Here is a 121,233-nt window from a genome sequence, read left to right on the forward strand (position 1 = left end):
AACTACTTGGCCAATTTCAACCAAACTTGGCACAAATCATCCTTAGGCAAAGGGGATTCAAAGTTGTGAAAATTAAGGACCACACCCGTTTTCAAGGGGAGATAATTAGAAATTAATGAAAAATTTCGAGAAATTTTCAAAAATCTTCTTCTCAAGAACCAGAAAGCCAGGAAAGCTGAAACTTGTGTGGAAGTATCCTCAGGTAGTGTCGATTCAAAGTTGTGAAAATCCTGATCCCCGGGGTTAGGGTGAGGCCACAATGGGGGGTCGAAATTTTACATAGGAATATATAGAGTAAATCTTTAAAAATCTTCTTCTCAGAAACTAATCAGCCAGGAAAGCTGAAACTTGCGTGGAAGCATCCTCAGGTAGTGTAGATTCAAAGTTGTGAAAATCATGACCCCTGGGGGTAGGGTGGGGCCACAATGGGGGGGGGTCGAAGTTTTACATAGGAAAATATAGAGTAAATCTTTAAAAATCTTCTTCTCAGAAACTAATCAGCCAGGAAAGCTGAAACTTGCGTGGAAGCATCCTCAGGTAGTGTAGATTCAAAGTTGTGAAAATCATGACCCCTGGGGGTAGGGTGGGGCCACAATGGGGGGTCGAAGTTTTACATAGGAAAATATAGAGTAAATCTTTAAAAATCTTCTTCTCAGAAATTAATCAGCCAGGAAAGCTTAAACTTGTGTGGAAGCATCCTCAGGTAGTGTAGATTCAGAGTTCTGAAAATCATGATCCCTGGGAGTAGGGTGAGGCCACGTTGAGAGGGGGGGGGGTGTTAAAATTTTACATAGAAATATATAGAGTAAATCTTTAAAAATCTTCTTCTCAGAAACTAATCAGCCAGGAATGCTGAAACTTGTGTGGAAGCATCCTCAGGCAGTGTAGATTCAAAGTTGTGAAAATCATGATCCCTGGGGGTAGGGTGGGGCACAATGGGGGGTCGAAGTTTTACATAGGAATATATAGAGTAAATCTTTAAAAATCTTCTTCTCAGAAACTAATCAGCCAGGAAAGCTGAAACTTGTGTGGAAGCATCCTCAGGTAGTGTTGATTCAAAGTTGTGAAATTCATGACCCCCGGGGGTAGGATGGAGCCACAATGGGGGGTCGAAGTTTTACATAGGAATATATAGAGTAAATCTTTAAAAATCTTCTTCTCAGAAACTTAACAGCCAGGAAAGCTGAAACTTGTGTGGAAGCATCCTAAGGTAGTGTAGATTCAAAGTTGTGAAAATCATGATCCCCGGGGGTAGGGTGAGGCCACAATGGGGGGGGGGTCGAAGTTTTACATAGGAAAATATAGAGTAAATCTTTAAAAATCTTCTTCTCAGAAACTAATCAGCCAGGAAAGCTGAAACTTGTGTGGAAGCATCCTCAGGTAGTGTAGATTCAAAGTTGTGAAAATCATGATCCCTGGGAATAGGGTGAGGCCACATTGGGAGGGGGGGGGGGTGTTGAAATTTTACATAGAAATATATAGAGTTAATCTTTAAAAATCTTCTTCTCAGAAACTAATCAGCCAGGAAAGCAGAAACTTGTGTGGAAGCATCCTCAGGCAGTGTAGATTCAAAGTTGTGAAAATCATGATCCCTGGGGGTAGGGTGGGGCACAATGGGGGGTCGAAGTTTTACATAGGAATATATAGAGTAAATCTTTAAAAATCTTCCTCTCAGAAACTAATCAGCCAGGAAAGCTGAAACTGTTGTGGAAGTATCCTCAGGTAGTGTAGATTCAAAGTTGTGAAAATTATGATCCCTGGGGGTAGGGTGAGGCCACATTGGGGGGGGGGGGGGGTGTTAAAGTTTTACATAGGAATATATAGAGTAAATCTTTGAAAATCTTCTTCTCAGAAACTAATCAGCAAGATGATTCTATATAATTGTTAAGACTTTGGCTCCAGGGCAATTCTTCGGCCTCACAAGTAGCTAAATATCCCATATATAAACAATTGTAAAGGATCTTCTTGAGAACTGCAATACTCAACATGTGATATGACTATAAAATTGAAGCAGGCAGCAATTTTTTCATTAGAATCTTTTTGTATTACTGTATTGAGTTATTGCCCTTGATTTATTGATTTTTGATTATTTTAATTAATGCATCCACTGTTAACCAATTATTGTGATGACTATTTTTATACAATAATAAAAATTCAATGTATATAAGTTGTTCTGCATATGACGTTTTGGGTTAGGCCGGATTAGTTTGTTTATTTTTGATTTCCAATTTTTAGATACTATGAATTATTTTAGGCCGGCACATATATAGGGACAGTGTCTATAGAATTACGATGAGAGACTGTTTGGGGTTAAAGCTGAACACCGCTCGTAAATAGGCACCGTCACACAGATACCTGGTATATAAACCCTTCGATTTCGTTATACCCGATTGCACACCTGAACCTCGTGGCCGACATGTAGTATTCTTTTCGTGGTCTTTAGATTTTATGCATTTTTTTCTTATCTTATGTTCATTTTCTGTTCGTAAATAATGCATTGACCAATTTATTTGATGTAAGTATTCTCCTGGCTTCAAAAAGTGTGTAAAATTTGATAATTTCATCGCGACCGGGTAACACGGCGAGGCAAAATGTACGTCCACACATGTGAAAACTCTACAGCGAAGTACTTTGAACTGTTTAGAGGTCTGTCCCTTATATAAGGGTTGTAGGGACAGCAGTGATTAAAGAGAAATATGGCGGACAGTGCCTATTTACGAGCGGTGTTCAGCTTTAAACTTAAACAGGTACGAAAAGATTGAGTGTGTGGACCTCCCTGCTCTATCTAATATTCGTGTTTTCTAACGTTCGATATAGTGTGCGAGGTCATTCCAGCCCTGTATCGCATTAATACAAGTGGGCAGTCATACCTGCTTGTATTGGTAGTGATTGCGGCAGTGGTGCTTTGTATGGTCATCCCTGCTGGTGTTCAGGCCTTTCAAGCACAAGTGTGCGGCACTCCCTGCTTGCGTTAGGTTGAGCTGTTGGTGCAAGTGTGCGGTCATCCCTCCTTGCGTTAACGTTGGTACCTTTTGAGTTGCGTAGGTGTGCGTAGGTCATCCCTCCCTGCGTAAGGTTGAGTCCCTAGATATGTGCAGGAGCGGTGATTAAAGTCTGGTCTCGTAAATATTGGCAGCAATCAGGGCTATCCGAGTTCCAAAGGGGAAAAATGGATTTTTTTAATACAGGATCTACATGTATTATTGTACATTGTCCAGATTGTTTGTATTATGACTCCATTAAGCTGACTTTATCATACCTATTGTTCCTCCGGTGAGCGATGTGGCCCATGGGCCTCTTGTTTGTTAAGTCGTTCTTGAAATGGTTAAGGGTTTTTGGTTAAGTCGTACTTAAAACCATTCGGATTATGTTAAGTTGTACCAAAAATCATTCGGTTTTTTTTTTATCTTTTTGTACTTAGGTTTCTTTGTTACTAGATTAAGAACTCTGCTTCTTAGACGTACTTCTAGCGTTGCTTTCGACATTAGCGGAAAACCCACTCGTTGCTTTGCAACGAGCTTTGCTCTAGTTGATACATACATTTCTTAATATAAAATAGATGAAACTTCTTATTTGACACCATTTGCTTCGTATTCACTTTAACGGCTGTGTCTTGGCAATAAGCCTGCATTCTATGGTGTCGTTTCTCTCAAGTTCTCAAAAAAGCTTGGTAAAACTTAACCCAGTATAATCGAAGACGTTTCTCGTCATCTCCAGCTTACAGAATAATTATAATGATTGGGTGTTGTTGTTTTTTTTATTTGCATTTGAACATAATCACAAACGGCCTTTAGGCAATCAATTACCTCTTTGTAGATGTAAGGACTAAGTCAACAATACGGTGACTTAAAGAATAATGGTATATTTTGTTACATCTGGACTCCCCTTCCCCTCCTTTGAATGGTGATTTATAAACAACGTGCAGGCAGAATATGAAAAATTAGAAATATACGTACACTATCAAGTAAAAATCATGAACATTCATTACATTTTGAATAATTATAATTAAAACAAAAACAAAAACAACAACACATCAATTTGACGGATGTAAGCTTTAGACAGGCAATTAAGGAAGAGGGAAGTTTGCCCTCCATAGCTGCATACTTCATAGCTATAATATTAAAATATCTCCGGTTCATTTCAGATATTCGTTTGAAATTGAGCATGAACAATGTTTGAGGCTGATAAGCATTGCTTATCCCTTTGTAGCCTGATAATACCTACATTCTTACATGTAATTTGTGGCATCGATGTTAAATCGCAAGAAGTGTGTATTGAGTAAGAAACTTATTTACTATAAATGTTGATAATGATGTGATCTATTGTTGATGAACGTTATTAATTAAGTGTCCAAAATAAATTTCATTTTTGATCTTTTATAAACTTTTTAATAGGACCCTCACTGGATGTTGCTCTGGGTATTTCAAGAGTAACAATAACAACAGTTGCGTCCGTAAGTTCAAAATATTCAAATTTAACATTTTAATGTCTATTAGTAAAAACAAATAACAATTATTTGCATTCATCCTATTATTGATTTCATCAAAGCAATACAAACATCACTAATTAAAATGATTTTACTATTTTTTGTATTTGTATTTCAGCATGTATGCTTGGATACGATGGGCTTAATTGTACCATAATCTGTCCTTATCCTACATACGGAGAGGGATGCCAAGGTCTCTGTGCCTGTGACGAGGACATGTGTGATGTGTCTACAGGATGTAAACCAAACACAACAGGTAAGTGTATGAACTTGGTCTGCCTAGTACGTTGATAAAGGAGATTGATTTTAAACACAATTTTCTATTCGAAAATCCTTTCAATTATTTTCCTTTGTATTTTTCTTTAGAAACAATATCTTCTGTGGAAACAACTACTATTGGAAATGCCACATATCAGATTACAACGACATCTGTTTTAGGCGAGTTAAGCACACCTTTGTCAAAGACAAACAAAGTTTTGCTCTTCCTCACAAAAATGATTGGTGTTAAGACATCATTTTATTATCTGCTTACTTTGGATTGTGTTTATATGATCGAAAATGGCGAGAGATGCCACCTAAATTTTCGTCATCTGGTCAGCAAACCTCCGGATGCAGTACCGCGTATGAAAATATTGAGTTCGATTCCTTTTTCTCTGCTCGATAAAGTATCCCACTGATTTGTTAGAATGTAATGTAATGACTGAAAGCATGTTAAAGCTAATTCTTTTCTTTTAGGCTATGTTTTAAATACCAAATTACGCACTACTTGAAGGGATACATGTAACTTCCCGATAGCTTTATCAGCATACATTGTATATATATATATATATATATATATATATATATATATATATATATATATATATATATATATATATATATATATATATATATATTAGATTGTATAAAAGCTTGATAAAATTCAATTTTTTGAACGTTTAAAGGCTTGTATGTGTTAAATATTTTTTAAAGAATTAAATATACTGTGGAATCATTAATTTTGGTGGGGGTCAATTTTCGTGGATTGCTAGAATTTTACAGGCTCGTGGGGACGTAATTTCGTGTATTCTCTTATATCTACAAAAGGAAACATGACTTTATTACTTCAATTTATTAATTCGTGGAGGATGTAAATTCGTGGATAAGAGGTACCCACGAATTCCACGAAAATTGAGCCACCACGAAATCTAATGATTCCACAGTAGTTTAAAGACAATTTTTCAGTTTGCCATATTGCAAATAAGTAACAAATAACTTATTGACTTCTTCCACAGATCCACTGTTAAGGCGATTTATTCCATCATAAGTTTTGCTATTATCAAATGCAATTCTAATTTTCAGAGTCGACAAATACAATTCTCTTTCACGGATTTTAAATGCAGGCATTTATTAGAGGAGCGGGATGTTAAAATGAGGGTAGCTCGACACACCTTCATATTATAGCTGGACCCACGTCGATTTATTAAATTAATATCTTATCATTTAATAATAAAAAAATCAAATATTTAATATCGAAATAACGTAACTGAAGTACGAAAGCCGAGAAGGATCATTCGAGATTCGAGATTCGAAATACGAGATTCGAAATACGAGATTCGAGATTCGAAATTCGAGATTCAATATCTAAATTAACCAATCAAATCAAGGATCTGAAAATATGTATCCTAGCGACATCAAACTGTTCTAAATAAAAATCATACGTACATGCTCTTATATACAAATAAATGCTATGTTCACTTCTACCTACCTAACTAAATAATTATTTGTATTTACTTTTACACAGAATATCTAAGTAGACTAGTAATAATGCAGTGTGCTTCGCGGATCTAAGTGATTTTGTTTGCCCTGGTGCATTTCCACCTGATGCGTTTGAACCCTAAGGTATTTCACCACCAGTAATAGTTTAAAACCCGGGTTTATTCACCCCTTTTGTGTAAAAATGCGGTTATGGTAGAGAACTTCATAAGCGTAGCTAATTTTTTCTGTAGGGGGTCCTAGGCCAATTTTTAAATATTTCAGTATGTAAATTTAATAAGCTCCAATTTTCCCGAGGAGGGGGTCCAGATCCCCTGACCCCCTCCTTTCTAGATCCCCGCATGAATATTAGTACATGTATCTAAATAATCTAAATATAAATAATCTGTCCTGTTTCACTAATAAATATAAGCATTACTTATCGTTTTTATGTATGCATACAGTGATACACTAGTACTATGATTTTAAACAAATCATTGAGATATTATCACATCATACGGAATTATTAATAAATACAATTTTTTTTCCTTTTCCTCAGTAAACAACTTATTATGAGTCTTACTTTTGGAATTGTTTTCAATATAAAAGGATACCTACTCTCTACAATTAAAGGTAGGGATGATAGGGTGCCAATTTGTTCACATTGCCGATTTCTTGTGCAGAGAACAGTAAAACCCTTTATTTGATTGTGCATGAATATTTCAAAATTAATTGTTGTACATATATTTTGTTATAATTCATTCATTGATATATCAACAAGAAAGAATAAAAGCATATGTTTCACAGCCAGTTAAGTTTCTCTGTAGTTTCCTACCCCCCTACCCCCCACCGCACCAAAATTGACAATAATTACATATATAAGTCATACAAATGTTTACTTTTTTTGTAAGTAAATCTCTAAAGATGTAAATAAGCACTGCAAACAAAGATGTGTGTATTTAATATATTACTAAATTACACTTAGCCAGATAAAATGTAATCAGGATGAAGCTACAAGGGGTGAGTGGTGCAAATTTACCAATTTGTCGCCACACACACAGAACACCAAATAAAGAAACTGTGAGTGATGTGTGGAATGCATAAAAGATGGCGGCAAATTATCTCATATAATCAGTGCAAAAACCCACAAATAGACTGTTATTTGTTACATATCCTGCAAAAACATTGATAAAAAATATTATCGTCCCATAACATAGCCGATTAAGTTAATGTGTACATATGGTCAACGTACATGTAATTCTAATATACAAGAAGGCGGACGTATCAGGCGGGGATCCAGAAAATTAAATTTCAAAAATGATCGGTTGAATTACATTAAATGCTTTGAAAATTGTTTTAAACTATCGCACGGGTCAAAATGCGTGATAGAAGCTATGTACAGTGTAATTGGAAACTTTCATTTTATATCAATATGTAGTATTACCTATTATAACAAATGAGAGTATAGCACAACTGCCACAAGCAATACATGTCCTTTACCGGCACCACCTCCCTCCCCATAAAAAAATGAAACAATTGTCGTTTTATTTGCTAAAATGTGTGTGGTTCAAGATTTTTCTAAAGGACATACCCGATTAGAATTGAAAAAAAGAGTCGTACGTTTAAAACTAATTTTGGCAAAACTTTTAGATTCATTTGGTTATATTTTGGTCCATTTGGGTAAATACCGGTATATGCACCAGCGCAGCTCTAATTTATATATAATCAGGCCATAAATTCAAAATATTTTCAAAAATTAATAGCTTTAAATCCAGTGGATGAAAGAAAAGGAAAGCAAGTCGAACTCGATGAGTGCTAATACCTGTGTTGAATGAATGGTACAGTAGGATATGCGCAAAAAAGTCCCGTCTACTCTTTCCTACCCTATAAGTATTGGAATATTAAATCCGATTATAAGAGTCAAATTAAAAATCAAGTACGGATATGTACCTGTTTATCAAAAGTAAAACTACTCATAATTTATCTACAGTGCATCGTTATGGAGCTACACAGAAAGTTTTATATTAATTTGCCGAGCCAAATAAAAAAAACCTGGAAAACGAAGAGAAAACAAAGTGGGGACAGAATAACTGACAAATTAATTAGGACTATATAGCCGCCCCCCCCCCTCCCCCCTCTTGAAATGTATATACTGAAAACAGATTATTGGCGTATAACATCCGCACACAATTTAAAGAAAATTTCATGTTTTTTTTTTATCATTTTCGCTAGCTAATGTAAGACATCACAAATACCCCAAGCCCCCTCACGGAAAAGGAAATGCTAGGTGATGAGAGAGAGAGAGAGAGAGAGAGAGAGAGAGAGTCGATGTAAATCACAGGTGCGCTAACACCGTTTAAATTAAAGCTTGCTAGTTGGTCTGCCCTACCCTAGCTACCTCCTCTCTTTTCTCGTTTTAGAGGCTTAATTATTGTCTATATATGCTTGTAACAAATCAAATCAATTTCAAATTCTAAATCAAACTGAATTTGACACTACAAAACTCTCTCTGTGTCTGTCTGTCTGTCTGTCTGTCTGTCTGTCTCTCTCTCTCTCTCTCTCTCTCTCTCTCTCTCTCATATCGACAATGGCATTGCCATACCCTACAATACACTATTCTTATCTGGATTTTTGTCTTTGAGGTTGTAAATCATTATATCTTCTATGGTTTAAAACTTTATCATAACCTATATTTTGACATGTCGATTATTTTTTTGAGTTTCGTTTCATAGCTAAAACATTTAGATTAAACAGATCTTTCTTCGCGAGCCGATTTTTACACAGTTGGGGCGAATACACTTCGGGTTAAAATTGTTCGGGAGGAAATACATACAGGGCAAACAAAACCACTTAGATTCGCAAAGCCAACAGTGTTATTTCTAATTTAATTGTTTAAACTGTGTGGGGTTTATTCATCAATGTTAATTTAACCATTTTATAACCACTATATAAGAGCTATCAAGACATTTATTTGTAGGAAAGAGCATGTACGAATGATCTTTATTTAGAACAGTTTGATGTTGCTAGGATACAGGTTTCAGATCCATGATTTGATTGGTTAATTTAGATATTGAATCTCGAATTTCGAATCTCGAATCTCGTATTTCGAATCTCGTATTTCGAATCTCGAATCTCGAATGATCCTTCTCGGCTTTCGTACTGAAGCGCCCCGCTTGAATACACACCAAATTACAGCTACAGTATTCAAAATGGATGCGCCATTTGATCGTTGATCTCAATCAGATGAAATCGCGAGAAGACACTTTTATATCTACATTTATATATACATATAGTAAGGTCTCTCCACCTTCAGGTGAAAGACCATCTGTATTTCTTCCGTTTTTTTTATTTTAATGTCTTTTGACCTTTCAGGTGAAAGACCTTTTGTATTTCTTATGTTTTTTTATTATCATTATTATTAGGGCTTTACACCACAGTGTAAAGGCCAATTGATATTGTTCTGTTTATTTTTATTCTTATTATTCTTACATTTCCTTCGTAAGCAAAATAAAATTTTGTTTTGCGACTCTTCAAAACACTTTCATGCACATCGTACTGCTTCCGGAATATCATGAGGTCATTTGACCCTGCGTCTTAAAAACACGTCACGTTTCGTTACTGTTGATGCGGGCACGTAAAAGTTTGTTATCGCTTCTCCTCGCTAGCCATGACACTTGCGCGTTCCAAACCTTCATGGATGTTTTCAGTATTACATGTAGTTGCAGATCTCTAAAAGGCAAAAGGGTTCGCATTATCCTCTTAGAATGATTGCCTTTCAAATTTTCTAAATTTTACAAAAAAATTGAATAAATAAAACCACTAAAGGTAGAGACAAGAATCTACTTGCAGTCATTTTGTTGACTTTCTAGCATGCATCAAAGGTCAAGGTCAACTACAAATGGAAAAAAACTGTCATCCTATGGAAGTTTCTGAACTTTCGGCGCATGTTTATCCCCTGAAAGTTGACCTTGACCTTTGACCTTTGACCTGTCTCATTAACACCTCACGTTTTATTACTATTGACGCGCGCTCGTAAAGGTTTGTTATCCCTACTCCTCGGAAGCCTCGACACTTGCAAGTTGGAAACCTTCGCGGATGATGTCTGTCTGATGGGTAGTCGTAGATCTCCAAATGACAAAAGGTTTCGCAGTCCCCGCTTAGAATTACTGTCGTCCGAAATGTTTATCTTTTAGCGAATAATTTAAAAAATGAAAACGACTGGTCGAAGGGACACGGAACCACTTGCGATGTCTTTGTCTACCTTTCCAAATGCCGAAAATGTCAAGGTCAAAGGTCATTCAGAAATGGGGAACGCTGTCTTGTCGGAAAGACTCCTCGGCTCACGAAGCAGTCGTATCCACTGAAAAAGTGACCTTGATCTTGACCGGTTTTAAAATTGGACGAGATATTGGGGATTGAAAATCGATTTTTTCAGAAATTTTGATTCCGCTTTTTAGGTTTAAAAAATAGCGTAATGTTCAAAGTGAAATTAGCTCGTACCAAAATTAATTCGATTTTTGTTAAGTCTTACTTTGACACGTTCAGATTTTTTTTGTTAGGTCGTTCTTGAAATAGTAAATGTTTTTGTTAATTCATACTTCGAATCATTCGGATTTTGTTTAGTCGTACCAAGAATTATTCGATTTTTAAATTTTTTTTGTTTAATTTACCATTGTTTTTGGTTTAAATACTATGCTTCTTATAGGAACATCTAGCTTGACTCTCGACATTAACAGAAGACCCACGAGCTTTGCTCTAGTTATTTTTTTTTTTTTGGGGGGGGGGGGTTGTTTTGTGTTTTTACGAATTAAAGATGACTAACTTAAATCTTACACTCTCCTGCAGCATTGCTTTAAAGATCAGACCCAAACACGAATCTTTAACAAAGATATCAAGTTTACGGCTTTTGAGTCTTTTGAGTTTTTTGAAAAAAATTCCTATTCCCGATTCCTAAGACCAACCAAATCAAAAGATGGAAGAAACGTACTTCAAAACCTATAGTTTCTGTCAGTTCAACTTGGGATAGCATCTGATGAACACACGAGCATTTTAACCCACAAGTATTCATTCTCCGATTGTATACGCATTATATATGCATTAAATTTGCATTTGCTTTTCTGTCTATCCTTTTTCCTCAAATTTCACTGAAAATCTGCGTTTGCATATTTACATGTATCAGCAACCTGTTCAAGATCGACGAAGGATAACTCTTCATTCCCAGACCCCGATTTCATTTGAATTTAGGAGAATGCGCCTCAGTTAACCCAAAGTGACATTCCAACACCTTCAAATAGCCGCTCAAAACCAGAGTTTGACCTGGCCTGTTCATTTCTTAGCTAACGCTATCCGGCCACATTGTTTACAAGCAGCACTGATTTTTATTAATTAACTGATGAACAAATACTGTCCTCTCAACCAATCGCTAGGCGCCTATCTATTCTAAAGGTTTCACAACCTTGGGTATCAACTTCAGATTGACGGACGAACGCTTCATCTCTTCTTTCTATCATCATCCAAATTGACTACATAACCAAGCAATTTTTACCTTCACACAATAAACAAGCGGCAAAGCGTAGTGGCAACACTCTCGCCTAAGAATCATAGGGTTCTCGGATCGATACCGCATTGCGGAACCAATTTTTTAAATCTTTTTTTTTTTAAATCTACCGATTTCCTGCAAAAGATTTGAACAAAACAAGAGGACAAATAAATGGTGTAAAGACCTTCTAATTGTTCCAAGAACAATTATTAGTCTACTACTTATTTTCATTTTTTTTCTTCTCTTTTTTTCCCGGGACAGCTTTTTTATTCCATAAGATATAAATACAACGTTTTCTTTATGTAATTGGCCATTAAAAGTTATGGTACTAAATGACCCTTTGCTTGATAACTCCCAGAACTTACAAATTATTGTACGAAAAGCTTGTTATCGCTACTCCTCTGAAACCATAAGAGATAAAGAGTTTTACAAATATCTTCAGTACACTTAGAGGGTTCTTCAATATATTCATACTGAAAGGATCTGAGTCCCCCTATAGTAGGTTTTGCCCCTGAAAGTATTGGAATTTCTATAAAATCACTTCCAACTTTTTATTATTTGTCATAGAGACTTCGGACCACTTGGATTGGAAGCGTCTACTTTGGCCAAACAAAATGACAAAAAGGTCAAAGTTCTAGGTCATTTGGAAATTCGTTAATTAATAAGTTTTTAGATTTCTTTTGTTTAGGGTGGTGGAGAAAAACTTGTTCATGGATGTAATAGGACATCTTAAGCCATTTTGAAATATAGCCCCTTGGCTCCTTTCATTAAATAACAACATAGCTACTGCCCCTATTTACGAAATCGCTACTCCTCTTAAACAATAAGAGATGGAAACTTAGAATTTTTACCAATGTCTTTAGTACACCTAGAGGGTTCTTCAACCTATTCATACCGAAAGGATCTGAGGCCCCCTTCTAGTAGTTATTGTCCCTGAAAGTAATGAAATTTCTATAAAATCACTTCCAACATTTTTATTTCTTATCATACAGACTTCAGGCCACTTGGGATGGAAGTGTCTCCCTCGGCTGAACAAATGACATAAAGGTCAAAGGTAAAAGTCATTTGGAAATCTCTTAATTTATGAGTTTTTAGATTTTTTTCTGTAGGGTGGAAGAGAAAAACTTTTTTTCACGGATGTAGTAGGATATCATAAGACATTTCAAAATATAACCCTTAAAATCCCTACCATGAAACAGTTATATAAAGTGATTGCCCCTATAGTATAAAATGCTTGTTATCGCTACTCCTCATTAACCGTTAGAGATAGATATTTGAAACTTTTACTAATGTATTCAGTACACTTAGACGCTCATTCAATCTATTCATACCGAAAGGGCCCAAGACCCCCTTCTATCAGTTATTGCCACTGAAAGTTTCGAACATTCAATAAAAACACGAATAACTTTTGAAATAATAATCATAGATGCATCGGACCACATTTTATTGAAGCGTCTACCTTGTCAGATCAAAATGACATAAAAGTCAAAGGTCAAGGTCAAGCAATAAAAAAATGCATACTTAATCTTTTGACACTTTTTTTTTAAGTAACACAGATTAAAAACTACTTCATTGTATTTAAGCAATCTTATTTCAAACATTTCAAACCATGAGGAGGAAAGACCTCTAGTTGTTTGACAACAATTAGTCTACTAGTTTTTCTTCTCTTTTTTTTCCAGGGACAGCTTTTTTGTTTCAAGAGATATTGAAATAATATTTTCTTTATGTTATTGAGCATTAGAAGTTATGGTACAAAATGGCCCTTTGCTTGATACCTCCCAGAACTTACAAAGTTATTGCCCGTATATAAAAAAAAGCTCTGAAACCATAAGAGATAGAGATTTTGAGCTTTTAACAATGCCTTCATTACACTTATAGGGTTCTTCAATCTATTCATACTGAAAGGATCTGAGCCCCCTTCTAGTAGTTATTGGCCCTAAAAGATTTTAAATTTCTATAAAATCATTTCCAACTTTTTTATTATTTGTCATAGAGACCTCGGACCACTTGGAATGGAAGCGTCTACCTTAGCCGAACAAAATGACTTAAAGGTCAAAAGTCAAGGTCATTTGAAAATCCGTTTAGTAATAAGTTTTTAGATCTCTTTTGTTTAGGGTGGTAGAGAAAAACTTTTTCATGGGTGAAGTAGGGCCTCTTGAGACATTTCAAAATATAGCCTTTTAGCTCATATTTTGAAACAATTATAGAGTTATTGCCCCTATAGTACAAAATGGTTGTTATCGCTACTTCTCATAAACCGTTGGAGATAGAGACTTGAAACCTTCACCAATGTCTTCAGTAAACTTAGAGGGGTCTTCAGGTTATTCAAACCTAAAGGCCCCGATGCCCCCTTCCAGTTTTTGAATTGTTTTATGAATTAACGCAAAGAAAATGTTTTATTAATTTTATTGAAACGAAGCACATTTAAGTTTTATTAAGACAGTAGAGAAAAGTACACACAAAAAGTTTATTAATGCGGGTATCAAAGAAAGTGTTTGACCAAGTATCCAAAACATTGTTTGACTAAGTACCAAAGAAATTGTTTGACTAATCAGAAGCACCCATATCTCGTCAAACTAATAAATAAATAATAATAATAATGTGACAACAGTCACTTTAATAGCATTTTTGATTGTTTAATTGTTGCAAACAAAAAACAAAACACCAATTGATTCTTTAATTATATCAATTCATATCCCCGACACACACATTCAATTGTTGTTTGTAATTCTACAAAATGTTAGGAATTACATGAATGAGGGTACACTAGTAGTGACAATTTATTTATATAACTTTTATCTTTACAATGAGAGCTTTAGATATAGATATTCAAAAATATTCAAATTCTAAAGCTTAAGATTGGAAAAATTTTGTTTGCTGACCAAAACTTACTGGCTTAAAAAGTCATGCCTAAAACTTTAATTAACGGATGAGGGTTAATTTGTTGATCATCCAGCCTACTTAATCTATATACTTCAAGAGTAATAACAATTTGTTTATGGCAAAATTAATACGGAAATTGGATTTTGATTTTCATTAAATCAAGTAGCACTTTTCATTTTTTGCTCATGTTTGACAAAAATTTTCAATGAGCACTATAAATGTGTCTTTGTTATTTAAGGAGATGTTTGTAAACAAGAAAACATTTTATTATTTTATCTTAGCTATTAGCCATCTAACACGAACACACTGCTTTTTAATTTATTGAAATACAATGATTGTATTTCCAAACCTTCTCTTTGTGACATTTTTATTTCAATTAGACATTGCAAATATTGCGGACATTCAATAAAACTGAATGATAATCTCAATGTTCTTCTTCAAAATGTGCATGCTGATTGCTTTTAATTTTGTGACGAAAGTAGTAATAAAGAAGAATTTTATGCAATAATTGAAATGAAGTTACTGTAACTTAGACATACTTGTTTCAAAAGATACTTCCAATATTATTATCCATTTAGTTTTTGAGAATTACCTTAATTCTTATTTTCAATTTATATAATATCAGATTTCGTATCACTTATCAATTGCTTGTACATATATTAACATATTTTTTATCAATGAAATAAATAAAAATAGTATTGCGAATGATAGACAGGAGCGGCCTCGCAGCTCTAATATTTTAAAAAAAAAAAAGGGCGAGTGTAAAATAAAACAATAAAATTCTAGTGTACCCCTTTTTATGGACCGACGAACATTATTTATATGTATCCGTTCTTTTAAAATTGATGTTGTCTACTAAAAAATAATTCTAATTCAAAGGAATAGTCAGCAATTTTTGTTCAATTTACTTTAGATGATCGACCAACTCTATCACAAGGCCATAACCGTGTAACTCACCACCGTGCCGTGCCGTTTTGTGTCTACGTATAGAATATTTCTATAGTCTATTTTTTTTTAGTGCTTTAGCGAAGAGGTATAGCGCACTTAATATACGATTTGGCCTCAAATATAGCCTTTTACAAACATCAGACATTGTCAATATTATACTATATTTAGTTTGAGTATATTCAAAGAAACGCAAATCACACAATCACCGTGCTCTAAGAGTCTTAATTATCTCACACGACATTATTAAAATATTCAGGTTTTGTTACGGATATATAGGAAAGTAGTTAATATACGATAAAAAATTGTATATTTGACTATTTGAACCACTCTAAACCAAAGTCATCCGGTTAAGGTATCAGATCCATAATAGCCCCAGATTCAATAAGTCTGCGTGCATAACAGATGTGTATGGGGTTAATACTCCATATACTTGGACATAACTGTCATGTTAAAGTATCAATATGTAAGTGTGGAATGTGTCCCAATTAATGACCTTTTCCTTTTTTTGATGAGTTGCCCCCCTTTACATTCATTCTATCAAAATCATATTTTAAAATGTCTAAACGGTATAAAATGTATTTTCAATAGTTTTTGTATTCCTAAGAACAAAATACACCTTTCCACCAAGGCATTTATAGATATTCTTAGAATTTTTTATTTTTTTATTCTAAAAAATGTGCTTGTCCCCATAGACCATAAAGCAATCTTCATTTATTAATTAGTGCTTAGTATATAATATTATTGAAAATTTCTCTCGGTAAATCTTTTTCTACTCTAAAAAGTTTTAAATTAATATCAAAGTATTAAACACATGATGGATATTCAAGGTTGGAAAAATTAGGTCCTAATATGGATTGGATACCTTAAAATTATGGTCTACAGGTATTGTAGCACACGTTTACATTGAATTAGTTTTGGTTTAACGTGGTCTTCGTACTGAAAATTAGACAAATATTTCAATTAATGTCTTTTCTAATACAATCACGTTTATAGCCATATATTTTGAAAATGCATCTGTTGAAAATGGTAGATGCGTGGCCTAGTGGTAATGCGGAGGTATATTTGATTTTGTGGATCGAGTCCACTAAGTACATGTGGTATCTTTTTTTCACTTAAAATGAAACATGGACAGAATAGAGAGATTAAGTTACACATATCTAATCTTCTGGGTTTTTAAGAAAAATATCTTGTTTAATTGAGTCTGAGTATGAGTACACCCAATATTAACATATCTCTTCATTAACACTGTACATGTACTCTATTTACACTTAGATCCATTGCACTTTGCTTGAACTTACCACGGTTCAAGATATCAACTACTGTTATACACAGGGTTTCCCGAATTTATGAGAAATCAGTTGTAACAGACACCATTGTAAAATCGGTACAGTGTATGATGTATCCAGGTTTCGAAAATCATATTGCGACAGCTAGGTACCTGAAGCTATTTTTAGTAACAGGTACTTTACGTCCAAACACAGGAGTAGGCGAAATAATGGGAAAAGATGCTATACCTCTTTCCGGAGTATATTTGGGGGTTTGAAATACATGCTAATATAAGTGTATGGACATATCTTTAGTATCTTTATATTCGGGAGAAGAATTGAGTACAAGATCTGAATGTTGAGAAGCTTATTTAAAGAAACAAGTTTATGAAGATTTATGCGGGTATGAAAAAATATAGCACTGTAGAAAAAATAATGGCCCACGTAAGTGGGTAATATTTTTTTTGTTAACAATTCCAGCCCGAAAACTACATGATTCACCAAAGAAAACATTTAATTAGTTATGATTTACTATATTCATAATGGAAAATATTAACCTTTTTTCCACTGGGAAGTACACACGAGAATCCCGAATAGTATTTAAATATCGAGGCCATACCTTGAACATAATATCTATAAAATTACGTCAATTTTAAAAGTACATCGTATGATTTAATCAATACACCAAGAAACTAGAGCATTTGAATTTTATTAGGAATGGAATAATTTGCTGTTGTATGAAGTTGTTTCAATAAAACATTCATGCATTCTAAAATCCAATTCGATGGGACTGAGATTCCTCATTTCTTTTATCAACTTGTGCACCACTGATATCATGATTATTTCCATGCTTAATAGTAGTTTAAAATAAGTTAAGAGAAAGTCTTTTTAAGTCAGACATAAAGCTCTACACCGATAAGTTAAATGTAGCTGGATAAAGATGTTAAAAATATTCTTCAAACGAAAGTAATAATAAAGTAAATCGGTGTTTTAATAGTCGTGTAATTTTTTCATTAAGAAATCTTTTAACCGTTTGGTGTTGAGTATCAATTAACAAAGTAGGTAAATGTAAGGAAGAGTGCATGTCTCAACAACACGATGCATAAACACGTAAAACATTATTAAGTTTGAGTTATTTATTATAGCAAATAGATAAATCATATTAATGACATGTTTACAATATATAAATAAAACCATTAAATTTTGCCAAATATATACTACAATGAAAATATTTTTTTTTAATCACTGGGAATAAAGAATGAAATAGATAAAAACTGACAATACATACCACCGGAAATTTTTTCATTTTGTGGATTTTTACTTTAATCATACAACAACCAAAATATAACACTTATCAAAATCAATCAACAATAAAGAAAACACCGTCTTTGAATGAAATGAATATATGTCTTCTGACATGATAATACTACTACTACTAATAATAATAGTTATGATAATAATAATAATAGTTATAATAATAATAATGCAAATGACGTTCATAACTTACAAATGTAGTTATTATTTTAAATGATTAAAAAATATAGCCTGTTAGCAGTCACGTTCAGAATTATATTTACAATTAATAACTATTCCTAAGATTTCAAAAAATAAAACATATATAAAGGTCAGCACAATACTTATTTAAAAAATGCACAAAAACGACGCAATATAAAGAGCAAGGTCTGCTTCAAAATAAAAGATAACAAGAGGCCCATGGGCCTCATCGCTCACCTGAGCAACAATAGGTATGGTAAAATCAGCTTAATGGAGTCATAATACAAACTATCTGGCTAATGTAGTACATGTAGATCCTGCATAAATAAAAGTTTATTTTTATCCTAGATATGTCTATGCTTATACATATGTAATCAATCCCTTTTCTAACATGATGTTTTTTTATAGTCATATCACATGTTGAGCATTGCAGTTCTCAAAACAATCCTAAACAATTGCTTATATATGGGATATAAACCTACATACAACTCTGAACTCCTTGTGTTGCCCAAGAATCGTTCAAGGACCAAAGTCTAAAAAATTTGAAAGAATCAGCAATATGTCAAAATTATTTAAGTAAAACCATATATCATAACATTTCATTTTTCATGAATAATTAAAATATATTCCTTTGTAAAATTAGAATCCCAATATGGCCCCATGCACCGTAATTCTCAAGATCTTGATTGAATTAATTTAAATCTACATTATCTGAGGTTGCTTTCAGTAAAGTTACAGCTTTTCTAGGCTAGTTGGTTTTTAGAAAACGATATTTCAAAAATTTCCTTATGTAAATTTTTAACCCCCTCCCCTCCCACGTTGTGACCCTATCCTACCTCTGGAGATCATGATTTAAACAAACTTGAATCTGCCGTACCACACGTTTGTATCTACACTAAATAAGAATGCTTCCACACAAGTTTCAGGTTTCAGGGAAGAAGATTTTTAAAGATTTATTCTATATATTCTATGTAAGAATTCGACCCCCATTGTGGCCCCACCTTACCCCCAGGGGCGATGATTCGAACAAATTTTAATTTACAATATCTGAGGATGCTTCCTCACAAGTTTCAGCTTTCCTGGCTGATTAGTTTATATGAAGAATTGACACTTTATATTCCTTTTTAAAAGTTTGACCCCCCTCCCCTCCAAGTATAGCTCCAGTCCACCCCGGGGTCTTGATATTCACAAATTTGTATCTACACTCCATAAGAATGCTTCCATACAAGTTTTACCTTACCTGGCTGATTGGTTTCTGAGAAGAAGCTTTTTAAAGATTTACATATATTTATATGTTATATGCATTTATATGTAAATATTTACATATATTTATAAATAATTTATATATTCTATGTAAAACTTTGACCCCATTGTGGCCCCACCTTACCTCCGGGGACCATGATTTGAACAAACTTTAATTTACAATATCTGAGGATGCTTCCACACAAGTTTTACCTTACCTGGCTGATTAGTTTTGAGAAGAAGATTTTAAAAGATTTACACTATATATTCCTATGTAAAAGTTCGACCCCCTATTGTGGCCCCACCCTACCCCAGGGGGTCATGATTTTCACAACTTTAAATTTACACTACCGTACATAAGGATGCTTCAACACAAGTTTCAGCGTTCTTGGCTGATAGGTTTCTGAGAAGAAGATTTTTAAAGATATACTCTTTATATATCTATTTAAAACTTTGACCCCCATCGTGGCCCCTGCTAACCCCCGGGGACCATGATTTGAACAAACTTTGATCTACACTATCTGAGAATGCTTCAACACAAGTTTCAGCTTTTCTGGCCAAACGGTTTATGAGAAGATTTTTGAAAAAAAATATAAACAAATTTTCAATAAATCCTGATTATCTCCCCTTGAAAAAGAGTGTGGACCCTCATTTATAAAATTTGAAGTTCCTTAACCAAAGAATGCTTTGTGCCAAGTTTAATTGAAATTGGTCCATTGGTTCTGGAGAAGAAGTCGAAAATGTAAAAAGTTTACAGACAGACAGACATACGGACGGACACCGGACAAAAAGTGATCAGAAAAGCTCACTTGAGCTTTTAGCTCAGGTGAGCTAAAATACATTAAATAGAGTAATATTAACAAAAGGCCATGAGCCACATCGCTCCCCTGAGCAACAATAGCCATATCTGGAGTCATATACAAAATGTAAGCACAATGTAGAATAATAGATCATGTATATATAAAAAAAAATATTAAGATATTATTATGTAAAATATTTAGGTCCTTTGGTAACAGGATGATTTTATAGTCGTCACATATTGAGCATTGTAGTTCTCAAGAAGACATTTAAAAATATAACTTACAACATCCTCTGTGGGGCCAAAGAATTGGCCGTTGGCCACAGTCTAAACAATAAAAAATCAACGATATGTCGAGATGCTTGCCAATAAGTAATAAATAACATCGGTGTTTTGAAAATATAATACATGTGAGGATTTTTCCTAAGTAAAATTTGAACCCCCCATCCCCTCCCTCATACTTCCATGGATCATGATTTAAAGAAACTTCAATCTACACAACCTAATGATGCTTCCACACAAGTTACATTGTAAAACGTTTCTGGTCCAATGGTTTTTGAAAAAAAATGCTACCCTTAGGGTGTATGGGACACCTCCACATTGTGACGTACTTCCGATCGAAATAAACAATAAAATCAAGCATAATTTTATAAACTTTTTCTACCAACGAAACTGTTACTCAACAGCGCAGCTGTAAGTCATGAGTTCAAAGCCTGCTGGGGCTTTTAAAATCTTTTATCTTTCCACAAAAAAACATATTTACGGTCAAATATTCTAAAATCTTAAAACGGTTTTTTGAAATCATTATAAAATACTTTTATCCACATTAATATCGACAGGTGGCCCATACTATCTTAAAGATTTTTTTCTATATAGTAGAATATATAGATATATTCCCAAAAAAATGTACCTCGCATTGTGCCCCAACCCTATCTCAGGGATTCATGAATTAAACACACTTGAAATATAAGCTAGAAGAAGATTTTTATATATTTTTATGTAAAAATTTGGCCACTAGGCTTGACCTTATCATTCCCTCGAGGATCTAGGATTTATTTTTTATTTATTTTTTTCTCGCAAAATGGGTTTTGAACAAAACATATAAATTTGAATTATTCCTTATTGTTTTCCCTTGAAAAAGAGCATGGTTCTTTTATTTTACAAGCTTGAATCTCCTTTACCTAATTATGCTTAGTGCCAAGTTTTGTTTAAATTTGCCCAGTGGTTCTGGAGAAGAAGTTGAAAATGTAAAAACAAAATACAGAAGGACAGACAGACGGATGCCAGACAACAAGTAATCAGAATAACTCACATGAGCTTTTAGATCATATGAGCTAAAACCGTGATGGTGACCATTATATCGAATAGAATTGTATACGAGTTCACATTTAGTACAACAGGTTTAAAGGCTTGCAGGTGAACATTTATATGTACAATGTATAAAGTAAATGACTGATGATTAGTACATTATATGATAATGTGTCTACTTTATTTGCGATTTTGATTTTTAAAAAATCTTGAGATGATTTGGTTGAACACAATTAAAATAATATCAAAGATACACAACTCAGTCAACACTAGCAATATTTATTCTGTAATCTGAACATTCAGTCTTCTTTGAGAGACGGATTGGCTTATTTTTGTCCCGAAAATGCGTTCAAAAAGACTAAGTGGAACATTGCAAAAATATGTTATCTGAAAAGAATTCCTCAAAAACCAATAGGCCCAGGGGCTTTGACGGTCACAATAGTTCTTAGATACACCCCTTTCAGGTAGTCTTATATTTGTATTTTAAACTCCAATGTGGAGTGTCTCCAAGACTCACAATGACTGTTAGCCCCGCTTACATCATTTGAGGTTTGCAAACATTAATTTATAAAAAAGGGAGGGCCAAGGGGGCTAAGAGAGGAGGAATATCTACATTCTTGCTCCATGGGCGACACAATTGTAACTTTTTTGTAAAAAGAGGCTAGCAGGCCGTAAATGACCACTATTTTATACATGAAAGTATTATTAGTTTCATTTATAATGCAAAAAGCATATATTTTACTTTACTTTTATTTAGCAGTTTACCGCTACAAGCATACAATACGCAGAAAATTAAAGTAGATATTCTAAGATAAAAGTATATATTTAGTTGAATATGCCCAAGTGACAATATACTTCAAGATGTAGTGACTCAAGTGACCTAAAACATACATGTTCACTATATATGGCCATATTTGTCATGCCTCCTCCAAATAATTAAGGCAGTGAAATTTAGAGTTTAAGAAGAGGTCATTATTGAAATAATACAAAGCATTTAGTCGATAAATTACATTACAAATATATAATTTTATCGATTTTCACTATGCAGCCATATTGGCCCCACCAAAGGGTATGAATCCCTGACCCAGGAACTATGGGTTTGGTGAAAAGTTATATTGACATTATAATCATGCATTCATTTTATCTTCCATTACTATGGGAGTAGGGAAGAGGACTTTCTAATTTACTATATGGCCATATTGACCCCACTCTAGGACTTTTAAAACCCATGACCAAGGCGCCATGATTTCACAATTAAGGTAATGGGCTTCATGGACATCATAACCATGCATATAATAATTCTCAAAGTAGAGACAATTTTCTACGAATTAATAAATTTTCATATATAGCCATGTTGGTCTTGCCCTGGGGCCTGAACCCCTGACACAAGCGCTATGGATCTCTTTTAAAGAACTAAAAATGTAAAATTGTTATCGAACAAAACACAGTGACGGACAAAGACCGATAGCAAAAGGTCAACTAAGATACTAAGGTGACCCTAATGACGCAGCAAGTATATCCATATATATTATCAAAACCCTGGAGAAGTTGAAGCATACAAAGCGAAATCAAGCTCTTTTGAATATGGTCAGTTCCAGCAATACCATGTAGTCTGTTCTGTACACCACAACATGCAAATTCCGTAATTCTTCTTAAAGGTAGCCGATTTAGGGTATTTTTGCGTAAGAATCTATAATTTAAAAAAAAATTTAAAGTTTATTTTTAACCATGTGTAAAATACACTAACTATAGTGTACCTGCATTGAACATTTTCATGAAAATTTGCCATCTGGTTCTTTTAAGGGCCATGTCAAATAAGGGTACATTTACTATAGGGTTATACAGCATCATGCCATATAAGTTTGTCATAAAAATGGCGGCAAAAATTTCAATGCTCTCAAAACTAATTTTTATTTCATTCGCACTGGAAATAAATCAATCATAACAAGAATAGAATTCCTGGGTCCCCCGCCGGTCAAGCAGTATACTAGTATCGAGTCCATCGACCAATGCTGTTTTTCGAACTTGACCAAAGTATTAGTGGTATAAACATTTGGTATAAATTTAATGAAAATCTGTCAAAATTTGTAGGCATGAGAGCGCTTACAAGGTCAATTTTTGGATAAAACGGAGTCATTATTGCGGTCAAAGTACCATAACTCCAACAAAAAGTATCGACCAATGCTGATTTTCGAACTTGACCAAGGTAATAGTGGTATAAACATTTGGTATAAATTTAATGAAAATCTGTCAAAATTTGTAGGCATGAGAGCGCTTACAAGGTCAATTTTTGGATAAAACGGAGTCATTATTGCGGTCAAAGTACCATAACTCCAACAAAAAGTATCGACCAATGCTGATTTTCGAACTTGACCAAGGTAATAGTGGTATATACATTTGGTATAAATTAAATAAAATCCGTCAAAATTTGTAGGCATGAGAGCGCTTACAAAAAAGTGTGACGGACGGACACACGGACGCACGGACACACGGACGCACGGACGGACGCCCGGCATTTCTATGTCCCCGCACCGCGTTGCGGCGGGGGACAACAAGCTGTTGCTGTTGATAGGTGCTCAATAGAGAGTTATAAAATTGACCTATTATCTGTCATATATTTTGCAATTAACAAGATGGCTTCCAAAAGTAAACACATGTCTACCCCTGTGAGAAATGTTATAATTACATTGTACTATGTTCACAAGTGGTTATACCCAACAGGAGATAGTAGGTATTTTCTCAGTGAGCCAGTCTGGTTTTTCTAATTTTCTCAAACGATATAAAGCATGCGGATCTTATAAAAACAAACATCGAAACGGCCGCTCCAGAAAAACCGATGACCGTGTTGATCGATGCTCCGATGTGTAAAACTTGACAGACGGCAAACTCTGTCGAGTATAACTGGTAAAGTTAATTCAATAAAATCAAGTTCCATCTCTTCACATACGGTAAGGCGGCGTGAAAGATACTGACTATTCGATTTGTTTATCGCACTCGCCGTGTAAATTGGTGTCAAGGTAAATTTCATTGGACAGTAAATAATAACCTGTAAATGGTTATTTTAACAACGAACCGCAGTTGTTATTGATGAGATTAGAAAAACACAGTGTAGGAACGGAAGTGTAGAGTTTTGGGTACCGCTGTTCGTCGAAGCGAGTAAAAAAATTGAACACGTAGCTCTGCGTACAGTCGAAGACAGTTTCAGTGTACTTTTATTCCGATGAATTGATCAAAGGATTTAAAAAGCTTACGGAACAATTCAATACGTTACGGCAAAAAACTGACAAAAGTATATAAGTTGTATATATTCTTTATGCCATACGATTTTCAAGTGAAAATTTTGATAACCAATATCCAAGGGCACTTCAAGATTGAAATCATTATAATGTACAAAATACAATCATTACAACTGAATTGATGACATGTAAAGGTAGATAACTAAAGAGAAAACCCTGACCTTGCTTCTGATGCTATTGCAAATAAAAGTAACAAATATCACTAAGATATCACAAGCTTTGATTATTTCATACTGTACGCGTAGCGCAAAAGCATTAGACTTTTACTGTACGGGTAGTGCTGTTAGAGCATCTAGAAGTTTGTTTTGAAGAGGTTTGGTTTTGTTGCGGTCCCCCCAAATTAGTAAAATAACCCAATACATGTAATCACCACTAATAATTTGAGAAAAATTATAAGTCGCAAAGGGTTTTAGGAGTTAAAGAATCCCTGCGTGGTCATTCGGGCTAGACACATTTAGATATGGCCGCCGTGTTTCAATCGTAATTCAGATCCTGGTCATCGTCCATTTTGATCGTGAAAAGAATCGCGATCATTGTAATGCCCCATCGCAACCGAGGACATTGGTTCCTAATGAGCGTATCGTAACATACACGTATATTCACGTACACAAAAATGGGTTCTCGTGTTGTGATGTTCGGATGAGATCGAGATCACATCGGAAATTATATGTGGGCAATTTTATCGGAACGTACAGTAAAACACACTTATATCGAAGTCCCAGGGACAGCCAATTTAACTTCGTTATAAGCGTAATTCGTTATATCCGTCAAGTTTACAACATGAAATAGAGACTTGGGGAATGAAATTCACTTCGCTCTAAGCGTCAATTCATTATAAACGTGTTCGCTATAACCGTGTTTTACTGTATTTTATCGTACCTTAACGGGCAATGAGATCGTGACCGATTGCATCACTTGAAATATATCTGTTTGGACCTTACTGATTCAAACCTCAATACATCGCCTAAGGATGTATAAGTATCGATTCGCGTTACTTCGTACCTAAAGTCGAAATTATACAGAAGTCCCATGATTAGTTTCGATTTGTCAATCTTGGTGTTAGTTATCGCACGACAGTGGGGACATACATGATGGTAATGTTCGGCGCTACGCGTACAGTTGTTTAACTGCGAAAACAGAGCTATCCGTAAAGAGAAGTAAGAGCTACGCGTACAATAAACAATATCGAGGTATGGCCAGAAAAACTTCAGTTCCGAAGAATTTATCGCTTTAATATTTTAACAACAAAATACATTATTTTTGTCAACGAAAATGAGAACAACTGCTATTGTGATTCAATTTCTTATTGAATATTTGTACCGTTTTGATAAGATTATTTTTCCAAGAGAAAGAACTATATATGATATGAGTTTGGCACCCTTATTTCGCCATTTTTAAAAGTGTTTCGGGAACAATAAAACGTTATGTTATCTTTTAGATGAATTGATATTTAATATAGCATTGAATCATGATTTTTTGAAGTATACACTCTCATAACTGCAGCGGTGTGTGCATACAAATTGAGTAACGCGCGTTACCGCATTATGAACATTTGTATGCACACACTGCTGCAGTTATGAGAGTGTATACTTCAAAAAATCATGATTTATACTTATATTTACATTTTTTAACTTCTTGCCTTGTCTGCAAATGTGATTCATACCTTAAAATTCCTATCTTATCTTAAGGGTAAGTTAATGTTAATGGAAGAGCCACAGTAACAGCCATAAGCGTGAACTTTGATTTTCGCTTGTTACGTTGCAGTTTACAGCGTTCAACGTTTATGACGTCATAATAAAACTCGTCAATTTGACCTTTGACTACTTGTTACATTTAGATGCATTTGAAGATCACAGAATTTAATGGAAAAATACAGTAGAATGTAAATATTATATTTTTCACTCATTTATTTGATTTATTTGCACTCACTTGCAGTATATGACGTTAGAAGTGACGCCATTTCTATAATTCAATCAAAATCATCAAAAATTGTCATTTTTCTTATCTTTTAACGAATATGAACTATAGAGCACATGCTTGAACAAGGGAATTTTTTTAGTCAGTTATTAGTCTTGCATTGGCTAGTTACATCTCTGATTAAAATATGTTGTTTGTTCAAGGCTTGCGCTCTGTGTTTTCTGAAAGAAAAACTGCTTGAAATCAAGCTGTTTTATGCTAATAATGCAAAAATGGCGGAAACAGGTTGTCTTCATGATATCATATTTCTAATTTGTGGGCACTTGAATTAAAATGAACATAATGTAAAAACATCAGATATATATCTGTACAAAGAAAACAAAGAATTAAAGTAAAATGATGAGGTTCATTTTAGGGGTGGGGCATTTTAGGCTCATATCATATATAGTCCCTTTATGATTTAAGATGTAAATAATAAGTATTATTCTAGTTCACTAGAAACTTATTCTTGTTTACTACCGTACTAAAAATCAAGAGACTGCTTGTCCAGATATTAATTATTTACGAATTTTCAATCTACGATAAAAATACTGTACGCAGTGCTACTTGTTCTCTCACTTCGACAAACAGAGCTACTCAAAACTATATACTTCCGTTCCTACACTGTGAATAAGAGAGTTACATCTGGAGAAGACCGGACGGAATATGGCGACCTGAATGTCTTGGCATCCAGGGAACGGAATGTACTGTGCTATGTTTTTGGGCTGTGTAACTCACGAAGGGGTCGGATAATTTACAGACGTCGATGGCTGTATTACTTCCCAAATGTATATACATTTTTGGATACAAATTTATGGGCTGTTATTATGCGTCATTCCCGAATGAGGGCTATTCATTCCAAGACGTCTATAAACAGGTACACTTATCTATTGCCACTAAATTATGGAAAACCGAAAACAAAAGTAAGGTCAGACGACACGTTTTTCAATTTTGTATATTTTTTTCAAGAAATTTGTTATTGATTTCCTAGTACTTTGACAAGCTTTCTCGCACACTATTAGGGTACCTCACCAGAGCTGCGTTTTACAAAAGAACTTACGACTTACGACCATATTAATAAGTGGTCATTATTCACAATACAAGCTATCAAATGTTTTGACTTATTACCAGTAAGATGTACTTACAAGAATTGAAATCATTTAATATAAATTGCTTAATTCATTTTTTCACATTGAGATACATTTCATAAGACTGAAAAGATATTGACTAGTAGGCATAATTAAATTTAGTTTTTAAACCAATTTCGGTGAACATCGTGATTATATTTAGTGGAACTCTTTATTACGAGGAGATACAAAAAAGATGCTCGAAGAACGTGTTGTCTGACCTTAAATACCTTACATGGCCATCGCGATCTCCCGATATGGATAATTGAAAATGTGTTGAAAACCATAAAAATACGCCTTCAACAGGTCGGGTACACTACCTTATATGGATAGCATTATTTAACATGTGACAATATTTACGTCAAAAAGGTTCTCCAATCCAGTGAATGAGTCGCAAAAGCATGACGGTCTACAACATGTTTACTTTTCAACACGTGGTTTGTGGCTGTTACACAATACACAATATTTAATTCACCCCTGCGAATGTTATTGTCATTTTAATTTTAGACCACGTGGTTTTATTTGACCCTTTCTGTTTTGCAGTAAAAACCGCGCCTCGTGATTATGGTCTATTTTGGAGAATCTAGCTAGGTAATTGTAGTCGAATATAAATTCTAGAGGTTTATTGATTTTAAACTTTATCTTCATTAACTGGTGGATAAAATTTGTTTTAGAAATAAACAAGACAAAAAAATCGTTTTTTTCTGCTGTTGCGACAATTAACATGCGTAGTAGAGATCCCCTCTAAGAATTAATTTTCGATCCGCGCCTGACCTAGTAATAACATCAATAGTGAAACAGACTGTACTATTTTATGCAGAATGTTCCTTGAAAATGGCTCGATACACTAAGTTTTTATGCAAAACATTCACCCATTAATTTTTTAAAAACATGGTATTGCACACTACAAGCATCAAACATGGCTATGATTTCATTAAGCAACCCAATGTTTATATTATCAACCACTCTACACGTGATTGAACACGAACGATAGCTGTGTTCTGAATATCATCGTTTAATTTAAAAAACCTAGATGGTGAAATAAGACATACATCTTACAAGATGTTGATGTTTTAACATAAATCAAAGTAGAATATGATATAAAACTCGACCAGTACTTACGTATTTTGAGAATATTATCCGAACACTTATACTTCCGCTCGAAATTTCACTGGAACTGAACAAATCTCGGTGAAGTCTCGTGAACTTTCATTCGAGCACCTCTGGATTTATTACATACTTAGCAACGATAAAGAAAACATTCCGAACACATTCACAGGGGTGTAATTGCTTGCGGGAAAATTCGTACAACTTGAATTTGACTTTAGAAGGTGAAAAAGGAAAGATTACTTACCGTAGACATTGTTCCATGCTCACATTAAAAAATACTGTTGTTTTAACCTATCAATAATTACTTCAAAGATCGATCAGTATCAATATACTGGTAAAGATCAGTATCAATATACTGGTAAACATACGCATACAAGTACAAGCAAATTTTGATAAGGAAAAACTGCCTAATTGTTTATTGGTGACTTGATTATTGTACACCATTATTAAATGCAGGTAATTGTACATTTTTAACATACACAAATAGCCACGATAGTAGAAATGCACAAATGTACAAATACAGAAGTACAAGTTATGTATCGTGTAGTATTTTGTACACTAAGCATTCTGATGAGTGTCCCTGAAGAAACTTTAAAATTCTACTAATAAATGTTGTCCCAAACCTGGGGTATCTCGTGAAAAACGTACTCACTGCTTATAATATAATAGGGCGTACATCTCTTTTGAACTTTGACAATGAGGTATCTAGATGGGTTGATATAAGACCTCATAGGCAATCTTTTTCAAATGTGAGCATAGAAATGAAAGATCAGACATGATTTTCCATGTTTATTTAACTAATTATGAAAAATAATTGAAATTGAGTTTCCAAAGGACAATTGAAAATGGTAATATATATTCAGTACGTTTTGTATACACTGGAACTTGTAGTAGCCCGCAATGCCTTGCAACTCATTCACCTGAGTGGTTTGGCAATAAAAGTAAACAGATACCTAATTTTGTATGCAAATTTATGCCGACGTCACAAAATATAGTGGTCTCGACCTGTTCAAGGACATGTAGAGAGCAATTATAATCGCAAAGACCTGATCACGAAAGTGACAGAAATATGGCGGTCACTGCCTCAACATTACATTCAAAGCTTGAACGTTAAGGTCATGAAACTAAAAACTAGAGTCAGAAATGTAAGTTATTATTAGAACGAGGATTGTCCGAATTTAGCGTAGACAATTGCTTCAGTTAATCGAAGACACTGAAGTTTGAAACTTGTGCCACAAAGGGTTAAAGTAATAAGCATTAAATGTATGTTTTGATATCAAATATTGTATGAGATTACATTAGTAAAATGAAATAATACTCGGTCATAAATTCGATATGCGGCGCAATGTCAAAAATGAAAAGTTAAAATCAACATAAAAAAATGAAAGTCACGAGGATGAATGATTTTCGAATAAAAAAATTTCAAATAAAAACATGCATTTATATTTGATAAGTATTATATTATTGACCCGATAAATAATTCTGTTAAAACAATTTTTTAATGATTTTATAGAGCGTTTTGTAACAAGTTGAAGTGTGAACTCGTAGTAAAATGACGTCAGTGATTGAGGCAACGAACCGACAACAAATAACATATTATAAAAACCTTGATGCAAATCCTTAGCCGAGTATTAATTTAAATTTTTTTTTTACCAAAATCCCCCAGAACTGCATTTGTGAATAAGTAAGTAGTCATGCAACATCGAAGATATTCGGAGGAGTGTGATGACATCAAGTGAAAAAAAAACCCATGACCGATAAAAATGAACGACAAAATGCTGAAGGACACATTTCGACACGACGGATGGTAGGCAACAAGTAATACAATGCATATTTGGAGTCGGTAGATCGTTTATTATTAAGTAGAACTTTTAAAACAAAATTATAAATACATAGTAAATGTATACTGATCAGGGTACATGTTCAAAGAATATATTAATTTTCGAGGTATTTTTTTTTTAATAGAACGTGAATGTTATCGTGAACGATGTGAAGAGTTTAACAACGACGTATACGTTGGCTATTTTCGATGTCGCATATTATGCCGCCTGGGAAAATCCACTGATATAAATTATTTTGTTATGCCCCCCTTCAAAGAAGGGAGGGCATATGTCTTTGCTGCTGTCTGTCGGTCGGTCGGTCTGTCGGTCGGTCCACCAACAGTTTCCGTTTATTTTCTTCGCAGAGGATAAACATATTGGAATGGCATTTGGTATACAGGTTTGTCATGATAATATCTAGGTCAAGTTTAATATTGGATACGATCGAGCAATTTTCAAAAGAGTTATGGCCCTTGGACGTAGAAAAATTCCAGTTATTTACAGTTTCCGCTGATTTTCTTAGCAGAGGATGAACATATTGATATGAATTTTGGTATAAAGGATTAACATGATTATATCTAGGTCAACTTTGATATTGGGTACAATCGAGCAATTTTCGACAGAGTTATGGCCCTTGGACTTAGAAAAATTCCTGTTATTTGTAGTTTCTGCTCATTTTCTTCGCATATGGTGCACATATTGATATGAAATTATACATAGAAATAATTTCTGGTATACAGGTTTATCTAAATAATATCTAGGTCAAGTTTGATTTTGGGTTTGATAGAGCAATTTTCAACAGAGTTATATTCATTGGACTTAGAAAAATTCCAGTTATTTGCAGTTTGCGTTCATTTTCTTTATGAATGTTTCCAAAGGAGGGGGGCATAAGTGTTTCACAAACATCTCTTGTTTATCAGAGAATACTAGTATATTAAGCTTATTTACACGCAAATTCTGTGAAAACAATTAGTACCATTAAATTCTTTATGCAATTTACTACTGACATTGCCTCTTTATTTGCCTTAGACTTTCATCGAAACACGCTACCGACCTCGGAAAATCAAGTATGTTGAATTTACACCGAGATCGAGAGTCGCCATTTTTACATGTAAACAAAGTGCACCACTGTGACCACATGAATTTACGGGACTGGTTATGGTGTTTAAAAAACTATCCGAGGCGAGTGAACAGACGATATCAATAGTAAATTGCATGAAGAATTTAATGATACTAATTGTTTTCACATAATTTGCGTATAAATAAGGTAATTCAGCCGAAAACTAGCGCACGTTTTTCTGCGCAATAAATATACAGTTTTTTTAATGGGTGGCCATCTCCGGTCTGTCAATATTTTTTTTTCCCGGAGAGCTACAATTCTCCAGCTATTTATTAATAATTGTCAAAGAGTTAAATTTATTCACCCGTACTTTAATGTGTCAACGTAGCTTACTGTGATAGGCGGAGGCTCGTAGTCCACCCTTCACCATGGAGAGGGTGATTGAATCGTATAGACGGCGTTTTATTTTTAATTCTTTTGCCTTTAGGTAAAACGTGTTTTGCTTTTTATTGATTATGAGAAAAATATGGGAATACCATTTATATAATGACAACAATTATGTAATGTATATGTTCTGCACATATAATGTCGGATAAAAATAGCGCTAGCACATATATGAAATCATGCCGTAATGCTTAGAAAGCATCAAATAAAACAATTAAAGAAGATAAGTACCAAGTGCGTGTATTATTGTATATTATTTATTTGTCAGAGAATGCAGTTCTATTATACATGTACTGATGCACAGTTTCAAATGTAAAGATTTTTTGTACGTTCATATTCCATTTCAAAATACTGGGTACGAGGGGGGTTTGTCAGGCCTTGTGCGCCTTTGTCATTTAGCAACCTTAATAATGTGTTTTCAAGATATCTGTCTTTTTGAATTAAAACAAGATTAAACCAGTATCATATTAAAAGAAAAGAATCAATACATGTGTTGTAAAATTATCTTACTACTGTCTTTAAACAAAATGATATGTATCATTTTTATACTGATTAAATTACCTGTAACATAACTTTAAGTTGCTCATGGGAATGACCAAAAAAAAAAATTAAACTGTTTCCGTGTAATCAACTATATTTTCAAGCAATTCGTACCCAAAATCTGAATGATATAGTCCTTGTGGTTGAATTCAATTGGGTCAATCTATTAAAAGCATGCATACAAGCCAACGCACGTTAGGCGCTACATAAGAGAGTGTATAAGGGTTCAAAAAATGCACGAGAGACAGACAGAAAGAGACAGAGAGAAATAGAGAGGGCATTAAGACAAACATTTTATTTCACATGTCGTGATCAGGGCATGAAATGAACTTGTACCTTAAGACTGCTCATTCAAATTCATTTTTTCCGCCTTAGTATCATTTGATTCTCCAGAACCTTCAATAAAAAGTCAAAAGGCCCATGGGCTACATCGCTCACCTTAGTAACATTGGCCATAATTTTAATCAGCTCGCCGCAGCGTTTTGAATCAAGTATAGGCTATCCACTTTAATACAAACAATAAATTTCATTGCACAGTGTCAATATATCTTTTTCAGCTTATAACAAGCCATAAAAAACGTCTTAGTAATGTTATGCCAGCTTATTCATTCTAGTTGAATACACTTTTTTTATTCAATTTGAGCACTTAACAGAAATAGCATAGTAATTGAGAAAATACTTGCACCATACATGTAATAATGTTAATACTTCCACCAATATAGAGAAATGATAGACTGGTTCGCTGTCATTGATTACAGGGCACTTTTACTCGTACTCGTAAAGACAGCGAACCAGTTCATTGTTTGAATATACATGAAATATTTTTCTATTCCGACCTTAATTAAACTTCAGTATTAACAGAAACACAGGGCGAAAAAACAAATCTTTAAGCAAGTCCTTAAAGGTGCCTTAAAGGTGGCGTAAAGGTGGCTTAAAGGATATACAATCTTTAAGCCACCTTTAAGTCACCTTTAAGCTGGGCTTATAGGACCTTAATGTCCAAACTTCTTTAAGTCACCTTTAAACCATCTTTAAGCCACCTTTAAGCATCCTAAAGTGGCATTTATGCTCCCTTTAAGTTGTCTTTACATCATCTTTAAGTTCCTTTTAAGTCAAGTTTGATCAAGCTGAACAGATTCAGGTTGAATACATAAATTAAATGCAAAGCGCTTTTATAGAGATTGGAGGGGGTTATCCGAGTGATTATATAATTTCCAAGGAAAGGGGGGGGGGGGTGTTCCATGCGGTTTTAATTGTCGCTCCATTGAACACAGATCGCTATCATCAACGTCGCTCGAATGGACATGGATTGCCGTTATAAACCCCCCCCCCCCCTTTTTTTTTGGTTTCAAAATTATTGTAGGGATGATCGCAGTCTCTATATCTAAATCTGCACATGAAATTATATTAAAGTATGTTTGTTTCCCATTATAAATTAATAGATGAAAGCTCTCTCTCCTCTCTCTCTCTCTCTTTCTCTTTCTCTCTCTCTCTCTCTCTCTCTCTGTCTCTCTCTCTCTCTCTCTCTAAGTTCATCCGGTTATTAAACAAGATTAGAAAATGAATAATGGATGATTTAATTTAATAATTTGTTTAAGATATGTATTTTTTTTTAATTTGAATTATTTCTAAGTATAATTCTAGATCTTCTAGATACATGTTAAAGATGAAAAGACTCTCAACTGCCTTTGTTATATCGGACGGGGTATTTCTGCTTTGTTTGACTAAACATAGTTTTGTTCGTTTGTGTATATCTAATTAGAGCCTATTGTTTGTCCAACCTAAGAAAACCCCTGGCACTAACACAGAATATACAAGATATATACAAAACAGGTGCGTCGTGTGCCCAGGTGCACGTCAGGGTTTCTAAAGGCGTTGAAATCTTAGTATGTACGTGTAGACGATAAATCTAGTAAATGAAAGTTTATTAAGGTCTTCCGTTTCCAACGGAAGACCTTGTACTGATTCTGTTGGAAATTCTTCATTATTTTTTTTAGGGTCTTCCGTCTTCAGCGGAAGACCCTTCTATTATTGTAATGTTTCTTTTTCACTTTTTTTTTTCTTTACAATTTTTGTGCAGAAGATTTCTCGGAGATGCGTGGTCCGATTTTTGTCAAATTTTAAACATTTATCTATTATCATCTAAAGCTTATATACATTTTTTTTATTTTGTAAAAATCACTTCCGGTTCGGACTTATCCGCCATTTTGTAATTTTTAAAAAAGTTCTTGTCCAGGTATCTCCTCAAAAACGAGCAATGATAGAAAGCTGAAATTTTCAGGAATGAAAAAGGACATGAATGTCTAGCATCACGAGGAAAATCATTGTCCGGAAATTCCGAGTACGGAAGCTAACTGGGGTCAAAATATAGGACACGTTTTAGACGAAAACTCCTTGTCCACGCATCTCCTCAAAAACGAGCAAAGATAGAGAGCTGAAATTTTCAGGAATGATAGAGGACACGATAGTCTAGCCTCACGAGGAAAATGATTGTCCGGAAATTCCGAGTACGGAAGCTAACTGGGGTCAAAATATAGGACACGTTTTAGACGAAAACTCCTTGTGCACGCATTTCCTCAAGAACAAGCAATGATAGAAAGCTGAAATTGTTCGAAATGATAGATGACATGAACGTCTAGCCTCACGAGGAAAATCATTGTCTGGAAATTCCGAGTACGGAAGCTAGCCAGGGTCAATATATAGGACACGTTTTCGACGAAATTTTTTGTCCACGCATTTCCTCAAAAATGAGTAAAGATGGAAAGCTGAAATTTTACAGATTGGTAGAAGATATACAAATCTAGCCGCACAGGGTAAATTACGGTTCGGAAATTCCGAATGCGGAAGCTAGCTGGGGTCAAGATATATAACACACTTTCGATGGGTTTTCATTGTCCACACATGTATTTTAAAGCGAAAAAAGATAACAAATCAGGTTATTAAAATGGTGAAAATGGCGGGCGGCTGCATATAGGGTACCCTCATTGTACCTATAACTCCTCCTACAGCTTTCAAGATAGGAAGTTGTTTTTGTGCAGATCAATTGAACATGTATCAGAGGTGTGCATATTGCTAGAATTTGGATTTCTGATAATTTATGAAAAAAATACCAGCTTTTTAACTTACTCAATTTTTGGGCAAAAAATTGCATATAGGGTACTCCATTTTACTGGATACGCTGATAAGTAGTGTTTATCAATTCAGGGTTGACATGGATTATGGATACAGTTCACATAAAAGAAAACCCGGTTTGCTGTCACATTGACAGCTTTTCACTTGTTCGTTGAGTGAAATGGTAAACTTGATTTTAAAAAATTATTGCATGAAACGCTTGTTCTCAAAATTGTATATTATCCCTTCACATACTAATTAGAATGTTAACTAGAGTGCTTATTGCCCTCTGTTCAAAACATTATATAGACAACACCTCATTTTCTCCGTCGATACATGTTGGGGTCAAGATGAGAAAAAACTTAAATATACAGCATATAACAAAAAGCTTGTTAAATTTTGGATATTGTAGGCTATTTGGTTCTTGGCCAGAACTATTCTTCTAAACACCTTACCCTATTTTCATTCTTTTTTTCACCCCCTCCCCCCTTTTAAATGGGGACCTTGTCCTTCACTTGAACAAACTTAAAAAAAAAACTTCGTCACAAAATATTTTGTGCCTATACAAGTTTGGATGAAATTAGCCAGTTGCTTCTGAAGATATAGTTGAAATTACTAATATTTATATGTCTGCTTGTTATTCACAAACAATAGTCATATCATATGAAATTTTTGCAATGTCCATTAAATGCTCCTGACATAATTTTGTTTTTGATTTGTTTTTTATATTAAAACTGAAAATAAATCTAGAAGTGATGAATAAGTTAGCTGAGTTCCTTGAATGCTTTTGGAAAAGTAATTCCTATACTTTCTTTTTTTAATATAAATCTGTCTAAAATACATAAGTAATTGATATTTAAAGATTTCCAATAAAACGAAAGAGTGTAAATATAAGAAACAGCTTTGCTTGCAATACACAAACAAGTATAAGTACCACGGGCTTGGTATTTGAGTGTAATGATTATGTGAAGATCATTTTTCGTAGGCCACTGTTAAAAATTGTACGTGACTGAGATGTAAAATATACATGCATCATGCCTCAAAACTCCATCATTTCTCCCAATAACGTGTAATCCACATTTTAGAAAGATTATTAGGTCTCCCGTCTTCAGCGGAAGACCCTTCTATTATTGTAATGTTTCTTTTTCACTTTTTTTTTTCTTTACAATTTTTGTGCAGAAGATTTCTCGGAGATGCGTGGTCCGATTTTTGTCAAATTTTCAACATTTATCTATTATCATCTAAAGCTTATATACATTTTTTTATTTTGTAAAAATCACTTCCGGTTCGGACTTATCCGCCATTTTGTAATTTTTAAAAAAGTTCTTGTCCAGGTATCTCCTCAAAAACGAGCAATGATAGAAAGCTGAAATTTTCAGGAATGAAAAAGGACATGAATGTCTAGCCTCACGAGGAAAATCATTGTCCGGAAATTCCGAGTACGGAAGCTAACTGGGGTCAAAATATAGGACACGTTTTTTACGAGAACTCCTTGTCCACGCATCTCCTCAAAAACGAGCAAAGATAGAGAGCTGAAATTTTCAGGAATGATAGAGGACACGATAGTCTAGCCTCACGAGGAAAATGATTGTCCGGAAATTCCGAGTACGGAAGCTAACTGGGGTCAAAATATAGGACACGTTTTAGACGAAAACTCCTTGTGCACGCATTTCCTCAAGAACAAGCAATGATAGAAAGCTGAAATTGTTCGAAATGATAGATGACATGAACGTCTAGCCTCACGAGGAAAATCATTGTCTGGAAATTCCGAGTACGGAAGCTAGCCAGGGTCAATATATAGGACACGTTTTCGACGAAATTTTTTGTCCACGCATTTCCTCAAAAATGAGTAAAGATGGAAAGCTGAAATTTTACAGATTGGTAGAAGATATACAAATCTAGCCGCACAGGGTAAATTACGGTTCGGAAATTCCGAATGCGGAAGCTAGCTGGGGTCAAGATATATAACACACTTTCGATGGGTTTTCATTGTCCACACATGTATTTTAAAGCGAAAAAAGATAGAAAGCTGAAATTTTCAGGAATGATAGAGGACATGATAGACTAGCATTACGAGAAAAATCATTGTCTGGAAATTCCGAGTAGGGACACTAAATTTTAAAATTCATAATAAATGTGTTATAATGACCTCAGACTAGTTTTAAAACATAATATCTAAGTTGCACACACAATTCTGCGTCTAATGAAATCTTTTTCAAATTGATGGGATGAAATTTGAATTTTTTGAAAATTTTAAATTTAATTAAATCGTGTTAAAACTTCCTGAGACTAATTTTAAAACATGATATCTAAATTGCACTTAAAATTCTGCGTCAAATGACATCTTTTTCGAATTGGACGGATGAAATTTAAATTTTTCAAAAAATTTAAAGTCATTTAAATTGTGTTAAAATTACATTAGACCAACTTTAGTACATGATATCTAAGTTTCACTTACAATTCTGCATCTGATGACATCTTTCTCGAATTGATTGGATGAATTTTTAATTTATCAAAAATTTTAAACTCATTTAAATCGCATTAAAATGACCTCAGACTAATTTTAAAACATGATACCTCAGTTGCGCTTACAATTCTGCATCTGATGACATCTTTCTCGAATTGATTGGATAAATTTTAAATTTTTCAAAAATTTTAAACTCATTTAAATTGCGTAAATGACATCAGACTGATTTTAAAACATGATACCTCAGTTGAGCTTACAATTCTGCATCTAATGACATCTTTCTCGAATTGATTGGATGAATTTTAAATTTTTGGAAAATTTTAAAATCGATTAAATCGTGTTAAAATGAGCTGAGACTAGTTTTAAATTATAATATTTAGGTTGTGCTTAGAATTCTGCGTCTAATGACATCTCTCTCGAATTGAATAGATGAATTTTAACTTTTTCAAAAAATTTAATTTCATTTAAATCGCGTTAAAATGATCTCAAACTAATTTTCAAACATAACATCTAAGTTGCGCTTACAATTCCGCGTCTAATGACATCTTTCTCGAATTGATTGGATGATTTTTAATTTTTTTGAAAATTTTAAATTTAATTAAATCGTGTTTAAATGACATCAGACCAATTTTAAAACATGACATCTAAGTTTTGCTTACAAATTCGCGTCTAATGACATCTCTGTCGAAATGATTGGATGATTTTTAATTTCTTTTAAAATTTTTAAATTTTAGTAAATCGTGTTAAAATGACCTTATGCTACTTTCAAAACATTATATTTAAGTTACGCTTACAATTCTGCGTCTGATGACATCTTCCTCGAATTGATTCGATGAATTTCAAATTTTTAACTCATTTAAATCGCGTTAAAATGACCTCAAACTAATTTTCAAACCATGATATCTAAGTTGCGCTTGAAATTCTGCGTCTGATGTCATCGTTTTTGAATTGATTGGATGAATTTTAAATTCTTCAAAAATTTTAAACTCATTTAAATCGCGTTAAAATGACCTCAGCCATTGTGTACAATTGACATAAATTCACCACAGAAAATGTATTATTGAATTCGGGATGGTTTAATTCATTCGAAATACATCTTTACAGCATACATTATTTTCTTCAAGCTTTTGCGTGACGGCTATATGTCAGTCTTATTAAGTTCTGCGAGCATTAACCTGGTTTTGATCTTTGTACCATTACGTAACTGACCCCTTGCTCGCGGCCGAGAAAATCGGTCACCTTGGTCGCGGCTGGACTACCTAGTGGTCAGCGGTTATCTCATACACAAGATTTGCGTCTCTCATATATGGGTTCACAAAGAAGTTCTATAACATATAAATGTTTATATTTTCAATCATAAGCATCGTCAGACAAAAAATTAATGGTGGGAAAGTAAATCTAAATAATTGTAAAAAAAAAAAAAATGTACACGAAACACGAACACAAAAAATGATGAAATTAATCTGCTTTAGCTTCATAATTAAAAACGGTAAATATTTCAGTAAATACATGTATGACATTGTGACATGTGTCATTGAAAAGTGGGCTCTTTGTATATTTTCAAAGTTGTTAAATAGTTATTTATTGTTTAAATAAAATTTAACCTGCAAATATTTTAAGCGAACATGGCCACGGAGCTCTGTGTACACAATTATATTATCTATATCCCGCATATGGATCCCGTGAAGATCCCGGCCAAATTGACATGCATGCGATCCGCGGAAGTCTAATAAAACTCGCTTCATGTGCTTCTACTTTATCACACACATGTTCATTGATCCTTTGTACGTTCATAATTCAATCTTGATAATAACTACAGTATTTATTTTGTTTACATATATTGTTTCAAGAACACACTCTTTTATCTTACACAACAGATGTAATTTTAATTTATTTAGCATTGAATAAGTTATTGTCTGATACGAAAGGCCAATTGTGTATTCAAAATATTAAATACAATACAGAATTTAATAGAAAGAAATCGGCTTACAAAAATAGTGTAGTTCTTAATATTATCAGTTGTAAAATAGAATAAGAAAGAGGTGGTGGCGAACCAGAAAATGAACGCACTAATCAGGCACGTAGCATCAGGGGGGGCCTGCCCCCCCCCCCCCCCCCCCCCCCCCCACTTTTTCTCGCAGCAACAAATTTTTTAAAATTTACATATAAAAAAATGAATTATAATGGAGTTGGCCCCCCCACTTTTTTGGAAGTTAGAAAAAAATTGATATGAAAATTAGGAAATGAGTAGTGAAATGGAAGCCCCCCCCCCCCCGCACGGAATAGGAAATTCATGATTTTGAGGGGAAAATTTTTTGGTAGGGAAGATTTTTTTTTTGGAAGTATAGTTGAGTCTACCCCCCCCCCCCCCCCCCCCGGATTAGGATTTTGAAGAATTTTGGAAACGTTAAATTACCCTTTTTTTTTTTTTTTTTTTTGCTTGTCAAGATTTTTTGGATGGCTCTGGCCCCCCCACTTTCAAAAACGATGCTACGTGCCTGCTGATTTAGCATGGTGTTCAAAGTTTAATTAAATACTCTCAATTAAAGCGTTGAAAGAAAATGCAGTTCGTGTGGTAGGTGTTGCACGATAGCACAATAAACTAGAGCAAAGCTCGTTGCAAAGCAACGAGTGGGTCTTCCGTCAATGTCGGAAGTAAAGCTGGAAGTTCCTGTAAGAAGCAGAGCTCTTAAACCAACAACAAGAGTAACTAAAAGAAAAAAATGAAAAAAATCGAATTATTCCTTGTACGACTTAACAAAATACGAATGATTTTAAGTACGACTTAACAAAAACTTTTCCGATTTCAAGTACGACTTAACAAAAAAATTCCGAATGTGTTACAGTACGACTTAACAAATATTTTTGGTACGAGTTAATTTTACTTTGAACATTACGCTATTTTTTAAACCAAGGACGCAGAATCAAAATTTCCGGAAAAATCAATTTTTAAACCCCAATATCTCTGTAATGCATCGTCCGATTTTAAAACGGATTTCAATTTTACATTCAGCTGAATAAGCTCTACAAAAACATATTCATTTTTGATTTGATATCAGAAAATTATTTTTTCAAAAAATTTGTTTCACTTCCGGTTTCGACCGGAAGTGACAGATTTTCATTTCCAGCCTTATTACAGAGGTAAATCGACCAAATCATAACCATTGAAAATTTCAAGCCTCTATCTTAAAACGTTTTTGAGAAACGCCGCGGACAAAATGACTTTTTTAAAATTTTAAAAATGACGTTACGTCAAAACGGAGGTGACGTTGTCAAGTAAACTTTAACATCTTTGAGCTATAATAGTTATACATTATCTCTGAAAGTTTCATTAAAATCGGTTGGAAACTTTTTGAGTTATAAAGCCGAGAAGGAGTCAGAAAAAAAAAGAAAAAGTATAATAATAACTAGAGCAATGCTCGTTGCAAAGCAACGAGTGGGTCTTCCGTTAATGTCGGAAGTAAAGCTGGAAGTTCCTGTAAGAAACAGAGCTCTTAAACCAATAACGAGAGTACCTTAATTAAAAAGATGAAAAAATCGAATTATTCCTGGTACGACTTAACAAAAACCGAATAATTTTACGTACGACTTAACAAAACCTTTCCGATTTCAAGAACGACTTAACAAAAAAAATCCGAATGTGTTACAGTACGACTTAACAATTAATTTTTAGGTACAAGTTAATTTAACGAAGAACTTGATACTAATTTCTTAACCAAAAACGCGGAATCAAAATTTCCGGAAAAATCATTTTTTGAACTCGTATATCTCTGTAATGCATCGTCCGATTTTAAAACGGCTTTCAGTGTTAGATTCAGCTAAATAGGTTCTATAAAACACATACTCTTTTTTGATTTGATCAGAAAATTCATTTTTTCGAAAAATTTGATTTCCTTCCGGTTTCGACCGGAATTGACAGATTTTCATTTCCAGCCTTATTACAGAGGTAAATCGATTAAATCATAACCATTGAAAATTTCAAGCCTCTATCTTAAAGCGTTTTTGAGAAACGCCGCGGACAAAATGACTTTTTAAAAATTTTAAAAATGACGTAACGTAAAAACGGAAGTGACGTCTTCAAAGAAACTTCACAAACTTTGAGGTATTATAGTTGCACACAACCTCTGAAAATTTCATTAAAATCGGTTGTTAACTTCTTGAGTTATTAAGCCGAAAAGGAGTCAGAAAAAAAAATAAAAAGAACTAGACACGATCTCGTTGCGAGCAACGAGGAGGTCTTCCGTCCGATTTTTAGAAGGTGAAATGACGTCATCGACTTTAATTTTTGACAACAAAACATGATATGGAAATAGGGGTGACGAACTAATGCTTTCCTGTAATGCTTTTTATAAGTTCTTTTACGTTGCTTTTTTAAATACCTGCATTTCTTCCAATTGAAATAGAAAAGATTAAACTATTTTACCTCTGGTCCCTAATATCCCTAGTTAGTTAACGCATGAGAAAATCATTATATTGTTGGGATATATAAACGTATTATACATAAAGTCTGTCCCAAGATATTTTTGCCACACATTTTCTCAAATTATTTGATATTTGTAAATATCTCTTGATTCAGCCGAGGTTCATTCGATAGTATGAAAAAATCCCAAGATTTCCCTTTTGTAACGTCCCCTCTAGCTTGTCAGGTTTCAATACACGGCTAAAAAAAGAATGTCTACGGGGATTTTGCATTGCATCAGCCATTATAAAGCCCGGATGAAAACGTTGAAAAATTGTGCTAGATATTCCGTGAGACTTCCGAATTGAGAAAAGATGTAAACATTCCCCATTATAAATCTCCGTAGGAAATCTGTTTTTGATCCTGTGAATGTTTACGAAGGAAAATAGTAATTTCCGAATGAAGTTTGACCCCCTAAAAACGTTAATACCTAATTACGTAACACATGATAAAATCAATAGATTTCTTGGATACATAATAGTTGAGATCGACACAAAATTTAAAATTTTGATTAATTCATGTGATTTTGAATGACCATAGTTGTGAATGGAATTGTAGATCATTTTGGAGAATAAGCGGGTATTGAACATAATTAATGCACATGATCATGTACATGACAAATAAAGTGTCTTACACATGTAAATCTTAATGTAAAAGCTGCTTGGTCCAATTTCAATAAAATTATTGTATGCTTTTAAACGATGGTTATGCTAAGTATGTGTGCAATAATATACGTTGCAGTAGTTTTTCCGGTCAATTAAGCCATATTTCAATGAAAAAAATTATGTACATGTTGAAACTCGTTGAATCCGGATGTTGTGTATTACGGCATGCTGCCCAATCAGGCGACATTATTCAGCCCCTGGACATTTTCCTATCATTTTTGTTTTTAAAAAATTGTGCAATCCGGATCCTGTCTATTCTGTAAACCGGCGAAATGAAAAAACATACTGCTTATAATTAGTGAGAGTTATCTCCCGTAGTCCGTCTACTTATCGATCGGTCGGCCTTCTGCGAGATATTTTAAATGCTCAATTATCGACCAATTTTTCTGTCGTTGCTATTGATTTAAATAACTAGCTGTAAATATAGATCCAAACTAGCAACTCATTTCAGTTAATACCGTAAAGTCTTGTTATGAATTGCAAAAATTAGATAATTAGATTATAATTCACCCCATTTTTTCAGGCCGTGATTCAGGATACTGTGAGAGTAAGACTGCCGATATTATATAAATAGTGCCTGTTTGGGAGGGTAACAGTTGAAATTGACACCCCGAGAAAACTATTGTCAACCGACGCGAAGCGGAGGTTGACAATGGTTTTCGAGGGGTGTCAATTTCAACTGTTATCCTCCCAAACAGGCACTATTTATTTTGTTATACTGAATGTCTTTTTTAAAAATTTTAAGAAAATTTTACTGCTTTTATATAGGAATAACGTGAATTCTACAGCGAACCGTACGCGCATAATTTTCGCGCATGTAACATTTTTTAATGTTACCCGTTGCCAAGTGCGTTGCTAACGCTGAGGGTAATAGTAAATATTATTAACTGCGTCTTAACCAATCAGATTTCAGTATTTAACATGAAAGTATAACAATGTTTGTTATCCCCGTTGTACATTGTATGGCTACACGTACAGAGTTGCATATTATTCTAGATCTGTCAGAATGCTAATTTTTTTAAAAATAAAATTCTCATTATATTAATATTCATCCATTGTTTACCTGCATCATAACAGTTCTCGCCATCAGGTGTTTCAGCCACCTGTTGACTTGTTAATGTTTTGTTTAACAATTTACGGTTAAGCATGCACTTTACAGGTAGATCGGATGTTTGAAAAATTATCAATAACGATGATTTGATTCAAAAAGTATTTCCATCGTATGTATTCCGTTATGGATTTATTGTTTCAAAAAAATAATTTAAAATGAAAATTGGTACCGTATAGATAAGATCGATGAAATCTAATATATTTCAGAACAATTGAAAATTTTACAAGAATACAGGATCAGGACCTACTGCATTAAATACTAAAATTAATTTGCAACAATGTCCTCTAAACCGGATGTTGCCTAATCCGGCCATTTTTTTTTCAGAACCACCCTCCGCCGGATTAGACAATTTTTGTGTATATCCACAAAATAATCGACATAAAAGGGTTTTGCGTTATTTCGCCTCGTGTTTAAACTGGCCCCTTACGTCGAAGCTAGTATGATTGTATTACGACTCTGACATCTGTCTTTTTTTATATAATCTGTTATAACGTATGAAAAATACAGCATGACTATTTAAACAAAAATAAAGCAGTGTACATTTGTTCATTAATAGTTTTTATGTTTACGTTGTTTATAATCATTGCAAAACATGCAGGATGAATAAACCCAATCATTCGAAGGATGAAACCCAACGGTTTCCTTTTTGAAACATTCCAATGATGTATTTTGAGGGTTTTTTTGTATGCCCAATATTTTTTTTCATTTTGAATATTTCTAACGTTGAAGGGAGAGCAATTTCGTGTAAATACATCTATAACTTTGTAAGATCATTCATTTGGTTTGCAAGGAAAATTATTTGATACTGTAATGGCCGACAAATCGGACCATGCAGCTTAAAGAAATTTCTCAACTTATTATACCTCGAAACGTTATTTCAAATCAGGCACCAAACAATAAACGGAAATGGAAATATTCGGCGGATATAAATGTTAAAGTATTCTTATGATAAAAATTGGTATTTTTGGCAAACATAAATTAATCATTTTTTATCTCCTACAAGATATAATCGCACCTGTGTTTTGTATCCATCTCTTTTAAACTCTTTTTAGCCAAATCTGTAAAAATTCGTGGTCGTTTCACCGTCTTGTTTTAAACCCCGCTGAAATGTTCACAATCGATTCGCTGTTGAACGAAAGACTCGACTAGAAAAACTTGCTGCATGGACCGTCTAACATTATTAATTTTAATGATGAATTCAGAAACTTATAGATTTCAAAAAGTGTCATTTTTTGTTAAGTTACAGGAACGTTGTCATTCATGCACATAAAATTTGTACAAAATAAGTTATATGTTATTCAACCAGTGTTTGAAATTTAAGACCGTTCTTGAAATATTTGGGAAAGAAAGTTTAGGGGTCATCCTTTCATCTTTTTATCGGGCCCGTGTAACAAAATTTGAGCCATTTCCGAATAACTGTGTGCACAAAAATCGTAAATAAAAGAATGCAGGTAACGGGAGCTTTAAACAGGGGAGCAGGGAGTGCTTTAAAATTCATATTGACATATATTAATGTACCGTGTAAAATTATCAATCATAGTCATTAGATAACTGCTATTGCCTGATTGGCGAATTTGATTTGCCTATTGACTCCATGACATCTACAATTTCGCTTGGTTAAACGTTAACATTTTAAAAAAACTATATATATACTGGTACTGTACCAGTTATCGGCTAAGACCAGTTATCGGCTAAACTGAGGGTTCGGGTCTAATACACGCGAATATCCGAGATTTTTTAATTCAGTCATCTGTTTCTAATATTGAAAAATAAGTTTGCTTGAAAAATTCTTCAATATGTTTTAAACATGAGCTTTAACGATCATTGTTTACCGCTGATTTACATCTTTACACTTTCAGCTGTGGGGGAAGTGACGTAATAAGTTAAAAATAGAATATGACCTCTTTGTGATACGTAATTATATCCCTTCTTTGATTTGACATATAATATCAATACATAAAGAATAAAGAAAAGGAACTCACTAAATTCCGAGAGATTCGTGGCGCAGTTGAACGCCTGATTGTATAATTATGCATTGATTAGCGTACGATTGTGTGTATTACCGTATGATGATAAAAGAATAATTTTATGAGTTTAATTTATGTATAATAACCCTACGACCTATAGGCTGACCCCGCAAGGGACATAATTCAATCAACACTTTGCAGAATATAAAATCAACATCTACAAGGATTTTACTATGTTATATTATCACGAAGCCGATAACTGGTACAGTAAATCATAAAACCTAGGCAAATTCGGGGCTTGCTAAAAAGCACAGAAACAATATGTTTTGGGTTCTAAATGATGATATAATCTAACCGATGGATATATAAGGAGTTCACAATTTAAAGTTTGAAAAGTTTTATTCCAATATATCAAGATATAAGGAAACACGAAAAGAAAACGTAAAATTATAGCCGATAACTGGTACAGTGCCAGTAAGCATGTACTCCAATCAGGTGTTGTACTTTACAGAACGTTTAAAAAATAACGCGATTGCCGAGCGCTTCTTTTTTGGGAAAAATAGTCCTAATCAGACAGTGAATACATAATACAGCATACAGACGTTTTTATTAATATATATATAATTTATGTATTAACTATTTAAGTGTGCTTGAATATGCAAAATTTTAAGCCAATTCGATTTGTATTAGATAATTAATCTACTAAGTATTATTTTTAACCATGTGTACTCTACTCGATTTTTAACTGTCCGAATACAATCAAAATATTCACAATGAATGCACATGTACATAAACTTTTTATAACTCACATATTCTTTCAGAATCAAAAATAAAAATAAAATTTGATTAATAATAAATTAATAAAATCAGCAATGAGTATGCTTTTTAATGAATCTGACCACCATTGAGAAGATGTTATTATACCAATATTGTGACCCTTATTATTTAACGGCCTGAATGTAAATAATTTTTCAACTTCTTTAAAAATGGTTAGTTTTATCGTGCCCGCACCTACCACAAGTATGTAAAATTGTACTTCTTAAGCTGCCTTATCTCGAGCGCTTTTTAAAAATATTTCAACTTTTACTTACTACATCCTGCTTAACCCTCTCTCTCTCTCTCTCTCTCTCTCTCTCAACTCATAAAAAATTCTAATACTTTGTTAGACAAATGAAGAATCACATTATCATAGATTACAGATACTTATGTGAATATCGCATATATTTTGTTGAAATTGGTAGTGTAATGCATTTAATTCTCAGCAGCAAAATGTCACAAATAGAAACAGGTGAATTTATTTACATTTCATCGTACGACTGTAAAACGTATTATATTCATTGATGGCAGTTTTTTCCTTTATTTTACGAACTATGATTTAAATCAATGGTTTGACGCATCGTTAACCGATATCATTGGAAATGAAAATAACAACGAATCAAAGAGCATTAAAATGTGGGATAACGTATAAACACGAGAAGCATGTGTCCTACAGCGAATCGGCTGTCCACTAGCGCGGCTTCTCCTTGACCCGTGTTATGAAAGTGCACACTCAACGTGGTGGGTTTGAAATGTTTGCAGTTTGATAACTAAATTTTATTTTCCAAGAATAAAACTATTTCATGACATAGACAAGATCACAAAGAACGCCCCTTTTTCAATGACAGTCATTCAATCTATTTTTTTTTTTATTACAAGAGCAAAACAGCAATACTTCGTAGGTAATGGTATAATCTTTTTCCATTTACTCTTTAATATCGTTTAAATCTGAATTCTTTGTGTTTGCAGCAAAATAAATAAACCCGTGTGTGTATTACTGCAAGGCGCATATCTTGTGTATTGGATAACGGGAGACCGCTCGCTAGACCAGCCGCGACCCATTTCCTCGGCCGCCGGCAAGGATCGGATACGTATAATTGTTTACATACATGAAGCTCGGAATACAGCTAGATTTTAAATGTGACTCAAATACATTGCATAGAAGTAATTCTTTTACCCATAATGTGTTTCCCTAGAAAAGAATTACACTGTTTCAACACTTTCCGAATGCAAGCTCGTACACTGTCTATGGTAGTAGGTAAAGGTATAATCTTTTTTTATTTACTATTAAAATCACTAATATCGGAAGTTTCGTGTTTGCAGCTACATATAAAAATCCATGTGTGCATTACAGCAAGACGCAAATCTTGTGTATTTGATAACGGCAGACCCGCTCGCTAATCCAGTCGTGACCTATTTCATCGGCTGCGGGCAAGGGTGGATACGTAACTGTTCACATACACAGCTCGGAATACAGCTAGATTTTAAATGCGACTCAAATGAATTGCATAGAAACAGTTCTTTCATCCGTAATGTGTTTCACTAGAAAATAACTAAAATGTTTAAACACTTTCCGTATATAAACGGGTATCCTTTATGTCAGTTATACGCACAAATACCCCGTTTATTTGCCAAATAAAACACAAATACATGGTAACAAGTCTGGCTTTTTACACTCATATTACGCAATACCCGAACAAAATATTATTGTTACGACATTAATAAGACCATAATGAACAACTTTTGCAACGACAGCCATATTAAAATCTTAACCAATTTTGAGTTATAAAGTGAAAACTTTGAAGGGTTCTAGGCCCTTAATTTGAGGGGCCAGCCCCTTTTTCTAGGTGTCAAACAAAAGATCTTGTTAATATAAATTTTTTTTCTTCTACATGTCTTAACAAAATATTTGTGAGAAAAAAGATAATCTAAGAAAACCAGGCAAAATCACAACACTTTTTTAATCTCATTTTTCGAGCCCTACCGAGCTTAAGCGCCTTTTGTGCCTGAAAGTGATTAATGCCTTATTACATATCTACAATCTTTTGTCTATCATTCCTGAAAATTTGAACTAAATATCTTTTATAGTTTTTCATAACTCTCTTGGACAAGCCGTCCCTCTGAAAATCAAGAAAACGTCGATATTTCAAAAACGGAAATGACGTCATCAACCAAAAAAATTTCCGATCAAGTTTAAACTAATATCAATAAGATCTGAAAATTTTATTAAAATCGATCAAAGAGTTTCCGAGTAATCGCTGACACAAAATCGGTAAGAAAAAAAAAGGAGAAGAATGAGAAAAAAAAACCGAAGAAAAACAATAAGGTCTTCCGTTGGAAACGGAAGACCTTAATAATAATAATAATAGAAAGAAACCGAAGAATAACAAGAGGGTCTTCCGTTGAAAACGGAAGACCCTAAAAAGAAACCGAAGAATAACAAGAGGGTCTTCCGTTGAAAACGGAAGACCCTAATAAATGAAAACCCTCGCTGTGTGAAATTGAAAAGTCTGGTGACTATTTATAGGAATGTTCACGTAAACTTTTGAACAAGATTCAGGCTGTAAAGCGCAACGGTCATACATTACGTAACAGGCAATGTAGAGTCCGCGTAGCTCATTCGTTAGAGTAGAGCACATTGAATTCCATAGATAAATGCATGTATTAATACTGAAATAGTTTTTTTAATGTTACAACGTTATACAATGTTCTAATATATGCATTTATTTAGTAATAATTTAGAGTGTAATATTAAGAATTTAATATTGAAAGCTTAATATAAAAGCCACCCTCTCCGAGCCCCACAATCGAAAAGTAATGTTACCTGCGTATCTTTGATCTTTGACCTTTAGCCTTGAATTACAACCTAGTACCTTTTTTAAACACTGTACAACACACCATACTAATTCATTCATTTTTAACAGTTGTGAATGTCTTGGCATTTGAGTTACGATTGGCGTGCTTGACTTATATGTAGAAAAAAAATCTACTTCTCGAGCCGTTAACTCAATCCAAATGAAAATGTGTGTAAATGTACATGTACCTCGGACACTATTCTTATTGTTTGGTAAATACGGAGCCGATCGGACATTGTGAGAGAAAGTCCTGAGATCATAGGGCACGCATCACCTGTATTGGGAATTAAATTTTTCACAGTATACACCGGATGTAAGCAGCCGTGAAATATTTCTGGTACATGTATATTTCTTGTTTTACGTTTAGTCTGTATCTGAATTATCTGAATGTTAGAACTGAGAAAATTTCTGTCATCGATTTACATGTTATATACTGATTTCGGCATTCCTACATTCATCTGAATTTATTAATTGTGCAGAAATAAAACGTTATTTAAACAAAGAGAAATCATCACGGCAAACAATTTTCAACGCTGAAATATATGTGTAAAACGTTAGCGCTTCCCAGCTAATTTTATATTATAACATATTTAAATCTTGTTTAAATAACCCCAACTTCATTTTAAAATATGATATCCAAGTTGCACTTGTAATTCTGCGTCTGATGACATCTTTTTCGAATTGATTGGATGAAATTTGATTTTTTTTTATAAAATATTAAAACTCATTTTGATCATTTTAAAATTACCTTAGAACGATCTAAGAACATAATATTGTTAATTGGGATCGTATCAATGCCGTTATAATATTACTTCGTCAGGTTTTTGTGAAATGTGAGTGTAAAAAGCTTACTTTTTAACATGCACCTGTTTTTATTTAGCATGCTAACGAAAAGTCAGTGTGTGTACAACTGACATAAATTCACCACAGAAAGTTTATTATTGTTTTCGAGATGTTTTAATGCATTTGGAAAAGTTTCATAACAGTATGCATGCTTTTCTTAAAGTTTTTACGCATGGACGATAAGACATTTCTGTTAAGTTCTGCAAGCATTAACTGCGTTTCTGAGCTCTGTGTATTTGCCATTACGTAAGCGATCCCTCGCTCGCGGCCGAGGAAATCGATTCCCACGGTCGGTGCTGGACAGGGTTATCTGATACACAATATTCGTGTAAACTTTGATAATTATAAATGTTTATATTCCCAATCTTAAGCATCGACAAAAGATTAATGGTGGATTAGTAACTCTAATTAGTTATAAAAGGAATTTAAAATAATGTTTGAGATCAACACATGCAGAAATTGATTAAATTTTTAAATGATGAACATGTCACGGTTTGAAATTCAATCATTCGGACTATTTTGATTATTGTGTAAATTTATTTTTTTCTGATTTTCTGTTTTTTGATACAAAAACGTTTGCCATATTTCGATATTTGTTTTAAAAACGTTCTAAATTTCGCGCAGCCTTTATCCCCCCTGAGGCACAGTCAGAGATGGACAGTTAATCTTTTAAATGACATCTGCGCTTATTGAAATTCTGTTGTTAATCCTGTTGGTATATCTGATGAAATGTCATGATTTATACTCAATTGTTGTTTGATAAATGATTTCATTACATTTCTGCATAATATGTTATTTAAACCTTGATTGTGTTATTCAATAATTGCTTTATATATAATTTCGAATTGTAAATTATGGTCAGTTGGAATCAGACTTTCGGTGCTGATGCATACCAAACTCATGCAAAGATTATAGGAAATCTGAAAGCTAAAGTGCGTGTTGGCTTGTTGGAAGTTTTTTGAGACTGGTTCCAACAACAATGGAATAATTTCAGGCGTGGCCCAGTATTAGTCATGTACGGAAGAGAGTGCTCCGTAATATTTGGTTGGAGATTCCTAGGCAGATCCTGAACGACTACAACATTTTAAATAGCGAGTTTCCATAGATTCAGAATTTACAGATGAAGAAGACGATTTAATGTAGATTCTTTTCAACCGAAGTGAAGACGAAGGAAGCTCAGCTTCACTTCATGTTAGCGTCCAGTGTGCGGAAGGTGCGAAAACGTGCATCCCAACGTTTTGTTGGAAAATAAATCATGCGCGAATGTAGAGCGGGGTCAACGGGGGGGGGGGGGGGGGGGGGTCGAGTCTACCCCTCCCCCGTGGAAAATGAAAATTCATAAAATTTACATAGTAACATTTTCGCAATTATGCCTCGAACCCTTTCCCCTGGTAAACACATATATTCTTTGGAACACCCCCCCCCCCCCCGGAAAAATGTTCTGGATCCGCGCATGTATATAAGTTATTACGCAATGGTTTTTACTGTAGGACTTCCAGGACCGCGAGAGAATATAATTGTGTAAGGTGGTATAGGTTACATGTAAATATTAATGTAGATTAAAGTATATAATAATCAGAAGGATTGACGCTGAAATACATGTCTTAAACATAAGCACTTCCAAGCTTATTTTAAGAGTTACCTTTCGTTGATCTTCAACAAATATCGTCACAGACTGCTGATAAAAATGTAAACACAAATTTTCAGTGAAATTTGAGCATGAATTTATTAGAAAGAAATATCGAAGCGTTGAAATTTTGTTTCTCTGAGTGATAGCGTGATGCCGCTGGAGATGGAGTACATTCTTCAATATGGTTCCTTTCGTTTTAAATTTGGCAAACACTTAGATTCAAGTGTGAGGAACAATCCCATGAATTTTCGCCTAGTTCTACAGAGTTTTACTGGAGCTACAATTTTTATTCGGAGGCGTAGTCTAAAACGCGGTCTGGAGTAAAATCGCAGACAAGGTTTCAAACTTTTGAAAAATTCTGACAAACCGTTAACGGTTATAACACTTTGTTAGGTATTATTTTAAAAAGAAAAATACAATTTCCAGTCCAAATATCGAGGGTCATTTTCATATTAGAAATCAAGTCTTGTACAAAAGAAGGGATAAATTGGGGGGGGGGGGGTGTGCTAATTGTACATATAACTGAATTTGATATATATATTGCTTATACTTATAGTACACCAGTTCTTAGAGGTCAAAGGTCAAGGTCAAACCTAAAAATAGGGAGAAAGGGGGTCGAAAGAGCTAATTGTACATATAAATGAATATGATATATATCATGCAGATACTTATAACACATCAGTTCTAAGAGGTCAAGATCAAACGACCAAGGTCAAGGTCTAAGGGCACACATAAAAAAGGGGGGAGGGTTTATTTCGAATGTGTTTGAGATCAATGAAATTCAAAGGATAATTACTGGTAGAAGCGAGAGTCCGAGAAGCTCAGTCGTTAAATCATGGAAAAGTACCCAAGCGACCCGGGATCAAGCCCCGAGTCCCCAATTTTATTATTTTATTTAGACAATAGCTTACTATAGCAAAATATATGGTGAAATCGCTACTTCCGGTTTTGAGTTATTCCCCTTTGAATATTTTTTTAGTGGGTCTCGTGTACCTGCAAAGGCTCCGAGTTGATTCGTAGCAAGTAGTTTTAATTTACAAATCTTTAATGTAGACATCTTGAACGTTGTCCTCCTAGTTTTACATGTTTGATTAACACACGTATACTGCTTAAAAATTACATCGAAATTTATGTTTCAAAAAATGTTAAATTTTGCCTATATCTTTGCTCAATAACTTTTTAGTTGTAAATTTTTTCTAGACACATATAGAATAAAAGTTGTGCAGAATATTAAGAGTTTTCATTTGATACCTTAAAAAAGGGGCTAGCCCCTAAAATGAAGGGTCTAGATCCCTTAAAAGTCGTTGCTTCATAACTCTTAAACGGTAAATTTTTCGATATGGGCGTCGCTGCAAAAATGTTGTTTGTGACTTTATTGATCTCATAAAACTGTTTTTGTGTTCGTGTATTGCATAATATGTGGGTAAAAAGTAATACGTGTTGACCAGTACTCGCGGCAATTTGGCCAAGTTAACGAAACTCTCCCTCGCCCGCGGCCGAGAAAATCGGTCACCGTGGTCGCGGCTGGGCTACCTAGCGGTGAGCGGTTATCTAATACAAGAGAGTTGCGTCTCTCGTAAATGAGTTTAGACGCGAACTCAAAAATTGTTTTAGTTTTTATTACACATAAAGGTTTATGGACTAAAATATTGGGTGTCAATTAAGAAATCGTTCAGTTAATTAATAAAAGCAATGTCATTCTCAATCTAAAGCAATGTCAGACATAGATCAATTGTGGGTTTTAAGTTTAAAATAAAGAACTTCTATTTGATAGAATATGGTCATTATACTGCAAACTTTTCAAATCTTCCTGGGTTCTGAGCTGTGCGTGTCTGTGCGTTGTACCTTTACGTAATATATCCTTCGTCCACGGCCGAGAAGATCAGCCACGGCTGCACTACTAGCGGTAAGCGATTATCTATTACACAGGATTCGCACACCGCGACGCACACTTAGATGAAGATGAACGTGTTTGAGTTTACATAGCCGTAAATACAAGAACTGTATTAATTTTATATTATAAAAGTTTGTCCATCTTGTATTTATTTAATTAAACATTTGAGTGTAACTGAATATTAATGAAAGATATTACTCAAAATCGGAAACATAGTCAGACATAAATTAATGGTTAGTTTGTATATCTAATAAAATTTACCCCCCCCCCCCCCCAAAAAAAAATATGAAATGATGATCATCCCTCGCACATGGCCGAGGAGATCCAGCGCGATCCAGTTCTTCTACATGTACCTTATCACGCGTTCGTATTTCATATTTTGCACGGACAGAACTCTATTTTATTACGTTTTCAACTATTATATAGATTTATGACGAAAATAAATTAATTATTTTTACTTGTACAGTTGATTAAGCATTGATTTTAATTCAAGGATAGCGTACAAGGTAGTTTAAAAATCAAATCAAATTATAATCAAAGTTTCATGTTACATGTTTGCGGTAGGTGCAAGCACGATAAAAGAATGTCCTGAATTATCCTGAATTGAGGCATTTGATGATTATTTAAAAGAATATTATAGATTAGATTCTATCAGTCACAAATTAATCACTCTGTAGATTTTCTACATGGTTGTTCGTTTCAGTGTGGAAGCGAACTCAGTGCTGCGTTCCCCCCTCCTCCCGTCCCTCTGACAAGTGCTCGCGCTGGATTTTTTTTAAATTGGCGAAAAGATATCCAGATCTGTCGAAAAAAATTGCTGGTGACTTCTTCTTATGTGTAACATTTTCTTCTCAACGTGTTTAATTTTCCCACCCGTGTGTTTATTCGGTCAGTCTGTGTTAATTTAATCGCCACGTGCGACCGAAGATCTTGTGTCGCTTCAGCGCACACAACTCAGAACATATGTAATTGAGTAACAGTTGGAAGGGTGCTTTTATAAACAATAAGACTATTATTCGAAGTCAATCATCTTCACATTAAAGATGTGAAATCGTAACCTAAGAATGTGGCTAATAAATTAACATGTTGAACACGCTAAACTTTTATAGTTATGAACATAATAATTCATAATATATTATAATTAAAAGTTTGAAGACAAAGAAAATTTTGTTCTTCGGAAATACGACTACATTAAGCAATGCAGTCGATCACCATAGAAATCATCAAAGTACTGCAACTGTCGACGGATTTCTTATTTCTTTGAAAGACCATGATAATTCACTTGACTTGTAGACTATAATATAGCGACATATCTGCCTCCCAAAAATATATGCGCTTCTCAAAGTTACACTAAGTTAGATAGATGTGCGTTATTGGGAATTTTATTTATTGCTAATTGTATGGAAATTGATTTAAAAAAAAAAATAATTGAAGTTTTGTATTATGAGGTTGTAATGCAACTTAATTTACTTACAAGGTTAGCTACAGCCAGTGGAATATATGTGGCTTTTATGTGAACAATGAATACCCAATATATTAAAATACAAGATAAATAGTTTCCAGAACTATAATACTAATATGCTTGTGTATATGAAGGTTGCACCCTCATTTGTATGGCTGTATGTGAGGAGGTATAGGTGTATCGATGTACATACAATGTATGACTGCACATACAGATTCCGGACCATGGCTACAGACGATACCAATGATAGTCTTTTAATACAACAATGCACAGTTTGATATAGAAACTGACCAGTTTCATAACTTATTCGAATTTCTCTAACACGGACTGTCTAATTCCTTCCCAGAATTCCAATTTACGCAAGCGCAATTGAAGTTTTTTTTAAAAATTAATTAGTCAACCCACTGACATAAAAATAAGGATTTTGCATATTATTAAATCGTCGAGAGAAGTAATATTCATTTCTGTAAATAAGGTTATTTAATTCACATTACATAGCGGTGTCCCTCTGAAACAGCACCATCTGGTGTAAAATTTAGATGCTTGCTTTTGCATAAATTCTCCCGCTCATCTTTTTTTTAGCTGATTATATATTATTTTGAATGTCCAACTCTACTCGTATCATTAAATAATATCAGACGACACACATTTCCCTGTAGAAAATCTCAAAGATGTCATCAATTTTGACAAATTACTAAATTTTGTCAGCACGTTACAATTTTAAACTTGCAAATAGTCTTCAAAAATTTAGAAAGATTTAAATAAACAAGTTATCTGAGAGAAAAAGGTTACGTATTTTGTAGGCGGGTTAGGTTTTAAAAAAAAAAATACAATTCCTGACATGAATCATGAGTACATTCTGTTTATAACAATGCTTGCTACCCTTTGAAAATTTAACTCGCCATTAAACATCTCACTTTTTATAGAATTTTTGAAACGATTACACAGATTGTGTTCGACAAATAGTTTTCCAAAAACATTTTCTTCCTGTCTTGTTCAAAACACATTTTATAAACAGGTTTTCAATCACGACCCGTTTTTATAACAAAAGCGGAACTGAAAGTTTAGTCATTATAATCGTTTGACACCATATCACATATATTTTTAACCCGCAGCAACAACGGAAGACCTACTCCTGGCTTTGCCACGAGCTCTGCTCTAGTTTACATTTGTAATTCATTCTCAAAGTATTATTTCCTAACTCTGGGTTTTAAAAATGTTACGTCTTCAAATTAAAGATGTATGTAAGAGTAAAATCTAGAGAATTATTAATTACTGTACCGGTGATCATAAATGGGGGTTATTTAAATATATGTATAAGAGTAAATATGTCACATACCAAGCCGGGTACATCATACAATTGTATGTACATGTACATGTATATGTATATATCAGTTGCAATTGCCACAATGTCATGCAGTAAATAAGTCACCAGTAATTGGTAATATTGTTTGTTATAGAATGGATATACCCTAATAATTTCAATGCATTTAAAAAAAAGTTTCTTCTTCCTTGCATTTCATTTAGCTAGGAATTAGGTGAACGTATATCTACCCATTTTAAATTTATTGACTATAAGTACTAGTAAGCCTAACAGTTTCTATTTAGGTATTAAATATTTTTTTCACTGAAGACCAAGTTCCGTATTTCATTCTAAAAAAATGCATGCATGTAATTTATAAATTAGATATAATTCATTGTTACAAACTGAATGGAAGTCAAAATCTTTTCAAGTAAAAAATGCACACTCATTATATTGATTCAAAAGCAAGTAATAAATAGGATATAACAACCAATAAAATTTAAGTTGCCGTGGCGCAGGGGGAGTGAGGTGAATTTCATTTCATTTTCTAGAGAAAAAACCGTTTTAATACCTTTTCTGTCATAAAGTTGATAAAAGTTGTTGGTTAAATAAGCACAATATTGAATTTAATTTTTTTTATGGCTTAAAGTTGGCTTAAAAGTGACTTAAAGTTGGCTTAAAGAAGTTTGGACATTAAGGACCTATAAGGTGTCCTTAAAGGTGGCTTAAATATGGCTTAAAGACAGTCTTTAAGCTGCCTTTAGGCCATCTTTACGTTTTGTTTAAGTCACTTTTAAGCAACACATATAGCTTAAAGGTGGCCTAAAGATCATCTTTAAGCTACCTTTAAGCACCTTTAAGTTATATTTAAGGAGAACTTAAAGATTGTCATTAATCCTCTGAAAATGCGCGTTTTTAGAATTTCAAACCCCTTAATGTATTTATTTGAAACTGATATTAACACTGAAAATTCATCACTACAAACCTAATTTATTATATTGAGCCTTGTTTCCTCGCCCAATTATGCTACCTAATACATGTAATTTGGCATTATAAATGTAGTTTCTTTAGTCTTTTTTTGACAAATTATAGCATTTTCGTTCCCCAGAGGAATTATCAAAGTGTTGTTTGGACTTATGAACTTCGAAGCCCTGTAAGGGGTCTTACCTAACCCCTTGGACATGATTTGGCCAAATTGAAATCTACCATACTAGTATATCAGAACGTTATTTTTAAAGTTTGGGCAACACAGGCTGCTTGGTTCTGTTTGGTTCTTGAGAAGAAAATATTTTAACTTCCCAACCCTACCCTAGGTCTTTCCTAATTAACTCCCCTTTGAAGAATACATGGTCCTTCATTTGAACAAATTTGAAAGCCCTTTCCACAACAATGATTTATGCTAAGTTTGGTTGAAATTATTGTAGTGGTTATGGAGGATAATATGTGAAAGCATTACGACGACAACGACATACAACGGACAAGTTTCAGTCAGAAAAGCTCGTTTGAGCCTTTATCTTAGGTAAGCTAAAACATCTTTAACAGTTCCAGATTCATATTGTGTTATATATAAAAAAATTGATAAGAAATGCAATGACGTAATTAACATATTTACCTTTTCGACAGTGTTTATTACAAATAATTTTCCACCTTTTCCTCCAGAGATAAATCAAAAATATTACTAGTAATAGAGTTCCTACAGTAACAAACGTAATTGTTGTTAACGCAATCATTTCTTCTTTTCCCGACCTAAAACAAACAATATTTTCGATGAAAAACAACACAATACAATTAAAGCATTCAAACATTTTTAATTAGGGAACTAGAAAGTTCTACTCATAAGCGTAACATAATAACATAGAGTAACTTCTCTCGGGCAGCTGACTCTGTCATGTTTTCAGCATCGGCTGATGTCATTACGTTGCTTACGGTGACATATTAGAAACTTTGAAAGATTTTATTTTTGGAAAAATATGTATCTTGATGCCATGGTGATTATGTGATATTATGAAAGTAAGCGCTTATACCAATGTGACTTCGGGGAAGACTTGAAATAATATGTGGTTCCTAATGCATCGTGGTCTTATGATTCATACAAATAAATAAAACACTGTAACGATATACCTACATTGGGGAATTATACAGTGCTCAAACAAAATTCTTTTCAATGATAAAATAAACAAGAGACCCAGGCCCATTAACCTCACATGAGCAACAATTGCCATGATAACTCTGACCAAAAAAAGCTGTATTATTAAATACAAAATATCTGGACTTCTAGAAGTTACAGTAGATCTTGTTTGAAAATATTTTACTACCTGTTCGTATGTTAAAAATCGATACCCTTTTGTTGTTTCAGTTTTTGAGCAGAATATTTTAAAATATGTTTGTCTCTTTATTACCATGTGAAAATTCAAACCCTTACAAAATGTAGTTGTGGCTACATTCATCCCTGGAGATCATAATTTGAACAAATTTGAATCTTTACTAGCAGAGGAAGCTTTTAAACACATTTCCGCATAACTGGCCCTGATGTTAAAAATAATATGTTAAAATATACCAACAAATGTCCATATTCTTTGAAAGAAGGTGTTGTCCTTTTTAATCATTTTGAATCCTTGTCACATTTAATATCCACACCGCAATAGTTTTTACCTGTATAATATATATATATATATATATATATATATATATATATATATATATATATATATATATATATATATATATATATATATATATATATATATAATCAACATCAGGTGTCCATAGATTTATTTTTAGTACCTTAGGTATCCGATCCATAAAAGCCCCCGATTCAATAAATCTGGGCGCATAACAGATATGTATGTGTTTAATACTCAGTATATTTGGACACATTTGTCATGTTTAAGTATCAATATGTAAGAGTGGAATGTGTCCTAGTTAATGACCTCTTCCTTTTCTTGAAGAGTTGCCTTTGCTTTTATTCTGTAAAAATTAAATTTTTAAAAATCTATACGGTATAAAATTTATTTTTCAATAGTTTTTGTATTTCAGAGGACAAAATACATCTTTCCACCAAAGCATTTATTGATATTCCTAGTATATCCTTTTTTATTTTTAAAAATGTACTGGTCTCCAAAGACCACAATGCAATCTTCATTGATTCATTACTGCTTAGTTAATGATATTTTTGAAAATTTCTTTCGTTAAATCTTTTTCTATTCTAAAATGCTTTAAATCAATATCAAAGTATTAAACATATGATGGATATTTAAGGTACTAATATGGATTGGATACCTTAAACTCACTCAACTGGTTATGCATTTAAATACCCGTGCTAGTGTAGTCAGTTTGGGCGTAGCAGGCACCTGAGAAGGACATACTGTCCTGTACTAGAGTTTGTTCAACAAAGATTTTACATCTGAGCATATTCTAAACAGGTTCTTCTCACTTATGAGGTAAGAGAGTTTTATTTTAAAGTGTGTTTATTGTTAATTTCAGTTGCAATGACAGCCAAGTTCCTTTTTGTGTTTGTGTTCATTTGTTCCATAAAGTTGTTTTAAACTTAACATATTGTTTAAGTATATAACAGCTGGTAATGTTTATAAAGTATACGAAGTAGCTGTAAAGTAACAATGCTCCGTAATCATTGTAAATTCGTAAACAATTGTAATTGTGTGAATTCAGTGTATAAGTAAACATGCTAGTTGTATAATATATATATAGTATGTGTAAAGTACAAGTATAAAAATATATAAGTAAAACATAAGTAAAAGTATGCATGTATAATATAAGTAAATACACTTAAAGTATATGTGTAAAGAAATGTATATGTATGTGGAAAAACGTGCATAGAATATAACCCCAATGTATGTTACCAATACTGTTATGAAATGTATACTATTAATAGATCCCAGTACCACAATTTGCAGTATTCCAGTATCCAGTATCATAGTATATCAGAATTACAATACTTCAGTATCCAAGGAACTAAGCCTTTAGAAAAATGGAACCACATTCAACATTCAACTATACAACAGTCAAGATTCACCAACTTTTGGCCTGTCTTACACGGATACACGGACGGATGGTTTTGTGAGCCAACCGAGGCCGCCATTACGGACCAGCCAATAAGTGATAAAACAAGAGGCCCAAGGGCCACATCGCTCACCTGAGGAACAATAGGTATGATAAAATCAGCTTAATGGAGTCATAATGCAAACTATCTGGAGAATGTACAATAATACATGTAGATCCTGTATAAATAAAATCCATTTTCCCCTGGATATTCTTATGTTTATAATCATTAGTCCCTTTTCTAACAGGATGATTTTATAGTCATATCATATGTTGAGTATTGCAGTTCTCAAAAAGATCCTTAACAATAGTTTATATATGGGATATAAACGTACATCAAACTCTGAACATTCTCGTGAGGCCAAAGAATTGTCCTGGGGCCAAAGTCTTAACAATTATAAAGAATCATCTGGCTGATTAGTTTCTGAGAAGATTTTTAAAGATTTACCCAATATATTCTTTTGTTAAACTTTGACCCCCCCCCCATTGTGGCCCCACCCTACCCCTGAGGAACATGATTTTCACAGCCTTGAATCTACACTACCTGAGGATGCTTCCACACAAGTTTCAGCTTTGCCGGCTGATTAGTTTCTGAGAAGAAGATTTTTAAAGATTTACTTTATATATTCCTATGTTAAACATCGACCTCCAATTGTGGCCGAAACCTACCCCCGGGGGTCATGTTTTCACAAATTTGAATCTACACTACCTGAGGATGCTTCCACACAAGTTTCAGCTTTGCCGGCTGATTAGTATCTGAGAAGAAGATTTTTAAAGATTTACTTTATATATTCCTATGTTAAACATCGACCTCCCATTGTGGCCGAAACCTACCCCCGGGGGTCATGATTTTCACAACTTTGAATTTACACTACCTGAGGATGCATCCACTGCATTAAAGATTTACTGTATATATTCCTATGTAAAACTTCGATCCCCCATTGTGGCCCCACCCTACACCCGGGTCATGATTTTCATAACTATGAATCTACACTATCTGAGAATGCTTTCACACAAGTTTCAGCTTTCCTGGCTGATTAGTTTCTGAGAAGAAGATTTTTAAAGATTTACTCTATATAATACTATGTTAAACTTCGATCCCCCATTTGGGCCCCACCCTACCCCCGGGGGTCATGATTTTCACAACTTTGAATCTACACTACCTGAGGATGCTTCCACACAAGTGTCAGCTTTCCTGGCCGAATAGTTTCTGAGAAGAAGATTTTTAAAGATTTACTCTATATATTCCTATGTAAAACTTCGATCTCCCATTGTGGCCCCATCCTACCCCCAGGGGCCATGATTTTCACAACTTTGAATCTACATTACCTGATGATGCTTTCACACAAGTTTCAGCTTTCCTGGCTGATTAGTTTCTGAGAAGAAGATTTTTAAAGAGTGCCTCTATATATTCATTTGTTAAACTGCGACCCCCCATTGTGGCCCCACCCTCAGATGAGCTAAAAAGATTAAGTTTACAATACAATAAGTTGTTGAAGTTGGTTTCTGGAAGAACAGACTTTGAAAATTTTCTTAATAAATATTGACAAATTTTTTTACTTTTTTAATCTTTAGTTTTTAAGATCTGTGTACAAACACAGAATTGTGAGCAAATCTTTGTATGTTGCTTATAATTCGAAGCTTAACACTCAAATATGGTTAGTAAATAGAAATAAATTGTAAACAATTAAACACAAGAAACATGCACTACATGTATAACAAATAAAGAACACAATTTATTTTTTCGATATGAATCATATATATACATGTATATACCTACATATTTCCGTCAGCGATATCAAACTCTATTTAAACTGACTAAACTCGAGAAAATGTCGAGCATCTCAACAAAACCTATTGCATTAATCTACCATTACGCAAAAGATAATGCCGAATTACCGATAGAATGAATTGTATTTCAGTACCCCTACATCAGATTTTGCTTAATTTGCGCAGGTAAACAGTTAACTGTTTGATTTACCGAAGTATCTGTTTGATTTGATACGTAAAAATCACGAAATACAGACGATAGTTTCCAGGTTACAAAGCGTAAATAATGAAAACGAAATGAAAATCAGAACAAGTTAACACCAACGTCATGTGTGAAAACTGTCAACACATTGAAATATTTAGCCTCAATTTACTTCACAAAATCGGCACCAATATATTTTGCATGTTTCAAAATTTCCCTTCATACGCGAACTGTTGCACAACAAGCAGATTCATCATAGTCAGATCGACCCTTTTTCGTATAATGTCATGGCTGCTTTAAACAAAGAACCTCGTTTTAGAAGTATGGAATACGGGTCTTGGTAAAATGGGCATGCAAACCTGGGCCGTAGCAAAATAAAAGCCGGGGCAGATCGGTAATCGTCAATTCCAAATACGCATTATTTTGCAGCAATATTTACAGCGAATACAAATATACTAGTCCATCAAATATCCTGAAATTTTAATGAGATTGGCAGATTAATAACTGCCAATCTTTTGTTTTGCCCAGGCCAAGTCTGGCCTACCCATTTTACCGGATGCCGAACTGAAACACGCCTTTCCTTTATCATTATTTTCGTAATAACTCAGATTTGAAACAGAATTACCCCTTAATTTTTGCAATTTATATTTTCCTTCCCATAAGGATAATTTATGCTAAACTACGTTGAATTTGCTTCGGTAGTTCTTGAGAAGAAGATTTTTAAAAATGCACCCCCCTTTTTCTACAGTTTCAAAGTTTTCTCCGCTTTGAATACAGATCAGACTTTTATTTCTGCAATTTATATTCGCCCTCCCATAAGGATGCTTTGTGCCAAATTTGGTTGAAATTGGATAAGCGGTTTTAGAGAAGAAGTTCAAAATGTAAAAAGTTTACAGACAGACAGACGGACAGACGGACGGACAGACACACATTAGGCTATTTATTGGGTTCGTCAAGTCCAAGTTCTGTTGGATATTGCTTATTGGATATGAAAAAACCGTACATACGAGAGTGTAGTTTTTGGGTTGTAACTGTTTTAATCTAATTGGGTAAATATATTTAAGTGTCCACATTTATTGAATTCATTTTTTATTTTTCTTTATTCATTCCAAATTAATGCTTGTTTTATTGTTTGTAGGTATATTGTGACAAAACTGCAAATGTTTTGTGTGAGGCAAACTATTTTTTTGTGAAGTTGTTTTGCTAAGATAAAAAAATATTATTTCCTTCTACAATTTACCTTAAAGTGCTTCCTACTGAAAAGCATGTTATTCATTACAAGAAAACTAAGCAAGTCTTATGATAAAGTCCCATTCATATTTGATACAAACAAGTAGCCAACAGGTATTCTACTCCTGTCCAGCTTCTCTTGGTTACCTGTATCCTATCAATGTAAATACAACCCAACAAGAATTAGAAACCTGTCCAAATTTTCTTGATTACTTATTTTCCTTAAATGGAATTCAACCTAATAAATATTGGACACCTGTCCAAATCCTCCTGGCTATCTTTCTTTTTTAACTGGAATATGACCCAATGAAAATCGGACACCTGTCCAAATCCTCTTGGTTACCTGTCTTCCTTCAATGGAATACAACCCAATAGAAATAAGAAACCTGTACAAATCCTCCTGCCTACCTTTCTTCTCCAATTGGCATACAACCCAACAATAATTGGGCACCTGTACAAATGTTCTTGGCCACTTTTCTTCCTTAACTGGCATACAACTCAAAAAGAATCGGACACCTGTCCAAATCCTCCTGGCTATCTTTCTTCCTTTACTGGAATACAACCCAACAAAAGTCGGACACTTGTCCAAATCCTCTTGGTTACTTTTTCTTCCTTTACTGAAATACAATCCAATAAAAGTTGGACACCTATCTAAATCTTCTTGGTTACCTTTCTTCCTATACTAGAATACAACCCACTAAAAGTTGGACACTTGTCCAAATCTTCTTGGTTACCTTTATTCCTTTACTGGAATATAACCCAACAAAAGTCGGACACTTGTCCAAATCCGCTTGGTTACCTTTCTTCCTTTACTAGAATACAACCCAATAAAAGTTGGACACTTGTCCAAATCTTCTTGGTTACCTTTCTTCCTTTACTGGAATATAACCCAACAAAAGTCGGACACTTGTCCAAATCCTCTTGGTTACCTTTCTTCCTTTTATACTAGAATACAACCCAATAAAAGTTGGACACTTGTCCAAATCCTCTTGGTTACCTTTCTTCCTTTACTGGAATATAACCCACTAAAAGTTGGACACCTGTCCAAATCCTCTTGGTTACCTTCCTTCCTTAACTATAATACAACTCAACAAGAATTGGACACGGTCCAAATCCTGTAGGTAACCTATTTTTCTCTAATTGAAATACAACCCAACAAGATCTTGACACCTTGCTCTCCAAATCCTCTTTGTTACCTATCTTCCTTAACTGATATATAACTTAACAGATATTTGGAACATCTGTCGGCATTTTTCTTCAATATCTGTTCTCCTGCATTAGAATACAACCCAATCAGTAGAGGGCATTTATATAGCCCTTGTTTTGTACTGAAGATTCCTAATTAAATACGAGGAATGTATAACCACAGTGAATCACAAGAAGCAAATCTCAAGAGATTTTAACATTTCGTTTTTATTTTTCAAAAAACAATTGGCATTCATAAGCATTATAAGCATTAAATAGTTCAAATATTTTTTGAACACTACATATCTGGTCTAGAAACCTTTACAAATATCAATTTATGATAGGTCAAGGTACATGTACCATCATTTTGCAACTACCTGGCTGTTATGCAAATGACGATTTAGTAATTAACAATTTTTCTTAGCATGGATCTTAAATAATTGCAACATGGCCACAGTTCAAGAAAATTCAAGCAATATAATGAAAATATTTTGTCCACAAACCTTCAATTCATCTACCACAAAGTATATGTAATTACCAAACTAAGAGGTGTCAACTTTCTTTTGTTTTTATCTTCAAAACACAGAAAGATAATAATCTAGGCTTTGATACAAAGATATATTTATGACAAAGGGCAAACGGTGTCTTAAATAAATCAAGTGCTTAGTTACAAAAATTGGCAATCAGTTCCTTTAATAAAAGAAGTTCTCATCAAATGAAGAAAATCCATGAAAATACTACAAATAATTTTATACTACCATACTGCTAAATAAATTGCAATCTTGCAATAATTTGACTTGATCAAACAAAATTCTCATCAAATGTCCAATTAAATGAAAATGTACTTTTGAATGATAACATTCTCAAACTGATTACATCCTTTCTAAAAAGATACAATGCATGTCTTTCTCACAATAAAAGAAATTACCATTGATTCAATTTCAGTGAAAAGTATGGTAAACGGTGATGAAAATGAAAAAAAATTGTCTCAAAACTAAAAAAATAAAAATTCACTGTAATAAGAGCAAGGAGGAAGATGAAAACAAACATCATTACATAATTAAGTTTTGCTGTAGATTTTAGATCCAAAAACTGTCAAGGTGATTTTATTTTTTATTTTTTTTTGGGGGGGGGGGGGGGGGGGGCAGACTCCACACTTTCTTCTTTAGAGTTTCCCATAGCTTATTATATTAGCTCTGCTTTCCTCTATCCACATATTGCAAGTTATTCTTCCTGGAGTGGTGTTCGAGATCAGACATTCTCTGAAATATTCCTTAACCTCCTCCAGTTCAGCCTCCGTCCATTTCATTCATGCTGCAATGAAACAAATTTGTACGTCACATAAAATATGTTAATGAAATATAGATAGAAAATAAAATAACTCAAATCATATCTTAACAAGGACTTAAACACACACTTGGCCTCATTTACAATTAATTACTTTGCACACAAAGTTTGACTGATAATATCCTGTTTGGATGGAGTTTGAAATTAGAAAAGTTAATTGAATTAATAGATTAACTCAAATCAGTCATGTGGTATGATATGAAGAAAAAAAATATTTACTAGATGAGGAGGTTTTCTTTCCTCGAAGTGATGTATCCTCTTATTCATTTTCCTGTATGTCTTCTTTTTCTATCACTACAAGAAAGTTTTATTCAATTAATTGCAACTGAAAAGTGCTTTTTTCCCAATTTATCAAGTTCCAGAAACCAAATTTTCAAACACCTTTACAACAAACGGTTACTTTTTTCCGTCAAGGAACATGCTCCTGGCCACCAAACACCCCCATCCAGGAGAAGAGCTACAGCATCTCCTGAAATACAAGGAAATCGATTAAAAAAAATTTCATAAGGCTTGATCATTGTGTCATGCTTCTGCTTAAATTCAAGCCAAGGTTACATTCACTATTTATTTGATGTACACCTGTCAGTGTTCTAACCATAGAAACCAAACTTCTTGTTTCTTTATGGCCATTTAATCTAGAGTTTAAAATGCAAACACACAAATACACATGAATTTACAAGTGTAAGATACCAACAATCATAGCAGCTTGGTCCTCACAACACGCTACCGCCATGTTCTTTACCTTCAATTTACTACAGAAAGTAAAATATTTAATGTGGCACGTATCATTATATGCTCTTACCTTAAAATTAGCACATCTTTTGTTCTCTTGGTAGTTGATCCACCTGTGCATAATAAAAATGCAAATATATCTCTATATTTATACTTATAATGGACTTACTGATTCACGATATCCAACAAAAAAATTGGACAAGCGATTTATTAATATTATTTTACCCAACAATGTATTCATCGTCAAAAATATACAAGATGTTAGCATAGTATAAAAATTCATAATCCACATTTACGATTTCTCACTTTCATAAATAATATAGTTTTTAATATATAGCCTGGTATAGTGTTAAATCTAGGATTTGAAAAGGGCATGTTAAATAATGGTGAAAAGGGCACTTTTCTCTGCGGTAAATATTATAAAACCTTGAAAGAGGCACCTTTTTTTGCGGTAATATTATAAATCATTAATCCTTGGAAACAAGCGTATTTTAAGGAAAATTTTGCATCGTAATCAAATGTGACCTCAAGATCTGTAATGAAACAATATTATTGTACAAAAAATGATTTGCTTTTGCATTCACATATAAAGTGTTATTCAATATTTTATTTTCATTTTTTTTCTCTCTTAAATTGATTTACATTTATTTTCATCCCTTAGAACAGTCTGACTAGTTTTAAAGTATAATGCATTAAAAATTCTTTATTTCATTTAGGCTATATGTAAACTTGAACACATCTGTATCCAGTAATGAATCATAGGACATGTATAATGTAGACAATATTCTCTTTTGAGAAGTAGACAGGCATAGCATGAGTGTAGACTATGCCTGTCCACTTCTCAATCAAAAAAAAAATAAGTAGACAACTGATGGCAAAATTATTAAACCCTTTTTACCACAGAAATTTGGATATTGAAATTGTTATTTTAGGGTTTTTAAAAATCAAGTGGCTTTAAAATCTGCAAAAAAATATTGCAATCTTTTATTATGAATTAATTAAGTTTCTGCATTCTTCAAGAAGTGTAGTTACGTTTTTTGGGAAACAGAGAAAATTCTGGTTAATCTGACGATAGCTTAAAAGCTTAGAAAAGAATAGGAAAACTTCACATCTAGTTTTTTATTAAACTGTTTCTTTAGTCAAATCATGGTTTTAGATGCCTCGGTGTTGAAATTTCAAATTATCTCCATAAAATATATTCTTTTGTGTTAATTCTATTTTTTAGATAACCTTACGATGTCTCAGTGTTAATCTAGCTTGTACAATTAGCCTACTAATTTCAAGGAGATATTACAGTTGTTATTTATCAAATTATTGCACCAGTAATTAGGTGTCAAATCACCCATTTAACAGGACAGCTGTGTATACCCCCTCAGCTTGGGCCTCTCTATAGTGTTTAACTGTATTGTCTATTGTCTCAGGTCACTCGTGCGTGAAGTCCAGCAAGTTCGGGTTTAACTTTGAAAAAAACAGAGGCTAGGACAATGGTGGTTTTGAATTGAATTTACTTTCAATAAAAAGGGCATCCGCTAATCAATGTATGTTAAGACGATCAAGACAGAGGAAATTCGAAATACACATAAGTCCTTTTATTACTATAATTATCCGAATGTAGTTCAAAATTGATTAATAAAGTAAAATATCCTTATGTTTGACAAAATGTATCAAAGCAAGACTTATTTTTAAAGTGTGAATAAATCAAGAAACTTACTTTTTGGATCTTGACCTCGTGCTCACTATGCCTTGCAGACGCCATTGTTGTTGTGTGTGATATCAAACGCTTGAAAGAACAAGATTAACGGAGGTTGCTTTTCGGAACTCTCGGGAGTTACTATGACCGCGGCTTAGCTAAATTTAGTGTTCCGAAAGTATGATATAGAAGCGAATACATGGTGCGTCCATAGAAGCAACTTTTTCAGACACTTTATTGGACAAGTCGCAGTGTCTAAGTTTTGTTGGGTACTAACTTTCATGTACCCAATTAAGGCATTTTAAGTAGATTAAGCGACACTTCCTCTTGGGTATACCCAATAAGAAAAAAGTACCCAATTAGTACCAATTAAGTATAAAAAGAACCCAATACATGCACTCTCGTAAACACGGACAGACGGACGACGGACAAAATGTGATCAGAATAGCTCACTTGAGCTTTCAGCTCAGGTGAGCTAAAAACTGAAATATATATTCTCTGTAAAAACTGAATCACAAAAACAAATGTATTGAACAGTATTAAAATGTAGTTAATTTTTCAACTAGTTATTCCTTCTGACAACCAGCACGGCCAATCTGTGACAATCCTTTTTACCGAAGGTTCCTTTTTGCCACTTTTTGACTGTTGAATTGTCACTAACAAGTATCAATTTTCATAAATTTTGTTAAGAATAAAAGTTAACAAAAAGTCACAAAGTGTCCCCCCCCCCCCCTTGAAACAAAACCAAAAACAACTAAAGCTTTACTTAATTGGACGACACAATTCTAATTTTTTTTGTTGGCATTCGTTTTTACTATTAATACTCTCATTACTTTCAATGCACAATTACAATGTTATAACGTACATGTCCGCATTTGTGTTAGATGATCTGTTATATGAAATAGTTGTTAAAACAGCAGTAGTCTCGGGCTTATTCGATGACGTTGAAACAATTGCAACTGTTGTTGATTTCTTTGTCAGTTCATAGCACATTGGGTCTGAAATAGAGAAACATCAATATGAACGCAGACTTATTCGTATGCAGCTATTTGGTCAATCAAAACGTACATATATTTTCCGTATTTTGCACATATAAACGCAACAAAATAGCCTGATTATGGTAACTCGTTTCATTAATTTCTTCTGAGCGAAATACTTCATCTAAATTTTGTCTTATAAAAAACCATATATTTGAAACAAGAGGCCCAGGGGCCACATCGCTCACGTGAGCGAGCAACAATTGCCTTAATTCTGATCAAATTAGCATAACAGTATCAAAATATCTTGACAACTAAAGTACAGTATATCTTACTAAAAAAATTGAAAATCTGCCAATTTTATCCACCTCTTTTTTGGGTAAATACCAAGCCGCTTTTGTTGTTGTACATGTAAGAAGATTTTTCTCTATTCCTATATACCCCCCCCCCATTTCGTGGCCCCACTTTTCTCTAGGGAATCATGGTGTCATCAAACTTAAATCTGCATAACCTGTGCTTTCACACTAAGTACTGAGTTTTGGACCGAAAACTTTCCCAGAATATTTTTTAAGATTTTCTCTATATATTCCTATGTAAAAAATTCAAACCGCCATCACGGTCCCACCCTACCACTATGAACTGTGATTTTGCAAACTTGAATTTACACTACCCGAAGATGCCTCTACACAAGTTTAAGCTTTTCTGGCCATAAAGTCTTTAAAAAGAAGATTTTTAAAGATTTTCTCTATATATTCCCATATAAAAAATGCATCCCCCATTGGGGGCCTACCCTACTCCTGGACTATTATTTAAACAAACTTGAATCTATACGATCTGGGGATGCTTCTACTCAAATTTGGGCTTTCTTGGCCTAATAGTTTTGAGAAGAAGATTCTTAAACATTTTCTCTATATATAAAAATTTATACCCCATTGTTGCCCCGTCCTACCCCCAGGGACCATTGGACAAACTTGAATCTACATTATCAGAGGATGGTTGCACGCCAATTTGAGCTTTCTTGGCCAAATAGTATTTTAAAAGAATTTTTTAAAAAGATTTTCTCTATATATTCCTGTGTAAACTTGATCCCCCAATTGTGACCCCACCCTACCCCCGGGGACAATGATTTGAACAAACTTAAATCTACAATACCTGAGGATGCTTCCCTTTTAAATTTGAGCTTTTCTGGCCTAATAGTTTTTGAGAAGAAGATTTTTAAAGATTTTCTCAATATATTCCTATGTAAAACTTGATCCCCCCATTGTGGCCCCACCCTACCTCCATGGACTCTGATTTGAACAAACTTGAATCTACACTACCTGAGGATGCTTCCATTTTAATTTGAGCTTTTCTGGCCTAATAGTTTTTGTGAAGAAGATTTTTAAAGATTTTCTCTATATATTCCTATGTAAAACTTGATCCCCCTCTTGTGGCTCCTCCCTACATCCGGGGACCATGATTTGAAGAAACTTAAATCTACACTACCTGAGAATGCCTCCACACAAGTTTAAGCTTTACTGGCCGAATAGTTTTTGAGAAGAAGATTTTTGAAAAATACCAACAAATATTCAATAATTCTCAATTATCTCCCCTTTAATGAGGGCGTGGCCCTTCATTTGAACAAACTTGAATCCCCTCCACCTAGTGGTGCCAAATTTAGTTGAAATCTGCCCAGTGGTTCTTGAGAAGAAGGTGAAATGTGAGAAGTTTACAACAACGACGACGAAAGCGACGACGACAACGACAGACAACGGACAAATTGTGATCAGAAAAGCTCACTTGAGCCTTTGGCTCAGGTGAGCTAAAAAGTAATAATGTATGTATGATCAATATCTATCAAAACACTACTTTATAATACAAAATTGGTTCATATAATACAAGTTAATATTAGTTTTATGATATGATAGAATAAAATAGAAAATGAAATTGTATTAAATCATGATACAATATGTTATTGTATTTTATGATACAATATTGTAACAAATAATACGATATTTCATGAAATAAAACAATATTGTACAATACTCCATTGTATCATGATATGATGTTGTATCATATGATACCACATAAAAAATGTTTCATATAAAATGATAATGTTTATGCTATTGAATATGCTTTGACATTATATCACATGATGTTACATCATATGATAGGATATTGTATTAAATGACACGATTATGTATCATATGATACGCTACAATTTTGTCCCATAAATTACAACACAATATTGTAACATAAAATATACTCTATCATATGTATTGTACCATATTGTATTATATGATATTTAATCATATGAACAACATTATAATATTCGACATTGCATCGTATCATATTATATAACATCATACTATACAATATAATTACATACAATATCATATGATACAAAATTAAATAATACAAGATCATATAATACAAGATATTATCACATGAAACATTATCATATCATAAGATATACAATGTAATATGATACAATATCATATAATACTGTAATTAGTTGAAATAATATTATATCATATTACAACAATAATAATCCTATAACTTAATAATATCATACATATTCATAAAATAATATATATCAACAATCACATCTACCAAGAAAATTTGAGTGCGGTACATCATGATACATGTAGGACAATGTGTCCATAGCATCCTTGATAATGGAGATCGGGGTCTGTACTTAAGCTAGCCTTATGTTTCAAATCCAAATTTAAGTTATATGAACCATAAAAGTTTTAACCAAAAAAAAAAAATTACACTTGCCCTAGCATCAAGATCAAATTCTGTATCTGAAACTACCTCTATTTACACATCCAGCATCATATTAACTGTTTAAGTCTGACTAGGTATTAACATGATTTACTTCATTTTGTAACAAGCTCCAATTTGAGTTGTTCTAAAATCTTTGATCTGCCTTACCATCTAGACAATCAAGATAAACTTCGTATCTGTAGCTACCTCTGTTACTCATTTACATAGTTAAATCAACCATTCAGATTGTAATACAAAAGTACAACGGTTGATCCAAAAGTAATGTCACACTATGCACCGCATTTCTCACTTGCGCTGTACTGTATAAAATGATGCATAAAATTGTCCTTACCAAAATTCAAATTCAAATTAAATTTTGATTAATACATTTCGTTAAACACTTATTCAGATATTGATGTTAACAGCAAAATATATACGTGACATCACCGCGTCATTAATTTACGTCTTTTTAAGGTGTGTATTTACGAATAAATTACTTCAAATTTTGAAGAAAAAAAACCCCCAAACAACACAATAGTTTGAAACTGATATAACATAGACTTTTTCTAACTGTTTTAAAAAAAAGGGAACGTTACCGTCCATTTTGGATATTTACACAATGCATTTTGTTTCTAGATCAAGGGATAATAAGGCTGGACATGTGAATAGTGATACGATGCATTTTTTCTTCCATCTGTAGAAATCACTAGAAAATGTCCTGGAAAAGATATATCAACATAAAATTGAGAGCGGGTGAACAGGGCATCCTTAACGTGGTTCCAATATCTAATAAAATCATATGTTACATGTATGTTTATATATCAATTAGATAGACAGACATACGTTCTGAATGAATCTTAAAGCTAGGTTCTTAAGTAATGAGCTATATCATAAAGCTACATTCATGACTTCTAAAAGAGACCGAGACAAACTGATCGGACTTTAAATAAACCATTATACTAATCCATCGATCAAAAAAGAGTTGTTACTTTATTGAACAAATATATTATAACAAGATGTAAAATAGGGCATCATGTCCAATTTTAATAGAGAACTAAATTACGAAATTCAACCAGAACGCCAGAGATCTAAAAATGACGTCGCTAGCGTGCAGCGACTTTTCTTACCTCACGCTCTACAAAATACATTATCTTAAGAAAAAATTATCATAATGTATTAAAATTTTCAGATCTGAATTGAAATAGGTGGATATCTCACAGCACGCATTTTGGTCACTTTACACCGTTTATTCACAATTTTATTGCATAAAAATTTTGTGATATTACTTTTGGACCCTCATACCATCATTTACATAAACATGAGATCTGCACCAAATTCCTCAACCTCCTCTAAAATCCAAAACATATGGCTCACGATTCAGCAACCATGCCTGTGGAGTGCATCAGTATTACAAGATGCATTATATTACCAAATTTGGCAAAAATTAAACCAATCTGTATACTAAATTTTATTCAGCATGTGCAACCTCTACGAAGAAAATGAACGAAAACTGTTGGTGGACCAACAAACAGAAAGACAAACAGACAGACGGACAGCAGCAAAGCAATATGCCTTTCCTTCTTCGAAGGTAAGCATGATAACATTTATTACGTTTACATATATTATCAAATCACAGACAAATTACAAAACACAGAGTAATCTAAATCTTAAGGACTGTTTCGGGGTGGAGCAAATCTATGGAATGTATTTTGTTTGAAATTTATTAAAAAATTACATTTATTTTTCTCAAAGTCTCTTTGATGGTCATAGGTAATTGTCAAAATAGCGAGAATTTGGTTGACAATGATGTAAGATGATGTAAGATACATGTACATACATTTATATGCATGTGTAGTTCCTGCCTCGCTCGCCCCAATGATCAAACATATTATTTGTTATTTTTGTGTATAAAACCTATCAGCATTGAGTGCACATTGATCCTTCCTCCTCAAATATATATATATATATATATATATCTTACAGTTTTCCACACTATCGTAAGTTATAAAATTGGTATTACCGCAATTTTCAAAAAAATGTCAATATAACCATTTCATTTTAATGAAAAAAAATCCGTATACTATTTGAATTTGAGTATCTTATATATGCATCTTAATATTGCATGTATTTTCAATGAAATTTGAAATGGAAAAAAAATCGTTATAAAAATGATAAAATACATTAAGATTTTGCAAGCGGGGGTCTTAAAATTACTTCGTTATAGCCGTAAATTCGTTATAGCCGTGTTCGTTATATACATTAATTTTCTAAAATTTTAAATAAGAAATTTGCCGGGACATGAATAATAATTCGTTATAGCCGTAATTTCGCTCTATCCGTGTTCGTTATATTCGAGTTTTGCTGTATATATATACACATTTTTTTTTTTTTGAGGAGGAAGGATCAATGTGCACTCAACGCTGATAGGTTTTATACACAAAAATAACAAATAATATGTTTTACACACAAACACACACACACACACAGAAATATAACTTACAATTGTAGGCCTTATCTGATCGATAAAATTTCGGGCAGGGTTTCTCTTTGAATGCGGAACAGTTTGTCCTTAAGTTCTTTAGAATCAAATTTCCGCTTAAACTGTAGCTTGTGCAATGACCTATGAAAATATAGGGAAAAAATGTAAAACATAGATACTCACAGATTACAAAGCTCACCGAGAAGAGGCATCACCCATATGAAACATCACCTTTATGAGACCACCTTTATCATTATATAAGAAAATCATACTTTATGATCTTGGATGTTCATGGATTCTGTTTTGACACAATATCGTATATCATCTTTTAAAAAATCGTATGATAATCATAGGTTCATATGTTAATCTATACAATAATATAAAATTAAATATTGCATCCTATCATACTTACAATTTATCATATAATACAATAAAATACCGTAATAAACAATGATGAGCTTTGATATTGTAACGTATGATATGGCATTGTATCGTGTTATACATTATAGTATTTAATCACATAATACATTATTATAATATATAATACAATATAGTATTTTATGATACAATATCATATTATGTATCAAATATTATTAAGTATCATACAAAATAATATCATACTTTATCATACAATATAATATCATACGTTTCAATGTTATGATATATTACGTTATATGATACAATACAATTTGATATAACATTGTATCATATTAAATGATACATTATCATGTGATAAAGCTAAATATTATATAATACAATATCATATTATACATATTGTATCATATGATAAGAAATATATATTACAATATCATAAAATACAATTTTATTTGACATGATAATATATCATATAAACCAATATCATATGAAACAATATCGTACGATATGATATTATATTTTATAACAATATCACATAATACATTTTCATGTGATATAATTCTATATTACAGAAACCAATATCATATCGTATGATACAATATTAATGAATATCAAATAGTCTACCATAGGACACAATATTAAATATTGCAATATAATATGTAATAGTGTCATGTGATAAAAAAATAAATGAATATTTCAATAAAATGTAATACAATATCGATTATAATATACAATACTGTATATAGCAATATCATGATAGAATATCATATAAAATATCAAAATCATTGATTCATATCGTATCACATAACTTTTTACAATATTACATATGATATGATATTGTATCATATTAAGCAATAGTGTTCCATATCATACAATACTATATCACAGAAATCATATTATATAATTCAACAACAACCACATCTATCTATGAAGCAGGTTTGAGTGAGGTAGGAAATTTCTTTAGCATCCTTAACAAGAGGCCCATGGGCCACATCGCTCACCTGAGGAACAATAGGTATGATAAAGTCAGCTTAATGGAGTCATAATACAAACAATCTGGACAATGTACAAAAATACATGTAGATCCTGTATAAATAAAATCCATTTTTCCCCCTTGGAACTCGGATTGCCCTGATTGCTGCCAATATTCACAAGAGCAGACTTTAATCACCGCTCCTGCACATATATAGGGACTCAACGTTACGCAGGCAGGGATGACCGCATACCTACACAACTCAACAGGTACCAACATTAACGCAAGCAGGGATGACCACACACTTGCGCCAACAGCTCAACCTAACGCAAGCAGGGAGACGAAGATTAGATAGAGCAGGGATGTCCACACACTCAATCTATCACTCAATCTATCCATACCTGTTCAATTTTAACCCCAGACAATCGCTCATCGTATTGCAATAGACACTGTCCCTATATATGTGCCGGCCTAAAATAATTCATAGTATCTAAAAATTGGAAATCAAAAATAAACAAACTAATCCGGCCTAACCCAAAACTACTTATGCAGAACAACTTATATACATTGAATATTTATTATTGTATAAAAATAATCATCACAATAATTGGTTAACAGTGGATGCATTAATTAAATTAATCAAGAATCAATAAATCAAGGGCAATAACTCAATACAGTAATACAAAAAGATTCTAATGAAAAAAATAGCTGCCTGCTTCATTTTTATAGTCATATCACATGTTGAGTATTGCAGTTCTCAAAAAGATCCTTTACAATTGTTTATATATGGGATATTTAGCTACATCAAACTCTGAACCTTCTTGTGAGGCCGAAGAATTGTCCTGGAGCCACAGTCTTAACAATTATAAAGAATTATATTGCTAATAAGTTTCTGAGAAGAAGATTTTTAAAGATTTACTCTATATATTCCTATGTAAAACTTTAACACCCCCCCCCCCCACAATGTGGCCTCACCCTACCCCCAGGGATCATGATTTTCACAACTTTGAATCTACACTGCCTGAGGATGCTTCCACAAAAGTTTCAGCTTTCCTTGCTGATTAGTTTCTGAGAAGAGGATTTTTAAAGATTTACTCTATATATTTCTATGTAAAATTTTAACACCCCATTGTGCCCCACCCTACCCCCAGGGGTCATGATTTTCACAACTTTGAATCTACACTACCTGAGGATGCTTCCAAAAAAGTTTCAGCTTTCCTGGCTGATTAGTTTCTGAGAAGAAGATTTTTAAAGATTTACTCTATATATTCCTATGTAAAACTTCGTCCCCCAATGTGGCCCCACCCTACCCCCAGGGGTCATGATTTTCACAACTTTGAATCTACACTACCTGAGGATGCTTCCACACAAGTTTCAGCTTTCCTGGCTGTTTAGTTTCGGAGAAGAAGATTTTTAAAGATTTACTCTATTTATTCCTATGTAAAACTTCGACCCCCCTATTGTGGCCCCACCCTACCCCTGGGGGTCATGAATTTCACAACTTTGAATCTACATTACCTGAGGATGCTTCCAAAAAAGTTTCAGCTTTCCTGGCTGATTAGTTTCTGAGAAGAAGATTTTTAAAGATTTACTCTATATATTCCTATGTAAAACTTCGTCCCCCAATGTGGCCCCACCCTACCCCCAGGGGTCATGATTTTCACAACTTTGAATCTACACTACCTGAGGATGCTTCCAAACAAGTTTCAGCTTTCCTGGCTGTTTAGTTTCGGAGAAGAAGATTTTTAATGATTTACTCTATATATTCCTATGTAAAACTTCGACCCCCCCCCATTGTGGCCCCACCCTACCCCCGGGGGTCATGAATTTCACAACTTTGAATCTACACTACCTGAGGATGCTTCCTCACAAGTTTCAGCTTTCCTGGCTTTCTGGTTCTTGAGGAGAAGATTTTTGAAAATATCTCGAAATTTTTCATTAATTTCTAATTATCTCCCCTTGAAAATGGGTGTGGCCCTTAATTTTCACATCTTTGAATCCCATTTGCTAAAGAATGATTTGTGCCAAGTTTGGTTGAAATTGGCCTAGTAGTTCTTGAGAAGATGTTAAAAATGTGAAAAGTTTACGGACAGACGGACGGACAGACGGACGGAAAGACGGACGACAGACAAAATGTGATCAGAATAGCTCACTTGAGCTTTCAGCTCAGGTGAGCTAAAAATGGATATCAGGCTCTGCATCTGAAGCATCTGAAGCAACCTATGCGTTTCATTTATAATACAGTTAAATCAACTATGACATATAATAACTAATATATTATCATCAGAGGGCACCAGCAATTAAAACCTTAATATCCTCCAGTATCCGAAACCTATGGCTCAGATTCAGCATCCTAACTGTCAGGTGCATCTGTATCATAAGATACACCATCTATTCAAGTTTGGTTGAGTTAGGACTTGAAATAGCTAAGATATATTTTTAGCATCCTTAATAATGGAGATCAAGCTCTGCATCTATAGCTACCTCTGCAATTCAATCATATTACAGTTTAATCAACTTTGCAAGTTTGAAATAGTACTATTATATATAAAACATGTGATCTGTTCCAAAAAACTTAACCTTATCAAGCATCCGAAACCTATGGCTCCGATTCAGCATTCAAGCTTGCCAGGTGCATCAATATTTCTTTTCTACTCCCATAGATATTTGTTAAACATAGGTAATCACAGATTACAAAGCTCACCGAGACGAGGCATCACCTTTCTGAGGAATCACCTTTATGAGACCACCTTTATCATATTATTTGAAAATCATAGTTAATAATGATCTTGGATATACATGGATACTGTTTTGACACAATATCGTATAACAATATCATATGTTAAAAAATTGTATAATAATCATATGTTCATTTCATAGGGTATTATATGATACAATGTTTATCAATACAATAATATAAAATACGATATTGCATCCTATGATACCTTTAATATATATCATATATTACAATAAAATACTGTAATAAATAATGGTGAAATATGATATTGTAACATATAATATGACATTGTTTCTTGTTATACATTATTGTATTTGATCGCATAATACAATATCATAATAAATTATGATATTGATATTATATGATACAATATAATAATATATGATACAATATTATATCACACAATACATCACAATATTGTAACATATGATATTATATTGTATAATATTATAGTATGATATTGAATTGTATGATATTGTATATTTGATACATGATAGGACATTGTATCATATGATACTATAAAATTAGATACAACATTGTAATATATCAATTGAAACAATATCATGTGATATAGTACTATATTATATCATACAATATCATATTATACTATATTGTATTAAATGATGCAATATCACATTATACAATATCATATAATACATTTTCATATAATATAATAATATATTATATAAACCAATATTATATTATACAATATCGTATCATATGATACAATATATATTATATAATATCATATGATACAATATTGTATGTTGCAATATCAAATGAAATAGCATGTGATAAAATAGTATATTATACAATATCATATTATACAATATTGTATCATAATAAACAATTCTATACATAACAATATCATGATACAATATCATATCATAATGTACAAAATTTTTTATACAATATCATATCGCATCATATAACTTTTTACAATGACATATGATATAATATTGTATCATAAAAAACAATAGTGTATCATATCATACAATCCTATTTCATAGAAATCATATTATATCATTTAACAACGAACACATCTATCAAGCAGGTTTGAGATAGGAGAATTTTTTAAGCATCCTTGATAATGGAGATTTGCATCTGAAGCTACCTCTGTGTTTCATTTATAATATAGTTAAATCAACTAAGCAAGCTATTATCTATAAAATATGTGACCTTTTCCAAAAAAACAAATCTCATCCAGCATCCGAAACCTACGCCTCAGATTCAGCATTCAAGCCTGCCAGGTGCATCAGTATCATAAGATGCATCATCCATGCAAGTTTGGTGAGGTTAGGACCAGTAATAACTAAGATATAATCATAAGAGAGCACCTGCTCCAAAAACACCAGCTCTTAAAACCTTAACCTCCCTCCAACATCCGAAATCTATGGGTCAAATTCAGCATTCATGCCCGTCAGGTGCATCAGTATCATAAGACGCACCATCCATGCAAGTTTAGTAAAGTTAGGACCAGTAATAACTAAGATATATTTTTTAGCATCCCTGATAATGGAGATCAGGCTCTGCATCTGAAGCTTCCTCTGTGATTTATTCATATTACAGTTTAATCAACTATGCAAGTTTGAAATAGTACTATTATCTATAAAACATGTGACCTGTTCCAAAAAACTTAACCATATCCAGCATCTGAAACCTATGGCTCAGACTCAGCATTCAAGCCTGTCAGGTGCATCAGTATCATAAGGCACACCATCCATGGAAGTCTGGTGAAATTAGGACAAGTAATAACTAAGATATAATCATCAGAGGGCACCTGTTTCAAAAACTTTAACCAGCTCAGAAAACATTAACCTCCTCCAGCATCCGAAACCTATGGCTCAGATTCAGCATTCAAGCCTGTCTGGTGCATCAGTATCATAAGACGCACCATCCATGGAAGTCTGGTGAAGTTAGGACAAGTAGTAACTCAGATATAATCATCAGAGGGCACCTGTTTCAAAAACTTTAACCAGCTCTAAAAACCTTAACCTCCTTCAGCATCAGTAACCTATGGCTCAGATTCAGCACCCAAACCTGCCTGGTGCATCAGTATCATAAGACGCACCATCAATGCAAGTTTGGTGAAGTACGGACCTGCAGTAACTTAGATATTGCTATCAAAGGGCACCTGCAACAAAAACTTTAACCTGCTCCAAAAACCTTAATCTCCTCCAGCATCCGAAACCTAAAGCTCAGATTCAGCACTCAAGCCTGTCTGGTGCATCAGTATCATAAGACACACCATCCATGCAAGTTTGGTGAAGTACGGATTTGCAGTTACTTAGATATTGCTATCAAAGGGCACCTGCAACAAAAACTTTAACCTGCTCAAAAAACCTTAACCTCCTCCAGCATCCGAAACCTAAAGCTCAGATTCAGCACTCAAGCCTGTCTGGTGCATCAGTATCATAAGACACACCATCCATGCAAGTTTGGTGAAGTACGGACCTGCAGTAACTTAGATATTGCTATCAAAGGGCACCTGCAACAAAAACTTTAACCTGGTCCAACAACCTTAACCTCCTCCAGCATCTGAAATTTAGGACTCAGATTCAGCATCCAAGTCTTTCAAGTCCATAAGTAGGTCCAGATGCATCATCCATGCAAGTTTGGTGAAGATAGGACAAGTAATAGCTTAGATACAGGACCTGCAACAAAAACTTTAACCAGGTCCGGACGCCGACGCCGACGCCGACGCCGAGGGTATAGCATAAGCTCCCCCTGACTTCGTCTCGGTGAGCTAAAAACTAAATGCATGATTATGATGCCAATGAGACCCTCTATCAAAAACCATCCACGCAAGTTTGATGAAGTTAGGACCAGGAGTAGCTAAGATATAATCATTAAATAGCCCTGCTCAAAAAACTTTTACCAGCTCTAAAAACCTTAACCTCTTTCAGCATCCGAAATCTATGGCTCATATTCAGCATTCAAGCCTGTCAGGTGCATCAATATTTCTTCTCTACTCCCATATATATTTGTTAAAAACTAAATGCATGATTATGATGCCCATGAGGCCCTCTATCAAAATCGTGAAATTCATGAACCCTGGGTCAGGGGTTCAGGCTATAGGGTGGGGCCAATATAGCCATATGGTACAAATGTATTAAATCTTAAGAAAATATTTTTTTCTACTCCCATCTATATACTAGCGGAAAAAAGAAACTGTGCATTATTTAATATATGGAAAAACATTTATAAATTACAATGAACATTTTTTTTTTTTTGTAATACTGTTAACACATGAATTCGTAACAACATTTTATAACACATTAATGTCAACTTCGAATAACGTCAATTTCAGCACACTCGAAAGTCAATATTATTTGAAATTGAACTAACAAAATTAATAACTTGTGTGACCACCATTTGCGTTCACGCATGCTTGACAGCTACACCACATTGATGCAACTAAAATGTTCAGAAATACTTGAGGGATGTTGTTCCAGATGTTGGTTAAATCAGCCAATGTCACTGGCTGATTTGGTAAACGGCGTAAACGTCTTTCCATTTCATCCCAGACGTGCTCGATCGGCGACAAATCGGGGGGGGGGGGGGGGCAGCTGGCCAAGGCAAGACATCGACACTGTTGAACAAACAAGTCCCTGAATATACGTGCAACGTGTGGCCTTGCGTTGTCTTGCTGAAGAGTGATGTGATTTTGATGTCTCTGTATGAAGGGTATCACATGACGCTGAATAATTTCATCTCGATAGCGTGCGCCGGTTAGATTTTCATTGACAATTTGTAGAGGAGTCCTTCCACGTTCTGATATTCCACCCCACACCATAACGCTACCTCCACCAAATTGTCGACGTTGCACAACACAAGCGTCCTGGTAACGCTCCCCAACGCGAAGATACACCCTACAACGGCTGTCACTGCTATCCAAATGAAATCTGTATTCATCAGTGAACAGAATATTGGTCCAGTCCTGTATTCTGAATCGCATATGTAGTGTGCACCACGCTAGTCTGGTGATACGATTACGTTGAAGCAGTACTGAGCGCACCGCTGGACGTCTTCGTCTGATGTTTTGCTGGCGCAGACGGTTCGAAGCACAGTTAAAGGGCCATGGTCACGATTTTGGACAAATTTTATTTTTCAGTTTTTGTTATTTGCAATGCTTTAGGAATGCATTTCTAATGATTAAGTCAAGATCTAGTAAATGAAAGGTGCCTACAGGTTCATAAAATTTATGATACAAATTCTTTCAATGATGCTTCTGAATAACAATAGCTTTGTTTGATAGGGTGTACCGGGGCTAAAATATTTGGTAAACACAATGAAAAAACATGTTTTAAACTGTCATTTTCAGTGAAATATGAAGGAATTGAAGAAAAAGTTCAGAGTTTTGTCCATTTTTGACTAATAAAATATATCTAGAATGCCTACAGTCTCCCCCAAAATGGAAATAAACAAGCCCTTGACCTCCTCATTAGAATGATGTCAAATTGAATATAGGTATCGGGATTACTTTTCCCATGATTTAACATATAACGTCAAGAATTTTTTTAATTTTCTACATAATTCCTATAAAGCCGTAAAGTACGAGAAAAAAGTTCTTCAAATCAATTATGACGTCATAATGGTTTTAGCACCAAAAAATCATTTACTAGATCTTGACCTTAAATGAAATTTCGGTGCGAGTCGTTGAGTACCTTAAGCAAGATACAGGGCTCACAATTCTTCGTCATGTAAACGAGGCTCGTGCCCTGTTTTTGTTTACAGATATAGGTTCAATATACCAATAAGAAATCTTTTTAAAGCTGGTTCGTCTATCTTATTATTCATTTACAGCATAAACAAACGGTTCCTAACGATTAACGCATTTATTTTAGGTCTTAAACTGGAATTTTCACCTTAACATTCGAAATGTAAACAAACGCTTTGTTTACATAGCTAAGAATTGTAACTAGAATTGTAACTCGCTTATATAACTCATCAAATGACACTCAAATTTTCGTTGCCTATTTAAAATGACTTACTGAAGCATTGTAAACATCAAAATCGAAAAATTAATTTTTGACCAAAATCGTGACCATGCCCCTTTAAGGCTGTCAAAATATTCCGTTCAGACAAAAAGTACGGGAAATGTGCATTATGACATCACAGTATATTACAAACCTCGAAAATACTTATTAATTTATTTATTAGCAAAATTATTTTCACTAATCTTTTAATTGAAATCAACAAATGCTATTACTTACAAAGTCTGTTATATCGTACACACTGAAAAATAAGCGAGATGTCGTTCTCGCTTTACTACACAATATGACGTCATATGCTTCAAAATGAAGCATTAAGTTAAGTCTTTGAATGCTATCATGTAGTTTTATAGCAAAGAAAAATAAATGTTATAGATCAACTGGAAATTATAAATAAATATTTTGTTTAACATTATCATTAGTAGAATGCTACCTACATAGTCTTATTCAAATTTTGTTTTATAAGTATGCATCGTATAAAGAGGCAACCTCGGTTTTGTATAAAATATCGTATATCTTAAAGCTGAGTATCTAAATAAATCACTAAATGGCATACACTTACCTAATCCTGACAAACTTTGAAATATGCTATGTAACTTTAAAAAACTTCTACGCTCCTTGTAAAATCTTACAAATTAATTGTTTTTAATGAAATTAACCCTGTGACCTTCAAAATTACTCAACATATGCATTATAAATTACGGTTTCTACTAACAAATAATCTTATCTTAAAAAGTTCGCCACGTTTTTCAATATTTACGATATAACATCAAGTTATTTTATAATTCAGTTGTTAATTTTGACATGATTATGCCCTTGCAATATTCAATTTTTTAATGACCTAAAAACCACAAATACATCTGATTGTACCATATCATGTCACCTCTATGAACACAAAATACTGTACTGTTATATATATATTTAAGGAATATATTGCATTTGAGTGACTGTTATTGATTTTAAAAACGACATGTCAGGTGAACAACAGTATACGTGTTTTCATCACAAAAATTTGCCAATATTTTTCTTGGCCGCCTTAACTGTACTGCGTTACGCAGAGTTCTTGGACTAATTGGTCGAAGCCCTGGAATGCTACGGACAGTCAAACTTGCTGTCTGGAAACGATTTCTCAGATACACAAGTCTATTGTGGTTGCCCTGTTGACGTGACGTCACACGAGGTCGCACAGAGCGCGGTCGATCTTGAGTGTTGCCAGATTGTTGCAAACGTCTCCATAATGACTGGTTGGTGTTCTGATAAACTCCAAAGTGTCTTGCTACAGTATTTTGTGCCATTCCAGCTTCCAGCATCTCAACAGCACGATTACGTTGGCTTTCGTTGAGTCGTGGCATGACATAGGGGTAAATTTTGTTGAAACTAAAGTGATTTCCTTAACAAAAAAAGTTTAAACAAATCTTTTACAATTCTTATTTGAAACAGTATTGGCCCGTAAAACTCGTGCGTACAAATTCTTCTATTAACAACAGGTGCTCACTAACCATCAAAACGTCCGTGCACCCGGACGGTTACCATCCGATATTGTCAAAAACATTACCATTATCGATTGTTTAAATTTTATAAATACAAACAATAGATATGGAAAAATTACAAAATTTTATAATGCGCAGTTTCTTTTTTCCGCTAGTATATTTGTTGCCTGGTTATAATGTTCATGAAGCCCTCTACCTAAAATGTGAAATTCATGACCCCTTGGGAGGGGTTCAGGCTGTTCTCTATTCTCAAATATGTTTACCAGGAAGTCCTTTACTGAAATTTTAAGTTTCATGTCCCCTGGAGTATGGGTTTTTAATCTAGGGCAGGGCCAAAATGGATGTATAGATGTTAATGCATATAATGTTAAATATTATCTTCTTTACTCCCACACACCTAAAAGGAGAAGTGAATTCATGATTTTGTAGATTAGATCTTTAAGTGTTATATATTTTATTATAGGTTTCATAGTTCTTTTTGAAAGATTCCAGGCAGGGAGGTGGACGTCATTACAAATTTTAAATGTTTTTACTCCAGAATGAAACCTTATTAAATGCATATATGAGACTCCTCGACAAGTTTGCGTATGTGTTACTGTGGATTCATTAGATTTCGTAGTGGCTCAATTTTCGTGGAATTCGTGGGTACCTCTCATCAACGAATTAACACCCTCCACGAATTAATAAATTAGGGTAATAAAGTCATATTTTCTCTGTAGGTTTGACAGAATACACGAAATTACGTCCCCACGAAGCTGTAGAATTTAAGCAATCCACGAAAGTTGGCCCCCCACGATAATTAATGATTCCACAGTATACCGTTATACCTCAGGTGACCGTTAAGGCCAATTAGCCTCTTGTTTACATATATGGTAGGAATTTTTTTTGCTAATATTATATACTATATAACAACTTGAGAAAAAAGGATATTGTAATTTTTTAAATCTGCTTTTATATGCGGGAAATGACAGTTCCCAATATATTCCTATAGATAATGTACCTCTACTTTGAGATAATTCCCTTAAAAGAACCAGACGGTCAATTTTCTTCAAACTAGCAAATAAACTAGAGTTGGTTTAAATTACGTATGGTTAAAAAATAAAGAGTATTTTGTAGTTTTTCGGCAAAAAAACCTAATCGTCCACCTTAAAAAGACTTAATGACCGCCTTGATGCCGTATATACTGTATATTGCTTCCTTTCGCTTACAGAAATACTTAGTTTAGTGCAGGACGCGTTTTAGACTATGACGTGGCATTATTGTATACTGATGTTAAAAAATAAAATTTATGGAGCAGACTTTGTACATGTACGTGTCAAAAAATTAATTAGGCAAACCAATAGCTTGTGCCATGACTTCTAATATAAGTGAAATCTTATGAATGACATTACTTCTTCTGAAAATACATCATGCTGATCATTCAAATGAAAAGAACCCGCTTAGACTGTTGGCAAATATATCCTTATTTAAGAATGTTTGCTCGGGAAAGGTCAAACACGTCAGACAAGTTTTGAAGAAAGAACTAAATTGCCCCAATCCAGGTTATACGAGTATAACTTGGGTAGATATTGAGTTCATTCCTAATTGTTTAATTTTCTGTAATTTGCTGAACAAATTGAGTCCGTTTTACTTTAAAAAATGATATTAATCTGTTCAAAATTCAAACGTAACGTCAAGTAGATAAGTACGTTTTTGACGTGCATTGTGACGTGTGACATTACAATCAGAATTAAATCATTCAAAGGAGACATGGTACTAACGGACTGTTCTATATAATTATTCACAACCGTTAATCTTTGTTAGGGTAGTCCTATACTCGGCACTAAATGGGTTCAATCATTAAAAGCTTAGCTTTGAATGATAAATATACATTCTAGCAAGGCATATACAAAAGAAAATATGCATGTTTACATGCTAGTTTGTTTGTTATCACCTCTCAGACGTGTGTACCCCCTTGCCAAAAATATTGACAATTATGAAATTTGCCAGACGTCCGTTTTTCCTAAAAATAATTACCAATTTTGGGAAAATTAGAACTGAACATACGAAATAGAGTATAAATATTTATTTAAGCCATATCTCATCAATAATTTTGCACAAATTTGTGTAAGTTAGTACGCTTTATGGACCTGATGTATCAAAATAGAATTTTAAAAAATACAATGCTAGTATCGCGTTTGGTAATTTTTTTTAAATATTTTATGGACTCAAATTCATGGTGTTTATTCTATAGATTGACAGCTAAGAAAAAGGATTTGGTAAAAAAATTATATGTTGACGGATTACTTTTCACGCTATAAGCTCTAAACCAAGTAGACCCTGACGAAAAAATCCGTAAAAATCACGTTTTGCTACAGTTTTCTGACTAGATCTGTCAATAATGTTAGATATAATTTATACATTAATTAATTGACGATTGATTAAATTCGAAATAGCTTCTGTCTCAAAATTTAAACCGGTTTTAGTAAAAGAAAAAGAAAATTTCGGGGTGGGGGGACATCAAAACAAAGAAGATACAAGCATACCTGAAATCCTGGGTAATCAGAAACTTTTTTTCATTTTACTTTAACAGAATCGAGTTTCTCAACATTAATCTTTTCTATCTCTCATAGAATACATATATTACCGTTCTAATTGCTTATTATTGCCATTGTTTACAACAGCGATGTAGAGCAAAATCAATACCGGGCATCTAAAACGCTTTGTAAAAGTCGAACCAATATTGTAAAATCCGTATTATGCGATACACGGACTACTTTAAAAGTGAATTTCATAAAATCAGCCTATTCTCCGAAACCTTTAAGTTAAATAAAATGCCTATCATAACTAGATCTCGTTACGAGTAACGAGTAGGTCTTCCGTCCGATTTTGTTTTCATATGATACGATGAAATATCGATATTCTCTGCCAAATCTGCGATCTTGGTGAATCTAGGTTTTTTGTCTCGAGACCGAAAACGGACGAACAAAAGAGGTTTATGAAAGTAAAAGCTAGGTTTTTTTTATACATTTGTTTAGTGTACACTACTGTTAATCATGGAAGATGAAACACCAAAGATAATCAGTTAAACTTGTGAAAAAAATGAATTGTTTGAACTCTTCTGGTGAGTACCGGAAGTGACGGTTGACAAAAGAAAACCCGTTAAATATATCTTCAATCGATTGTCTATCATTTATAAAAGTTTGTGTCTCAATCACTTACAGTGACTAAAATCTCACTGGTATCAATTTTGTAAAAAGGCTAGGTACCAAAGATATTTGAAATCTTGATTGTTTTCAAGTTATCTGTAATATAGTTTACGAGTGTCTTGGCCCCTCATTAAAGGGGCCAGCCCCTTTTTCTTGAGTTCAATCGAAAGTTCTCACGAATACTAACATTTTTTGTTCTTACACCCATCTAAAATTGTTGTTCATTTTTGAGATACAAATGATTGAATATTTTAGGGGCCAGCCCTATAGATCCTTAATGGGGACAGACTTTAGAATTTTGATTAGTGGAATCGATTAGAATCATCAATGCAAACATTTTCTTTTCTACATTGCCTAACAAAATATGTCTCCTTCTCTAGATATATTGCATCAAAGTTTAAGTACTTTGGCCCCTTAAAATCCCTAATTACGTCATAAATGGGTGTGAAAATGATTTTGCCTGATAAATATTGCTACAATCAACAACTTTGCTTCTATATTGCATTACAGAATTTTGATCGTTTTTAAGTTATTTGTAATAGAGTTTAAGAGTGTCTTGGTCCCTAATTTAAGGTGCCAGCCCCTTTTTATTGATTTTGTTGGTAAGAACTTTTGATTCTCTACCACTTTTGTTATATATGTCTAAACAAAATATCAACTGATAAAAAGATATAAATCAAAACGTGTGAAAATTTTGAATGAAAATTCGTGCCCAATTTTCGTGCCCAGGCGAGCTCCAAGAAATGGCGCAACAGGCATTAAACAACTACATGCTGCACAACTTCAAACTATAGTCTACCTATCCTGAAAATTTCATATTCATATCTCTTATTGTTTCCGAGTTTATAGCTGCACAAAATGGGTCGTCAAAAATTACAAAATGGCCGACAATTCGGTACCGGAAGTGACTACGAAAAAATTAAGCAAAATGTATGAAGTTTAGATCACGCCCAACAATCTGTGAAAAAATGGTTGAGATCGGTCGAATAGATTTCGAGAAATCCCGTGCACAAAATTTGGAAAAAAAAAATAATAATAACTAGATACGATCTCGTTACGAGTAACGAGTAGGTCTTCCTTGCGATTTCTGTTTTTAATCATACCATGAATAATCGATATAATTTTAGAATTACCCCCCCCCCCCCCCACAAACACACACACTTTCAGATAATGTATACAAATCCCTAATTACGTAATAAATGGGTGTTGCAATGAGTTTTCCAGATAGATTTTGCTACAATTAACAACTTTGCTTTTATAATGCATTACGAAATCTTAATCGTTTTTATGTAATTTGTAATAGACTTTACGAGTCTCTTGCCCCCCCCCTCCCCCCAAAAAAGGGGCCAGCCCCTTTTTCTCGATTTTTTTGAAAAGGTCTAAAGAATACTAACAATTTTTGTTCTTACACCCACCTAAAATTGTTGATCATTTTTGAGATACAAATGTTTGAATATTTCAGGGGCCAGCCCTCTAGATCCTTAATGGGGACAGAAATGCGTGTTTTGATAATAGGAATCGATTTAAATCATAAATTCAAACATTTTCTCTTCTATGATATCTAACATAATATGTCTACTTCTCTAGTTATACTGCGTCAAAGTTTAAGTACTTTGGCCCCTAAAAATCCCTAATTACGTAATAAATGGACGTGGCAATGATTTTTTCTAATAGATATTGGTACGATCAACAACTTTGCTTCTATAATGCATTACAAAATCTTTATCATTTTTAAGTTATTTGTAATAGAGGTTAAGAGTGCCTTGGCCCCTAATTTAAGGGGCCAGCCCCTTTTTCTTGTTTTCTTTGAAAAGGTCTTAAGAATACTAACATTTTTTGTTCTTGCACCCGTTTAAAATTGTTGATCATTTTTTAGATACAAATGTATGAATATTTTAGGGGCCAGCCCTCTAGATCCTTAATGGGGACGGAAATTCGTGTTTTGATAAGTGAAATCGATTTAAATCATAAATTCAAACATTTTCTCTTCTATGATGTCTAACATAATATGTCTACTTCTCTAGCTATATTGCGTCAAAGTTTAAGTACTCTGGCCCCTAAAAATCCCTAATTACGTAATAAATGGGCGTGGCAATGATTTTTTCTAATAGATATTGGTACGATCAACAACTTTGCTTCTATAATGCTTTACAAAATCTTTATCGTTTTAAAGTTATTTGTAATAGAGTTTACGAGTGTCTTGGCCCCTAATTTAAGGGGCCAGCCCCTTTTTCTTGATTTTGTTGGAAAGAACTCTTGATTATCTACCACTTTTGTTATATATGTTTTAACAAAATATCAACTGATAAAAAGATATAAATCAAAACGTGTGAAAATTTTGAATGAAAATTCGTACCCAATTTTTGTGCCCAGGCGAGCTCCAAGAAATGGCGCAACAGGCATTAAACAACTACATGCTGCACAACTTCAAACTATCGTCTACATATCCTGAAAATTTCATATTCATATCTCTTATGGTTTCCGAGTTTATAGCTGCACAAAATGGGTCGTCAAAAATTACAAAATGGCCGACAATTCGGTACCGGAAGTGACTACGAAAAAATTAAGAAAAATGTATCAAGTTTAGATCACGCCCTAACATCTGTGAAAAAATGGTTGAGATCGGACGAATAGATTCCGAGAAATCTCGTGCACAAAATTTGGAAAAAAATAATAATAATAACTAGATACGATCTCGTTACGAGTAACGAGTAGGTCTTCCTTGCGATTTCTGTTTTAAATCATACCATGAATAATCGATACAATTTCAAAATTACCCCCACCCCCCTCACACACACACACACAAACAGTTTCAGATAATGTATACAAATCCCTAATTACGTAATAAATGGGTGTTGCAATGAATTTTCCAGATAGATATTGCTACAATCAACAACTTTGCTTCTATAATGCATTACGAAATCTTTATCGTTTTAAAGTTATTTGTAATAGAGTTAACGAGTGCCTTGGCCCCTAATTTAAAGGGGCCAGCCCCTTTTTCATCATTTCTTTGAAAAGGTCTTAAGAATACTAACACTTTTTGTTCTTACAACCATCTACAATTGTTGATCACTTTTGAAATACAAAGATTGAATATTTTAGGGGCCAGCCCTCTAGATCCTTAATGGGGACAGAAATTCGTGTTTTGATAAGTGGAATCGATATAAAACATAAATTCAAACATTTTCTTTTCCATGATGTCTAACAAAATATTTCTACTTCTCCAGTTATATTGTGTCAAAGTTTAAGTACTTTGGCCCCTAAAAATCCCTAATTACGTAATAAATGGGCGTGGCAATAATTTTTTCTAATAGATATTGGTTCGATCAACAACTTTGCTTCGATAATGCATTACAAAATCTTTATCGTTTTTAAGTTATTTGTTATAGAGTTTATGAGTGTTTTGGCCCCTAAATAAAGGGGCCAGCCCCTTTTTCTTGATTTTGTTGGAAAGAACTTTTAATTCTCTACCACTTTTGTTATATATGTGTATACAAAATATCAACTGATAAAAAGATATTAATCAAAACGTGTGAAAATTTTGAATAAAAATTCGTACCCAATTTTCGTGCCCAGGCGAGCTCCAAGAAATTGCGCAACAGGCATTAAACAGCTATATGCTGCACAACTCCAAACTATCGTCTACCTATCCTGAAAATTTGATATTCATATCTCTTATGGTTTCCGAGTTTATAGCTGCACAAAATGGGTCGTCAAAAATTACAAAATGGCCGACAATTCGGTACCGGAAGTGACTACGAAAAAATTAAGAAAAATGTATGAAGTTTAGATCACGCCCTAACACCTGTGAAAAAATGGTTGAGATCGGTCGAATAGATTCCAGGAAATCGCGTGCACAAAATTTGGAAAATAATAATAATAATAATAAGAAACAGTACGAAAACAATAAGGTCTTCCGTTGGAAACGGAAGACCTTAATAAACTAGATACGATCTCGTTACGAGTAACGAGTAGGTCTTCCTTGCGATTTCTGTTTTTAATCATACCATGAATAATCGATATAATTTTAGAATTACCCCCCCCCCCCCCCCACACACACACACACTTTCATATAATGTATACAAATCCCTAATTACGTAATAAATGGGTGTTGCAATGAGTTTTCCAGATAGATATTGCTACAATTAACAACTTTGCTTTTATAATGCATTACGAGATCTTAATCGTTTTTATGTAATTTGTAATAGACTTTACGAGTTTCTTGCCCTCCCCCCCCCCCCAAAAAAAAGGGGCCAGCCCCTTTTTCTTGATTTCTTTGAAAAGGTCTTAAAAATACTAACAATTTTTGTTCTTACACCCATCTAAAATTGTTTATCATTTTTGAGATACAAATGTATGAATATTTTAGGGGCCAGCCCTCTAGATCCTTAATGGGGACAGGAATTCGTGTTTTGATATGTGGAATCGATTTGAATCATAAATTCAAACATTTTCTCTTCTATCATGTCTAAAAAAAAATGTCTACTTCTCTAGTTATATTGCGTCAAAGTTTAAGTACTTTGGCCCCTAAAAATCCCTAATTACGTTATAAATGGGCATGGCAATAATTTTTTCTAATAGATATTGGTACGATCAACAACTTTGCTTCTATATTGCATTACAAAATCTTTATCGTTTTTAAGGTATTTGTAATAGAGTTTAAGAGTGCCTTTGCCCCTAAATAAAGGGGCCAGCCCCTTTTTTTTTATTTTGTTGGAAAGAACTTTTGATTATCTACCACTTTTGTTATATATGTTTTAACAAAATATCAACTGATAAAAAGATATAAATCAAAACGTGTGAAAATTTTGAATGAAAATTCGTGCCCAATTTTCGTGCCCAGGCGAGCTCCAAGAAATGGCGCAACAGGCATTAAACAACTACATGCTGCACAACTTCAAACTATAGTCTACCTATCCTGAAAATTTCAATTTCATATCTCTTATGGTTTCCGAGTTTATAGCTGCACAAAATGGGTCGTCAAAAATTACAAAATGGCCGACAATTCGGTACCGGAAGTGACTACGAAAAAATTAAGAAAAATGTATAAAGTTTAGATCACGCCCAACAATCTGTGAAAAAATGGTTGAGATCGGTCGAATAGATTTCGAGAAATCTCGTGCACAAAATTTGGAAAAAAAAAATAATAATAATAAGAAACAGTACGAAAACAATAAGGTCTTCCGTTGGAAACGGAAGACCTTAATAATAATAAGAAACAGTACGAAAACAATAAGGTCTTCCGTTGGAAACGGAAGACCTTAATAAGAAACAGTACGAAAACAATAAGGTCTTCCGCTGGAAACGGAAGACCTTAACTAGATACGAACTCGTTACGAGTAACGAGTAGGTCTTCCGTCCGATTTTTTTTTTTTAGATAAAATGATACCATGAGATATCGATACAATTTCAAAATTACCCCCCCCCCCCCCCCCCAAAAAAAAAAAATAAATTTGAAGATAAAGAATAAAAACCCTAATTACGTCAGACATGGGCCTGACGATGACTCTTTCAAACCGATAATGTAGAGATCAACAACTTTGATTTTTATAATGCATAACAAAATATTTATCGTTTTCAAGTTATTCGTAATAGAATTTACGAGTCTCTTGGTCCCTAATTAAAGTGGCCAGCCCCTTTTTCTTGATTTTATTGGATAGAACTTTTGATTTTCTTCTACTTTTGTTCTATATGTCTTGTCAAAATATCAACTGTTAAAAAGATACTGATCAAAACATATGGAAATTTTGATTCGAAATCTGTACCCCATTTTTGTGCCTAAGCGAGCTCCAAGGAATAGCGCCACTGGTGCAAAACAACTAAATAGTGCACAACTTCAAACCATGCTCTACCTATCCTGAACATTTCAAAGTCATATCTCTTATAGTTTCTGAGATCAACTCTGCACAAAATTGGTCGTAAAAAATTACAAAATCGACCGTAAATCCGGACCGGAAGTGACGACGACAAAAAATTCAAAAACATATAAAATTCAGATAATTTCCCATCATCTGTGAAAATATTGTTCAGATCGGTTGAGTAGTTTTCGAGAAATCGCGTGCACAAAATTTGGAAAAAAAAAATAATAATAAACAGTACGAAAACAATAAGGTCTTCCGTTGGAAACGGAAGACCTTAATAATAATAACTAGATACGATCTCGTTACGAGTAACGAGTAGGTCTTCCGTTCAGTTTTTAAACGATACGATTGAATATCATTGACATTTCAGAATTCCACCTCAAACACTCCCTTTCAGATAATATTTACGATTGTCAATATCCTTTAAAATGCGTAACAAAGTGTTTTGCTTTTTGACATTTTGCATATTGAAGGTTAAAGAGTTTAGTCCCCTAAAATCAATAATTACGTCATCAATGGGTGTGGAAATGAGTTTTACAAACTGATATTGTTTTGATCAACAACTTTGTTTCTGTAATGCATTACAAAATCTTGATCGTTTTTAAGGTATGTGAAAAGACTTTACGAGTGACTTAGCCCCTTATGTAAGGGGCCAGTCCCTTTTTCTTGTGTTCATTGAAATTGTCTCACAAATACTAACAATTTTTGTTCTTACAAGTATCTAAAATTGTTGTTCATTTTTTTTATACAGATGATTGAATATTTTAGGGGCCAGCCCTCTAGATCCTTAATGGGGACAGACATTGGTATTTTGATTGATGGAATCGATGAGAATCATCAATGTTAGCATTTTCTCTTCTACTATGCTTAACAAAATATGTCTCCTTCTCTAGATATATTGCGTCAAAGTTTAAGTACTTTGGCCCCTAAAAATCCCTAATAACGTCATAAATGGGCGTGGCAATGATTTTTCCTGATAGATATTGTAACGATCAACAACTTTGCTTCTATGATGCATTACAAAATCTTTATCGTTTTTAAGTTATTTGTAATAGTGTTTAAGAGTACCTTGGCCCCTAATTTAAGGGGCCAGCCCCTTTCTCTTGATTTCTTTGAAAAGGTCTTATGAATACAAACATTTTTTGTTCTTACACCTATCTAAAATTGTTGATCATTTTTTAGATACAAATGATTGAATATTTTAGGGGCCAGCCCTCTAGATCCTTAATGGGGACAGAAATTCGTGTTTTGATAAGGGGAATCAATTTAAATCATTTATTCAAACATTTTCTTTTCTATGATGTTTAACAAAATATGTCTACTTCTTTAGATATATTGCGTCAAAGTTTAAGTACTTTGGCCCCGAAAAATCCCTAATTACGTAATAAAGGGGCGTGGCAACAATTTTTTCTAATAGATATTGTGATGATCAACAACTTTGCTTCTATAATGCATTACAAAATCTTTATCGTTTTAAAGTTATTTGTAATAGAGTTTACGAGTGTGTTGGCCCCTAGTTTAAGGGGCCAGCCCTTATTTCCTTAATTCATTCGAAAGGTCTTACGGTTTGTAACATTTTTTGTTCTTACACTTATCTAGAATTGTTGTTCATTTTTGAGATACAAATGATTGAATATTTTAGGGGCCAGCCCTCTAGATCCTTAAAGGGGACAGACATTGGTGTTTTGATTAATGGAATCGATAAAAATCATCAATGCAAACATTTTCTCTTCAACAATGCTTAACAAACTATATCTCCTTCTCTAGATATATTGCGTCAAAGTTTCAGTACTTTCGCCCCTAAAAATATCTAATTACGTAATAAATGGGCTCTACCACTTTTGTTATATATATTTTAACAAAATATCAACTCGTAAAAAGATACAGATCAAAACGTATGAAAAATTTGATTCGAAATTCGTACTTAATTTTCGAGCCTAGACGAGCTCATAGAAATGGCGCCACTGGCGCCAAAAAACTACATTGTGCACAACTTCAAACTATGGTCTACCTATCTTGAAAATTTTATATTCATATCTCTAATAGTTTCTGAGATCAGCTTTTCACAAAATAGGTCGTAAAATTTTGAATGAAAATTCGTACCCAATTTTCGTTCCTAGGCGAGCTCAAAGAAATGGCGCCACTGGCGTAAAACAATACAATAGTGCACAACTTCAAACTATAGACTACCTATCCTGAAAATTTCGTATTCATATCTCTAATAGTTTCTGAGATCAGCTCTGCACAAAATAGGTCGTAAAAAATAGAAAATCCGCCGTAACTCGGTACCGGAAGTGACGATTTCAAAATTTCAAAAAACGTCTAGAATTATGACCTCTGGCAATCATCTGTGAGAAAATGGTCAAAATCGGCCGAATAGTTTCTGAGAAATCGCGTGCACAAAATTTGTGGAAAAAAATAATAATAAGAAACAGTACGAAAACAATAAGGTCTTCCGTTGGAAACGGAAGACCTTAATAAGAAATCGTACGAAAACTATAAGGTCTTCCGTTGGAAACGGAAGACCTTAATTATACAGGTTTTTTTTAAATTACCGTTCCTCTCAAGGTGGGGCAGGGTGCAATTACCAACAAAACCTTACTATGTAATGAAAATACTATGAACTAGCACTTTACCTGATATAATGTTCTGTGCATATGCACAAACTTCCAGTGTCTGATTGACATAAGGGTTGATGACACAATGGTAAACAAGTCTCACGGGTTCAGCACATTGGCTGGCAAACGCTGTACAATTCTTAGTTGCTGCTCTCTCTTTCCATTTTTCCTCACTGTCTGGACAGTCGTCTACAACCTGTTTTGTTGACCGTGTTACTTCACATGAGTTACTGAGAGCTACCGTTCTCTGAAAAGATTTTAAAAAAGTAAATTAAAATCTAATTTTCTTTCTATCTGCAAATATTTGTTCATTCGTAAAATTAACACACTCTTGTACCTAGTCTCAATATTCCTTATCGTTTAATAATATTTAACACAGTAAAATAATTGATCAACATCTACATGGACTTTTCAAACATTTTGAAAAATATTTAGAAAATAGGTATTGGCTGAGAAGGAACCGAGTGTAGGTTGAGAATTATGTAGTAGATTTTAATTACAAGTGAGCTATATTCTGTGTCCTATGTGAACATGTGCCAAGGACCCCTCAATTTACGGTTCATATATTTGCTCAAACCACATTACATATGGAATGTAAGGTACATTAAAAAAATATACATTTGAGAACGAAAATGAGGTCAGCCATATGAAGTACAATTAAAAAAAACTTGATATTCCATATTTACCGCGTTAATTAGGTTTAAAATATGGGATGTAAATATCTTATATTCAGATCAAGATTCTCTCCTGACAAGGTTAGTAACAATAGCGGACATATTCAAGTTATGATGTTGACAATACTTAAGTAATAAACGTTAAATCAATTACAATTATACTTGTTATATCAAGTAATATGTAATAATATGTAATATTATAAAATGAATTCTTTTATTCCATTCCCCATTTCGATATGCAGTCGAACAATAACCTATATGAAACAGTTCATCTATATCTTAATTCAAAACCCATAGTGAATTCCACAAAATAGGCGTCCACTTTTGTCGGAGAATGTAATATATATGACACCGATAATAAGGGATTTTAATTGAATTGAATTGAAGTTACCACTCCCGCCCCCTCGCCACGGATTACGATTTTTGATTTTGAAACCCCCCCCCCTTTTTTTAAATTGCCTGTCAATATTTTTTGAATGAAGATAAAACGTGCTTGAGTATCCTTTAGTATTTCCTTAATATTTCTTAATATAAAAAAAAAATAATTTAGAATTTAATTGTTTTATCTTCCGCTTTCAAGCTTACTTGAATAATACACGCATGTGCATTCCTAAAATAACATGAAATTATCTCATTTCAAGTGATGAATATGCACTAGATTAAAGAAAAAGACTGTTTCGTTTTAGATAATAAACGTTTCGTTTATGAGTTTATGATCAGCAGCGAAAATCATATTCATTTTTTAAAAGATAGCCTCATCGATCCACGCATGCTTCCATTGAATAATTTTGTTTAATCAGGTATGCTTTTCGGAAAGCTATTATAATATATTTGAATAGATTTAATTGGGTAAAAATAAATTCGAAATTGTATTTCACGACTAAACCGAATAAGCACTTGCGCTATCTTATCCAACATCTTCTTTCCTGGTATTTTATTTGTGAAACGAGTCCAAGGTATTTAGAAATGCAAATATTACTGTGTCTGATTTATTTCTCGGAGATCCTGTGCTGTATTGCTACCCTGCCCTGACCCCCCCCCCCCTTTTCAAAAAAAGGGGAAGAAAACCCCAACACTAAAGCTATTGAATTTTATATTTTGGTATGCAACAGAATGCGATGGAAGAGAATTGAAGTACATAAATATAATCAACGGGCGAGACTGCCAATCCAAATGTTCAATGTATTTCTTACTTTAAAAGCTTATCTCTCTCTCTCTCTCTCTCTCTCTCTCTCTCTCTCTCTCTCTCTCTCTCTCTCTCTCTCTCTCTCTCTCTCTCTGGCATCATTCGATTAATCATGATCATCCAAGTTGCTACATTAAATTCAATTCAGATAACTCAAAATTCTTAATAACCACCAACTAACTCTGCAACGCCGGCAAATTTCTTAAATTTACTTATTTATTTACTTTACAGTACCAGTATAGACAATAGAATGGTTATTGGTTCAGTTCCATGACAGTGGCTTATTTACTGTGAATTCTATTGTTGTACATTCAATTCGCCAGATTCATCAAATTTTACACACCTTAACTGTAATTTGATTAAAGGAAATATGGCAAAATTATTTTGATCAAGATAAAATCGGCAGTAAATATTACGTCCCGGTTTGTAAAGTATAAACCGCTTATTCTAATTTATTCTCCAATAAATTTTCTAATTTATTCTCGAATAAATTACATGTTTGTACATGTACATGTATATTGAATTAATTCCTACAATGAAACATCTGTATTTCTTAAGAAATAGTAGGGGAATTCGAAATACTCGATGTATGTAAGTATTCAAGCAAGTAAAAAATTAAAAAAAAAAAAAAAAAAAAAAAATAGTGACTCCACAATGACTTGCTATAGATCTCTTCCATTGTAATCTTTTAAATCATCTCCATCCTATAGTTTATTTAAGGAGGCCGACTTTAGTTTGCATTGCGCATGTTTTTGCGCATTCTAATATAATACAGTTGATATATACTTCTTCTGAATTTTTTTTCGATATGATTTATAAAATTGAACACAATAAACAAAATACAGATGAAAATATTTAGATTTTTAAAGGAAATTTTTATTTTTAACACGATTTTTACGTTGTGCGGTAGGGGAGCATTGCCATTGCGCTTTTATGACGTTATGGTAAAATGAAGCTTTGTAGGAGTACGTTATAAGAAATAACATAAAAGAAAAAGTAAACATTGTACGCTGTTGAAATTTTATATACAGAATGATGCTATCCTCGAGGACATTTTCCTCATTTTTGGAATGAATCCATTACACCAATCATCATTCATGATGATCCAAATATATTGCAAAATTTGGTGCATTTTAATATTTTGAGATGGCCCCCACTAAAAACCAGACGGTAGAATTTTGTGTTTTTTACATATAAGGTGGGGAATGATATTACTAATCATATATAACAATTTGAGAAAAAAAGCTATTGTAGTATTTTTTTTAAACTGCTTTGATGTGCGGAAAATGACAGTTTCCTATATATTTCTATAGTAAATGTACCTCTATTTTGAGATGGTCCCTAAAAAGAACCAGACGGTCGATTTTCATGAACCTTCGCAGATAAACTAGAGTTGGTTTAAATTACATATGGTTAAAAAATAAAGAGTTATGCTATTGTAGCTTTTCCGCAAAAAAACCCAAATCGGCCTCCTTAAACACTAAAATAATTATTTTGACTTCAACTCTTATAACAAATATGTTGCTGCCAAATAAAATTTAATTAACATGACAAATGCACCTTTGTTCGAGATTTTTATTTGGGGGGGGGGGGGGGGGGGGGGGGGGGGGAGTAATGAACAATCGTTCGTTTTGTGCAAACCTCTAAAATCGCAAGGTTTTGAAAACATATCTCATACATGTTCATGCAGTATGAATTGCATTTGATATAAAAAAGGGGGGATATATATGTAAGTGTCTGGAAACGTAGGTAAATCTTGTTAATATTTAATTTTAAAAAAGTATGATAATTGAATACATTTAATTTCTGACACTGAATTACAATATCTTAAGGTTAATTCTCCGATTCTCAGCCCAAAAGTATTTTTTTCATCATAAAAAATTTAACTTATTTATCCTTCAAACTTAATAAATAAAATGAAATTTAAAAAAAATTACTGATGGTAGCCATGTATTTTACGAAGTTAATACAGTTTTGACCACGATGGATATGATAGAATAAAACAAGTTGAGATCAAACTAGGAAAAAAAAATAAACCATTGTACCGCTTCATCCGTGGTTCGAACCCCTTTACTCTTATGAAATAGGTCTCCGCGGAACCACAAAGTCAAGCAGTTTGTTGAACAACAGATGAGATCGTAATATAAACATTTATTGCCACTACAATGCTAATTAATATTTTCTTTATATAGAGAAATTTATGGTACAAATAAAAAAAATCTTGATAATTTAGAGTTTAATACCAAACCAAACATTGCTGAGGATCGGAGATCGTGTGTGTATGTGTGTGTGGGGGGAGGGGGGGGGGGTGCGGGGAGGGGGGGGGGGGTACACGCCTCTCTTGGTTCTATTCCCGGGGATATAAAGTTGATTTTGCTGGTTATTATATATATCAATTAAATCTTGAGAAAAGGAGTTCGGACGAGACATTTTCTAATAAAAGCATACGAGAAAACCAGAGGCACATGACATTGTTTATTTTGCTCGTAATTTAAACAAAATAAACTGAAAAATAACGTTAGGTGCCTGTGGTGAAAATCGATTTCAGAGGCGCCGGTCTATTCCTCATACCCTTCGATTATAACATAACTGTTTTCTGAAGAGACCCTTCGTTCCCTTGTGCTATAATATTTGAGTGATTTACATTTATTCGAGAATTTATAAATCCGAGAGGGGGAAGGATTAGACCTCATTACCTATCCTCTTACCAATTATGTAGCTGTCAGTGCAATATATTCAATCAAGAGAAATGAAAGCAAATTTCACATTAATACATGAGCTAACTCGTTGGGGGTTATTCTGGAGTTGATAAACATTGTGTAACTGTATTTTTTTCTAATTGCTGAATAGTTTAGTGACCCCCCCCCCTTCCCATCAGCAAACCTCCTTCAGATTATTTCTATGAAGTCAGCTGTTACAATATAAATATGGTCAAAAATATGTTTCAATTGTCATTATTCCTTTCCCAATTTCTTATCTAAAATCCAAATTAAAACTGATTGTATTCTAAGTCCATACACATGCTTAAGATTAAATACCTTTGCAATTTAAAAAAAAATAGTTCTTAAAAATAACATTCTTTTCAAGAGTAAAAACAGTTTGATTCATTTCCAAAACATACTGCTTGAATAAAATTCACCAAACCACCTGAAATTCTTTTTTAACAATTTGATTTTGTGTCTCATTTTTAGTGCATGTGTTTCTATAATGAGGATGATTGCAAAATTTCTCCAAAAAGCAAAACTCTTAGTTACTCTAGTACTAAATAAATAGACATGTACCATGATATCAATGGCTTGTAAGCAGCAAGGTAAGCTTGCATTTCTAAAGCTAAGTGGAGACTAGGGCCGTAACAGAGGAATAAATCAATACACGGAGGAAAATCTGAAATGTTGACACCTCTTTTTATTACTAGCATCTGATTCTTCCATAGAAATATTTTGTAAAATACATTACAGTTATCTTTCTTTGTTCTTTGTATTAAATGGAAGTTAAATATGAAAAGAACAAACAACCTAACAACCTATATTCTTTATCTATCAATGGCTATAAACTTGAATTATATCATTATCTTACTTTATCCATATGTTCATAACCGTTTTGGGCACCTGTAAACTTATGTAAAAGACAATTCTTGTCTGAACATGACAGCTAACTGCTAGGACATTTAAACATATTGACTTGAGCAATTTGCTGTCTTCATAATGTTTCTGAAAATATTACTGTTTCATATCTTTTGAAGTAGAACATAAACCGAAGGGAAAGCGTTTAAATCAAGCTTCAATCAGTTTCAAATAAGTCAAACTGTATTTTTAAAAAAAAAATAGACATTAATTATAAAATTTATTCAGGAAATGATTTCTTAAAACTAATTGATCTCTGAGATTTAAGCTTTGAGATTTTGAAACAAATAAATGTTGTCCACATTTCCATAACTTATATAGAGTTACAGGCATGTGATCTTTAGGGGGTAAAATCTAGATCTATAAATAATCAGCATTCAAACAAGCCTGAGCCAAACTAATAAGTTTATCTTATCATCAGTATCATATGTACAGTAAACTGGTATATGTACATGTATATGGCAGAATATGTGTGAGTGACTGTCAAATTCTAGAATTTTATGATTAGAATTCAAATGTTTTGTAATCAAACATAATTGGTCTCATAAATCTTAAATCAGATCGAAGTATGATGACTCAATCATTTTCTAAACAAATATATATATAAAATAATGTTTAGGTTGTGAATAATCCTTTCAACAGTTTGTGCTGTACAAGTATGTGTGTCTTATCTAAAATCAGGGCCGCTGTAATGAGAAGGTTTATTTGAGTAGGTATACATTCAAGAAAGAAGATTTATTCATTTTATTGATTGATCAAGCGAACAAAAGACATGCCCAAACGCTGTATGCTACCAAGCTTAATTCTGGGTTTTAAATTATCTTTAATAATTCTTAGTGTGGTTCAATTGTCAATACAGATATCAACATAGGTAAACATAGGTAAAGGCTTGAAAGAAATTTAAATCTTTACCATTGTCAAGTTACAAAAAGCCACAACCATTACATGTAAGTATATTTAAGAGCAATCTAGCAATTCTTAACTTAAACAAGATGTAGAGGACTGATATAATAAGTTTTTGAATCAATTTTAAAGTACTTAGTGCAATCAAACATTCAAAATATATTATGTACATAAACGTAAGTAAATATTTCGCAGAAATTTAAATCTTTCACATGTGTATATGAGAAGGCCCACAATGAGTGTGTACGGTAGCGCATTGCCATCTGAAACATGTTGTTACATGTACAACAAATTATGCAAGTTATCGGCAACTTAAATTGTTATATCAATGCCGTTTTATCAAAAGCTTAGACTTTAGGCAGTCCGTATCAAGCTCCATTTCATGAAGGCGGAGTTTACTCATTGTTAGCTGTCCTTTCATTGGCTAACAGACATGAATGCATTGAACAACTCAGAATCAGAAAGAAGATTCTCAATGTTTGACAGCTTGTTCTAATGTCAGCAAACCTCTTTACTATTGTATATACATTGGTAGATAACAAGATATATTGTTGCTTATCTTATTTTGTTTGCTTTGCAGTTTCTAGGGAAGGAGGTGGGGTTATACAGTTATATATATAAAACCTTCACATGTATCTGCAATGAATATTTCACTTAAAAATTCGTATTAGGAACAATGTCAAACAGTCACCTTCCCTATTCCATCGAGGACAATGCATATCACAGCAAGGAGTCTAAGAAGTGAACAGTTGCAAGGATGCACCATAATAGCTGCTACTGTTTTAACAATGTTTGAAGATTTCCTTGGTATTTCCCTAAAACATCAAACAAAAATGCATGGTTTATTCCCCTCTGTTTTACAATTTCAATTTGCAATTTAATTACAGATATACATATATATTTATACAAATAACCCGAAGCACACCTTTTCTTTCCTTAAAATCGGAAAAAAAATTAATGCAGGGTATCTGGATTACTAGGGTTTCGGTTTCGTTTTCATTTTAAAACCACGTCTGCGTCTGCGTCATTCGCCAACGGAAATGGCCGAGTAGTTACGATTGCGACTCCGGTATCCTACATCAGTACGAATCTGCCGAGGTGTGCCGAATGCGTCTGATTAGGTAAGAATGCGGTTAGGGGACGGGTGAGATCAAAACCGGTAGTGACGTTGCGCATGCGCAAAAATTGTAAACATGGAACAGATTTTGCGCATGCGCTAAAAAACTTAGAAGTTGAAGATGGCGGCGCTTTCAAATGCCTCACTCTATGTTCTTCTAAATGTAAGCGTTGCAGCACGTGTTTATAACTGTAATTTACAAGGGGAAGTTTAACATGTTATGATTTATAATTTTCTTACATAATTAGCCACAAAACCATACATAATACGCAAGAAACATACACAATCCATATACATACAATTCTCTCTGCACACTGATATAGGCTGTGTTTACAAATGTTATAACTGTGTCTGTTTATAATTTGAACTCGATTCCTTTCATTAGAAGTGAATTGCCCACACAAGATATACTATTTATATTACATCATACTGCTTTTGTAATAGTAATTAATATTTTTTCATCAAATCATAATCTGCCAAATAGGGGGGGGGGGGGGTACTTCAATCCAAACTTAACTTTCTTTATAGGCAATGTGAATATTTATTTTCATGTATATAGATTTTAATTCATTCATGACCAATGCCCATTGTACAATCAGGCATATACAAAATACTGAACAAACAGTCGATAAATATGTGTAGCATCAAGTAGACAAGTACTACAATTACTTCATTTTATAAACCCTCCAAACCCCCTAGTGACTTGAAATGTACTGTAATGATATAAAAAAAATAAAGGTATTGATAAGAATTGGAAGAAATAATTGGAAATATTTTTTCATGTTGTAACTTATGTGATTCATTTCATTAATAGGTTCTTCTGGTAATCCCAACAACAGTTGGTGGTATCCCAATAAGGTCAAGTCTATATGAAGACCATGATTATCTCTCCTTGCCAGTAAGTCACCAATAACTGTTACATATAAAGTCTTCACTGACAACTTGTTTGCCAATCAATTATACAAATATTTTATTGACACAAACACAATTACAATAATTTGCAAAGGCACAATGAATATACAGGAACATCATTGTATGTTTACAATAATGATAATGTTTTCATACATTCTCAGTTGGTATTATTATATTTTACAGAATAATGCTGACCCCCCTTGCTCTTGTTCCCCCAATAATGATCAGAGAAGAAATGAAACAGAAGACAACTATCAGGTTTATTTCAATTGGAATTATATTTCAAAATACATGTACTGTAATAAACAGTATATGTATAAATTCTAATACCTCCTTACAAGCACATAATTTGGATACTACTATAGTATAGAAATATTACATTAGATATTAAACACAATCAACATGTTTAGTTCAGTGTATGATTACCATGTAAAATAATACTAAGCTTTTTACAGTCTATCTATCCTTTCAATCAAATTGTGCAAGATATGTTTATGTGCTAACTTAAATCAGTTTTAACCTTCATGCTACACTGTGTATGAATTTGCTTACATCAATGGATGTTTCTATTGTTACATGTCAATGCTTACATTAATACTTTTCTCTCTATCTGCTTGATGTTCACAATTTACTTGAATTCAACAGCCAATGCAAGATGACAGGAGAAGATTGATGACAGATCCACCCAGTATTCCAGATATTGAGGTACTTTATGCAGATATTGGTATTTATAATGAAGTGTGCAAAATCATTTCTTTGGTGATTCATGCAAGCTATGGAGGAGGCAAGCATTAGTACAGAAACCAACTTCTTTCTGCAATAATTGCTACTTTCTTATACTGTATGAATCACCAAATAAAGCATTTTTATACACCTGCAAACAAAGTACAGGGGGATATCAACTGTCTGTCTGTCTGCCAAATTGTGCAAGATAAGTTAATGTTTTAAATTAAATCAGTTTTACTTTTATGCTACACTGTTTTGATTGTTGTTACTGATTCTGTACTGTGTACAGATTCAGTAACAACAATGGATGTTAATTATACTGTTACATGTCAGTGCTTATAATAATGCTTTTTTCTCCAACTGCTTGATGTTCACAATTCACTTGAATTCAACAGCCAATGCAAGATGACAGCAGCAGATTGATGGCAGATCCACCCAGTATTCCAGATATTGAGGTACTTTATTCTATTCAGATATTGACATTTATAATGAAATGTGCAAACAGTGCAAATTTGATGAAAATCTTGATTAAAACATCAAAATTATTTCTTTGGTGTTTCATTCAAGCTATAAAGAAGGCAAGCATTAATACAGAAACCAACTTCTTTCTGCATTAATTGCTCACTTCTTATACTGTATGAATCACCAAATAAAGCATTTTTATACACCTGCAAATAAAGTACAGGGGGATATCAACTGTCTGTCTGTCTGTCTGTCTGTCTGCCAGTATATGTATGAAATGACACAGTGAATGGATTAATCTGTATATATGTTGAATACCACCATATACTAGGTACGCACATATCGTCACTGGAAATAAAGTGTTCAGTTTTGTGAGTAATTGTTTAAACACAATTAGATTTCTTAAGAAATAGGAAAGAAAATACTCAGTAGATTTAAATATACTTTAAGATATTTGATATGCATGTACATGTATCATAAGTTTTGAAGGAATATATCAAATATGCAGTTTCCTTCCATACTAAGACCCTGTAATTAGTTATATTGCAAGATCATACTAAGTGTACTGTAATGTGAAATACTACATGTACTGACTGATACATCCTAACATGTATCATACATGTATAGACTTAATTAGCAACTCTTATATCTAGCTCTGCTCTTCTATATTTTTGTGTTGTTTTTCATTGTTCTTTAGATGGAAGATGTATTACTTGAGGAAATAGCCCCTGAGGATTTGGATAATGTAAGATAATTATGTTGCATGTTATTACATGTAGTACAACATGTAGTCAATGTCACAATAATTCAAAGCCATGCTATTTATATATAATATGTTTAAATAATAATAAATAATTTTACGAAGAAAACATTAAGGTTTAGGCATTTCTGATCTAATTGATCTTAATGTCCTACCATTTTGTGAAAGGCCATATAAATATAAGTCCTTGTAAATTATTATAAAATATACCTAATTATAAGCCATGAAAATGCAATATTTTGTACATATTTATTATAATAACAGGGATTTAATTTCATGGAGGTGATAAGAAACTACCAGCAAATGGACTCGGAAGTAGAGCGTCAAGACAGGTATTTAAAAACATTCGGTCTCCAGCGCGTTTCCATCATGGGCGATGGAAATTGTTTGTTTCGTGCTGTAAGTTTCTCACTTTACGGTCACCAGAATAATCATGCATACTTAGGAAATTTAGCAGTAGATACTTTAAGGGCTAATATTGCAGAATTTTCAGATTACTTTTTATCAGATAGAGGAACTGCATTGGAACAAATTAACAGATTGGGTCAACCAAATACTTATGCAGGACAGGAATGTATATATGCACTGGCAAAGGCTCTCAACATTAATATTTTGGTTACATTTGGTGGAGATGATTCCTCATCTGAAGTTATTACAATGGAAAACTCTTTCACAAGTACTGCAAACCAGAACCACATACATATCATTTGGAGGCGGTTTGGTGGAGGTCATTATGAGGCAGTGTCAGATGTAGGAAGAGACCAGGTTTCTGATCCACCAGTGTATCCTTTTGTTAGCAGTCAGGATAATCTCCACACAAAGCCATGGAATACAAGTACACCATTTTTAAAGAAAGTTGAAATCCCAAGCAACAGCCACAAAAGTTATGACACTAGCTCGTAGCATAAGAGATTTAGAAGATGTGCAAGGTCATTTGTCAGAGCTGCATAGTTACTCTATTAAGGCAGAGTGCAGTGGGCCAAGTTCCCCTAAGCAGAAACACACATGCTCTCAATGCAAACTTACATTTTCTTCCTTCATTACTCTAAAAAAGGCACCAGGCTAACAACCACAACAAAAAGCAGAATAAAGGAAAGTCATACCAGTGCATGGCATCATCATGTCCCCTATATTTTAGATCATTGGAGCAGCTTGTTGAACATGAAATTGTAGCACATGGGGCAAATATTGAGATAGAAGAGCTCTCTTTTCAAAATAAGGATGACTTCTGCAAGTTTAAAGAACAGGAAGAAATGAATACAAACACAAGGTTTGTCATAAGGAATAAGGTTCAAGAGAATAAAAAGAAAGAGAAGGTTTACTCCTTGGAATGCCATAGGAATGGTTGCATAAGATCTCATAAAAACAGGGGATATCAGATGAAGTTTTCACGAAAAAACATTAAGGGTAGTTGCCAACTGAATAGTATCTGTCCAGCAAGATTTTCTGTGCGGGAAAAGGAAGATGGAAAAATATGTGTTAAATATATCAAATCTCATACCCATTCCCTATCATTTGAGAACAGCAAATTTTTACCGATACCTGAGGGAATAAAAACAGAAATTTTAGGAATGTTGTCCTTGAAAATACCAATAAGTAACATCATTGACAAGATACGGGAGCGCTTTTCAGATAGGGATCACCGTGATAACTTGGAGGACATCAAGTATTACAATTTGATTGATCGTAGAACAATTCATAACTTAAAGAAAAAATTAGCAAATCCATCAGTTATTCAGCACAGCAATGATGCTATTTCTACTTTCTTAAAGGTTGAAATGCTCAAAAGGGAGAAGTTTAATCCAGTTTTATTATTTAAGCAACAGGATGTTGAAAATGATCCCTCTTTAACACCAGGATTAACCAGGGAGGATTTTTTGCTAGTATTGATGACCAAGCAACAATTAGAGATTTATAGAAAGTTTGCCAACAGAATAGTATGCATGGATTCAACTCATAAAACTAACAGCTATTCCTTTAAGTTGATTACTCTTTTGGTTCCTGACCAGTTTCGCAGAGGTTACCCTGTCGCATTTTGCATTTCTAACAGGGAGGATGAAACAGCTATTGCCTTATTCTTAAAGTCTGTCAAGTCAAGGTCTCCAGACACAAAATTGAATGTCATAATGACAGATGATGATAATGCTGGTTGGAATGCTGCAAGGTCCATTTTTGGAAATGATTTGCAACATTATTTGTGCATATGGCACATATACAGGTCATGGACTCGCAATGTCCAGCAGTATTTTAAGAATGACGAGCACAAAAGTTCTGTGTTTAGTTTTCTGTGTGCTATGTTGGAGGCCAAAACTGAAGATGAATTTTTACAGTACAAGTCTGCCTTTGTTGCCAAATTGCAGGTAATTAATCAAGTATTTTTAAAATACATGGAGGATCATTATTTTAGCAGAGCAGAAAAATGGGCAAAGTGCTTCAGGAAAGGGGACTATTGCAAGGTTGATACAAACATGTTTGTAGAAAGTTTCCACAATCAACTAAAAACTATTTATTTTGAAGGGAAAAGGAATAGGAGAATTGATGTTTTATTGGAAACTCTTTTGAAATTGGAAAATAATCTATTCATCAACCATTTTAAGAGGGTGGCATACAATTTGCCTTCTAAAGAGGACAGTGATACACAAAACAGGCATAAAAGTAGTCTTCAAATTCCCGATGGACATATAAAGCAATTATCGGACAGGTTTTTTATTGTAGAATCCCAGGATAATCAATATTTGATAGAAATTTGCCATCTGTATTGTACGGAGGAGCATTGTTACCTTAGATGCAGAGAAATACCTTGTATAGACTTATGCTATCACATGTATCACTGCAACTGTCCAGATTACATAAATGGGTTTTTATGTAAACATGTTCATAAAGTCCATAGCATGTTTACACTTAAAAACAATGAGGATGACTGTGAGGACAAGGCACTTTTTGTCAATCCTAGTCAAGACTCTTCTCAGTCTCAGGACACCTCACCAGGACAGGAAACTCAGCTCAATACAATCAAAACTTTAATAAAGCAGATTGAAGAACAGCTCAGTCATCCTAATGTCAGAGGCATTAGGCTCCCAAACATAATTCAATCACTTCAGACCATCAAAGCTGGCAATGAGGCTTGTATCAACCTTGCAGATGATTTAGGTGGGCTCAAAGAGACAGAGAAAATTTCAGGTAATGCAAATAATATCTTGCAACCAAGATTTCATGGGACAAATAAGAAGAAAGGGAGGCCAAAAAAGGTTCCACTCAGAAAACCATCTAAAGAGGAAAAGGAACAACTTCTGAAGGATCAGAATTTGCCCGAAGTAATACCGGAGAGAAGAGATATGCAGAATGCCCCAACAGTTGCCCCATACCCTCCTTTGCGATTGGTGCCAAGCTCATCCTCCACTGATCCACTGTCTAGAGAGCCAGAACAATCTCTGTTCGAGTAAGTACATGTACAAAATCTTATTTCTCAATTTTCTAATACACATTTGTAATTGTGATTGAAAATGTGTAGTTAATGATAAAAACAAATCTTATTGTGTTTTGCAGAGTTGATGGCAGGATTGGATTACAATCATGGATGAGAGTTCCACCACCATTAATTGGAAGGAGAATAACGATCACAACAAAGGATGGGAAAAAGCAAGTGTTGATGTTTTCCAATGGAGTAGCTGATGAAAACAGTAATAAAAATGATCCTCCTGCTTGATTGAAACCGACATCTACAACAAAGAAAGCATCAAAATTTATTCCAACTTTATACAGCTGTTTAAATGCATAAAGTGAGCTAACTACTGGACAAAAGACCCTAATTGGATCATTTTTGACAATGGTGCATCATGTCAGTCCAGTAGTAGACTGGCAATGGCGTAATGGCCAGTGCACCAAAGTCAAAACAGCAAGTCAAGCCTTGGAACCAGTCTTGCCAGCCCTGAGACTTTCTTTGTCATTGGTGCATCATGTCAGTCCAGTAGTAGACTGGCAATGGCGTATAGGCCGGTGCATCAATGCATCGAGAGAAGAATACAGCTTTGTGATCCACTACCGGTCCTACATAATACTCTGATACCAATGCATCATGTCAGTCCAGGAGTAGACTGGCAATGGCATACATGGCCAGTGCTTGGTTTCATTGATATTATTGCCCACCAGTATGTTGCTCTATCTTTTATGCTAACACCTCTCTCTATGTATAGGTAAAGATCTAGTTAAGAAAAGTTGTGCTACTAAATTGTGTACGGTATTCAAAATTTGCTTTAAAACTTGGTTAACTTAAATTTAGAAGACAGATATAAGTATTTTCTACTGCACCTTTTGAACAATAATGAACTTGATAAAAATGATTACATTCATTAGACCTTAAAAAACAAATGATGTTTGCACAAATTCTTTACCTAGATTTTTATCATACATGTATATGCTTTATCAATTGTATTTCAGATTAACTTTAATTTAGTTTTGACTTCTGTAGGTGACAATAATGAGAGAAACTTTACAGATAATTCTTTAACTGTTTCTTAACTGATGACGCCCGGACAGTTAAAGAATATTATAAAGATTCTTATTTTATATTATTTTAGGTACTGTAGACATGGATATTTGGTTACATGAATGAAGTAATCCCAGAGTGAAAAGAATACAAATACATCTATTTCTTAATATATAATGTAATCATCTATAAATTATCCTTTTATGAAAATATCCATGTTTACAATTATAACAGTAACTGTGAGCTATTTACTATTTCATGAATATATATATATATATATATATATACATGTATGACCATAAGTGGTACAAATGTACTGATATAAGAACAAAACTTAGTTTCACTTGTATATGAAAATAATCTCCTACACTGTAAGGGCAGAAACTTGCATGGCAGAATAGGTAGATTTGATTGCAAACCATGACAAAATTTTGGAGGGGAAATTCAACTTTGGCCATTTTCTTTGTATTCAAAAACAATTGATATATTAATATAAATGTACTAATATTGTTAAAAGCCAAAAAACTATCAGCCATGCCATGCAGGTCTTAAGGAATGTGTTTGGGAGAAACTTTCAACGAAATGTGTTTAGTTTGCTGCAAAATTCATGATGAATCTATTTCAAATGAAAAATTTCTTAATTTCAGAACTGTTTAGAATTTTAGAGATGTTAATTGTCCCTTTTGCTGTAGAAATGTTTTAAACATCATGCGCAACTCATATTAAATTTGCATACATTCATAATTTGTTAGAATGTAACACTAAAATTTTCATTGATATTGGACATATTTTCTTCATTTTATGTTTTTCACTTCATTGGACTTGTAAACAATTTCCGAATGATTTTGTAGTAACATAATATAATTGAGAGACAAATGCTATATCCTAGGAAAGGATAATACTGGTATAGACTCTTTGTCTGTTCATCCCTTTGTCAGTTTACATGTCAGTGCAACACTTTTTTGGAGTCTGACTCCAATACATAACCCATAGCCTTTATGATAAGAAATGTAGGAGCCTCATACATAACTTGTCACAATTTGAGGTTACTTATGAGGCTGGGTGTGTCATGACCCTTATTTAAGGCCAGTTTTCAAGGTCATGTCATCAATATCACACTTTCTCAAAAGTAAATGGGGGTGCAATACCATCTTTTATGCTTAGTTTTTAAAGATAAGCTGCAGAACAATATTTTGTTGTGATCTTGATGTTACTGTTCATTTACAAGAATATAAAACTCTGATGAAAAAAAAAATGCATCTTAATCAATTTGGCACCATCTTCGTTTCAGTAGCAGAGCAGATCGTCACCCTTGGCTAGCGAAGATGATTTGTCACCAACTTGATGAACAATAGTTTAATGATCATCATTGATATCCTAATTATTGCATTTTATCATCTTATTAATAAAAGTCTTTTGGTATTTAACAAGTCCAAGAATAACTATTTAGCCTTCTCACATACTGAATGTAAGCTGTTAAAGATTCGACCGAAATGATATATGATTTAATAATTAGGAAATCTATTCATTCACTTATTCATTCACCCATATCTTTATTATTCACTCATTGTTTACTCATATAGAACCAATAGTGACCAGGGACGTGTTCTGTCATTGGATGGGGAATTTTGATCTATTTAAATCTTTACATTTACCGGCACATGTAACTACATGTATATACAATAAATAAGCATATTGTATCTATTTGGAAGTGGTCAAACAGGTTTTTTGAGGGTAAGGAAGGACAGTACAAATCTGAGTTTTAGTATGGTACCTTGTTTCTTATGGTTTGTACAATGGTTTTAAGAAATCACTTATGTGTCTTTAGACTGGGACTGTTGTAAAACAGTCTATACATTGAATTCTGAAATCATCACTGATTTAAAACATAAAAGTTCATTGAAATGGGAGTTTGGTCACCTTCTCATCTATAGTCATTGTCGACGCGATCAAGGTTGAAAATCATTTATGTAAAAAAAATAAAATAAAATAAAGTTGGAAAATAAAACTTCCTTTTCTTTAATATGTTCAATGTAACGGTACAAGGATACATGACCTTATGATAATACTAGTACCAGGTATATTGTTTATCTATAAGACTTAGTCTGTATTTAGCTAATAGTAGATAGTACTTTAATATCAAGAATTTGATTTCATTAATATTACATATATATAATAATTTGGCTGCAAATATATTAGTTGCTTTAATAGAAAAAATAATTATGATGGAGAAAACAATGCGAATTACAGGCTCAGGAATGTCAAATTGAAACTCTCACTCCCTCATGCTCCTTGAGGTATCAAAAGCATTAAATGAATTAATTCATTTAGCTAATCAAAAATCAACTCTGTCTGTAATAGTATTAAACTCATACATTTAAATGAACTAATAATTTCTTTAAAATAATTTTTGTTGTATTTGTAAATATTACTTATATAAAAACTTTTACTTTTTATTCGGGGTGTGTGTGGTGGGGGGGGGGGGGGGGGGGTATTTCAGACATGATATATCTATAAGAGAAAATTCTGTCCTGACTTGTTTAATTAGCTTTCGTTAAGAACATAGTGGCTTTGATAACTGCCTCCGATATAGTTTATGAAGAATACACGATAGTGATACATATATACATCCACTTTAGCTGTTGGGGCATCGCAATTAAGCATATACTATAGTTTCAGGAGCGGCATATAACTTCATACTCTTCCTAATCTCTAGTCTATACAAATATTTTATCACTTGTTACATGTATTATAAATAAAATGAGTTTATATACCAAGAATAACAAACATTACATGTTTATAAGTCACGTTTACCGTGTTAGAGAATATTCGGGATGTTTACAATTTTTGCGCATGCGCAACGTCACTACCGGTTTTGATCTCACCCGTCCCCTAACCAGATTCATTTGGAAGTGGTCAAACAGGTTTTTTGAGGGTAAGGAAGGACAGTACAAATCTGAGTTTTAGTATGGTACCTTGTTTCTTATGGTTTGTACAATGGTTTTAAGAAATCACTTATGTGTCTTTAGACTGGGACTGTTGTAAAACAGTCTATACATTGAATTCTGAAATCATCACTGATTTAAAACATAAAAGTTCATTGAAATGGGAGTTTGGTCACCTTCTCATCTATAGTCATTGTCGACGCGATCAAGGTTGAAAATCATTTATGTAAAAAAAATAAAATAAAATAAAGTTGGAAAATAAAACTTCCTTTTCTTTAATATGTTCAATGTAACGGTACAAGGATACATGACCTTATGATAATACTAGTACCAGGTATATTGTTTATCTATAAGACTTAGTCTGTATTTAGCTAATAGTAGATAGTACTTTAATATCAAGAATTTGATTTCATTAATATTACATATATATAATAATTTGGCTGCAAATATATTAGTTGCTTTAATAGAAAAAATAATTATGATGGAGAAAACAATGCGAATTACAGGCTCAGGAATGTCAAATTGAAACTCTCACTCCCTCATGCTCCTTGAGGTATCAAAAGCATTAAATGAATTAATTCATTTAGCTAATCAAAAATCAACTCTGTCTGTAATAGTATTAAACTCATACATTTAAATGAACTAATAATTTCTTTAAAATAATTTTTGTTGTATTTGTAAATATTACTTATATAAAAACTTTTACTTTTTATTCGGGGTGTGTGTGGTGGGGGGGGGGGGGGGTATTTCAGACATGATATATCTATAAGAGAAAATTCTGTCCTGACTTGTTTAATTAGCTTTCGTTAAGAACATAGTGGCTTTGATAACTGCCTCCGATATAGTTTATGAAGAATACACGATAGTGATACATATATACATCCACTTTAGCTGTTGGGGCATCGCAATTAAGCATATACTATAGTTTCAGGAGCGGCATATAACTTCCTACTCTTCCTAATCTCTAGTCTATACAAATATTTTATCACTTGTTACATGTATTATAAATAAAATGAGTTTATATACCAAGAATAACAAACATTACATGTTTATAAGTCACGTTTACCGTGTTAGAGAATATTCGGGATGTTTACAATTTTTGCGCATGCGCAACGTCACTACCGGTTTTGATCTCACCCGTCCCCTAACCAGATTCATTTGGAAGTGGTCAAACAGGTTTTTTGAGGGTAAGGAAGGACAGTACAAATCTGAGTTTTAGTATGGTACCTTGTTTCTTATGGTTTGTACAATGGTTTTAAGAAATCACTTATGTGTCTTTAGACTGGGACTGTTGTAAAACAGTCTATACATTGAATTCTGAAATCATCACTGATTTAAAACATAAAAGTTCATTGAAATGGGAGTTTGGTCACCTTCTCATCTATAGTCATTGTCGACGCGATCAAGGTTGAAAATCATTTATGTAAAAAAAATAAAATAAAATAAAGTTGGAAAATAAAACTTCCTTTTCTTTAATATGTTCAATGTAACGGTACAAGGATACATGACCTTATGATAATACTAGTACCAGGTATATTGTTTATCTATAAGACTTAGTCTGTATTTAGCTAATAGTAGATAGTACTTTAATATCAAGAATTTGATTTCATTAATATTACATATATATAATAATTTGGCTGCAAATATATTAGTTGCTTTAATAGAAAAAATAATTATGATGGAGAAAACAATGCGAATTACAGGCTCAGGAATGTCAAATTGAAACTCTCACTCCCTCATGCTCCTTGAGGTATCAAAAGCATTAAATGAATTAATTCATTTAGCTAATCAAAAATCAACTCTGTCTGTAATAGTATTAAACTCATACATTTAAATGAACTAATAATTTCTTTAAAATAATTTTTGTTGTATTTGTAAATATTACTTATATAAAAACTTTTACTTTTTATTCGGGGTGTGTGTGGTGGTGGGGGGGGGGGGGGTATTTCAGACATGATATATCTATAAGAGAAAATTCTGTCCTGACTTGTTTAATTAGCTTTCGTTAAGAACATAGTGGCTTTGATAACTGCCTCCGATATAGTTTATGAAGAATACACGATAGTGATACATATATACATCCACTTTAGCTGTTGGGGCATCGCAATTAAGCATATACTATAGTTTCAGGAGCGGCATATAACTTCCTACTCTTCCTAATCTCTAGTCTATACAAATATTTTATCACTTGTTACATGTATTATAAATAAAATGAGTTTATATACCAAGAATAACAAACATTACATGTTTATAAGTCACGTTTACCGTGTTAGAGAATATTCGGGATGTTTACAATTTTTGCGCATGCGCAACGTCACTACCGGTTTTGATCTCACCCGTCCCCTAACCAGATTCATTAGGTAATGTCTGTCTGAAATGATACACATTACAACGGAACCTCTCGGGCCTTTCACGCACATCGAATCAATGTATTACATACTAGGCGTCCATGACAACACCCTTTTAAAAATTTGATCTGTTGAGATACGAGTTTAGACTTCATTAAAGTAATTAATACATGATGTATAGACTAAAATATGAGGCTAAAGCGTCATATACAAGGCTGTCTAGAATTTCAAAATTGGAAGCTTTGTATAAAATTTTAACACGCAGCTAGTACTGTTGTTTTTTTTTCGAGTTTGCAGGAAAGGCCCGAGAGGTTGCGATTTAGTACTCTAAAAAACAATGCGACGATGCGCACTGGACTAGCTATATACAGACTCCACACTTTTCCGACGACTACCGAAACTTCTTGCGTTCTACATAGTTTGTAATATATTGAGACCGACTTCAGCTTTAATTTAGAATAAATGCATTGTTCTCGTAGAAAAGGAGCTTAATTAATTCTAATGATGAGCTTCTTTTTATTGTTGTCGATTTAAGATATGTTACATTGTATATTTAGATATATGAATATAAAATTTGATTTGAAATCAACAATTTAATACTTTATGATGTGATGATTTTCGTATATTCACATTTTCTAAGGTTAAATATAAATCAATGTAACGCTAACACTTTGTCAGATAATTAAAAGGTTATAATGAAATTGTTTAATACCTATTATTGAATACGATTGCATGTACGATATTAAATGAAGTTTTAAAAAAATACAGATAAGATACTTTATTTCCAATTGTTGGCCCATAGGGCATACAAGTTTACAAATTTTATTAGAGAGAAAATCCTAAATGAAATAGTACACATTCAAAATAGCCCATACACATACATGTACATGTACGTGAACATGAACATGCAACAGTTGGGTAAATGAACACCAGTATGGCATTAACATAAATTAATAATATACATACATGTATCTATATGTACACAGTCAGAAAAATATATAATACAAATGTGAAGGTGATATCATGATATGTGTATACGTATTCCACTAGTGCACTTAGATTTCAAAGAATTTTGTCTTTTTTGAAAGCACAAATTAATCAGAAGTTCACTTAACTTTTTAATTATTGTTCTGTCTTCACTGGAAGACTGTTTAACCGGATAAATATTTTTGTTTCTTTGACCAGTAATATGTTTTACGGTGCTACCGTTCTGGCGAGCGCAGCAAGAATTACACATGCATGTACCCTTGCATCATTGTCAACCTAGTGTTATTTAGGTATCAACGATCGAATGTCAAAGAATGTTTGAGAGAGTATTGCTGTACAATAAGTATGCCAAAGGTACTTATTTTAATGGTTATGATATGTACAGCGCAACCCCCAGAGAGAGAGAGAGAGAGAAAGAGAGAGAGGTCCCTGTTTGTAAGTTGTGTAATTTTCCACTTTCAAATTTAATGGTTTGACTATAAGCAATATCTACATAAAATTTTTAACTGTTTATTTTTTTCATTTTATTTCGTTTTATCTAATTCAAAATGTCCTATTATTGTTTATTTCCTTCCTACTCATATACTTACCTACCTACTGTTCATGCATGCACAATTAGCTTAAAAATGGATTGATATGACAGTAAAGTATGGCTCTTGCTAGTATATATTTATATAATCTCTACATAAACATTTTTTAAAAACAAATCATATGTCAATGAGGCAGGTATCGCAGTCTATACTGAAATAGCTAGTATACTCATTATAGATGTTTCATCCACCTCTAAATTTATCGCGGGAAATATAGCGTAGACAAAACATTTTGTTTGATGAACTGTACGTTTAGCTCGTTCTTTTTCCCGCGCACACTGGTTCTTAGAGCTCGCTTCACTCGCTATTAACATTCAGAAGTCGGCATGTGTTTGACGTGAGCATAAAAGACTGATGAAAAATTCTCTGCACATTGATGCATATTGATATCGTTGCGCTATTTGCATAATTACATGTAAATAAATATATAAGCGTGAGCTACAACTAATTTTATTTAAACCAGTATACTCAATCCTAGCATGTTACTCGTTTTTCTTCATCGCTGAACTATCATGTTTTTAATACTGTTCAGATCCGCCACCTTAATCAATATACACTACATCTACATGTATGTTGACTCATGTGTCAGCTAAACCGGGATAGAACCTACTAACTCGGTCAACTCTTTAACCGCATGATGGACATGTGCAATTCAGTTAACCGAATGTTAACTGAGCTATGCCATATAGTTATTTTTTTCAGTTACCATGACAGAGCCTCATTTTCTGAACTTTGACTTTTTCGAGCTTGTTTACCCAGGGGCTTATTTTTAATTTGTTATGCGTAAAATTTCCCCAGCATCATTTTTATCTTACGTCTGCACACAATTATTGAATTTCTAATTCTTATAATAAGTAATTTGTGTAAGTTATATGTATAATAGGTGACATGTGTACTGTTCAAATTCATGTTAAGACACACAGTATGTATCACCAATGGTCATAGATCCATGGGTAAACAAGACAGCCGTTTTTAGCAAGAAAGTTGTGTTTGGAAAAAACAAAAAATCGAAAGTCTCTGTTCTCATGCAAGTAGCTCCATATGAACGTGTTTACACCCAGCGCATATGCATATACATGTAACTATACATCTTTAGGCGGTCGCCAAATGATTTTTTTTTGCCACCAGTAAATTATTTGGCGGTCACCATTATATACAGATATTCACAACGGTCGTTGAAAAATATTTAATGAATGTCAAGTAATATGAGGCAACCTGCAGCCAG

General features: G+C 33.5%; 2 protein-coding genes and 2 long non-coding RNA genes across 5 annotated transcripts; 2 read left to right on the forward strand and 2 right to left on the reverse strand.

The window, feature by feature from the left end:
• The first annotated feature begins 4,160 nt into the window (after positions 1–4,160).
• Positions 4,161–5,304, forward strand: LOC136271173 (uncharacterized). Its single transcript, XR_010709032.1, has 4 exons — positions 4,161–4,278; positions 4,395–4,453; positions 4,605–4,742; positions 4,853–5,304. It is a non-coding gene; the product is annotated as an uncharacterized lncRNA (long non-coding RNA).
• A 16,607-nt stretch (positions 5,305–21,911) lies between these two features.
• LOC136271551 (uncharacterized) lies at positions 21,912–105,709 on the reverse strand. Of its 2 annotated transcripts, XM_066071784.1 has the most exons (8): positions 105,601–105,709; positions 105,367–105,490; positions 98,308–98,536; positions 76,075–76,194; positions 70,715–70,847; positions 59,247–59,380; positions 33,388–33,447; positions 21,912–23,388 (listed from the first exon to the last, which is right to left on the reverse strand). In XM_066071784.1, exons 2-7 carry the CDS (start codon positions 105,439–105,441, stop codon positions 33,389–33,391), a joined length of 750 nt encoding a protein of 249 aa, XP_065927856.1. In that variant the 5' UTR covers positions 105,442–105,490; positions 105,601–105,709; the 3' UTR covers positions 21,912–23,388; position 33,388. The 2 variants fall into 2 exon arrangements, with proteins under 2 accessions (XP_065927856.1, XP_065927857.1); XM_066071785.1 differs by lacking the exon at positions 21,912–23,388 and having other exon boundaries at positions 33,250–33,447.
• Positions 66,290–70,300, reverse strand: LOC136271514 (uncharacterized). The gene is made up of 5 exons (XR_010709402.1): positions 69,871–70,300; positions 68,230–68,272; positions 67,828–67,896; positions 67,647–67,721; positions 66,290–67,394 (listed from the first exon to the last, which is right to left on the reverse strand). It is a non-coding gene; the product is annotated as an uncharacterized lncRNA (long non-coding RNA).
• A 4,514-nt stretch (positions 105,710–110,223) lies between the features above and the next one.
• On the forward strand, positions 110,224–112,095 carry LOC136271907 (uncharacterized). The gene has a single exon (XM_066072487.1). The coding sequence runs from the start codon at positions 110,224–110,226 to the stop codon at positions 112,093–112,095; it is 1,872 nt and encodes a 623-aa protein (XP_065928559.1).
• Positions 112,096–121,233: the final 9,138 nt, after the last annotated feature.

This window comes from Magallana gigas, chromosome 9, assembly GCF_963853765.1.
Source record: "Magallana gigas chromosome 9, xbMagGiga1.1, whole genome shotgun sequence".
Lineage (NCBI taxonomy): Eukaryota > Metazoa > Mollusca > Bivalvia > Ostreida > Ostreidae > Magallana > Magallana gigas.

Coding starts and splice junctions, on each gene's coding strand:
- LOC136271907 (XM_066072487.1), top strand. CDS start 110,224: ATGTTGTCCTTGAAAATACCAATAAGTAACATCATTGACAAGATACGG.
- LOC136271551 (XM_066071784.1), bottom strand. CDS start 105,441: ATGGTGCATCCTTGCAACTGTTCACTTCTTAGACTCCTTGCTGTGATA. Junction 76,195..98,307: donor TGCACAGAACATTATATCAG/GTAAAGTGCTAG, acceptor ATATTTTCATAG/GTCATTGCACAAGCTACAGT. Junction 33,448..59,246: donor TAATAAACACTGTCGAAAAG/GTAAATATGTTA, acceptor TTTTTATTGAAG/GTTCTGGAGAATCAAATGAT.